The sequence below is a fragment of the Delphinus delphis genome, chromosome 19 (assembly GCF_949987515.2).
Source record: "Delphinus delphis chromosome 19, mDelDel1.2, whole genome shotgun sequence".
Classification (NCBI taxonomy): Eukaryota; Metazoa; Chordata; class Mammalia; order Artiodactyla; family Delphinidae; genus Delphinus; species Delphinus delphis.
In genome coordinates this window covers 27,308,135-27,436,146 of record NC_082701.1, presented here as the reverse complement: position 1 = coordinate 27,436,146, position 128,012 = coordinate 27,308,135, and the positions used below count along the sequence as shown (strand labels likewise).

At 48.1% G+C, this 128,012-nt stretch overlaps 6 protein-coding genes and 1 non-coding gene across 22 annotated transcripts; 6 read left to right on the top strand and 1 right to left on the bottom strand.

Annotated features, from left to right (window-relative positions):
- The first annotated feature begins 11,377 nt into the window (after nucleotides 1-11,377).
- ZNHIT3 (zinc finger HIT-type containing 3) lies at nucleotides 11,378-19,837 on the top strand. The gene is made up of 5 exons (XM_059997241.1): nucleotides 11,378-11,607; nucleotides 11,707-11,738; nucleotides 16,851-16,937; nucleotides 17,929-18,012; nucleotides 19,320-19,837. The coding sequence occupies exons 1-5, from the start codon at nucleotides 11,522-11,524 to the stop codon at nucleotides 19,499-19,501; spliced, it is 471 nt and encodes a 156-aa protein (XP_059853224.1). The 5' UTR covers nucleotides 11,378-11,521; the 3' UTR covers nucleotides 19,502-19,837.
- Nucleotides 19,838-19,972: 135 nt separating this feature from the next.
- MYO19 (myosin XIX) lies at nucleotides 19,973-54,471 on the bottom strand. Of its 6 annotated transcripts, none has more exons than XM_059997232.1 (27): nucleotides 54,369-54,466; nucleotides 53,554-53,710; nucleotides 52,521-52,749; nucleotides 52,194-52,347; nucleotides 48,655-48,793; nucleotides 48,173-48,321; nucleotides 46,237-46,350; nucleotides 39,585-39,717; nucleotides 38,878-38,947; nucleotides 38,226-38,343; nucleotides 37,481-37,577; nucleotides 37,266-37,342; nucleotides 35,509-35,599; nucleotides 34,874-35,045; nucleotides 32,837-32,910; nucleotides 32,029-32,150; nucleotides 31,703-31,816; nucleotides 31,278-31,454; nucleotides 30,796-30,948; nucleotides 29,749-29,856; nucleotides 28,779-28,849; nucleotides 27,061-27,164; nucleotides 24,527-24,675; nucleotides 24,275-24,404; nucleotides 22,868-22,953; nucleotides 21,346-21,648; nucleotides 19,973-20,458 (listed from the first exon to the last, which is right to left on the bottom strand). In XM_059997232.1, the coding sequence occupies exons 4-27, from the start codon at nucleotides 52,203-52,205 to the stop codon at nucleotides 20,330-20,332; spliced, it is 2,892 nt and encodes a 963-aa protein (XP_059853215.1). In that variant the 5' UTR covers nucleotides 52,206-52,347; nucleotides 52,521-52,749; nucleotides 53,554-53,710; nucleotides 54,369-54,466; the 3' UTR covers nucleotides 19,973-20,329. The 6 variants fall into 6 exon arrangements, with proteins under 6 accessions (XP_059853215.1, XP_059853217.1, XP_059853218.1 ...); XM_059997234.1 differs by having other exon boundaries at nucleotides 38,226-38,328; nucleotides 54,369-54,465; XM_059997235.1 differs by having other exon boundaries at nucleotides 19,973-21,648; nucleotides 24,548-24,675; nucleotides 54,369-54,471.
- LOC132415651 (small nucleolar RNA SNORA11) lies at nucleotides 21,831-21,960 on the top strand. Its single transcript, XR_009517372.1, has one exon. It is a non-coding gene; the product is annotated as a small nucleolar RNA SNORA11 (small nucleolar RNA).
- Nucleotides 54,036-59,052, top strand: PIGW (phosphatidylinositol glycan anchor biosynthesis class W). Of its 4 annotated transcripts, none has more exons than XM_059997239.1 (2): nucleotides 54,036-54,140; nucleotides 56,163-59,052. In XM_059997239.1, the coding sequence occupies exon 2, from the start codon at nucleotides 56,175-56,177 to the stop codon at nucleotides 57,681-57,683; it is 1,509 nt and encodes a 502-aa protein (XP_059853222.1). In that variant the 5' UTR covers nucleotides 54,036-54,140; nucleotides 56,163-56,174; the 3' UTR covers nucleotides 57,684-59,052. The 4 variants fall into 4 exon arrangements, with proteins under 4 accessions (XP_059853222.1, XP_059853221.1, XP_059853219.1 ...); XM_059997238.1 differs by lacking the exon at nucleotides 54,036-54,140 and adding an exon at nucleotides 54,616-54,690; XM_059997236.1 differs by lacking the exon at nucleotides 54,036-54,140 and adding an exon at nucleotides 55,064-55,166.
- Nucleotides 59,053-63,104: 4,052 nt separating this feature from the next.
- GGNBP2 (gametogenetin binding protein 2) lies at nucleotides 63,105-94,447 on the top strand. 6 transcript variants are annotated; one of them, XM_059996992.2, is made up of 14 exons: nucleotides 63,105-63,214; nucleotides 63,775-63,961; nucleotides 71,204-71,284; nucleotides 72,835-73,088; nucleotides 75,150-75,248; nucleotides 79,980-80,093; nucleotides 86,044-86,247; nucleotides 87,288-87,462; nucleotides 88,611-88,805; nucleotides 90,786-90,933; nucleotides 91,287-91,412; nucleotides 91,495-91,643; nucleotides 92,519-92,767; nucleotides 93,804-94,447. In XM_059996992.2, the coding sequence occupies exons 2-14, from the start codon at nucleotides 63,869-63,871 to the stop codon at nucleotides 94,005-94,007; spliced, it is 2,091 nt and encodes a 696-aa protein (XP_059852975.1). In that variant the 5' UTR covers nucleotides 63,105-63,214; nucleotides 63,775-63,868; the 3' UTR covers nucleotides 94,008-94,447. The 6 variants fall into 6 exon arrangements, with proteins under 6 accessions (XP_059852975.1, XP_059852977.1, XP_059852978.1 ...); XM_059996994.2 differs by having other exon boundaries at nucleotides 86,044-86,253; nucleotides 88,611-88,790; XM_059996995.2 differs by having other exon boundaries at nucleotides 86,044-86,253; nucleotides 91,525-91,643.
- A 2,254-nt stretch (nucleotides 94,448-96,701) lies between these two features.
- Nucleotides 96,702-104,813, top strand: DHRS11 (dehydrogenase/reductase 11). Its single transcript, XM_059996356.1, has 7 exons — nucleotides 96,702-96,881; nucleotides 99,678-99,887; nucleotides 102,215-102,309; nucleotides 102,942-103,071; nucleotides 103,698-103,790; nucleotides 103,989-104,054; nucleotides 104,179-104,813. Exons 1-7 carry the CDS (start codon nucleotides 96,750-96,752, stop codon nucleotides 104,218-104,220), a joined length of 768 nt encoding a protein of 255 aa, XP_059852339.1. The 5' UTR covers nucleotides 96,702-96,749; the 3' UTR covers nucleotides 104,221-104,813.
- An 842-nt stretch (nucleotides 104,814-105,655) lies between these two features.
- On the top strand, nucleotides 105,656-111,406 carry MRM1 (mitochondrial rRNA methyltransferase 1). 3 transcript variants are annotated; one of them, XM_059998370.1, is made up of 6 exons: nucleotides 105,656-106,413; nucleotides 106,615-106,708; nucleotides 108,527-108,659; nucleotides 108,762-108,881; nucleotides 109,086-109,272; nucleotides 111,261-111,406. In XM_059998370.1, exons 1-5 carry the CDS (start codon nucleotides 105,851-105,853, stop codon nucleotides 109,229-109,231), a joined length of 1,056 nt encoding a protein of 351 aa, XP_059854353.1. In that variant the 5' UTR covers nucleotides 105,656-105,850; the 3' UTR covers nucleotides 109,232-109,272; nucleotides 111,261-111,406. The 3 variants fall into 3 exon arrangements, with proteins under 3 accessions (XP_059854353.1, XP_059854351.1, XP_059854354.1); XM_059998371.1 differs by lacking the exon at nucleotides 111,261-111,406 and having other exon boundaries at nucleotides 105,845-106,100; nucleotides 106,214-106,413; nucleotides 109,086-109,792; XM_059998368.1 differs by lacking the exon at nucleotides 111,261-111,406 and having other exon boundaries at nucleotides 109,086-109,792.
- Nucleotides 111,407-128,012: the final 16,606 nt, after the last annotated feature.

Below are 128,012 nucleotides of genomic sequence, written 5' to 3'. Positions count from 1 at the left end.
GTCATCCAGAATGGAGGGAGAGGCATCTTCACTACAGGGAATGTGTATGGGAGGAATTCCTGGGATGGTCTCACCCCACCCCCTTCAGGTAGCAGGGCCTGCTGGGTTTGGATGCAAGTGGGAAGAATTGAGCTCCTGGAAGGTAAATGGACCCTCCTCTGGGCCCAGTCTCCCCATATGACTCATAGGATAAGTCAGGAGGGGTCAGTGGAGATGCCCATAGTTCTACTGGTTTCAGGATGGAGCACAGGAATTGACTACTGTCCACTCTCCCTGGGCCTCCTCATGAAAGCTCGGGCCCCTGAGGCGATTCCAGTTTAAGCCCGCTAGGCAGACAAGGCTCCTTGTGGATTATTAGGCCAGTATGGACGAGGCCTGGAGCCTGCCAGGTTGGGAATGATCTCTGTTCTCAGTTGTCAGGGCCCGGGACGCTTCAGCACCGTGGGCTGGACAGCGCCTTCGGAGCAAGCGAGCGGCGCCCTATGCGAATGACTGTCCACTCTGTCAGAACTTCTCACCGAGGGGACACGGCGGAGTTTCTGGGGCGGGCCCCGAGGGGGGAGGGGGAGGGAGGGGACAAGGCATCCTCGACCGCGCGCGGGCCCAGGATTTGACCAAAGAAGGGAAGGCAAAGAGGGTGGCGAATTAAGGCTCTGGAAGGGCGAGCGCACGTGGCACGAGAAACCCTAACAGGTTGGGATCCCCTCTGGGGCTGAGATGAGGTGCAGGGCTCCTGTTAAAGCGCGATTCAGTCTATACGTAACGCCCAGTCTCCTAAGCCTGTCTGCTCTAGGCCGGTCACAACCCGCCTGCAGGGACTAATTTCTGACCAGTCCACTCCCGAAGGCTCCTGGACCCAGAACTTCCTGGGCATGTTCTGCCCGGCTGGGGCCCCTCATCCTGAACTTCACTCCCTTGGTGCAGAGGTCACGGGGCAGGTCACTGGTTTGCTCCCTGCTCAGTCTCCCCACCCCATCCCCACCCCCAGGAAAGGCACCCGGTCGGCTTCTGTCCACGGCCCCAGCGCCCCCTTCGTGCCGGGCAGAAAGTAAAGGCAGCTCCATAATTATTTGTCAGGCGACGAGCCTCGCCTTTCTTTCTTCGGCGAGGATGGCGGGCGCTGGAAAACAAGCCCGAAGTGCAGATTCCTGCGAAACCGTGTAGGCGGCGCTGTGAGGCATGTCACCTGACCTAGCCTGAGTCGCAGAGTCGCGTTAAGCCCGCGCCGGGACTTGTTATGCAAATGACGTAGGCGGGGAGAACCCGGCTCCGCAGGCACGTGTGCTGCCTGTCGCCCCAGCCGGCAGGTCTTACGTACCGCAGGGTGTGCAGTCGGGCTACTGGCCCAGAGAGGGTCTGCGAATCGTTCCAAGCCACACAGCGAGGCAGGGGAAGGGTTCTCCTGGGTAGGACCTGCAGCACTGGGGAAACGTCATTCCAGCTCAGATCTATGCGGGAAAACCGCTGAACAGCAGCTCCGAACTTAGCCTCTCGCTATGGACTTGTGGACCCTCAGTCTGCGTGACCACTTCTCGCCTTTGTCAGGGCGACACATACAGCTGTGCTAGATACTCCAGACAAGCTCTCAAGGTCCTGGCAGCATTAAGTGTTGTGTTTTGGGTTTTTTTTGTAATTTAAATTTATTTATTTATTTATATTTTTGGCTGCATTGGGTCTTCCTTGCTGCGCGGGGCTTTCTCTAGTTGCCACAAGCGGGGGCTACTCTTCGTTGCCGTGCGCGGGCTTCTCATTGCGGTGGCTTCTCTTGGTGCAGAGCAGGGACTCTAGGCTCGTCGGCTTCAGTAGGTGCGGCGCATGGGCTCTTAGAGCACAGGCTCAGTAGTTGTGGGTTATGGGGCTCGAACCCCTGTCCCCTGCATTGGCAGGCGGATTCTTAACCACTGCGCCACCGGGGAAGTCCCAGCCTTGCGTTTTGGACACTGTTCTGGGGTTTGTTGTGGCTGTGAGGCAGTGGGACTGGTTCTCAGGTCACAGCTGTCCCCTCCAGTCCCCGTAAGCGGAGAATGTGACTGAAGGAGAGCTCACTTGCCAGCTGCCAGGAGAACCAGAGCTGTTTGGACGTAATTGGGAAGACGAAGTGCAGATGTCAGCTGTCTCCAGGTGTTCTCTTGAAGAAGAGCAACCGGGTAGAGGTGGAGGGTGCTGTGCTATCAGAAAAGGCCTATGAGCAGCACGGCTCCAGCGTGTCTGTATGATAAGAAAGCTCCAGGGGAGACCCCAATGCAGGAGCGGCCACTTTTTTAAAGCTATGTTCATTTTTAAACTTCTTACTTTGAAATACTGCTTTGAAATGTACAGAAGAAGGTGGTACAAAGAACTTCAGTAAACCCATCGTTCATTTAATTATCCTTAATATTTTGCCAACTTTTCACGATTCCCTGCTTCCTCTCTCTGTGTCTCTCTCGCTCTCTCGCTGTCTTTGTCTCTCTGGCAGACACACACATTTGTTATTATCACTATTGTTTTCGAAGCATTTGTAAATAAGTTGTATATTTCTTACCCATAAGGGGTCTTTGTGAAGGAGCCAGGTCTTTGGGCATTGCTGGGAGCAACAGCCCGGTGGGGAATCAGCCTATGCGAGCTGGAGAGACTTAGGAGGGGGTAGGTAGGGATCTAGGTAGAGTGGTAAGTTCAGTGGAGACACTGAGGGAGCCTGAATCTCATGGTTCTCATCTCTTTAATGAGCCTGTGGGGCAGGTTGTTGCATTCCTCAAAAGGAGGCAGGCAAGGTCCCAGCCTCTGTCAGGGGAAGTGCCCAACCAGGGGAGGAAGCCAATTCTAGTCCCTAAATCGGTGTGCAAGCTCCCATTGCGGGGCTGAAGTTGGGGAGGGGACTGAATTATCCCCCTACCACTTCCTGACCACCATCTACCATATTCAGCTACGTGCCGTCCCTTTAGTGGGAGCAGGATCTTGGTGGGAGAGGACAGGTGGGGCATTGGGAACAGGAAATGGGTCCTGTCGAAACAGAGTGGGACACCCATACAGCCTTACCTGGGGCCCAGTGGGCCCTGTTGAGACAGCTCTGCTCTGTTTTCCTCCTGTCTTGGGCACAGTTTTGTCACTTTCCTTTCACTCTCTCTTCTCCCCTCTCTCCCCCTCTCTCCATAGTGTGCTCTCCTGTTCTGTGTCTCTTGCCCAAAGTCCCCGGGCCCCTGGTTGATCTTGCTGCTGTTTCTCATCTGCTGTGTATCCAGGGAGGCACTGGACAGCTGAAGGTGATCAGAGCTGTCAGGTAAATTCCAAGTCCACGGGAGTGGGCCCCATGAATGCAGGAGGACAGGCAGTGGGACCCACTCGGGCTTCACAGTGCTGGGAGGTCTCATCTACCTTTTACTCCTGCACACGGGGCGGTGAGAGGGCTGGGAGAGGCTGCCCTCCTGGGCACTCACTGGGAGGCTTGGGACTCCAAGTTGGAAGGAGCCACCCTGCTGGCCACCAAGCAGTCTTTGCCCCCTGCCCAGGGAGACCCACAGGAATAGAGGTCACAGGCCAGTCCAGGGTAGCCTCAAGTGAGATTACAAGACTCCTCGGGATGGCCGGATCCCTGAACTCCTCAGAAGACTGGGAGCCACCTCTGGCTTTCCCCTTCCCAAAGGGACAGACGGAAATTAGAGGCAGAAACGGCAGGAGAGGCCGGTGGAGTGTTGAGGGGGCAGAGGCATCCTTGAGGCTGGGGACGGGGATGCAGACAGCAGTGCACTGAGGGGCTCTAGTCTCTTGCCCTTGGGATGGCCCCCAAGTCCCAAGGGTGTCAAGCTGCAGCCTCTCTTCCAGAACATTCTCTAACTAGAGCAGTAGCCACATCTGCCACCCAGATGAAACCACTCCTGCCCCAGTGCACTGTGACACCACCCGGGAGTTCACCAGTGTCTGTGTGGGAAATGTCTGAGTCACCCGGGAAGCAGAGGAGCATGAGGACAGCTGCGGGCTCAGGCACAGCACTCCTGGGGCACGGGGATGGGGACAGGGGCTCAGGGGTGTGGGGCTGTGGCCCCCGGGGGTGCTGCCTTGCTGCCCACTGGGGCCGCGAGAGGTTAAGGACAAACTCAACCAGGGGCTTTGAAAGTAAATAGAAACAAAGAAGAGATGGGGGAAGAGAGACAGAGAGAAGGAAAGAGAGACAGAGACTGAAGAAGGAATTTCAAAAGGCTCAGGGGAAGGGTAAGCTGTGACAAAGTGAGAGAGTGGCATGGACATATATACACTACCAAACGTAAAATAGCTAGCTAGTGGGAAGCAGCCGCACAGCACAGGGAGATCAGCTCAGTGCTTTGTGACCACCTAGAGGGGTGGGATAGGGAGGGTGGTAGGGAGGGAGATGCAAGAGGGAAGAGATATGGGAACATGTGTATATGTATAACTGATTCACTTTGTTATAAAGCAGAAACTAACACACCACTGTAAAGCAATTACACTCCAATAAAGATGTAAAAAAAAAAAAAAAAAGGCGCAGGTAAATCGGACTCCCTGACTCCCTTGTGCTCCCTGGGTGAGTGTCCTTAACGGAGACTGAGAGGGGGCTGGGGCCTCAGACAGTCTCAGCTCCCCCTGCCTCTTAAAAGCTTAGGGATTTCTCCCGGCTGTGGGTTGTTCCAGGGTTGTTCTTACAAGTAATTTCTGACTTTTGTGCTTACTTGAGGACCTAACCTTTATGAAGGAGTCTAATATATTCAAACGTTTACAGCAATGCTGGCATCCCTGCAGGAACAGGTTGCTAATAGCTCTAATGACACTTTTGTTTTTCTCCTTTTTCTGTTTGAGGCTGAAATTATTAGCAACTAGCTCTTGGTCAGCTCAGAAACATGCCCGGAGGCTGCAGGTAACTGCTTCCCTCACCAAGTGCGCATGGCGGAGTGGGGAGTGTCTGACTGTCCGGCCTGAGGGGACGAGGAGGGCAGAGGAGGGTGACCAGGCACCAGACAGAGCTGGGTTGGAAGGCCGGCTCTGCCGCTGCTGCATGGGTGGCTCGGGCAAGTCATGAAACGCTTTTGGGCCTCGGGTTCCTCGTGTGTGAGGTGTGGGTGACACCACCCACACTGCAGCTTTCCCTCTGGGAGGTATCTCAGGCCCTGGTGCTCCCAGACCAGGGCTAAGGCTGCATCTCTTTCTTCCTAGCCTCTGTCCATTATAGGACATGTCCACATGGTCACCCACACTGTCCCTGAGCTCAAGGCTTAAGGTGTGGCTGGATTTACTCAAATGAAATCCTGCTTGTAAAACACAGGCCCATTCAACCATGATCCCTCCTAGCCAAAGACTTCTTATGGGGGCATTTAAATTAGAATTTCTGGGACTTCCCCGGTGGCACAGTGGTTAAGAATCCACCTGCCAATGTACGGGACATGGGTTCGAGCCGTGGTCCAGGAGGATCCCACATGCCACGGAGCAACTAAGCCCGTGCTCCACAACTACTAAGACTGCGCTCTAGAGCCAGCATGCCACAACTACTGAGCCCGCGTGCTGCAACTACTGAAGCCCGGGTGCCTAGAGCCCATGCTCTGCAACAAGAGAAGCCACCACAATGAGAAGCCCGTGCACCGCAACCAAGAGTAGCCCCTGCTCGCTGCAACTAGAGAAAGCCCGTGCGCAGCAACGAAGACCCAGTGCAGCCAAAAATAAAAAAATAAAATAAAGCAAAAATTAAAAAATAAATTAGAATTTCCTTGAATGTTTAGATGAATTAGGGGATAATTAGCGTTTTTAGTGCAGAAGATTAGCATTCCATTACCTAGGTTCTCTTTAAAGTTTTTCTCATTGTTGTATAACGTCCTCCACAACGTTTTATGATAGCGTTTTTATGGATTCCCCATGAGCACTTTGGAAGAGAAGGGTATGGCTGCCCAGGCAAAGTCAGAACGAAATGTGGCTGGAACTTTTGGCCGAAGGAGGAGCAAGTAAGGATTTGTAATAGATGCATCTCTGTGTTCATTGCAGTTTAAGTCAACCAACCCGTGTGTGTTTTCCACAGGCTGTTTTGAAGAATAGTGCCTAGTTTCTACAATTATCCCGATCAGACAGTTGCTTGGCCACACCGTTAGTGTTTTCATTTTTTTTTCAATATGCATAGGCTGAGAATCTTTAAGTTCTGCTCTTTTTTTGCTTAGCAATTCCTCCTTTAAGTCATTTCTGTCTTCTCACATTTTATCAGATGCAGTCAAGAGGAGCCAAGCCAGACCTTCAAACGCTTTGCTTAGAAATTTCAGCTAAACATCCAGTGTCGTCACTTGCAAGATGGGCCTTCCACAGAACTCTGAAACAGGAACATCGTTCAGCCAAGTTCTTTGCCACTTTACACTAAGGATCACCTTTCCTCCAATTTCCAATGTTCTTTAGTTCCTTCTGAGACCTCATCAGAACGGCCTTTACCATCTGTATTTCTACCAACATTCTGTTCACCACCACTTACGTATTCTCTAAGATATAGCTCTCCTCCTCTTCTGAGCCTTCACTCAAATCACCTCTGAAGGTCCCTTCAAGGCCATGTAGGCTTTTTCTAGCATGCATCTCAAAACTCTTCTGGCCTCTACCCATTATGTGGTTCCAAAGCCACTTTCACATTTTTCGGTTTATTACAGCAGTACCTACTTCTTGGTACCAATTTCTGTCTTAGTCCACTTGGGCTTCTGTAACAAAAAATACTATAAGATGTGTGACTTAAACAACAAACATTTTTTTCTCACAGTTCTGGAGGCTGGGAAGTCCAAGATCACAGTGCCAGCAGATTTGGTGTCTGGTGAGAACCTGCTTCCTGCTTCACAGACTGTCATCTTCACACTGTGTCTTCACATGGTGGAGGAGGGCACGAGAACTCTCTGGGGTATCTTTTATAAGGGCACTAGTACCATTCACGAGGGTTCCATCCTCATGACCTTATCACCTCCCAAAGGCCCCACCTCCTAATACTATCACATTGGGGTTTAGGATTTCAATGTATGAATTTTGAGGGGACACAAACGTCCAGTTCATAGCAGCCTCCTCACAGGCACTTGGTATTGCCAGTGTTTGTAATTTTAGTTATTCTAGTAGGTGTGTGGTATTATATTGTGATTTTAATTTCCATCTGGTATCATTTTCCTATTGCCAGAATAACTTTCTTGTGTGGATCTGCTGATGAAGAATTCTCATGGCTTTTATTTGTCTGAAAGTTGTTATTTTGTATTTAGTTTTAAAAGATGGGGAAGGAAACAGGGTCTTACGTCCTTTTCCCTGCTCGCCACTGAGCAGAGTTCCTATGCATTTCTGTGTTGGGACCCAGAGTAGTCCACCACAAAATGTTCCTCAGTGGTGTATTGATTATTTTGAATTAAAGTTGCTTAAGAAATGGCCAATGCAAGAGGGATGCTCTGACCCTCCTTGCTGTCTCCTTGAAAGCAGGGAAAAACACCTTTCATGTGAAAGATGCACTCCCTACATCTGGAGGTAGAAGGACCCCCTTATTGCCAAAGATAGGGAATTCGGGCCGAGAATCCTACATAAACAATCCTTGTTACTTCAATTTACTATCCCAAGCCCAAACTCTGTTCTAATTCTGCACTAGTTGGGCACCCAAAATCTGTTTCTTTGTCTTGTCAATTCCTCACAAATGTATTGTTTCTTTGTCTAGAAAGTATAAAAGCTGCCTGCTTTGGCCTATTCTTAGGTTTCATTTCTATGGGACCTCCATGCGTATGAGTTAAATTTTGTTTCTTTTTCTCTTGTGTCAATTTTATTATTAGTGCATTAATTACTATTAGTGCACTATTTATTATTAGCGGCAACCACAAGAACTCAGGAAGCATAGAGGGGGAAATTCTCCCTCCCTGACATGCCATGTGGGAGATAGAGGTGAGTTAGGAGGTTTGTGCAAGCCCCACTCCCACTCCATATGGGACCTTTAGAGGTTTCGTGGAGAATCTGTCTGGGAAGTCCTGATTCCTTTGATCTCTGTCCTAGGAAATGTACGGTGGGAGATATATATTGATTTGCTAGTGGGAGAGGGTGGGAGAAAAGTGTGGGGTTGTGGGCAGTAGCGTGTATTCATGAAACAATGGTGACCTTTAAGATCTGTGCTCTCCCATCCGTTCTGCTGTAGATAATGCTATTATTTTTCTTTTGTTGTTTGGAAGTTCTTCTTGGAGTCTAACTGAAGGTCAGACTGTCATTGTCTAGAGTTGGGGAATGAATGTCATTTTCAAGATAAAATAACACGCAGAGAGTTGGAAATGGATGACTTGGAAACCACTCCAGCATAACCTCAGGCCTCCTTTATTTGATTCGCACCAGCAACCTCACCCCCTTTAACATCTGAACTACTCTCTTAGATACCAGAGAGTAAGTGGAGGGGAGGAGGTGAGAACCGGGCAGTATAGGTCCTCTAAAGATACCATCCTAGACACTTCTCTTGCTGCCGCCAAGAGGGCAGAGGGATAGAGATGTTAGGGCTGCAGAAAGAAGCTGAGATTTGGCTACACCGAGAGCCCAGCCGTATCAACATCTGGCCTCAGATAAGGGCAACATGCAGCCCGCGTGCCCGCCCCATCATGGCATCAGGGAAGGTGCAGGGCAGTGGTGCACCCTAGTTAGTAACCTGAAAACTCCCGAAGTACTATTAAGCTTTCACCAGGCCAATGTGGGGTGGCCACCTTCCAGCTGGATATCCACCCCAGGGGTTGCCGAGAAGCGCGGGGCGGTGGGCACCGCGGGAACTGCCCCTGGACAGCCAGGCGCATTTGGAGCCCTCGGCTGGCCTTGCGTGGGCCTTACTTTCATGGAAGAGACACCGCTGCCCATCCGGTCGTCTGCTTCAGCCCCGCACTCTCGACCCTCTCTCCCGCCACTTGGCGATGATCGAGGCGCCGGGCAGGCCTGTATTTACTCTTCCCTGAATGGCGAGACAGTATGGCCTCCCACGCAAGGTCGGTGCGAGCGGTGCTCCAGTCCAGCTCAGGCTACGCCAGGGCCAATCTCGATCTGGAGCGCCCTCTGGCGGTGCTGAGTGCCGGGCCTGGGACTCCACGCGCGTCTCCAGTCTTTGGCGTTGGCGCCGGGCTCGGCCCGCCTGGAATTTGCTGGACGGCGTCTGCCAAGCAGCGGAGCTCTGGAAACCGTTCTGCCTCGATTATTACCTCGCCTCTCTCCAGGTCTGGCCCTGCTCCTCGGCTGACGCTGAGAAGGCGTGAGGCAGCCTTAGACAGCCTCTAGGAGGGCGTGATGGGGGACCAGGGAGAGCCAGACCACATCAGTGTGGACCTCTAGTTGCTGGGGCCCAGAGTCATACCCGTCTTTCTTCTCTGAACTAGCCATTGCCCAGAGGAGCTGTACCCGGCGTCCTTCACTTCTTGGTGTTCCCCAACGTCATCACCATCAGAGATGAGCCACCTTCTTTCCTGGATATTGGAGCAGGAGGGGTACGTCTTTCCAGGGAAGCTGGAGGTCACCCAGAGTAGAGGAAGAGGTATTTTTACCGAATGCAATGTGCATGGGATGAATTCCAGGAATTTTCTTTTTGCTGGTGTCACCATCTCTGGACCCACAGGTAGGAGAGTCAGCATGGAATGGGTGTGGGTGGGCTCAGGTTGAGCCCCTGAAGATTGTGGAGACTCTCCATGGCCTCAGCCTCCAAACACAACTCACAGGAAAAGTCTGGGTGGGCAGTGGTGATGTACCTAGTAGGAGAATTTGTGCTGGTGCCAGACAGGGCATGAGGTTCAAATGTGACCTGGACAAGTCACTGACCTCTGGCCTTCCCTGTTAAGCATGGGCTCTCTGGAATACTTCTGGGTCAAACCAGCAGTGGTCACAACTGTTGAGGAATACAAGGAACGCTGCAGATTATTAGGTCAGTGTGGAAACGTTGGATTTTGGCCTGAGTTCTGTTTGGAGGCTGGAGGCAGGGGCAGCTGCATGCTGGGGCAGGTAGGCAACCGGAGGGGCCGGTGCCACTTCAGCACTGAGGACTGGACAGCGCCCTCAGGACAGTCTGGCAAAGCCAAAGGAGTGATGGAGAGTCACTCAAGCCCAACCCCAGCATGGCTCACCGAGGCTGACAGTGAAACCCTTTTAGAGGGGCCTGAGGTCCAGCACCCTGGGCTCCAGGGACTTGGGGCCTGGAGCCCACGCTCATGGGGTAGGGACCAGGGCTCCAGGAGAGTTGCAGACTCTTCCTAGATATCCCATAAATAACCTTTTGTAGCACTTCAGATCACAAACCTTTTTACAGTCTCCTCTCTGATGTAAATAGCTCAGGAAAGTAGGCCTGAACATCCACTCTAATAGTTGTAGGGTAGACAATTGTCCAAGTCACACAGCCAGAGAGGGGTTGGAGCTAAGACTTGAATGACTGCTTTGGTTGTAGCAGATTCATCCCCACAGACTGTGACAGTGGTTCAGGGCTTTTATAATAGTGAGATCCTGAGGGCTGATGGACCAACACAAAGGGGAGGTTCTTGGGGTGAGGGTGACTTATGGCCCTAAGAGGGCACCCCACATGTGTGGGCTGGGAACCCTGGTTAGGCTGGACAATGCTCAGGGCTTTGAGGAGGAGCAGGGCTCCCAATAAAATGTGACTTTGTCTATTCCTAAAGCCTGAGGTGGCATTCAAGGCCCATCACAGTTCACCTTTCTGGACCAGGATCCCCACCTTTGGGCCAGAGGTGACTCATCTGTTCCCTGGCTAATCAATCCCACCCAGGGATTCTCCTTCCTGCCTTCACTCTAAGCCTTAAGGTCCCAGAGACCGTGCCTGCTAATCCCTGGGTGTCCCTAGCCCAGCATCTGGGCAGTGCGGGGCTCACAGTTGGAGCGCAATAAACATCTATCAGCGGCCAAGCCTCATCTTCCTTGCCTGTGCGAAAGATGGCTGGGAAGGGCACGCGTGTGTCATGTGATTTAACGGCCAGTGTGTGGACTTCTCATTTGCTAAAAAAATGAGGGGTTTCCCTGGTGGCGCAGTGGTTGAGAGTACGCCTGCCGATGCAGGGGACACAGGTTCGTGCCCCGGTCCGGGAAGATCCCACATGCCGCGGAGTGGCTGGGCCCGTGAGCCATGGCCGCTGAGCCTGCGCGTCCGGAGCCTGTGCTCCGCAAAGGGGGAAGCAAATGAGATGTGCGGGGAGAACCCAATGCCGGTGCAAGACTGAGAAAGTCCAAGCCAGAAGGTAAAGGACATTTAATCCCACGTATTCTTTTTACATACAGGGCAACAGAGCTGGAGAGTGACAATGACTTGCTGCAAGTCACAGGGCCGCGTAGGGACAGGGACAGGGCTACATAACAAGTTCTTCGAGGCCGTGACCTAATCAGAGAGACCCTCTGGTGGGGGTACTGGTTGCGCATCGAGTGCATCGACTTTCTACTTCTCAGGCCTGAAACAATGAGCTGGATCAATCCATTGCTTTTGACTGCCAATAAGTGCTGCGCGCTGATTGGTCCTGGTTAAGGAAACGGAAGAAAAGGTGTGCACGTGGGACCTGCGGCGAGAGGCCTGGGTGCCGGGACGGAGCGCGTCTTGGGAGAGACCATGGCGTCACTGAATTGCAGCACCGCTGTCTGCGTTATCTGTTTGGAGAAACCCAAATACCGCTGCCCCGCCTGCCGCGTGCCCTAGTGAGTGCCGGGGGTTGTGGGCTGCGGACGGGTGGCGGGGTGGCGAGAGGGTCCGCGCGGCCTTCGGGGCTGACGCGGCCTGTGGCTTTGTTTTTACAGCTGCTCGTTGACCTGCTTCCGGGAGCACAAAGGTAAGGTTCCCTCCTCGTGCACGGCAGCCCCCACGTCCCGTCGTTGTCCCCTGCTCCCTCCCGCCCTTGCAACGCCTGATACTGTAGGAGCTCCTCCTCCTGGGCGGGGTGGGAGGGCGGATACTTCTACCTGCGAATGTGTCTCCACATTTTGCACAATCAAAACCTTTTTTTCTGGGGCTTCCCTGGTGGCGCAGTGGTTGAGAGTCCGCCTGCCGATGCAGGGGACACGGGTTAGTGCCCTGGTCTGGGAGGATCCAACATGCCGCGGAGCGGCTGGGCCCGTGAGCCATGGCCGCTGAGCCTGCGCGTCCGGAGCCTGTGCTCCGCAGCGGGAGAGGCCACAACAGTGAGAGGCCCGCGTACCGCAAAAAAAACAAAAACAAAAAAAAACAACCTTTCTTCTGCTCTGCGTTTTCTTCTACGTACCATTCTCTCTCTCTCTCTCTCTCTCGTTTTTTTTTTTTTTTGCATGTGCTGCGTGGCATGTGGGATCCTAGTTCCCTGACCAGGGATGGAACCCCTACCCACTGCATTGGAAGCGCAAAGTCTTAACCACTGAACCGCCAGGGAAGTCCCCTATCCTCTTTTTCTTCTTTAAAAATAGTCGACCAGTTTTGCCGTAGAAGTCTCCCTTAGCTGTTCCTTCCTCTTAGTGTTCTGACGCAGCTCCGCATCATTTGCTGCGCTGGCTGAGGTTAACGACGTTTTCTTTCTTTCTTTTTTTTTTTTCGTTTTCTTTCTTTTACATAATATCTTGATAGAAACGTGGAGGTAGTTCAGTTTACAATAAGGAGCAAGGTCTTTGTCAAGCCTGCATTTTTTAAGTATCTTCAATCCGCGTCTCTTAGTCCTTAGGGACTCTTTCCCACGACCTCTCTCTCAGTGATTGTTCGGTTAAAGTTCCTCATTGGTGGTTTGCCTGTAGTTTCATCCCCTCCAGTCTCTGATTTACAGCTGTGTGTTTCAAGCATCACCCTCTCCACTCCCCGCCCCGCTTTTTTTCCTTAACCCTGATGTCTCTGGAGCATTTTCAAAAGAAACCTGTCAGCTCAAGATAGAAAAGAAGTAGAAATGCTTTGCTGAAACAGGGTTGGGGAGCTGGGTGTGGAACGCTTCCCTCTAGTCCTGCAGCCCTGTAAGGCCTCACCAAGACCCCCTAGGGCAATCTGGAGCTCTTAACTGTGAGACCTGGCAGCTGCTTGGGTAGTTTTTCTGAAATGCAGATTTGAGCAATTCACTCCCTTGGTGAACACTCCAGTCTCTCTGGCAGTAGTGTTTTGTTTTTTTTTTTAAGTGAAATATAGTTGATTTACAGTATTTCAGGTGTACAGCAAAGTGATTCAGTGATATATATATATATTTCTTTTTCAGTTTTTTTCCATTATGAGTTATTACAAGATAATGAATATAGTTCCCTATGCTATACAGTAGGTCTATTTTTTTTTATATATGTGTTTCTGTTAATCCCAAATTCCTAATTTATTCCTCCCCCACCCCTTACCCTTTGGTAACCATAAACTTGTTTTCTATGTCAGTCTGTTTCTGTTTTGTAAATAAATTCACTTGGATCATTTTTTTTAGATTCCACATATAAGAGGTATGATATTTGTCTTTCTCAGACCTACTTCACTCAGTACGATAATCTCTCGGTCCATCCATGTTGCTGCAGATGGCATTATTTCATTCTTTTTTTACTGGCTGAGTAGTATTCCATTGTGTATATATACCTCATATTCGTTATCCATTCATCTGTCTGTGGACATTTAGTTTGCTTCCATGTCTTGGCTATTGTAAATAGTGCTGCTATGAACATTGGGGTGTATGTATCTTTTTGAATTAAGAGTTTTCTCTGGATATATGTCCAGGAATGGGATTATTGGATCATATGGCAACTCTATTTTTAGTTTTTTAAGGAACTTCCATACTGTTCACCGTAGTGGCTGTGCCAGTTTACATTCCCACCAACAGTGGTAGGAGGGTTCCCTTTTCTCCACACCATCTCCAGCATTTATTATTTGTAGACTTTTTTTTTTTTGGCTTACTGAATTATTTATTACAAGGCAAACACCACCCAGATGAAGAAAATAGAACTTTGCCATCCACTCTGGAACCCCTCCACATGACCTGTCCCGATCCAGTGCCCTCGCTTCCTATAAATAACCACTCTTCTGGGACTTCCCTGGCGGTCCAGTAGTTAAGACTTCGCCTTCCAATGCAGGGGGTGCACGTTCAATCCCTGGTCAGGGAGCTAAGATTCCACATGCCTCGGGGCCAAAAAACCAAAACATAAAACAGAAGCAATATTGTAACATATTCAATAAAGACTTTAAAAAATGGTTCACATCAAAAAAATAAAATCTTTAAAAAAAAAAAAGTAACCACTGTCCTGACTTTTATAGTAATCACTTCTTTGCTTTTTTAGTTTTATTATGTAAATACGTGTCCTGAAAGCGTATCATTTAGTCTTGCCCATTAAAAAAAGGTGATATTTCTTTCTTTCTTTCTTTTTTTTGTTGTTTTTGGGCCATGCTGCTCAGCTTGCAGGATCTCGGTTCCCTGACCAGGGATTGGGATTGAACCCTGGCCTAGCAGTGAAAGCGCCAAGTCTGAACCACTGGACCACCAGGGAATTCCCCAAAAATGTGATATTTCTTTTTTTAAAAAAATTTATTTTATTTATTTATTTTTGGCTGCATTGGGTCTTCGTTGCTGTGCGTGGGCTCCCTCTAGCTGCAGAGAGTGTGGGCTACTCTTAGTTGCGGTGCGTGGGCTTCTCATTGCAGTGGCTTTTCTTGTTGGGGAGAACGGGCTCTAGGCGCCCAGGCTTCGGTAGTTGCAGCACACAGGCTCAGTAGTTGTGGCACGCTGGCTCTAGAGCGCAGCCTTAGTAGTTGTGGAACACAGGCTTAGTTGCTCCGTGGCATGTGGGATCCTCCTGGACCAGGGCTCAAACCCATGTCCTGTACATTGGCAGGCAGATTCTTAACCACTGTGCCACCAGGGAAGTCCCTGATATTTCTTTTAAGTCTTTTAATCTGTAAATTCCTCCTCCATCCTTTTTTTTGTTTTTTTTTTCTTTACAATTTCTCTGTTGAAGAATTCAAGCCACTTGTACAGTTACCCACAGTCTGGGTTTTGCTGATTGCAAGCTCATGGTGCACTTAGGCATACTCCTCAATCCTCTGTTTCTTACAAATTGACAGATCAGAGACTGGATCAGAGCTCAGGGTCAGTCTCTCTGGCAAAACTACAGGTGGTCTTAGGCATGACTATAGAAGGTGCATAATGTCTGGTGGTCTTTATGTTTTTTTTATTGAAGTATAGTTGATTTACAACGTGTTAACTTCTGTACAGCAAAGTGATTCAGTTATACACATATATATATATGTATATATAAAATTCTTTTTTCTTTACATTCTTTTCCATTATGGTTTATCACAGGATATTGAATATAGTTCCCTGTGCTATACAGTCGGGCCTTGTTGTTTATCCGTTCTATATATAATGGCTTACATGTGCTAACCCCAATCTCCCACTCCATCCCTCCCCCAACCCCATCCTCCTTGGTAACCACAAGTCTGATCTCTATGTCTGTGAGTCCGCTTGTGTTTTGCAGATAGGTTCATTTGTGCCATATTTTAGATTCCACATATAAGTGGTATCATATGGTATTTGTCTTTCTGACTTACTTAGTATGGTAATCTCTGGTTGCATTCATGTTGCTGCAAATGGAATAATTTCATTCTTTTTAGTGGCTGAGTAGTATTCCATTGTATATATATACCATACCTTCTTTATCCGTCTCGATGGACATTTAGGTTGTTTCCATGTCTTGGCTATTGTGAATAGTGCTGCTGTGAACATAGGGGTGTGTGTATCTTTCTGAATTATAGTTTTGTCTGGATATATGCCCAGGAGTGGGATTGCTGGATCATATGGTAATTCTATTTTTAGTTTTCTGAGGAACCTCCGTAGTGTTTTCCATAGTGACCGCACCAACTTACACTCCTACCAACAGTGTAGAAGGATTCCCTTTTCTCCACACCCTCTGCAGCATGTTATTTGTAGACGTTTTGATGATAGCCATTCTGACCAGTGAGAGGTGATACTTTGTTGTGGTTTTGGTTTGCATTTCTCTAATAATTATCAATGTTGAGCATCTTCTCATGTGCCTGTTGGCCATCTGTATGTCTTCTTTGGAGGACTGTCTATTTAGGTCTTCTGGCGGTGGTTCTTAACCTGGGTATTGCTCTCCCTAGAGACGTGGTCACAGTGTTTTTGTTCTCACAGTAGCGGAGGCGATGGTGGTACTTCTGGTTATTCGTGTTGACTCACAAAAACCGCCTGGGGTGTGTGAAGTTATCCCACACCATTAAAGATCTTTCCAACCTGAGTACAGTAGCGCCCTCTCTGAGAGACACTGGTCTGGGGAAGACAGACAGACCTGTGTGTGGCATTCTTTTGCTCGGCTTCCTCCTCTTGTGCCCCGGCCACATGCCAGGCCTGCCCCGCCCATCAGCTACCAGTTGCTCACCCCCATCTCCCTGCATCTGCCTACTCTTTCAAGGGTCCGGTCCAGCCATGGACCTTTCCCTCTGCCCCACATGCTCTTTCCACCTGGCAGCACCTTCCCCTCTCATCTCCCCGCCCTCTCAGGTGACTCGGATCAGACTCTCCTTCTCTTATCCATATCTCTGTCATCTGTGCGACTAAACCCCTCCGAGGGCCTGATGGCTTTCATCTGTGTGTCCCCGGTGGCATGTGGTACATGCAAATTTGGTATCAGAAACTGCTGAGAACACAGTTTGATGCTGATTGAAGTCAGTGTGCTACTGAATCGTGGTGAAAGCCCTGTGCGATTCGGCCAGGCAGGGAGGTTGGAGACAGGCCCTAGGGGTGCACGAGGCCTGCTTCCTCAGCCCTTTTGCGGGGCTCAGGCTTTTACTGGCCCTTCACTGGATCTCTCACTTCCTCTCCTTCATCCCCACCCCCACCTATGTCCCTTACCCCATACATATGCTTCCCCCTAGAGGCTGGCTTGGTGGTGGCGTGTGCAGCCTTGTCACTCAAGTGGAGGCGATGTGCACCTGAGATTTGTGTCTTTTTCAGAGCAGTGCAACCCTGAAACTCGTCCTGTCAAGAAAGAAATAAGATCGCATCTTACTGCAAAAACTAAAAAGCCTGTGGAAAACACAGGTGGGTTGGTTGACTCCAAACAAACAAACCTAGAGAAGGGTTTCAAATAGAATATGTTGAAAGGAGAGAGGAGAGGAGACTGGGCTGGGGCCAGGAGTCAAGTTCATTAGGGAGCAGCAGCTTCCTCAGCCCTGAGCACTGGGGCTGGGGGCACACATCACCACGGGTGATGTTACAGAGCAGCCTGACGGTTCAAGAGAAGAAAGATGGGGGCAGGAGGCAGAGGGGGAGAAAGGCCATCACCATGGTTTGGGGGTGAGTGGTGGACACTGCTGGCGGGAGCCTCCTCCAGTCACGGCTTCGGGTCCCCCTCCCTGGGCCTGGCTGGGGCTGTAGGTTCACCTGAGCTGGGCCTAGGTGGGGTGCTGCCTTTGGTCTCGCTGCTGCTGGGGCCCTCACAGCTCACAGCGGGAGTGGGCTGTCATCCTCTTCATCCATCTAGCCTTTCTTTAATGCCTCCTGCGGGCGATGCACCATGCCAGGCTCTGGAAGCAGCCCCTCCCAGCACCACCAAAGAGGCATTGAACATTCACAGCCAGGGGATGGCCCATTTCTGCCCTTTGATAAACTGTTGTTGGGTTCAGAAATTTCTGCCCATGCTGAAAACACAGGGAAATCATGTCAGTGGGTTTTTACAGAGCATATAATTTTTTGGCCATGACAGGGCTGGAGCCGCCATGGTGAGGGGAGATGGGGTGGCAAGAACTGGAAAATAAGGCCCTAAAGCCCACAGACCACAGGGAAACACACAGAGTAAGCGTGTGAACACTAGGATGCATTTGTTACTCACCAGTTCTTTGCTTTCCTAAAAGGAGTGTTGGTTTAGTCACAAATTCCAGAGAAGAGGTTACTTTTCTCTGTACCCACTTGCATATCTCTGTTCCTGTTGCGTGTGTGCACATATATTTTTTATCTGTTGGAGGAGTTATTAAAACCTGGCACCTAGGTTTCCTTTTCAGTCATAAGCAGTTGATTGTGTTATATTCCTCAGATGATGATGACGACTCTGTAGCTGATTTTCTCAATAGTGACGAGGAAGAGGACAGAGTTTCCTTGCAGAATTTAAAGAATTTAGGTAAGTCTGTGCTGTGCTTGTTTACTTCTTTGTTAACCATTGAGATACATTGGATTGTACAGAATGTGATTTTTTAAAATAAATTTATTTATTTTTCGTTGCATTGGGTCTTCGTTGCTGCACGCAGGCTTCCTCTGGTTGTGGCGAGCGCGGGCTTCTCTTCGTTGTGGTGCGCGGGCTTCTCATTGTGGTGGCTTCTCTTGTTGCTGAGCATGGGCTCTAGGCGCACGGGCTTCAGCAGTTGTGGCATGCAGGCTCAGTAGTTGTGGCTCACGGGCTCTAGAGCGCAGGCTCAGTAGTTGTGGCACACGGGCTTAGTTGCTCTGTGGCATGTGGGATCTTCCCAGACCAGGGCTCGAACCCGTGTCCCCTGCATTGGCAGGCGATTCTCAACCACTGCGCCACCAGGGAAGCCCAATTCTGCTCCTCTTTCAAGGCTTGGTTCAAATTTCCTCAGCTAAACTTTTCTTGACCTTTGGTCTCTCTCAGAATTAGGTACTTCTTCAGCTTCCCGTGGTGTGCTGTAATATACCACCCCCCACGTTTTGTCTCTCACACCAGTCAGGGGCCTCCGTTTATTCCTGATCCCAGTGCTCGCTTTACAGTCCAGTCATTCATGCAGACTGGGTCATCCCAGGATTTGATTTTTCAGAGGGACGCGGTGTTAATAATGCCCAGCATTTTTGTAGGACTGCATTTCTATTATGTGTATAATTAACTGGCCAGTGTAATTCCTAAAAGTGGTGTTATTTTCATTTTTCCCATTTCACAGAGGTGGTGCTTTGTAGCCAGTCCCATGGGAGTGATTAGTTAGACTGAGGTAGGAGCTGAGCTGGGTATATGTGTGGATGATTTTGTAAACTGTAAAGCACCGTACACGTTAGTGTCAGTTCACTGCTACTCATCCTGCTTTATGCTGGATCAAGCACACACTTAAACATCATTCAGAGATTTGGTGTAACTGTCCTTGTCGCTGAGAACCTTCATGCTTATGGAGAGAAAACATGCCCACATGCTGCTATTCTTTGTATCTGTGCTGGTAAAATGATGCCATTTCAGCTAAGAAAAAATTAAGTTAAAATATTTACAGAGATATAAAGAATAAAAATCTGATAGCGTTTAACTTGGAAATTTATCTGATACGCTGATCTCACCTTATGTGAAGTGCTGGGTTAATTTGTGGGTTTAAAGGGTAAGGGGATGCCACATCCTTGGTATTTATTACATTTGAAACATTTGGCTTTCAGCTATCTCTGCCTATTCCCACTTGAGCTCAGCTTGGTTCTCTTTCCCTGTTCATTTTTAAGGGGAGTCTGCAGCGCTGAGAAGCTTACTGCTCAGTCCACACCTTAGACAGTTGATGGTCAACCTCGATCAGGCAGACGACAAGGCAAAGCTCATGCGAGCCTGCATGCAGGAGCCTTTGTTTTTGGAGTTTGCTGACTGCTGTTTAAGGATCGTGGAACCGTCCCCGAACGAGGATTCTTAAGGTGGATTATTGTGCTGCCTGCTCCTCCCAGGAGGCCAGCTCGTGTGGGGCCCTAGCAGGGGCGGCGCTTTCCGGACATTGACTGGCTGACCTCAGGTAGGTCCTGCACATCCTTATGTCCATTGCTGCAGGCTGGGGTGCACGCGGATGGAGGTACTCCAGGTGGCAAACCCAGGTGGCAAACCCTTTATGGAGAGAGAACTTGACATTCAGATGGTTGTTTTTAAATGTTTTATTTTCGGTACAATTAAGACATAAATGATATGGTTTTCACACCCATTTGAGTTAAAACTTGATCAGTGTTTCAAAATTAAAGTGTGGTGGTTCTGTGGTGCATTGCATTGCTTGTCATTCTTGATTCATAATCTAGTTGCTTGAAATTACATTAAACAACAAATATTTAAATAGTAAGCTTTGTTCCTTTTAAAGGAACTAAAAGGCAAAATTTCAGCCAAAATTTTAGAGCTCATTTCAAGCTGACTTTGCCTGTGGGGTTGGAGGAGGGGGTGCCTGCTGTCCAGCACCACCGAGTGGGTTCTGTGAAGGCCCTAAAGTTTCTTAATCCAGGTTTGGTAGCTACCAGCCCTGACGCCTGTCAGGGCTGGAGGCGTAGATCGGCGCCCCGGGCCACTGGTGCAGCTGCCGCCCTGGCCTGGCCAGCAGGCTGGAGCCGCGGCTCCCGACGTGTGCTCCGAGTCGCTGTGGGAGTTGTTTGGCAGCTGTGTGTTGATTAGATGTCTTTGGCAAGGCAGCTGGCAGGAAAAGGCCGTGGAGAAACAAAGGCACCAGGGAGGGCCCAGCCAGGTGAGGATGGAATGTGAGGAGAGATCACACGTGGCCCAGCCTGTGTCTTTCCAGCAGGATCTGATTAAAGCCAGTAACACTGTTGGGCGAAGGTTCAGGGCAGATGTCAGCATAGCGCAGTGGAGACTTCCTGCAGTGAAACTTTATCGAACCCTGGGGAAAGAGATGCAGCTTAACCCCAGCTCCCAGGAGTGCCAGGGCTAAAGGTACCTGACAGAGTGAACGCTAGAAATGCAGGGAGGCAGGGACATGTAAGTAAGTACCCAAGTGAGAGTCACAGCAGTAGCACGATTGAGTTAGTCAATGTTGTTGTCTTCTCCTTATTCTAAAACAATGGCAAAGTCCAAAACAGTATTAAAATATAAAATTCCACATCCATTCAATGTGAGACAGATGAGGAAACACTAGGGAGGGAGCTCCCCCATACTAGGAGTATGGCCTGTTACATTCTTATGCCTGCTTAAAGATGGCAGATCAAAGAACTGCACTTCTGTTTACACTCTGGCTGGCCTGTGTGTTGTCATGGAGATTTTATCTAGATTAGGAAATGCAGTGTTTCCTTCCTTCTGCCTTGTCAGTGTCACCTAATCCTTGTAAAAGGTTGCTATTAGCCCTTTTCTGTGCTGGCTGGCTCTTTCCCTGGCTGCTCTTAATATAAATTCTTGGCCCACTGACTCACGTGCTTGTCATTTCCTCGGCTGGAATAGGATAAACCAAAGACTACAACTTGGGGAGAACAAGGTGCCGTCATCACAACCACAATTTTTTGGAAGTTGGGCTAATTTAAAGGCGATTCAGAGGAGACGCTAGATCATTTAGAGGCAGCTTTTAAAAAGTGAAAGGGCTCTGGAAAACCCCTCCTCGTAACAATGCGAGGGACGTGCAGGCTTCTGGTTTCCCCAGCAGGGTCAGGAGGCTCTTCTCGCAGCCTCGGTCCTGCTCCTGCTGTGACTCCCGGGCTCTGCCCCCTGCCCTCCACAGTGGGGCGTGAGGGATCTGGAGCTGTCCTGGCAGGACGGCCAGCCCGTCACACGGCTCACCTGAGGCAGCGCTCGGATGGACGTGACTCCAGCTTGTTCTTGTGCTGTCTGGACAGTGTAGCTGCTGGGGCTGCCCACGGGGAGCGGGAGGCAGGCGAAGACCACCAGCTTCCTCCGGAAGCCATGAGCACCCACGGCGGCGTTGGCCAGGACCAGTCCCAGGGGCCAGAAGCGGGTTACTGCCCCCAGGAGCCTGGTCTGTGCCTGGGGCAGTGGCGAGGAGCTCGGGGAACAGGTGACTTGAGACGAGCGTTGTTCTTCCACACCATCCAGTTCTTTAGAAGCCAGGAAGGCCATTCTAATCTTAAACAGAGAACACCACTTTATAGCTTTCTCTTAATGCAAAACAGAATCCAAAAGTCTCTTTAATAATTCAGCTTAACAAGGTGAACTGAAGGGCACCTGGTTTGATGTGGCACAACTTTATGGCCAAGGCAGCTGTGCTGAGGCCTTACATATGCTGCTTTAAAAAACTAACAGCCTTTGGGGTGTGCTCAGAGCAGGGAGTCTGAAGAAATGGCTCGTCTGTTTACAACACACCCGACAGGAATCAGGGTTCATTGTGACAAGGGGCACAAAACTTGTGGCCTTCCTATGAACAGATACCCAACACATATCCCCCCTTCACCTTCACGTGGCTGCTGGGCAGGACCAGTGGGACAGGCCTCAGTACTGGAAGGAAAGCTACAGTATTCAGTGGGGGAGTTTGCCACCTGGAGCCTGTCCGGTCCACGTGTGGCTGGGCCATGAGTGGTGTTATAGGCATAAAGACTTTGAACCCCTCTCTTCAAGGAAAAAAGAAAAATAGATTCCGTGTATATGCCATTCTGGAAAAGGCAAAACAATGGAGACAATAAAAAGATCAGTGGTTGCCAGGAGTTTGTGGGGGAGGGAAGATGAATACATAGAATACAGAAGTTTTTATGAGCAGTGAAAATACTGTGTATGACACTATAATGATTTTATGTCATCATACTATCGTCCAAACCCACCATAGAACGTGCAACACTATTCACTTCATAAAGCGAACCCTAAGATGAACTAGGGACTTTGGTGATTATGATGTCAGTGCAGTTCAGCCTTAGTTTAAAAAAAAAGTCTTAAAAAGAATTAACACTCAGGGTAGACTTTTTGGCAAAACCTTTGTTTCACTTTTATATATGTATACACATTATATATGTGTCTGTTGGACTGTAATGTAAAATGTGCTTTTTAGAATAAAAAAGTTTGCTGGTTACTGTAGTTATACTGGCAAATAAAAGCACAAATTAAAAATAATAGCCTTATTGAGATCTAATTGAAATACCATAAGATTCATGCTTTTAAAGCGTACAGTTCCATGTTTTTTAGCATATTCCCAAAGTTGTTTGTGCCACTCTACCATGTCATAACCGTCCTGCAGTGTAGGCGGTGTGCCCACTTCACTCATGAGGACACAAGGCCGCCCGCTTTGCAGTGGCGGGGCCAGCACTCCAGCCTGGGTCCATCATTGCCCACCCTGACTTCTCGGGTCAGTACTCACTCTCCACTCCTGCCACGCGCGTTTGATGACCGTAGCAGCTGCGTGCAGCCTCTGGATGTGCTTCCGAGTCAACCAGGAACGAACAGCTGAGGGGTTTGTCCAGAAACAGGAAATAAGAGTAAATGTTCGTCAGAGCTCTCGGTAACCAGGCTGCAGCAACACCAGAGCAGCTGTAAACGTTTGAATGAATGGCCACCTGTGCCACCGCATGAGGTGAGGGACTGAGTCAACACGTGAAGCAGACCTGGCTCTGCAAACCACAGCTCAGACTGCCCAGACTTGGAGATAGATACCTACACATCAAACGGGCAGCTGCCACGGGGTCACCTCCCACCTCGGGCTCAGTCTGAGGTAATGCCCAGGGAACAAGAGGGGTCTGAATTGTCTGCATCTTTCACCTGTATTTTTGGAAACCCTTAATTGAATTTGCTTGCGTGCGTTATGAATCCACAAACGATGCCAGCATACGCCCATGCACTGGTGAAGGTAATAACTACTGGATGGGGAGCTGATCATGGGGCAATTTTCATTTTCTTCTTTTGAAATTTCAGCATTTTCTGATTCTTTTTGGTACAATCATATTCAGAAAATGGGCTATTCGACTAAATACTAACACATTTGGATTCTGAAAAACTATAAAGTTTAAAGATGCATAAAAGTCACCTATTATCTCACCAACCCAGATAGTTCTACAGTATTTCCTTATTTTTTTTTCAGGCCTGTACACACAAACGCACCTTATGAAGGTGGCATCACCTTGATGTGTAGTTCAGCATTCAGATTTGAACATCATGTTGGAAATGTTTTCCCGGTAAATTAAAAATATTCTTCAAAAACACTTCTTAGCTAGATAAGGATCGTCCATAATGTAGCCATGACTCCACCACTGTCAGGTATTTGGATTGTTTCTAGTATTTTTGTTTTTCAGAATGAGGCTGCTGTGTCATGGTTCATACATTGCTTCCTTAATCAGATCTTCTCAGTTTTTACCTTCTCCTTAATTAAACTCAACATGCCCGGGAGCCCAGGTAATGATAAGAGTTGTCATAAAGGGGAAAAAAGGCGGCATAAACAGCTATCTAGGACTAGGAAAGGGGAATTAAAGGCAACTTTTGAGCCTCTACTACCTACAAAGCACCCTTAGTTGTGGTGTGGCCTGGTATGCACTGACTGGAGATGCTCTGGGTGAACTGGACAGGGAATTCGAATCCCAGCGCACCACAGAGACATGCAGTTAACCTCTTGGGGCTGGGACACAGTCAGCTTTGGTCTGTGGGACTCTAGCAGCAGCATTTCGAAAGAAACAGGTATCACGTGGGCTGTGTGCAGCTGCAGACAGTGGCCGTACCTGGGCCCACCTGCTGGCCAGGAGTGATGACTGCCAGCCCAGGGCCCCACCTCTCCTACCTGCCTGGATGAGCACGGCGGCCCGCCTCTGCCTCTCCTGCTTGCGGCCCCAGTGTCGCCTCCAGCCACCCTGGATGCTGCGGGCACACTGCTCCAGCACCTGGGCACGCCCACGTTCCAGAAGCTCCAGCTGGGAGAAAGGGCATCCACTGAGGTCCTCAGCCTCTCCTCCCCCTGCCCTCAGGAGGGCCCAGACCCTGTCCTGCTAAGGACAGCATGTGGCTGGCCACTCCTCATCCCAAGCCAGCTTACCGTGGAGTCAGTCATGAACACCTTGGTCCTGCCACAGTGCACTGGGGCCGGCATGGCCTCAGCTGGTGCCTGAGCCAGGGCTGGCAGAGTGTGGAGGATGTCCTGGAGGAGGGCTTGCAGCGTGGCCTGCTCGGAGTGTGGAGACCATCCTGGGGGGTGGAGACAGAGGTCCCATAAGTGCTTCATTGTCTACACACTTCTGTGGCCTTAAGAAACTGGCCTGGTCTCCCTAACATTCCACAGGATTCTTTCCTGCTGTGAAGCCTCTAACCATTTCTACCTCCTGCCTTTCGGGAGGAGGCCAGAGGTGGCCTCCCACTGTCCCTCAGGTCCCTGGCTGTTCTGAGGAATCTCCAAATCCCACTTGAGGCTGTGCCCTGGACTGGCCTGCAGCCTCCATTCCTGTGGGTCCCTTTGGGCAGGGTGGCAGAGGGCACCGGCTGCCTTGACTCCCACGTGGACTCCCAGGCTGCTTAGCCAGCATCTGTTTCTACGGCCCCAAACATGCTGAGGGCCAAACAGGGCAGCCGGGCCACTCCCTCTGCCCCTGAGCCCTCCCGCCACTGATGGGAAAAGGGGGAACAAATCCCAGTCCCATGGAGGCCCACCGGGTCCCCCTGCCTGCCCTCCCACACCTGGCAGGGCCGGCTCCTGTAGAGGGAGGATTTACCTGAGGGTCTGACCACCTTTAGCTGCCCAGTGCCTCTCTGGAGGCGGCCAAAGGAAACGCCGCAGACGAGAAACAGCAGCAAAATCAACCAGGGGCTTTGGGCAAGAGACAGAACAGAAGAGCACACCATGGAGAAAGGGGGCGGGAGAGGCAGGGAGAAAGGATGAAAGGAAAGTGACAAGATCGTGCCCAAGAGAGGGAAATACAAAGCAGTACTGTGCCTGGGCTCTGCTGGCCCCGGGTGTGTGTGTGTGTCCTTGGCCTCTTTTCCCTCCGCGTGGTGTGTGTGCATGTCCTGTCCTTGGCCTCTTCTCCCTCCTTGTGTGTGCGCGTGTGTCCTGTCCTTGGCCTCTTATCCCTTCGTGTCTGTGTGTGTGCATGTGTGTGTCTCCTGTTCTTGGCCTCTTCTCCCTCCGTGTGTGTGTGCAAGTGTGTGTCTCCTGTCCTTGGCCTCTACTCCCTCTGTGTGTGTGTGAGTGTGTGTCCTGTCCTTGGCCTCTTCTTTCTCCGTGTGTGCGTGTGTCCTGTCCTTGGCCTCTTATCCCTTCGTGTCTGTGTGTGTGTGTGTGTGTCCTGTCCTTGGCCTCTTCTCTCTCCGTGTCTGTGTGTGTGTGTGTCCTGTCCTTGGCCTCTTATCCCTTCGTGTCTGTGTGTGTGTGTGTCCTGTCCTTGGCCTCTTCTCCCTCCATGTGTGTGTATGCCCATGTGTGTGTCCTGTCCTTGGCCTCTTCTCCCTCCGTGTGTGTGCGCGCGCGCGTGTGTCCTGTCCTTGGCCTCTTATCCCTTCGTGTCTGTGTGTGTGTCCTGTCCTTGGCGTCTTCTCCCTCCGTGTGTGTGTGTGCGTGTGTCTCCTGTCCTTGGCCTCTTCTCCCTCCTTGGCCTCTTCTCCCTCCGTGTGTGTGTGTGCGTGTGTCTCCTGTCCTTGGCCTCTTCTCCGTGTGTGTGTGTGTGTGTGTGCGCGTGCGTGCGTGTGCGCGCGCGCGCGTCCTGTCCTTGGCCTCTTCTCCCTCCGTGTGTGTATGCGCGTGTGTGTGTCCTGTCCTTGGCCTCTTCTCCCTCCACCTGTGCCCAGGCCTTCTCACCAACTCACACAGCCTCAGTGACGCCACATGCAACAACCCCAGCAGACCAGGCCTTTCCCCTGAGGTGGGAGCTGGCCGGTACCTTGCAGATGTCTCCACTGGCTGGGAAGGGCTTGGCAGCCTCCCCAGACCTCTCTTCCCCACTGGCCGGGCGTGGCTAATTCTCTCCTCTCCTCTCCCTCTACATCGAATCACACGCTTGCCAAGTCTGGCCAATTTCTTCCCAACATTTCCCGGCTGTGCCCAAATCTCTAGCCTATCTCCCCTCTGGCCAACCACGGGGCGCCCCGCGGTGGCCTCCAGAAAGCATGAGGCTGACGCCACTCCCTTCATCCCCCGAAGTGCCTCCCATCTGCCTGGAGGAGAAAGTCCAGCTTCTGCGAGTGGGCCTGCCTGTCCCCCAGCCTCACCAACTACTGTTCTTGCCCTTATGAGCCAGCAACACTGAACAGCCTGGAGCTCCTCATACACACAGTGCTGTCCCTGCTTGTGGAATGCCCCTCACCTGGCTAATCCCATCTAGCCTCAGACACCACCTCCTTCAGGAAGCCTTCCCGATTCATACCTCTCTAGCACCACCCACAGCATTCTGTTCCTAACTCTGTGTCTTCACTTTCCCCATTGTTTGTCTTCTTTTAGTTTGTTTCCCCCACTGAGCCAAGAGCCACGAGGGCAGGGCTGTGTTTTATTCATCTCTGAAGCCCCAGCCCCTCACCCTGAGATGGCCCAGGTAAGTGCTCAGGAAACTGGGTGAACAAGTGACTGGCAAATGGGCGCCTCACCTGAGCGCCCTTCATCTGGAGGTGGGCCATGGGGGCTGGGGGCTGCGCCAGGACGGAGCCTTCTCAGTAACTCATACCGCTTCAGGAAGTTCCGGTGAGAGACCCTGGAAGCCAAAGCAGGCGGAAGGAGAGAGGAAGTGACTTTGGCCGTGAGCCAGGAGTCACTGTTTCACCTGTTCAGCCACCAGCGAGGTGCTGCCCTGACTGTGCCCACTGAGCGGATGGCATTACTAGGCCCCTTGGCGGGAAGCCGGTGGAGACCAGTGCATGCTGGGCCTCCTGCTCCTGCAGCCTTGGTCCTACCCACATGGAGCCTTGCTCTTTTAGGAGGGGATCTGCAGCCTGCCCCCTCCCAAAGGGGCTCGCCAGCCTCTCCCCAGACACCTGGGTCACTCCTGCCGTGCACAGGGGCTCAGCACATCTCCCCTCTGACGCCCCGGCCCACTCCACTGCCGCCCGGGGTCTCGGCTCCCCGTCACGGCAGCGCTTCCCTACACATCAGTACTTCCTCCTCCTGAGTCTGGCTTCTGTCCCCAAAACTGCACCAGCGTGGCCACCAACTCCAGGGGTCAGTGCTCTGACCAGCCTCTCAGCAGCAGGTGCCCAGCTGACCCCTCTCCCTTGTAGAGCTTGCTTTCAGCCTCCAGGACACCCACGGTCCTGGCTTCCTCCTTCACCCCAACCCCCTCCAAGTTGTTGCTGGTTTCTCGTCATCCACCCTCTCTAAACGTGAGCGTTCCTCAGGGAATGGCCTCAGACCTCCCTCTTCCCCTGTGATCTCCTTGCTCACGGTGTTAAAAGTCACTGAGGACAGACCCTCACATGCCCCTCCATTTCAAACCGGACTCTCGCCTGCCCTCTCCCCCAGACCATCCTGTGTCCCGATTCATCCACTTGCCTCAGACGGAAGCCTGGAAGTCGCTTCTGCAGCCTGGAAGTCGACTGCTCCCCTGCCCCGTACCCCACGGTCTATCCATTCACAGTCCCATTTCTATGGCAAGCCACACTCCACTTTTACCCACTTCTCTCCATTTTTCACTGGGCCACCATCACACCTGTTCTACCTGTAACAGCCGCCCGCTCATCTACCTCCTCTCCTGACCCTAGGGCAGCCTCCACACAGCAGCCACGGAACACGAACGAGCGCGCAGCAGGCCCTGCTTACAACGCCCAGCGGCTCCCACAGCCCTCAGGAAGACAGCAGTCTTCACGTGGCCTAGAGCCTCACTGCTTCCCCCCGTCTGTTGTGTGTGCTCCGGTCACTTTAGCATCTCTCAGGTCCTAACCTGGGAGCTTTGGGGTTGCTGTTCCCAGGGTCTCGAATACTCTCCCCTCCTCCAAGTCTTCCCAGGCTGGCCCCTTGGCTTTGCTTCCCTAGGCCTGAGCTGCTCAGAGGGCCCCTCCCTGAGCAGTCCTGACCCCTTCCCCATTTGTCCACCTAATGGCACATTTTGTTCCTTTCCACAGCGATGTACATCCCAAGAGGGCAAGACTCACCTTTCTTATTCACTGATACACACCAGACAACGTGCCTCCACAAAACAGGCCACAGAAGGTGAGCGCAGCCCTAGAGCTCCAGGCCGACTTCTGTGGACCTGCCTCTTTCTCTTCATCTCCACATCCTGCTCTGGGCTGGTCAGGCTCTCGTCTGACCTGCGCCCTGAGCTCCACCCTGGCATTGGCCCTGCCCCCTGCACTGGATGGACCGGCCCACTCACCGGATAGGGAAGCCGGCGGCACTGATGTGGATGGTCTCCACGAGGCCACAGGCCTCCAGCTGGCTCAGGACCTGCAGGGTTAGGGAGACAGGGCTGCAGCATGGGGCCAGCAGGCCCCAAATGCCACCCTTCCTGTGGCCCTGCTGGTGTGGATCTGCGGGCTCTCCTGATGGGCAGTCTTTGGGGCAGTGAGAAATCAAGGGACCTTGAGAAAATCTCCCTGTTAGAAAGGGTCCTGGTGACCCCAGGTCCCCTTATCTGAAGCCTGGCTTCTGGTACAACTGAGGCCAATGCTAGTCCTGGCTGTCTCACCGCTGCCGTCTTTGCCTCTCAATGCAGCCCAATCCAGTTTCTCTTTTTTATTTATTTTACATTCTGCAGTCAATAGAGTGAGTCCCAGCTAAGAGGCAGGGGAGGTTATACTGTGAAGATGCTTCCGGGACCCAACCAAGGTCTTTACCACAGAGCAGTGGTCCTGACTATGAACCCTAAGGTCGTATCTGCCAGTCGACTGTGGGACACTCTCCAGCATCGTCCAGCTCTCATATCTCTACCACATCCCTCCAAAGGGCAAAGGGCAGCTGCTGGCCACAGAGTGCTTTTGTGCAAATTTTAGAAACTATCCTTCCCTCAGAAAGAGTGCACTGTGTCTGGTCTGTAAGGTGACACAGACTTTCAGCTGATCACAAAAGACACCCATTCCTCTGGGCAGCCTCAGTCTCTTGTCAGGGCACATGGCTTGGTGAGCAGAGAGCAAGATGCACTGTAGCCCCTACTTGCTGCCTGTGGTTGGTTGGGCCACCGTGCAGTACACAGACCACACAACTGTACATGACTGTCCTGCCAGAGCTGGAGAGATAAGCCCTCCCTAATGTCACTCCATTTGGAGCAGACGTCCTGCCCCTTACCCCTCCAGGGTCTTGGCCGAATGGGACCCTCCACAAAGCAGCTCTGGCCCACTGTGAATTACCTCTTCCTGGTGGAACACCTGCGCCTGGCCCTGGCTGTTGGGCTTGATGCAGCGAATGTAGTGGGGCGTGGTGCTATGCAAGACCTGCAGAAGCTGCTCCAGGGAGGCCTGCAGAGGGGAGAGACCGTGGGTCAGGCTGCTGGGGGAGCACCGGCTGGGCCCTGGTTAGTCACACCTCCAAGCAGCCCTCCCAGCCCCGAGAGCTGGATCCTCACACGCCCTGAATGAGTCCTGGCGGCTCTCACTGGGTGTGCCCAGAGCACACTCCTCACCTCCGCCTCCAGGGACCCTTCTTGACCTGTGGCCCTCCCCACCGGGTTGGTCTCCCTGCATCTGGTCTCAGCCGCCCCCGACCAGAGCAACCTTTCCAGGAGAGAAGCATCTCAGAACCCCCTGCCATTTGTTCGGGCGACTACGCGCGTCCTGTGTGCTGGAAGCCTTGCCAGGGCTACGACGTGGCCGTCTGCCGTCATCTCACAGCTCGGGGCCTAACGGGCCTTGCAGACGTGGGCTGGGCTCTCTCAGTGGTGTGTCTGAGGCTGGGCAGGAAAGGGCTAACCAAACCTGGGCTCCCCTGGTTGCCTCCCATGGGAGGTGATGAGAAGGCTGCGGTTGGAAGGAGGACGAGGAATAAACTAAGAGAAGGGGCATGGAGGGCGGGAGCGAGGGTGGAGCCAAACGTGCAAGGGCGGAGTGACGGCAGGAGGGGACCCGTCTGCTCTGGCCGACGACAGAGTTTGAGCAGGAAGCTAGGGAACTGGGAGTGGGCCAGTCACAGAGGTTCAGGTAACTACTGCTCTTCCACGATCACCCTATCAGCAGTGGGCGAAAGGCCGCACTGCCACCCACGCGCCCCTAGGCTTCCTGTCACGTCAACTACACACACAGTCCCTCTGTCAGTTTCCGGTCTCTGTCTTCCGTGGACCAGGACCACGGCTACCTGACTCCTCAGTGTTCCCAGCACACAGCACTGATCCTGGGAGGTGCTTGGTAAGCACTGGAGATTGATGAGTGAACCAAGCACGTCGCATCAGCACTCGGACCCACCTTGAACTTGGACACCACGGTCAACACAGGGGCCCTGCTCTGGCCAGAGGGCTCCTCCTGGGACTTCTCTTCAGGGTCAGCAGGAAACAGCACTTTGAGCAGGGGGTCCTGGGATTGCTGCAGGAGCCTGGTCAGCTCCGGGGGGATGGGGTCCTATGGGGAAAGGACAAGGGTGAGAGCAGGCGTGGTGCTGCCCACGGGCTGCCAGCCCTGCTCACCCAGGCCCCAGAAGAAGGGCAGGGCCTGAGCCCAAGAGATTCAGAGCTGGTCTACTGGGTGCCTAGAAGCCAGGAAATGCAGCCATTTCTGGGCAGGTTGTGCCTGATGAGCAGAGACCTCGGAGAGGAGGGCCCGAGAGGCGACCCTGGAAGCGGGAGGACGTTCAGGAGGGGAGGACGCACGATAGAAGCTTCCACACACATGCAACAATGACTCAGCATCTCGTTTCACGCAGGGGCCACAAGCAACGGCCCAGCCCTCACCTTGTTCTTCTCCACCAGGCCCGCGGTGTGGTACCGCACAGACCCCGCATAATGCACCACGATGAAGCTGGGCTCCCGGCTGAGCTTGTCGTGGCCCAGGCAGGGGCTGCCTGCCAGCGCACTCTCAATGCGTGTCTGGAGCTGGGCTGCACTGCTTGGCCGATTAAGGCGGCATTCCTGTGTGGGCCGGGACGGAACAGGTGGGCAGCCACAAGGTGAGAGGGGCTCACAGCCCTCACAGTCCCCACCCCGTGGGCCCATGGGAGCATCGCAGTGACCCTGAAAAGGAGGGGTTATAGGGCTAGCAAACCCATTATGCAGATGGAGAGAAAGAGGCACACAGAGAGCACACAGATGGTCTTCAAGGTCCCAGAGAAGCCCAAAGCCCCACTCGGGTGTCCTGCACACTAGCTGACCCCCCCGACCTCGTTTATGAGGGAGCAGATGCTGACGGGGCTCCCCTCGATGAGATCCAAACAGGTCTGGTTGTCCTGGTAGCTGACAGTCGACCACTCCAGGCCCTCAGCTGTGTACTCCTCCTGGGGGCAGAGGTGGGAGTGGGGTGGCAGAAGGCAACTGTGGTCTGAGGTCCAGCTGGCCATCCCACGGCTGGCCTCCCCACGGCTGGCCTCAGCACCACAGCCCGTTCCAGAGCGGTGTGAAAGGAGGAACCGAAGACGCCTGGTCAGATCCAGGGATGGCGCTAGGGGCCAGGGAGAAAGAGAGAACGCAGGACCACCCCACCCCTCACCTGCTGGGCCCTGAGGTAGTGAGCCACGAAGTGCTGCTGCAGCTTCTCGTTGGCGTAGTTGATGCACAGCTGTTCCAGACTGTTGGTGGGGAACGACTCAAACCCGTACACGTCCAGCAGGCCTGGCAGGAAGGGGAGACCCCGTGGGGCCAGTGCAGGAGGCGGCGGGGCCCGCAGGACGACAGGAGCCCAGGGTAAAGCCTCATGCTCGGCAGCCCAGAGCTGAGGTGGGGCGAGCACGGTACCCAGCGGTGAGCAGAGCACCTCCCACCCCAGCGTGGTTCCCAGGGCAGCCTCCTGTCCCCTCAGAGCTCAGAGCAGGAAGAGGCCCAATGAGGTGTCAGGGAACCAGGTCCTGGGGAACGCTGTGTGTCCAACCCGGTTTGGACGGCCTGAGTCTCACGCGCTCAGTTGGTGCCTAGAATTCCATTCTGTGAGCAAACTTCGCCGACGCTTCTGAGCTTTACTTCCTCCCCTAGCAGGTTCCAATGACGTTACCATGTCCCCCATGTCCCTTCTAATCTAGCTCCTTCACCGTCCCCCACTACTCTCCTGAGACCGGAGCTGGGTCTCCGGGGAGAGGAGGGGCCCTCGTGGCCCGGCCGCCAGCTGAGCCTGCCTGGAGGGCTAGGGACGGTCAGATGCGGGCACCAGAGAGCAGAGACCTCGCCCACACACTGGTGGAGGGTGAGGAGATGGGTGCAGAGGAGGGAAAGGAGCTGCCCGGAGTCCCGCAGTAGACCCAGGGCTCTGCTCTCTGTGCCGGGCCCTCCTGTCCTTTTTCTGAAGGAGGGTGATCCCCTGCTACCTATGAAAGTGGTCCAGGAGCTGGGGTCCGCACAGATGCTGCTGTTGATCACCGATACCAGCCAGTCAAACAGCCTGTTGGGGTGGGGCAGGGGGAGTGGGCTCTGGTGAGAGGCGTCAGGCTGAGCCTGAGGGGTGGCAAGACTGTCCCTCCAGCCTGGGTGCCACACCTTGGAGGGCCTGTCTTCTGAGCCTGACAGGTCAAGGGCTAAACACTCTCGTGTCCTGCCCATCCTGTCTTGACCTACTACACATGCAGGCTGTGGTCACGCACGTTCCTGGGCACACGAAGACCTGGCCTGTCCACGAGCAAGACTGAGCACGGGACCAACTGCAGGCACGTCCCTTTTTATTGTGCTTTGCTTTATTGCGTGTTTTACAAATTGAAGGTCTGTGGCAACCCTGCGTCGAGCAAGTCTAACAGCGCCATTTTCCCAACAGCGTTATTTTAAAATTAAGTTATGCACATTGTTCTTTTGGACATAAAGCTATTGCGCACTTAATAGTCTACAGTATGGTGTAAACATAACATTGCTATGCACCACGAAGCCAAGAAATTCGTGTGACTCACTTTATTGTGGTGGTCTGGAACTGAACCTGTGATACCACTGAGGTCCGGTATAGCCTCTGGGGCTAGACAGGGAGTGGGTCTGCCTCAGTCCCCTGGCCCGACACCCAGCTGCATCTCGATGAGAAGGGGCTAACAGGCAGTTCTGGGTGGGATTGTGAAGAACTGAGTTCACTGGACTCCCCTGCAAACCTCGGCCTGCGGAGGCCAGCGCCCGAGTCACCCGAGGTGGACAATGGCAACCTGCACTCTGGAACCGTCGCCCCTGAGATGACGGGATGGTTGCTGTACAACATGGTGACACATATGATACTATATAAGGGTTTCTTCCTTACCATTCATTTAAGTAATTGCTCTGCAACTTTTTTTCAATTCAGTAAATGATTCCTATTTTTGCAACAAGGGCTTCAAATACCCGTTTGAGGTACTAAAAATGAGTGAGCTAGTGATACGATGACCTGTTTGCTGCGTGTGAAATGATCCATGATTAGAGACCCACTGTGTCTGTGATCATCACACTTTACCTGCTCATCTTGCAGTGATTTGACACAAAAGCTTTAAAAATCTTTGGCCTCAAATTCTGACCTGAAATTCGCTTCTAGGGAGTGAGAACAGAGTACCTTGCTGAACCGGGTTCAGTCTGGGCCCAGCTGCCCTGGGCCATTTTCACTCAGAGGATCTTATCCCCTTAGCAGAGCTTCTCAGGCTCTTAGCTCTAGAGAAGTTCGTGAAACCAGGGGGACCCTCTCCACAGGTACCCAAGTTCCTATAAGCACATGCACGTGTGCACGCCCACACACACACGTGTTCTGTCCCATAATTTCAGAGGAGCCTGGGCCCCCAGACACCCTCAATGGCACCCCAAAGGGTCTCAGAACCCAGAGTAACAAATCACTCCTTAACCACATGGCCAAAGGGTAGAGATGCCCACAGAACCAACAGGAAAAGGACAGGACCCCCGCCTTCCCCCTGTTCTGGGCTCCACTTGCCGCACAGTGTTGCTCAAGACTGTGGGCAAAGCTTCTGGCTCTACCACCATCTATCAAATTCCCCAGGTGACTACCAAGAGTACAAGGGCACACAGAGACAGAGGAGCCTATTCACCCATGGGTCTGCACCTGGACCTGGGAGGGACCCACATCACCTCTGGGGCTGGCCTTGCCAGCAGAGCAGGCAGGCCTTCCTCACCTATCACCAAGGTCAAGCCAGGCTCCTGTACTTTAATAACATGCTGAATCTAGGCCAGGTGGCAACTTCTCCACGTAGAGTAGTCCGGAAACAAGCCAAGGGCCTTGCTCGGGGAAAGCCCCGGAGCCACTCCCTCCTGCCCCGAGGGTCTGGGGAGACGGGCAGGGAACCCGGCTGCTTTATCTGGCAGCCCTCACCCTGGGCCCAGCCGTACTGCCTAAGGGGTCTGTTCCAACTCCAGATGGGGGGGCCTGGGAGGAGGGCAGGGCCCAGAGCACTCACCGTGCGTAGACCAGTTTGGCCAGACAGTCTCTGCGGGTGTCACACTCGGCCCGGGAGCAGGGCTTCTGGAACACCTGCTGCTGCCTGCCTGCCCTGATGGTTCGAATCCGCAGTGTCTCCAGCAGAGGGTCTTCTGGGAGCCGCAGCAGTGAGGCCGATGTCCTGACAGAGCCTGGGAGGCACAAACACCCTCCATCCAAACATCCCTCTGCACAAGGCCCCGTGAAGTCATCACAGTGGAACCACGACCCACCCAATGGGGCAGAGTGAACCCAGGTGCAGGTGGGTGAGGAGGCTTGGCCAAGGCAGAGGCAGGACTTGAACCCAGGGCTTCTGTGTGCGAGTCCACACGGCCATGAGTGGGATAAACCACCTTATAAACCCTGCAACTCCCGTTTTCTCATCTGTAAGATGTGGGTGATGCTATCTGCTGCAGCAGAGATGGGGTGAGGAGTAACTTCTCCAGGGCAAAGCCCTATAGCTTATGGCTTCAAGGGCACTGATTCCAAATTTCACCTTCTGGCCTCCCTCCCACCCGATCCCACCAAATATTGCCTCTTTTCCGGCAGGGCCTGCCTTGCTCCCTGGGTGTCTGACCAAAGCCTGAGGTGCAGGGCCCCCATGCTTGCACTCACACTTAGCGTCATCCATCAGTGGGCAGGGCTGGGCTTCGTTCCCGGAGTCAGCAAACCGGGTGTTGCCGAGGTGCAGCAGTCCAGCTAGGGCCTGAGGGGGCAGGAGAGGACACGAAGTGGGCCCCTTCTCAAGGGCTGGAGCCCAGCCTGGGAAGGGTCTCTCTCCTGCTGAATATGAGAATTATGATAACAGAATAACAACAGCTCTCAATTACTGCCCCCTTACTCCATGACTCAGCCAGACCCAGTTCTACGCAAGTTACATGCATCATTTCCTGTAATCGTTTCAACAACCAATGAGGCATGTGCTATGGTGGTGCCCATGATAACAGATGAAATGGGGAGAGGTTAAATCACAAGCCCGAGGCCACACACTTGGTAAAGGAGAAAGGCAGGATGAGAACCCAGGCAATTCAACTTCAGACCCCTCCCAGGGCAGCCACCGGGGCCGCCACGTCACCCACAGTCTGCGCCCCTGCCCCCCGACTCCAGGGGCAGACCGTGTGGGAAGGCCACTCCTGTTCCTCGTGGACCGGCCCCACCTCTGTGTGGCTGCTGGGGGCTTGGCTCTGGCTCCTTCTGGCTCTTTCTCAGCACTGTTGGGCTTCTGACAGCCCAGCCTAGGGCAGGATCTGTGATCTTGGTCTCTGTCCAGTGGGTGCTCCCTTGCCTTCGCACTCAATGACCCACATGGATGAGGCCCCAGGGGCTGTAGAAAGGGGACCCCTGGGTCCAGCAACTTGGAAACCTTTGGACCTGGTATCGGTAAAGCAGGGCCTCTCCTACCATCCCTGTCTGGTCCCAGAAAGGGTGTGCCCACATGCTACTGGCTTTCAGGCCACACCCCACCTCAGGAGAAAACTACTGTGCTGATGGGCAGTGTGGCTGGGACACAAGGTCATGCCACCCTCAAGACAGCACTCCTGTCCAGACTCCTATTGTTGTCAACTTGTCCTATGCGCTGTCCCTCTGGCCAAGCTCTTGGCTGGCAGTACCCATACTGGCTGCGATCTCCCCCTACAGCCTGAGCAGCCCCCTTGTGGAGGTGGAGGTCTCCTTCCACTGCACTGCCGTCTCCCTGGAGTGGCATCCCTGTCTCTGCTGCCAGCCAATCCTACAGATCCCCTCCCGCCGCTCCGCAGGAGTGAGGAGAAAGATGGGAGAAGGGAGACCACCAGTGGGGATGCGCGGGGCCCAGTTCCTCTGGGTGAGCACTGTGTCCCAGGAGGAAGAGGAAGAGGGTGGGAAGTCGGAATTACTACGTCCAGTACAAACTCTATCTGCAGCACTCAGTGCTGTCTGGCCGTGGGCAGGTCTCTAGTTTTCTCAAGCATTAAATGGGAATAATCTCCATACCCATGGGGCTGTTGAAAAAAACCAAGCGAGCTAAGAGGTGTGAACATGATTTCAAAACTTTTAACACGCTAGACAACCACATGGCAGCATCGTTTCTCTATTCTGATTAATGGAGCAATAACTGACCCAGGCACTTTGCCCTTTGACCTCCGTGGGTCACTGTGCTGGCCTGTTCTATAGCACTATGTGCCCTGCCACTGTCCTCTCTGCCCCCGTCCACCCTGACCCTCGGTCTCCAGGCTCAGCCTCACAGAGAGGCGGGCGACTCCTTGGAGATTGTGCAGTGGGGCCTAACATCTTAGATCCTCAGGAAAAGAGTCTCACACATTGAGAGAAGGGCCCTATGAAAGGGGCTGCCCATCACCGCTGCCACATGTCAGTGGTGTGGCTTTTCCTCTGACCTGAAAGATGTTGTTCTGGGTGGGGGCATCGATGCCCAAATGAAGCATGGCCTCCCTGGTCACCTCGAAACAATCCTCTGAAAAGGAATCCAAGTCACAGCCCAGAGTCAGGACCAGAGGTCAGCAGGGGCAGCGAGGGGTGAGGGAGGCAGGCCCTGTCGGGATGGGTGGGTGCTGCCGGGCCAGCCCAGGGTGCTGGGTAAGGCTCCCCCTACCTTCCAAGGTCCTCTCTGGGTTGGGCAGCCAGGAGAAGGTGGCTCCCTCAGGGAGGTGCCACTGGAGCCTCTCGTCCGCACTGGCTCCTTTGCAGATCTGTGGGGATGGGGACGGGGGCTGAGCTGGGGGTGCTGGGGAAGCCTAGGCCTGCATAAGCCTGGGGTTGGGATGAGAGCAGTGAGAAACGGCAGCAATGTCACAAGGCTGAGAGGTTCCCGTAGAGAGCCCAGGGCAGGCAGGGGGGCAAAAGCAGCAGCGAACAGTTCTGGGCGTCTCCACCCGATGCAAAAAAACTCACTGAGGGGGTCTGCAGTCTGATGAAGAAAGCAAAACTCCACCTGGGGAGCCCCCAGTCCCAATCTGAGAGCAGGGAGACGTACCACCCATGCCTTGGGGGTCCCCCAGTCTGATGGAGGAGGCACAGTCTAGGGAGGTCCTTGTTCCCAGTTGCCGTTCGAGGACAACCCTCCGAGAGTGAGAGTTTCCATTGCGGAGACAGTCCCAGCCTCAAGGACCTTCTGATCTGACAGAGAAGGCAAGCACGTTCCCATGCCAAAACCATCCTGGGACCCAAGACCCAGTGTGTGGCAGAAGTGTTACATAAAGTTTGTAGGAATAAGTGGTGGCATTGCTGAAACCAGGTGGACAGGCAGGCATGAAGCAAGGCAGGGAGGGGAAGGTTTAGGGGCACAGACCCACCTCCGCCCTGCATCTGGGCAGCTGTGGGCCCCACCTGGTACAGACCTGATAGAAGATGTGGAAGTTCCTCTCATTGGAGGCCTGACAGGCCACTCGAGTCTTCTCTAGCAAGTAGGTCTGAACTGCAGCTCCAGTCATCTGCTGGGCCCTGGGTACAAGCAGGCTGGAGCCCATTAGTTGCCTGTTCATCCCATGGACATTTATTGGGCACTTACTGTGTGCCAGACTGCAACCTCCCCCAACTCTTCCACTTAGGCAATGGGGGTTGTGAGGACTAGGGACCACTCAGCAAGCCCTTGGTTGGGGGTCTGGGACATTGCCCTCCAACCAGCTCAGGGGCAGGACCAAGGCCTCTGTACATTGTTTTGCCCCATCCCGAGGCAGGAACAGAGCCCCAGCTTCAAGCTCAGAGGTGTGGCCAAGAGGTGGCAGTTTAGCTAGAAGTCTCTGAGCAAGGGTAGAAGTCAGAACACATGGGCTACACAGGCACATTGCCCCAGGGTCCCTCAGGCTGGAGGAGTTAGAGTTCTCCAGCTTCAAAGATCACCCTCAGGTTCACTTATCACACATAAAAACATGCCAGGAGGAGCTGAGTTCTGCCCACAGGGGTGGCCCAGGCGGGGCACTGTCCCAGCCACTGTCACCCTCCCCCGCCCCCAGCAGCCAGACTGGCACAGAGACTGGCAGCAGAGATTACCTGTTCAGCTGGAGCTGGATGAACTTCCCAAAGCGGCTACTGTTGTTATTCCTCAGTGTGCACGCGTTCCCTACAGATCACACCTTGTGTTTACAGAGTCCCCAGGGGCTAAGGTGGCCTCAGGTCTGCTGGGGCCAGGTCTCTATCCTCAAGTCACTTAAAGGCCCCTTTGTTGGTTTCCATGTCACAAGGGACAGGACTATGGACTGGGCACTCGGGCTTTAGCAAATGCGATTCAGCTGAGTTAGAACTTCCTGGCAATGAAGTGGAAAGAGCCAATCTAGGCAGTCAGGGACTATTTTCTCTGAAGGAGAAGGATCAAAAACAAGCTGTTACTATTGAGGCAGACGGTAAGGCACGTCTGGAGTGCCAACATGGACACTAATTGCTGTGCATCCTTAGACAAGTCCCCTTCCCTGAACCATCAGGAAGCTGTTCGGAAGGATGGGGCTTGGACTGGGTGAGCCAGAAGGTCCTCTCCAGCACCACTGCTACACCTGCTTAGGCTAGAGGGAGGGGACGACAGAGTGACATCACCTCTACTGGAAGGAGGCTAAGGGTACCTGGGAGGAAGTTGGGGATCCATGGCAGTGAATGATAACTATCCTCCACCCCTCTCCTAAAGAGAACACTACTCCTTTCCCTGGAAGGTGGCAAATCCCAGAGGAAATGGGACTGAGGTACTGTGCCGAGGACACCAAGCTCACCGAAAGCTTCCATGACAGGGTTGGAGTTCAAGATTCGCTGTTCGATCCTCTCTGCAATCTTGTGATTTTCCCAGGATGTGGGTGACGCGGCCACCACAGCGTAGAACTTCATAAGGCAGCGGGACGTCCATGTCTGTGGCAGAAACAGCCCTGTGGGAGCTGTGTCCACGTTCCCTCCCACTTCTGAGCCTGCCTGATACAGCCCTCTTTTCCACCATGTATGTTGCTGACCAAAGGGTGAATGCTGAGTTCAACTGTATCCTTGGTCAAGGCACTTCCCCGTCTGTGAAATGGGGACACTTGCTTCTGCTTCTCCTAGCTCCTGAGGATGCATTTAAGAAATGAGGGGGGCTGGGGCAGAGGAGGACAACCCACCCTGACCTGAGCAGGCTACTGACCTAAGGAGACTTTCCATGCATTTTCTTGCCAACCCTACAGACACAGATGCAATTACATACTACCTGTTTTCAAAATGATGAAACTCAGGCATAGAAAAAATTTAAATTTTATTGAAGAGTACATATCTAGTAAATGATAGGGCTCTGATTTATACCAAGGCAATCTAGTTACAAAATTCTCACTTTTTGTTTTTAATCACCTGAGATGAGGTCTATTTTCATTTTAATTTCCATTTGTTCATTGCTAGGACAGAGAAACAATAGATTTTAATATACTGACTGTACCCTGTCACCTTGATAAACTCCCTACACCTCACTACAAGTTTTTACCTTTGTTTTTGTTTGGTTTTGGGTCTTTTTGGTAGCTTTTTTGGTAAATTCTTTTAGGTCTCCCTCTGAGGTGGGAGGTGCTCCCTCTCTGCTATTTTCTGAAAGAATTTGTATAGAACTGGTAAACATTAATTCCTTAAATACTTGGTAGAATCCATAAAGTGAAGGCACCTGGGCCTGGAGCTTTCTATGAGGAAAGATTTTTTTTTTTTGAAGACTCAGGGGCCCCTGCATATCCATGCTGTGTTACTTCTCACTCCTCATGTCTCTCCTGTTCCCTTTGTGTTTTTGTGTCTTATTCCTTTAGTTCTTTTTCTTTTAATTAATTGATTGATTGATTGATTTTTGGCTGCGTTGGCTCTTTGTTGCTGCACGCGGGCTTTCTCTAGTTGCGAGCGGGGGCTACTCTTCATTGTGGTGCGCGGGCTCCCATTGTGGTGGCTTCTCTTGTGGCGGAGTACAGGCTCTAGGCGCGTGGGCTTCAGTAGTTGTGGCTCGCAGGCTCTAGAGCGCAGGTTCAGTAGTTATGGTGCACGGACTTAGTTGCTCCGCAGCATGTGGGATCTTCCCAGACCAGGGCTTGAACCCATGTCCCCTGCATTGGCAGGTGGGTTTTTAACCACTGTGCCACCAGGGAAGCCCTGAGGAAAGATATTTAACGATGACTTAAATTTTGTCTCATAGATTTAGATATTCAGGTTATATGTTTCTTCTTATGTGAGCTTCAGCAGTTTGTGTCTTTCAAAATATTTCTCCATTTTATTAAATTGTAGAATTTATTGTAATAGTTAATAAAAATCTCTTATCTGTAGGATCTTTAGTTATGTCTATTCTTTCATTTCTGACATTTGTAATTTGTCTTTCTAAGTTTGACTAGATTTTATTAATCTTTTCAAAGAAATAACCATAGATTTCACTTGCTTTATTATTTTTGTTTCTATTTTACTGGGTTTTTTTTTAACTTTATTTCCTTCTTCTGCTTACTTTGGGTTTACTTTATTCTTTTTCCCTTAGTTTAAGGTAGAGGCTCAGGTCAATTATTTGAGTTTATTGTTTTCGAATATAAGTGTTCAATGTTACAACAAATTTCCTACTAGGCACTGCTTTTTTCTTTTAAGCACAAATTTTGATGTGTTTTGCTTTAATATTCACTCAGTTCAAAGTGTTTTCTAATATCCCTTGTGGTTGCTTCTTTGACCCAAAGGATATTTAGAAAGGTATTAATTTCCAAACGCTTTGGGATTTTCTAGGTATCTTCGTTATTTACTTCTAGTTCAATTCTACTCAGGGCAGAGAACAGTTTGCATTTTAATCTTTTCAAATTGAGATTTGTTTTGTGGTTCAGAAGATAGCCCATGTCAGTTCCATGTGTACTTGAAAAGAATGCACAAATATCAAACTATTAATTTTGATTTTACTTCTTTCAATTGTTTTTGCTTTGCGTATTAATATAATTACTTCAGCTTTCCTTTGATTAGTGTTGGAATGATACATCTTTTCTTATTCTTTTACTTTGAACCTATCTGTATCTTTATAGTGGTTTAAGACATTATATAATTTGAGTCTTGCCTTTTTAAAGAAAACCACTCTGACATTCTCTGTCTTTAATTGAAGAGTTTAGTCCACTTACATTTAATAATCGCTATGGTTGGGTTTAAATCTACCATCTTATTATTTCTTTTTGAGTTGTTCCATGTGATCTTTGTTACTTTTTTCTCCTTTTATTGCCTCTGGTTGAATTGTGAACTTCTATGATTCCATTGTACCTCTACAATAAATTGTTACTATCTTCACCTTAGAATGAATGATTTTTAAAAGTTAATTTATTCATTCATTCATTCATTTTTTTTGGCTGCGTTGGGTCTTTATTGCTGCGCGCGGGCTTTCTCTAGTTGTGGTGAGCGGGGGCTACTCTTTGTTGCCATGAGCGGGCTTCTCATTGCGGTGGCTTCTCGTTGCAGAGCACGGGCTCTAGGTGCACGGGCTTCAGTAGTTGTGGCTCACGGGCTAGCACAGGCTCAGTAGTTGTGGTGCGTGGGCTTAGTTGCTCCACAGCATGTGGGATCTTCCAGGACCAGGGCTCGAACCTGTGTCCCCTGCATTGGCAGATGGATTCTTAACCACTGAGCCACCAGGGAAGTCCCTATCATTCTTATCTTTGTTCCTCTTTATTATATTTTCCTGCTTCCTTAAAGATTTCTTTTTTTAAGATTTTTTCCTTATGTTTGCCTTCAGCAATTTGACTATAACGTGCCTAGGTGTGTTTTCTTTGTATGCATCCTACTTAGTGTTTCCTGAGCTTCCAGGATCTGTGCTTGTTATCTTTTGCTAATTTTCTAAGATATTACTTCTGACCCACATCCTCTCTTCTCCTGGGACATCAATTACAAGTATGGTAAACCATTTGATATTGTACCAAGGCTCCTGAATGTGCTTTTCTTTTTGTTTTTCAATTTTCTCTTTTTTGTTTTGTTTTGTTTTGGCCACAACATGTGGCACGTGGGATCCTAGTTCCCCAGCCAGGGATCAAACCCGTGACCTCTGCAGTGGAAGCACGGGCCCTAACCACCGGACCACCAGGGAATTCCCCAAATTTCTCTTTATTTTTTGATTTCTATTGACTCACTCTCAAGTTCACTGATGTATTCTTCTGCATGTCTAGTCTGCTAATAAGAGTTGTTCATGCTTTTATCATTTCCACTTAACTATAGTTTCCACCTCTCTCATGAAGAGACTGGAAGAATCTTTTCTGGACATACTGACAAGCTCACAAAACAAGTTATGAACATTCAGGGTCCCACCAGTTTAGAAAGCTATCCATAGTGAGGCCTCCTGTCCATAAACATAAGAGATTCTAATCAGTTGCTTAATGCCTTATTCTGAAGTATGAACAGAAATTCAAGGATCATTAACTATTTGGTAAACTTCTTTTACCTGAATGACAAATATCACAACAAAGGAAGAAAAGGAACTAGAAGGAAACAGAAATGAATTTTGGAAATAGAAATGAAAGGAACAGAAAACAAGTAAAAATCATGAAATATCCTCAAAGATAAGAGAAGAAATAAGACCAGGATGCTGGGGGGAGAATATATTCAGAGAACAAGAAAGAACTCTTAGAATTAAAATTTTTAATAAAAATTCAAAACTCAAAAGGATTGAAGGGTAGAGAATATCTCCCAGAAGACAGGACAAAATATTAAGAGATAGAAGAAAAGATGAGAAAAACAGGATATTAGACAATTTATCAAACTTCCTACTAATACGAATTCCAGAAACGGAAAACAAGGGGAGTAAATTATTATCAACAGATATAGTATTTTCCCAAACTAAAGGACATGAGTTTCAAGGTTAAAAAGACCCACATAAAGTATCCAGAACAGCAAGTGAGAAAAGACACGCCACTGTGAATTTCAATACCTATGGATAAAAAAGACGACCCTAAAAACTTTCGGAAAGAAAACACAAATCACCATTTATGGATTGGGACTTTCAACAGCAACACTCAAAAGAATATATAAGAAAATAACTTATAAATTCAGAAAGAAAATGATTTCCAATTTGAAATTATAATGTCCAGCCAACATGTCAAATTAAGGCAGAATAAACATTTGCAGATGTGCAACAACTCAAAAATATGCCCTCCAAGGAACCTTTGTCGGGAAGCTACTGAAGAATATGCTCCATAAAAACAAGGCAGTAAAGGATGAAGAGGAATCCACTGGGCTCCAACAGCAAGAGATTTATCATAGAACAGAGGACAATCTGGATCCCCAGAGTGAGGCAGACAGCTCCCAGGTAATAGCTGTGTGGCAGCAGCCCTTGGCAGCCACCAGTCTGGATGCGAGTAGGAGACGTGAGAACTCTGGGAAGGGCATCGCCAAGAAAAAAAAACACCTGAGGGAATTCCCTGGCGGTCCAGTGGTTGAGACTCCGTGCTTCCACTGCAGGGGGCACGGGTTCGATCCCTGCTTGGGGAACTAAGATCCTGGAAGTGGTGCGATTAAAAAAAAAAAAAAAAAAAGCACCCGTTGGGTAGGTGTTTTCCAGTTTTGGTGACAAGTTTGATAATGAATTAATAATAGGTATATAGAAACTAAACAAGTGAAAAAGTGGGGGCAATTATTAAGTAGAGGCAAAAAAAAATTACACAAGAAAAGAAATATAATCATAGTATGTTACAGGGCTCTGCTGGGAACAATACATACATACTTGTAATTACAAGTACTATATGTTAACTTACCCAGAAATCGTGATATATATGTATGTATTTGGGGGCAGGGAAAAAGGGCTAAATCCTCATCAAAGTAGGAAATGAACAGATAAGGTCAAAATTGAAAAATCAATAAATAATATAAACATGTTGTTTAGAAATATGGATGGAGACACCCAAACAAACTGCTAAAAGATGTGAAAGCATAGGGCTGAGAGATATGGGGCAGGGTTGCTGTTTTTTTATGTAAGCCTTGTAGTATTGCTTGATTTTTGAGCTATGTCACTATGTTACTATTTTTCAAAAATAAATTAGGGCTTCCCTGGTGGGGCAGTGGTTGAGAGTCCGCCTGCCGATGCAGGGGACATGGGTTCGTGCCCCGGTCCGGGAAGATCCCACATGCCGTGGAGCGGCTAGGCCCGTGAGCCATGGCCACCGAGCCTGTGCGTCCGGAGCCTGTGCTCCGCAACGGGAGAGGCCACAACAGTAAGAGGCCCACGTACAGCAAAAAAAAAAATAATAATAATAAATTAATTAATTAATTAAAATTGAAAAGGATACCAGGCCCAGCCCACGACCACAGTGGCTGTTCAATAAAGGGTTACTGAGCTCTGGTTGCACGGGTCTAGGGCCAGGTCCAGCCTCAGCTGCCCAGAGCAATTCTGGAGGACAATGGGCTCATCCAGGAGCTGGGCATCAGCCCACTACACCGGCGACCTTGATATAGCTCTCAAAGATCCCCTCTTCACCCAAGTCCTAGCCCTCATCCCTAAAGTTTGCTGTCTCCATCTGTTTCCTTGTCTGTCTTTCCCAGTGAGCTAAGAGACCCCTGAAAGCCAGACGTTGCATTTTTCCTCTGTTCCTCCCCTTGCCACTCCTTACTGGCTAGCCCAGAGCCTAGAACCTGGCAGGTGCTCAGTGCTCAGCAATGCTTTCACATGTGAGTGTAGGCAGAGGGGGTTTATGGTCTAAAGAATCCCTTGTGAAGGTAATGCTGAGGAAGGGGTGGGGTGGCTGGTGAGGCTCGATGAGAAGGTGGCGAGGCCTGGGCCAGCGGCCTCCTCTGACAAGCCGTGCAACTCCTCACTCATCCTCGTACAACATTCTGTCTCACCTATTAAGATTTTGCCACCTAGGGACCACATGACCACATCAGGAGATTCTGTCGTTCCCCACAGCTGGCCCAATGCACTGCCCTTGCCATCAAGGGCAACCCAGAGATGCAGGTGGGCTACTTCCTTATTGGAACCCTAACTACTTTTGGAGGAGTGCTTCCACGTGCCCAGCATGCCACCAAGTGCCTTATGCACACTAGTTCATTTAACTCTCACAGAAGTCCCATGAGTTACGTGTTGGTCTTTCCCTCCCTGCCATTTTACACGCGAAAGAAATGAGGTTTGCAAAAGCTAAATATCTTTCTGATGTGCTCTTAAGCACTATGATGGAACCCCCCAACAGCTGACTTTTGTTTCCAATGGTGTCAGAGCTGAGAGAGTCCTTCAATGAGAAAATGAAGGCTCAGAGAAAAAAGAATCTCACCCAGGGTTACAGCAGAGCCGGTGGAAGAGCCTGGACTAGAACCCTGCCTCTTGACTTCCTGCCCAGCTCCCGCCCACTGCTGCACACTGAATCCAAGAGGAGTGACCTCCTCTGCCTCCCTGCCCGTCCAGCCAGTCACGAAGTTGACAGGGTGGGAAAGAGGCCCTCTTACCTTCCCGGCACCACTCTCTCCACTGACGACAATAGACTGGTTGACTGGCTCCATCAGACTCTTGACATTCCTGTAGGTCTGTTCACCCACAGTGAAGATGTGGGGCTTCAGTTTCTGAAACATCAAGGGGTGAAAGGTCATGTGAGCAAACGCCTATCTTCAAGGAGTAGTTGATCCAATGACGGCTGAGATGGGGAGCCTGCCCACAGCAGTGGCAGAGGCTTTGTCTAGAAAAATTTCCTGGAAGTAACAATGTTAGCCCAACTGTGGGCTTTACCCATTCATCTTCTCTCGGTTTGGAAGCAGTGCTGGCCTTGACCAGTCTATGACATTAACACTTTATCCTCCCATCTTATCTTACCTCAACAGTCTTATTCTGCTATTTATTATTTTATGTTATTGTACTTTGCAATTTACAAGAACTTTCTTACAAGGTATTGCCTAAGAAGTCTGTACATTAGTTGGATAGCTAACTATATTTTATAGATGAGAAATCTGAGGTTCAGACAGGTTAAATAACCTTCTCAAGTCCCCACAGCAAATAAGTGCAGCCATGTGATTTGAATTCCAAAGTCACTGTTCTCCTTTCCATCAACGAGTATTAATTGCCCTCAATGTGCTGGGCACTGAGGAAACAGAGGGGACCAGGACATGGCTTTGCCTTTGAGGAAGCAGAGAGTCGGTCAGATATGGGCTCTCTGGCCAGGCCTCTCCTGGCTTCCACTTGTACGCTAACCACGCGTGAGCCAGGCAACCTGCACAACGCACAGCCCACGCAGCACCACCTGGCCAGGAATGACTGATAGGACATCACTCTGGATGGTGTCAGAACCGTCCCTCTCTCCCCCCTGCCCTCACCCCATCCACCTCCCACCTGGACTGTTACAAAGCCTCCAACTGTTCTCTGTCTCCTGTCTCACTTTCCTGAACCCAACTCCCCCAGCTTCCAAGGTAATTATCCCCACAGTCGGCTCTGTTCACAGCCCCACCCCCACGCCTGATGAAGAACCTCTGTGGACACTCTGCCTGCTATGGTGCATCAGACCCTTCAACAGTCCTGGCTTATCTCATCTCCTGCCTCTCTGCAATACCTCCCTCTGGCCAGCAAGTCTGCTCTTGCTTCTCCCTGCACCTTAACATCAACTGGTCTATTCCCTGCCGCACCAGCTCCATCCTCACCGCCACAAGAAGTTACTTGGCAGACTTCCCTGGTGGTGCAGTGGTTAAGAATCTGCCCGCCAATGCAGGGGACACGGGTTCAAGCCCTGGCCCGGGAAGATCCCACATGCCGCGGAGCAACTAAGCCCGTGCGCCACAACTACTGAGCCTGTGCTCTAGAGCCCGCGAGCCACAGCTACTGAGCCCACAAGCCTAGAGCCCATGCTCCGCAACAAGAGAAGCCACCGCAATGAGAAGCCCGCGCATCGCAACAAAGAGAAGCCCCCGCTCGCCACAACCAGAGAAAGCCCGCGCACAGCAACGAAGACCCAACACAGCCAAAAATAAATAAATAAATAAATAAATAAAATTTATATAAAAAAGAAGTTACTTGGTATTCCAATCAGTGGAGATGAACATGTGCTGAATTTTTTAGGGCAATCCTTATCACATGTCATTTTATCCTTTTCCCAAAAGAGTGGTTTGTTAAATACACAAATGTACCCTTATAAATTCTTTCCTACTAATAAACTTACAAAGAAAATAAAAATCACCTGTCCTATGTCCCTATTTTAAGTTCCAAAATCAGTTGAACAAATATTTATCTCCAACTTTGCACCTACTGGTATATGTCCAAACTTCTGTGAGCTCCTGGTGGGCAGGGCCATGGCACCAGTAGACTCTGAATGACTACCTGGCTGGTGAATACATGGATAAGGACAGGGTAGCCTAGGGGAGGAGGGGGAGCCCTGAGGCCACAGGCAGCGGTGAGTCTTACCTGGGGCTGAGGAGCAGCGTGGTACTCTTGCATCAGCTCTGGTGAATAGAGCTGAGGGATGGGCTTGAAGGGGTTCAGAGCCACCAGGGTGCAGCCAGCGCTGGTGTAGAACGTGTCTGCCATGTACCGGGCCTGCAGACACCTCAGGACTGAGGCAGAGGTGCCTTTAGCAAACTCTGGCTCAAATGGAGACATAACTGCACATGCAAACACCCGCCTAACAGCGCTCCCTCTGCAATTAGCCAAGAGCCATTAGATCCCAGCAGCTCCCTGAAGAGTAGGTACAAGATCTAATTAAGCCGAGCCCCACATCTGGAGCAAAGGCTGCACTGGGGAGCCCGGGGGCAGCTGCCAGGCAGAGGTCTGGCTCCAGGTCAGGAGTCCTGCCTGCCTTAGTCTGGCCAGGGGCAGCAGTGCTGAATACCCTCATCACACCTCCACCCACTGGAGACGGCACACTCGAGGAGAGGGGGGGCCCATACCTGTCTCCAGCGTCACAGGATTCACCTTGGTGAGGTCATCCAGCTGGTGCAGCGGGGCCTCCCCGCCCAGGAACTCCTGCAAATCTTCTCTGAGGGATTCCCCGCCGTGGGCATCAGAGCCTGAACTGTGGCCATTAACCTGGGAGGGAGTAACAGGGCCAGGAGAGCTGGGACTCAGACCAGCTGGCAGCTACATAAGGGTGGGGGCCTGTACAGCAGAAAGAGAACAGGCCTCTAGTATCATAGCCTGGTTGTTCAAACTTCAGCTCTGCCACTTACTAGGCCTGTGAGACTCGGTAAGTTACTTAACCTCTCTGAGCCACAGCTTCTTTATTTGTAAATTAGGAAAAATAAAATCAATTCACAGGGCTATTTGGAAGAAAAATAAGAAGACATATACAAAGCACTTAGTCAAGTGCCTGCCACATAACATGTACTCAGTAAATCAATAAATGCTGTCCCCTCTCCTCTGCCATGAGTTCCAGCCTCTAGCCGGGCCAGCTACCAGCATTACTGGGCTGGCAGGGGTGGGGCCCAAGGTGGGGGGCTGCTACAGGAGAACTGCAAAGGAAAAGAACCATGGTTTGGCCCTTTTTTGAAAGAGACCACTCAGCTTGAGATGAAAACTCAGCTATGAGGTAGCCCCATGCCTTCAGCAGCTGCCTCTTCGGGCTTAAATTTAGCCTGGTTAATTAATTAGCTCCTGCTGCCCTGGTCTACTTGAGAAGAAGCCTGGCTCAGAAGTCAGATGAGGCCAAGAACGAGCACCAAGGGGAAGTGGCCCTTTCTCCCTCTCCCTTGCCCATCCTCGATGCCAACACTTTCCAAATGTTTCCTCTCCCTGTTTTCCTCCTGTGATCCCATTGCTCCTCTTTTCTCTCTGGGGGCTGCAGGAAAGATGGTGTGAGTAATAAAAGAAGACAGTAACTTGGCTGAAATCTGCTTCTGGAGGAAGGGGTCCGTGATATAACATGTGTGGGTTTCTAATGATACTACTTAACCTTAGAGTTCAAACCCTCAAGCCAAGGAGGCAAGTGTCATTTGAGAGGCCCAGTAATAGTTTCTTTCCAAAGATGTTGCTTGTTCTCTGAACTTGGGCCCACGATGATGAATGTACAAAGCAGGCTCTTGGCCTCCAGGATAACTGCCAAGGTCAGAGCATGACTGGGTCTATGCGAATCCCTCTGCTCTACAGGAAAAAAGAAAATCACTCATAAAGCCATCCATAATTTTTTTTTTTTTTTTGCTTTTTTTTTTGGCTGCGCTGGGCCTTTGTTGCTGCGCGCGGCCTTTCTCTAGTTGCAGTGAGTGGGGGCTACTCTTCGTTGCGGTGCACGGGCTTCTCACTGCGGTGGCTTCTCTTGTTGTGGAGCACGGGCTCTAGGCGCGTGGGCTTCGGTAGTTGCAGCATGCGGGCTCAGTAGTTGTGGCGCACGGGCTTAGTTGCTCCACGGCATGTGGGATCTTCCTGGACCAGGGATTGAACCCATGCCCCTGCACTGGCAGGTGGATTCTTTTTTTTTTTTTGGCAGGCGGATTCTTAACCACTGCACCACCAGGGAAGTCCCTCATCCATAATTTATGAACAGCTCTTATCCTTCCAGAGAGGCAGCTGAGTATCATGGTCCTTGACTTGGACTTGAAAGCTAGATTGCCTGGGTTTGAATCCTGATTCTACCACTTCCTAGCTGTATAATCTTGTGTAAGTTTCTTAATCTCTTTGTGCCTCAATTTTCCTCATCTGTAAAATGGGAATGGTGGTAGCATCTACCTCATAGATGCTAACAAGCACATAAAGTATTTAGGAAAGGCATCTGGTCTCTTCCACCAAAAGTTAGCTATTATAATATAATTTTGTTAAAAGCAGTCCTTCTAATTAGGCAATAACATATTAAAGGCCTTAAAACTACGTATGTCCCTTAAGCCTGCAATTCTTCTTCTAGAACATGATCCTATGCAAAGGTCATAAAAATGTTCAGTATATATAGACACATTTACAACTGCAAAACAATTGAAAATAACCCAAATGTCCAAATGGTAGCTTAAATTATTGTACATCCTTACAATGGAATAAAGCAGATTACAAAGAGAATGATACCTTTAAATATTTTAAAAATACATATTTAGGGAAAAAAATCTAGGATATTCTCTGAAATGTCGGTTATCTCTGGGCAGTACAATTATGGGTAACTTCAATGTTCTTTTTGCTTACCTATATTTCCCACATTGCTTATAATGAACTTGACCTTGAATAAGTCACTTAACTGCTCTGAGCCTTATCTCCAAAATGGGGATATAATAGCACTATATATATAATATGGTATCTTTCTCAAGGACTAAGCAAAATTATATGTGTAAAATGCTTAGTACAGTGCCTACTATACAGCAAGGGCTCAACACAGAGCAGCTGCTAGTACAGTTACGATAAATGTTACTGCTCTTTAAATAAGAAATGAGTCAAAAATGGACAATAAAAAAAGCCCAGAGCAGATGACTGTCCTGCATGCTTCTCTCCAGCCTTCAAGCCTGTTTCATCAGCCAAAAGGCTGGGAGAAGGTCAAGTAGCAGAGTCTACCATGACTCCCTTGAGGCTGGCTGACCTCACTCTCAGTTATCCTGCCTTACCTGCCTAGGACTCCACTAGACCGTGATCTCCTAAAGGGCAGGAATCATCTGCCTCAGGCCAGTGGCAACACTCAGTAAATACAAATTCAGCAAGTATCTACTGGCATTGTCTTTGGACCAAGAGGTGCATGTGAAGGATGATATGGGTATGAGATAGGGCTCCACAGTGAAGGGCAGGATGGGGGCCATAGAAGCCTTTCAGAGGCTGAGGCCTGGAGTAAGGGCAGGTTTCAAGTCCCTACAGCAACCCACCGTGGACTCCATGATCCATTCATCAAATTCTTGTATATTTCCACATAGGTCCTCTTCTCTCACATTTTTGCACAGGCTGACCTCTTGGCCTGGACTGCTTATTTCCTTCTCCACCTGGCTAATTCCTACTTTTTTTTTTTTTTGCCACACTGCATGTCACGCAGGACCTTAGTTCCCCAACCAGGGATTGAACCCGTGCCCCCTGCAGTGGGAGGGCGGAGTCTTAACCACTGGACTGCCAGGGAAGTCTCAATTCCTACTTATTCTTTAAGGCTCAGCTTCAAGGAACACCTCCTCTTGGAGGCCACAGCCTTCCTTGCCTGAATAACTCAGGCTGTGAGGGACATCTCTCAGGACTCCCTCACCAGCTCAGGCTTGTAAGGTCACCAAAACGCCCTAAGGATTCCCTCACCCAGCCTATCTTACCCATCCCAGGGAAAAGAGCTAAAAACCACAACAGGGGAGATTCAAATTAGGTATCAGGAAGAGCTTCTTGGAAACAGGTGAAAGGCACTGGAATGACTATCTGAAGACAGAAAAGAAGAAAGACCTTTAAGGGGTCTTTCCCTTCTTTCCAGGTCAGAGCAGTGGAAGCTTCATTCAGGTAAATGAAAGATGCGGAGGTGCCTGAGGGCCAGGGTTATCGAAGGGTGAGGGTTTACCTGCTGGAGCATCCTGCTTCAATGTGGTCAGCCAGGGTTCTGGGTCGCAGGCACAAGGAGTGCTATCCACCTGGTCATGGGGGCACAGGCTGGGGCATGAGTCCTGCAAAGGGCTCAGTTCTTGAGGAATCTCTGAGACGAATCACCCTAGAGCCTGTGGCATGAGAGGGAAGACAAGGGGCACACACAGGTGATGGCTTCTCCAGGGTGACTCACTCCTGCTCCTCACACCAAACGGGAAGAACCAAAATGAGAACCCGGGTGAGCCTGGGCAGAGAGGGAGAGTCTGTGCCGCCCCCTGCCGATGAGGGAACAGGGGAAACTTACAGGAGCCTCCAGAGGCGCCCTGGGCTCCTTCAGGGCCAGTTTTACTACGGGGTGTGAGGTGGGGCTGCAAATCTTCTGAGTCAGCGTGCCATGCAGGATGAGGACACCGGAAGACAGAGATGCCTCGTGCCCTATCCTCTCCAGCACACAGAAATGTCCTGTCTTAGTACCGTCAGTAGTCAGTGGGGCAGGGAGGCTGGAGTCAACTTTTGATGTTCCAGGAAAGTTGCTGTGTGGGACGGAAGCCACAGCTCAGTACTTCACTGGTAAGCCATCACACCTTCCCCACGCACCTTCATTCCTCATCTTGTCTACCTCACAAGGAGTGGCTGTGAAGGGCAACCAGGTGAAAGCACCCTACAAAGTACAACTCCGAATATTCATTCAGAGGGGAAATATTGTTAGTACTAAGGATGGAGGATCCATTTGGGAGCACTAATCAAGTGGAACAGTTCAGTGTCAACTTTAAGAAGGCGAAGATTTCAGAGGAGGGGAACCCGTCCGAGAGAGCCGGTGTTGTGAAGCTGGGCTTAGGCCAATCTCTGAAAAACTGTAAGTGACTCACAGACTTGGAATTTCCCAGGCTTCACACCTCCCCAGCAAGGAAGGATGAGGATGAGAATGAGGGGTGTCAGTAATGAATTGACCTTGGTGGAGACTTTCTTGAGCCCCTGAATACATCCAGCCTTTGAAAGACCTCAGGGATAGGGGCTGCCATGGAAACTGGAAAAACGACAATTCAGGCAGAAGAGGGCATCAGGACTGTGGTGGACACATTCACCCTGGACACTGGCTGGACCCCATCCAGGGGACAGCCATGCAGAGGGCTCCAGAGACTCAAGGCCAACAAAGTTCCCTCAACTAGAAGCTCATCTTAAGAGAGAGGATCAGGGGGGAACACAACAGATTGTAGGGTTAGAATCCAAAGCCCACAACCCCTCAAAAGCAGCCTTATTCCGTTCCCTCATTTGCAAAAAGGACTACTAATACCCAGACCTCACAATGCTGAGTTAAGGATCAAATGGGATAGTACCTCTGAGACCGCTTTGCAAATGCTGGTTATTATGACGCAGGGTCCACTTCTTGCCAGAATCAAGTCAGATTAGAGCGGTTTTCTCCAGTTCTCCCAGCTCTTGCTCCCTGTCGGCTTCGCGATTACCAGCCAAGAATTTCTGGTAAGGGAGTGACCACTGTGGGCAGGAGGGAGACGGTAATGAATAGATGAAAACCCCTAGTCAGGGCAGGTGGCAACCTGAACAACAGCTCTCCCCGTCCCTCCTCCCCTCCAGCCTCCGGTTCTCCTCGGCTCAGACGACAGTGGGAGGGCAGACAAAAAGAGCAGGGTAAGGGTCCTGGGAGCCCCGCCCCCAGGTTCCCGGCGGGAACGGACACTCCTTGTCCCCGCGAGGTGCCCGCCGGGCCCAGGGCTGGGATGCCGCTCCGGAAGCACCTGGCACGGGGACAGTATGTCCTTCCTGGGAAGGTGGACGTGACCCCAGCCAAGGGCACGGCTGCCCCGACGCCTCCCGGGGCCAGCCGCCCCCTCCCAGGTCCCTAGCCAAGGAGAGGAGAGGAGCGGGACCTTTCCCCTACTCCGGGCCGCCTCCTGCCGGCTCGGTGGTGAGTGACTATGAAAGGTTCTTGTTCTGGAAAAAGGCAAAGAGCTGGGCTACCTCTTCCTGGGATACGACAGGGTCAAAAAGAAAAGGCAAAGGGAAGGGAAACGGCGCTTTGGAAAGGGGAGGGAGAGACGCCCCCCTTCTTCCCCAGCGCCGCGGGGGCCCACCGGCCTCCCCTGTCCCTTCGGGCACGCAAAGGGCTTCGGACCCGGCTGGGGGTGGCACTCACCGGTCCCACGGCCTGAGCCGCCCAGCGTGCGGCCCCCGCCGGCCAGACTGGAAAGGCAGACGGGCGGGCCCGGTGAGGCGGCGGGAAGAGCCCGGGTAGGGGAGGGCGGAGGCGGGGTCAGGAGACAGCCGGAGAGGAGGAAAAGCAGGGAACGCCGGGTCGCAGCCGCGGGCTGCAGCTGGGGCCAAGCGCCTGGGAGCCGGCACGCTCCTCCCTTGGGGCGGGGCGCGCACTCGCTGCGCGGGGCGCACGTGGCTCGTCCGGGGCGCCGGCATCCGGAGTTGGGGGCTTGCTCCAGGACAAAATATTCTGAGAACCTGGGGTAAGATGCAGAAGAGAAGGGAGGGAGGGCTTCAGGGCCTCCGGGCCCTCACGGGGCTGTGGGTCTCGCCGTAGGGAGACCAGGCGCCCTGGCCACCCCCACCCCCCACTGACGAGGCCTCGCCGTGGGGTCTGAGGGCCAATAGTGAGGTGCGGGAAGCGCCTTTCCCGCCCGAGTTCGTCTTACCGACCTGCCGGAGGCCAAGGCCCGAGAGCACCTGGGCTAGGCAAGCCCTTGACAGGGAAGGACGCGCACGGGGAGCCTGCAGGGCGTGGGAAACGCGCACCCTCGTGGGCGGGGACGCGCGCGGGGGGCCGGCCCAGAAACGCAGGCCGCCCGGCGTCGGCCGGAAGCGCTGTTCGGGAGGCGGAAGCGGCTGGCTCGCGCGTGTCCCGCCCTTGCGGGGGTATCCCGTGCCCCGGCACTCTTACGGGTCCCTCTACCTCTGGGCGCAGAGACCACCAGGAACACGTGAGGTATAACGGCCGGCGCGGCCGGGGCGCGTGTCTGTCGGGAAAAGCGCTCTTTTATTTTTAAAGGCCAGCAGGTTTGGATCGATTTTTTCTCGGGAGGTAATGCTGCTGGGCCCAGATAGGCCATTACGCATGCATGCATTCTTTTATTCAATATGGTTCTTGTTTGGCCAACAAATGTGTTCTTCCCAGGTGCCACGTTTCAGACATGGATATGTGGCAGAGAGGTGTTTTATATCCCTTTAAAACAATTAACACTAGTGTGTACTTTACGGCCCCTACTCCTCCTCCACGATTAGCATCCATTCTACCTACCTACACCTTAACCTGTAAATGAGGTAAGGAGTAGCCTGGGGCTCAGGAGATAACTGGAGGATTCGCATTTTGTACTAGAGGCAGGAGGTTCAGAGAGGCTCAGGACAGAAACCCGGGCCCCCAACTCCAAAGTATACTTAAATACCTTCTCTTTCCCTGTCCCTCTTCTCCTCCCGTCTCAGATTTGACTCTAAATCATTAGTGAGGTATATTCTATTTTCATTATATTATCTTCATGACCTTTACATGCTTTGTAGTAGGAATTTCTATCCTACCGTGAGTCCACTCTCAGGTTATGTATCTCAAATTCACTTTCTTTGTGAGTCTGTCTTATACTGAGAATAGCTAAAACATTTTAACCAGTAATTTCATACTATTAGTATGACATTCTTATCCTCAGATATTAGTGTTAGGCTTCTTCCAGCAGTCCTTGTAAGGGGAATCGCAAGTCCTAGGTTCTGCTCCGAAACTCAGGAATAAGAGTAAAATCAAGTCAGGTGCATATTTATGCAAATTACCAAGTCATGTACATATATATGCCAGTTCCACAGGAACGTTGCTTTCCACAAATGCATCTTAGTTCTCCTACCAGGGATCAAACCCGTGCCCCCTGCAGTGGAAGCAAAGAGTCTTTAACTACTGGACTGCCAGATTAGCCCCATCCCTTTGCTCTTGTTTTCACAGGAAGAAGAAAAAATGTCTCAAAAGCAGATGAAGGAAGCTTTTGTCAGTAACCACAATGGAACGAGCGTGCTGGAAATCACCGAGGGCTTGTGCTTACCTGCACTCTGTATCCTGTGTAGAGGGCTCCTGATCATTGTCTCACAGCACTTATGTTGTTCTTCACATACCTGGAGAACTCGATTCTTCATTGACTTTGCTTTCCTAATAGTTCCCCTGGTGACCACTTTGACCATTTTCGCTTCATTTGTCCTCCTTGAGTATCTCATTGTAATTATCTTTGGGGCAGGGCTGCTCTATGAAACATACTGCAGGAGAACTTGCTATGCCAGAATGCCTGTCGGGAAAATCCTTGAAAAATTCTTGAAAATCAGTATAGAATCAGAATACATTCCAGCCATCTCCTGTTTCCGTGTAATTAACAGTGCATTTACTGCTGTTGCCATTTTGGCTGTGGACTTCCCTCTTTTTCCCAGAAGATTTGCCAAAACCGAGCTCTATGGGACAGGAGCAATGGATTTTGGAGTAGGAGGCTTTATTTTTGGGACTGCAATGGTTTGTCCAGAGGTTAGGAGAAAATATACAAAAGGGTCCAGACTTTATCTTACAAAGTCATTGTACTCTGTTTGGCCATTAGTCTTCCTAGGAGTGGGACGATTAGTCATTATAAAATCCATAGGCTATCAGGAACATTTAACTGAGTATGGAGTTCACTGGAATTTTTTCTTTACCTTAATAGTTGTGAAATTGATAACATCACTGCTTTTGATTATTTTTCCCCTAAATAAATCCTGGATTGTGGCTATCAGCATTACTGTATTCTACCAGTTAGCCCTTGATTTTACCCCACTGAAAAGGTTAATCTTGTATGGCAGTGATGGCAGTGGCACAAGGGTTGGTTTATTAAATGCCAACCGAGAAGGAATAAGCTCTACCTTGGGGTATGTGGCAATACACATGGCTGGTGTTCAAACAGGATCATACGTACTTAAAAAAAGATCACATATCAAAGACTGGATAAAAGTAGCATGTTGTATTCTATTGACAGCTATTGGCTTCTTCATATCTCTTTACATAGTTCAGGTAAATGTAGAAGTAGCATCTCGAAGAATGGCCAATTTAGCCTTTTGTATTTGGATAGTTGCTTCTTGCCTGATCCTTCTTAGTAGTTTATTACTGGGTGATATAATTTTGAATTTTGCCAAATTTCTAATTAAAGGGGCAACAGTACCATGTTCTTGGAAAATTATCCAGTCACCTGCTGCAAATAGAAAGTATTCAGAATCTCTAGTCTCTGAAGCTGAAAGAAAGGAACCCACTCTTTGTTTAATCACAGCAGTGAACAGAAACCAGTTAATTTTTTTCTTGCTGTCAAATGTAACAACTGGCCTAGTCAACCTGTTGGTAGATACATTACACAGCAGTACCTTGTGGGCCTTATTTGTACTCAATCTCTACATGTTTACCAACTGCTTAGTTATATATGTGCTGCACTTGCAAGATAAGACGGTAAAATTTTGGTGATCAGTACAGGTAGTATATGTTTTGAGCAATATTATTTTAATGAGGAAGAATAAATACAAAATGGGCTTTTGGCAACTCAGTGTTAAGTGTATTTTATTATAAAATTTTCATTCCTACTCTAACAGTAGTGATGCTTAATATTTTAAATGTATCTCAACACCATGTAAAACAAACCAATACAGAAGAAACAAAGCCTCTTGACTTGTTAGAATATTTATAAATTTCAGTATTTTAAAGAAACTGTTGTGTTTACAGTTGTGATACTGGAAGATTGGAGGGTGAGGAGGAGGATTTTTACTTTCCATCTTTTTTTTTTTTAAATAAATTTATTTTATTTTGGGCTGTGTTGGGTCTTCATTGTTGCACACGGGCTTTCTCTAGTTGTGGTGAGCGGGGGCTACTCTTCGTTGCGGTGCACGGGCTTCTCACTGCGGTGGCTTCCCTTGTTGCGGAGCACGGGCTCTAGGCGCACAGGCTTCGGTAGTTGTGTGGCTCACGGGCTCAGTAGTTGTGGCACGCGGGCTCTAGAGCGCAGGCTCAGTAGTTGTGGTGCACGGGCTTAGTTGTTCCGTGGCCTGTGGGATCTTTCTGGACCAGGGCTTGAACCCGTGTCCCCTGTATTGGCAGGCAGATTCCTAACCACTGCGCCCCCAGGGAAGCCCCTACTTTCCATCTTATATCACCTATTATTCTGTATTTTTTATTGTATGTATTTTATCACATTTACATTAAAATCTCAGTTGTGGAACTGTCAACACTACTGCTCAATTTTAGTCTTTAAGAAACCTCAGTATAAGAAAGCAAATGTTTAAAATCAAATACTTATAAAGTCAGAAAACAGTTAAATCCTCCATAGAATAGATGGAATTATTTGTTGTGGTTTATATACTTCATAATTAATGAGACAATAGTTTTGCCTTGAGACAAAGCTGTTGCCTCAAGGCAAAACTAGTCATTTTTTTAGCCTACTTTCTGCTAGGGATGATAAGCAAAAATTTCCTGATATCTTGGATCCTGCAATCTAATGGGGGAAACACATTAAACAACTGTTATAAACTATGTTAAGTCATGAAGTATAGGTTGCCAAGAGTGTCAAATCAAGAATTGACTTTACAGTAGAGTCAAGAAAGTTTTCCCCACAGATGGTAGTTTTTGAGCTAGAGCTGATGGATGGGACGAGGAGTTAGTGTTTGTGTGTCTACGGACTAGAGGGGCATATGCTGGTAAGGGTGGGGGTAAACAGCAAATAATGACTATTATACTAATTAGTTTACTTCAATTTGTTATATTGATGATGGCTAATTTGGCATTTATGTGGCATTTTATCCTTGCTAACTACAATCAGTTATATTTGGAGGTAATCTATTATTAAAAGAAGTTTCCCCCTAAAAAAAATCAGTCTTTTGAACAGTTATATAGCTATAAAAACAAAAGTCAGATTTTATTTTCAATTAAAAAGGAAGACTTGGGGCTTCCCTGGTGGCACAGTGGTTGAGAGTGCCTGCCGATGCAGAGGACACGGGTTCGTGCCCCGGTCCGGGAAGATCCCACATGCAGCGGAGCAGCTGGGCCCGTGAGCCATGGCCGCTGGGCCTGCGCGTGCGGAGCCTGTGCTCTGCAATGGGAGAGGCCACAACAGTGAGAGGCCCGCGTACGGCAAAAAAAAAAAAAGGAAAACTTGAGGGACTTCCCTGGCAGTCCGATGGTTAAGCCTTCGAATTTCAATGCAGTGGGTGTGGGTTCAGTCCCTGGTCAGGGAGTTAGGATCCCACATGCCTCAGGGCCAAAAAAACAAAAATGTAAAACAGAAGCAATATTGTAACGAATTCAATAAAGACTGAAAAAAAAAACCTTGAAATTTAATCAATAAGATTATAGTGTGTAAATTAAGCATGACTAGGAAAGGTGATTGGTTTTCCTGCTATGTCACAGTGCTAATATCCTACAACTTACCTGTTCAAAGCATTCATAGGAGGCTGAGAGGCTCTAACCATATTGTCCTCTCATTAAAAAAATAGTAATTTAAAGTATTTGATGACAATGAGCATGTGTCTAATTGGTCTGCTGCTTCTTGTCCTAGGTCTTAAATATCTCTCAGTAAGTTTGTCTCCCAGTTACAGACATTGAATCACAACTAAGAATGAAATGTACTGTGTGTTTATTCCACCTCCAGTTAGGGAAGTCATGTAAGAGAAAGCTAATGAAATTGCATTAATAGAAACAGAAATTAATAAGGAAAAAAAAGACCATTCTGACTTGATTTTATAGAAGAGAAAGAGATCATTCAATAAAGATTTACTGAGTTCCAGTAGGCCAGATATAGGTCCCGGGGGAGACAAAAGAAAATAAGATCCAGCCCTCAAGGAGCTTACATTTTAACTTGTGGATCTTATTTTTCCTTTAAAATTTGTTTAGTGGGGAAAATGTACCTCTGTTTTTGACAGATAGAACACAACTTCCCACTGTCAGGTCATGAAAAAGAAAATCCAATTCAGATACTCAGATCTGGACAACTGTGGCAATTTAAATAACATCCTGCTGTTGATTTTGCTACCACATAAAACAATGTGGTTATTACAGTGAAAACAACAGTATGTATTCTAATGAATTTTCAGCTGTCAATTTTGAGGACAGAGAAGCAAAGGGGAAAGAGAAGAAAGGAAGAATATAATCCAGTCTAGGACCTTATCCTATGACCTTCAGTAAGTGACTCATTCCCATGCCTTTAATTTTACACAATTAGAAACTGGGGATGTCTACCACATATATATTAATAGCTTTGTGTTCAGAAAATGACAATTTTTATTGAGCACCTTGTCCAATAGGTTGTATAAATTATACAAAAACATACTTTGCTCCCTAGGAATTTGTGTATAGTCTATGAAGATAGGAGTATAAGGAACAAATCAATATTCTTTTTTTTTTTTTTTTTCAAATCAATATTCTTCTTTTCTTTTAAACTCAGGTAGCTTGGAGACTAGTCATATCTCATTTATGTCGGAGTTTTGTGCTGGGCTTCTCACACATTGTTGACCTCCCAGAGAAGAAAAAGAATGGTATTTTGCTGATAATTTACCACATCTCCATCACACCAACTGTTCTTTACGAGGTACCAGCAAAATATCTTCTGCTGTTGATTGCCCACTCTTTCTTGGCCTTTAAAATTCTTTACCCTTGCCCTTCACATTGCCAATATCGAAATTTAAAAAAGGCAACAACTGGCTTTTTTTTTTTTTTTTTGCGGTACGCAGGCCTCTCACTGTTGTGCCCTCTCCCGTTGCGGAGCACAGGCTCCGGACGCGCAGGCTCAGCGGCATGTGGGATCTTCCCGGAGCGGGGCACGAACCCGTGTCCCTGCATCGGCAGGCAGACTCTCAACCACTGCGCCACCAGGGAAGCCCCTGGCTTTTTTATGCAATCATTTATTTTGTTAATTAAAGGTAAGCTCTCTGAGGCAGATACTTAGTCATGAAATATTTGCTGCAGCACTAAATATTATATTTGCTTAGTTGAAAATAGACCAATAGCGAAAAAGAGTGCCTGCTCTAAAATGAAGATACATAGTTAAAACGTCTAAAAACTGTTTTACAGGGAAGTAATTTTCTAAGCATTTTCCCCTCAAATGTTGGTTTTATCACAGTTGTAGCGCCCAGGCTACCTCCTTGAGAAAGAGCAATTTATCAAGCAAAATTAGCTTTTTAACCTTACAATAAGTACTTATTAAATACCTATAGTATGTGAAACATTGTCCAAAGATACTAAGCAGTGTGCTCAAATCCAAATCAGGGAAAGTAATCTCAGATGGAAAGAGACTGTTCTGGTCTCCTCGTTTTGTTACGTTTTATATCTGGGTTTTAATGCCTTTTCTAACTTAGATTTAAACCCCCAGGGTGAATACTCTTTCTTTGCTAGTACCCAGTGTGTACTCAGTAATGAAAGTTATTAAAGTTAGCACCTATATATTGAACTTGTCATTTTCAATGTCCTTTACCAACTGTCATCCAAAGTAAGTTTAAAAGGTATAAAGTGGGCACATTAACCGACATAGTCTTTAGAGGAGCACCTACAGATCTTAAAAGCCACAGTATTCTTTTTCCTTGGGAGCGTTTTACATAAAACACAAGATTCTCTAAAAATGTGCAGGTTTTGGCTATGTAGTCTAACTTGTCAGAACCTACATGCACATCCTATATGCCTATTAAATTTAAGCTAAGGACCATACACTGTTCTGCTCTCCTAACATGGCCAAAGACATAAATACTTACTGGATAATCACACCTTTGGGACTGAACAATGGTTCTTCCAGTTTACTATGTTACCTAACCTAACAGTGACCACACAATGTCGTTAAGTCAACGTGGCTAAGGGGTTGCATGCACTATGAGGTTTTTTGTTGCGAATCTCTACGGTTTCATGTGGTGACCAAAATACTTTTTAAAGATCAGTATCACAGCTCTAGCCTATTCTACCAGGATTAGTTAGTTGTAAGAGCAGCAAATGTATTGATCCTTAAAATCGTGAAGACTTTCATAGGCACAATACTTTCCAACAACTATATTGGCCTCCAAAGCCTTCAGGGTAGGAACCGAGTACATGATGGCACGCTGTGGCTTGTCAGCAGCTCTGCTTCTCAGGAGAGGGTCAGAGGGAAGGGCCTTTGGCCAGCGCCAGCAGTTTGCCCACGGGAATAAGTGTCCTTTCTGAGCCTCTAAGTTAATATTAACCCAGTCCAAGAAGTTTCTCTGCCCAGGACGCATACACAAGCCACTCTCCACATAGTCTTCTATTTGTCTCTAGTGTAACAACGACAACGAAGAGCTGTCAGCACTTAAATATCTTCTGCCCCCTCGGCGAGATCGCGAATCGAGTCTGGGAAACAGTAATCCGGGGGGCTCCTGGTAGATCAGGGGGTCAGGGAAAGCGGCGTCAAGGACCCAGAGTTTGTCCCTTAGCCCCCAGATGCACGTCTCCACTCCCTCACTCCCACCTTTTGCTCTCACTGATTTGGAAAGCCTCAGCTCCTGCCCACTTACCCAAGTCCTCACTGGGCCCCGACCCTCGGATCGGCCCTGAGTCACTTCGGCTCCGCTCCCTTCGCCCCTCGGCCCTCGGGAGAGCGGTTTCCAGGCCCGCGCAGCGGAGGACTGAGTTTAGGCCTACTCATCCCTCATAGCAGCCCTATTTCGTATTTATTTGAGTAGCTAGACTCAGTGGAAGGTGCCGGTAACGCGTTGGAGACACCCGGGTGAGCAACCCACCGCCTCCGCTAGGGCTTCGAAAAACGCGACTCAGGAGCGTGGGTCTGGAGTCTCGCGAGAGGAGGCGGGGCCCCCGCCCGGCGCTCTCGGCCCCTCCCTGTCCCACCCTCCCCACGTCCCCCGCCTTCCCTCCCCACGTCCCCCGCCTTCCCTCCCCCACTCCCCGTGGCGCCAGCGGCTGACTGAGCCTGGAGAGGAAACGGTATTCGGAGCCGCGCTCCCGCCCAGGCCGGCCCTGACGCGGGCCTTGTCAGCCGGTAACGGGGAGCCGAGGTGGGGGTCAGGGAGGCGACCACGAAAACGGTGAAAGTCAGAACCGGGAAGCTCCTCCGAGAATGGCTAGGAAATGGTCTGAGCCTCCCACCTCGGACTCCGCAGAGCTGAGGCGGGGTCGACCCCTCCCAGGGGCGGGGTCGCGCTGGGCAACTGCAGCCCAGGGGGACTCACTGGGCGGGGCTCGCCCTTAAAGGGGGAGAAGGGGTCAGCTGGAGGCTGAGGGCCCCCGGGCAGCGGAGCGGAGGCCGGGGGTGGGGTCCTAGAGCCGGGACTCCGCTGACGGGCTAGGGAAGCCCCAGGGCCGGCGGGTCCCCTCCGCCTCTCCTTTGGACCCTGACTGGAGGCCGGCGGGGTGGGTGTGGGGGGTGGGGAGGGAGAGCGGCGCGAGGGGGCGGGTCCCGGCGTTGCTCGGCGCTGATTGGCTGAGCGCGTGTGGAATCGGGTGATGGGAAACGCAGCTCAGATCTCCCGTCTCTCCTGCTCCTCTCCCTCCCCCCCCGTGGCGAATGTGCTGCGCGGCGGCGGGTGCTTACGCTCGCGGGGTTTGGCTGTTGCAGGCAGGAGCTGGGAGGAGGCGGCAGCGGCAGGAGCGGCGGCGGCGGCAGCAGCTGGGAGGAGGTGGTGACGGTGGCAACGGCAGCGTCGGGGACGATGGCGCGACTGGTGGCAGTGTGCAGGGACGGGGAGGAGGAGTTCCCCTTCGAGAGGAGGCAGATTCCCCTCTACATAGACGACACCCTCACGGTGAGCGGGCCGGGCCGGGCCAGGCTCGCCGCTCCCCTGGCAGCTGTTTCCCCTCCTCCCCCTCCCCCAGGCCGAGCGCTGCGCACTGGAGAAAGAGTGTTGCAACTCCTAGGCGAGGCCTTCTCTCCGGCAGGCCCCGCAAACTCGCCTTTGCAGCGGGTGGCTCGCTAACCTTTGCGGGGCCCCAGGCTAGCGCTCCGTACGCACTTTGAGCCCCTCACCCCAGCTCTCCCTGCTTTATTCAACCCTCTAGCTTCACCCTTTCCCTTTAGCAGACGGTGCTTTTGCCAAAGCACGCGCCTCGGATACGGGTTGAAGGATATTGGGCGTCAAGGGCCTATCCCTTACAGAAACGACCTACCCTCGGGGAGGCTTAATTATCTGGAAATGTCGCAGCTGCACTGCTACCTGTCTATTTTCTATCTTAATACTACAGCTCTTCATAAGCATAATTACTGAGGGCAGAGTGACATGCTCTTGCACAGTAAAGATTCCACTAAAATGATCTGATTTCGTTATAGTCTCAATATGCCCGTACATTAAAACTGTTCGAAATGATTGTATTGCTAGGCCATGACTCTTCAAAATGGACTTTCTTGTCATTAGTTATTCTTTACAGGTAGCCTTTTCAAAGGAAGCAAAGTGATTGAATGTGTAAGAGCATTGTAAAAAGCTGATTGCTCATCTTGAATGTCAAAACCCAGTTCTGAGTAGTTTTCCTTTTTAGCGTGGTACAGCATTACAGACCCTCTGCCCTGTGTTGCTGTAGTATTTCCTTTAAAAGGAAATGGTAGAAATTTGAATTGAATCTGAACAGGAAATGAGTGCAGTTGCTTGCCACAATTTCTTACGAAATGAAATGAACCTTTTCTCAATATCTTGAAATCTGCGTTTTGATGATGCTGAAGCTTTGGATTATACATTTGCCTGCTTTGATAAGGTGTTGTGTCTTCATCGTAACACCTTTAGCTTTTTTCCTTTTCAAAGGCAGTTGATCTGTTTTGTTCCTGAATTTCTTTTTTGCAAATATCTACTGAACTTTTTTCAAATTTTGTATAAAATGCAAGTCATTGTAGAGATGCCAGTCTATGCCTTTCTGTTTGCCAGTCTCAGTTAAGACTTGATTGAGCTGCAGTACCTTTAAAAGGATTAGAAGAGCTATTGAATGACTTAATTTGTTAGAACTTTTTAAGTGAAAGCATCTATAATTATCCACGTGCATTTTTTTTCATGGAAAAAGGTAGAATGATTTGGGCTGATATAAGGTAAATAGAATTTGTGTTGTTGAATTAGAAAGTGTACTTGTATGCCGTGGTCATGATTTCTGCACTTTTTGCATTAAAAGTATAATGGACTTGTATTTTAAGTAGTTTTTTAAAAAACTAACACTGATCAAATTAAATGATGCATTTTTCAGTTTGAAAACTAATATGAGTTCATGTGTTGATATTTTCTTTCTTCTCTCTCCCTCCAACACAGACACTTTTCTAGAGCACATAGTTTGGTATCAACCTTTTATGTTTATTGTCCCAGAAAGCCTTTGAAGTTAAAAAAAAAAAAGTTCTGTGTGTTTGGACATAAGATTACTATTGAGTGTATACTATCAAAACAGGGGAAATCAAACATAAGTTTGAGTATTTACAAAAATTTAAAAGACACTGATTCTCCTTATGCTCACGTAATCACCTTTAATGTGAATGTAGCATTGATACATCCATCATGTAGTGCTTTAAAATAGTCAGCTTGGGGGGTTTTATACTCTATTCTCTATACAATGATGAATTTCCAAAATTTTCCAAAGAAAAAGAGGTAACCTGCCCTGTGATTTGTTTTTGTACTTATTTCTCTAGAGAAGTTGGGATTGGACTGACCTGGTGGTTGAGTTTCATTTTTATTGTATTGTGGACTTGTGACCCAGGCAAATAAAATTTAGGCTTACTCAACTTAAATATCTTAAAATAGCATTTTATTTAGGAAAAGGTGCAGTTTTTCTTTACTGTGGAAGGGTTTTTATCACTAGGAAATGAGTGAGACTATATATTGCTTTGTTATGGAACTTATGCACGGTCATTGAATGCTGGTTAGTGAAAAATCTTGTCAAGAATGCATCATATTTAGGGAAACAAGTTTCAGAACCATTCTACCAAACGCTACTTAAAGGAATAATGTAGAGCAAACACCTGTTGGGGAAGAGGGAGGGGAGAAGCCTGCAGCAGAGGGTTATGCACGGGTCCATTGTTAGTTTGATGGCATTGTCACCCTGAAGTTAACTTTTGGTTTGGTCTTTGTTCCTAGGGTCCATAGGTAATGCACTGAGGAAACATTGTGTGATCATTATTTCCAGTAGTCTTAGAATCTTGTTAGCTTCTAGATGTTAAGTCTAGTTGTAATGTTTACAATCAGTTACAAATATTTGTCGTTTTAGTAACAGAAGCTGAAACCTCTACTTAGGTAAACTGGTCAATTTTAAGTTGGATTTGTAAAATGAAATTAACAAGCTTGTATGTGAGGAAGTAGCCTCCTCTTTCATGTGGTATGTTGTAGCCGCATTTAAAAGACTCATATGGCAGTTTAGTGGGTTTGAATACTTGAGTACAGTGCTGACGTAGGTGTATTTCAGAAAATCTCCAATAAGTAAACTGGTGGAATATTCAGGAAAGTGGTACGCTATGTAGCCAAAATGCTTTTCAGTGTTAATTAGAATTATAGAATAGCAGATGGACAGAATACAGATTTTATTTTAAAGACATCTTTGAAGAATTAAGATTTTTAAAGTATTTTTAAAGGAATTAATAGTCAAAATATATATTCCTTATAAAATAATCTTGAAAAATAATTGCAAAACAAATTATCCTTAACCCTACTTCCAAGAGATAGCTAAGAATATAGCAGCATTTGGTGTAGTTCCCATCATAGACACAGATGCAGAGTTGAGATCTATCGTTTTCTGTAACACTTTATATCTTGCTTTTTTCTCACTAAATGTAATATTGAGAACATTTTCTCTTGTCATTCTTAAACAGCTTTAGTGGCCATGTTGTGTGACATTCCATAATGTAATCATTCTCCCTTTGTTGGACATAGAGGTGGTTCTAGTTTTTACTATGAATAATACTCTAAGAATATAAATAATGCATAAATCTTTGCATTAACAATTTTTTTTCAGGGTTTTGGAGGAAAATTACGTGTCAAAGGATAAAAACCTTTTATAAAATTATTGATGCATACTGTCAGATTGCTACAATATTTCTGGAACACAGTTTACCCTTCTAATTCAAACCAATCTAAAAGGGACTAGAAACTCTGATAAAGGTTTTTTGATTGAGACTTAAAAAAGATTTTAAAATGTAGCATATCCTTTTGGGGATTAGGTATTTAGCATCAGTTAGAAGTTTAGTATTTATTGTTTGCTTTCAACTCTTGATTAAATATTTAACTAATTTACCAAAGGTGATAGATGTTGCAGGTGGCTGTGAGGATAAGGAAGTAAAAAACTAAAACTAAAGGGACAATGATTTTTAATAAATACAAGCTTAGTATTGTTGGGTTAGAGCTTGTGAGAATGTGCTAAGAACAGATTATTTGTGGTCAGGAGAAACCAGGACAGATACTTAAGAGTGAAAGTGGGTAATGGATTCAATACACTTTATAAAGCAGTAATTGCAGGACAATGACTTGTTCTATCTTTGGCTTGCTAGGGATAGGCAACCTCATCATGAAGCCAAACACTAATGATTCCTCTGTGAGACCACACCTGAAATACTTTACATGACCATCTTCCTTTAGGTAACCTAGAATCTGAAGATTAAGTCAAGGAAGTGGTTTTAAAGAATGGGGAAAAATAGTGCTGCTATCCTCTATCTTCCTCTTTTTCTTTTTTCCCTTTTTTCCCTTTTATTGTGGTGTCATCATTGAAGAGCATATAGTGATTGGCCAGTAAACAGCAAGGTAAAAAGCCATTGTCCTAAGTGAATGGCAAGGACAGTAGTTACTTAGTGTGAGTGCAAAGTTTCTAACCCAGTGGTATTGAGTATGTACAAGAGAAAATTTAGTATTATCCAAGCCAGTGAAACCCAGGAAAGATGCAGTAATAGACCTGATCTTGACATTTATCTGTACTAGTTAGGTGAAAATGAAATGATTGGAAATGAGGGGTTTTTGGTTTTTTTAAAATTTTAACCCTGTTTATAGACTTTTTAAAAAGGATTCCTAAAGTAGGTATTTTCCATTAAATTTTATATACGTATATATATATATATGTATATATATATATATATATTTTTTTTTTTTTTTGCGGTACACGGGCTTCTCACTGTTGTGGCCTCTCCCGTTGCGGAGCACAGGCTCCAGACGCCCAGGCCCAGCAGCCATGGCTCACAGGCCCAGCTGCTCCGCGGCATGTGGGATCTTCCCGGACCGGGGCACGAACCCGTGTCCCCTGCATCGGCAGGCGGACTCACAACCACTGCACCACCAGGGAAGCCCCATACATATATATTTTAAAGGTCAGCTGGTAGGTCTCAGTATGTTAGGTGTATTTTTTGACCTCTGCTTTAATTTTTTTTTTCCTATAAATTTATTTATTTATTCATTTTTGGCTGTGTTGGGTCTTCGTTGCTGTGCGCAGGCTTTCTCTAGTTGCGGTGAGTGGGGGCTACTCTTCGTTGCGGTGCGCGGGCTTCTCATTGCGGTGGCTTCCCTTTGTTGAGGAGCACGGGCTCTAGACGTGCAGGCTTCAGTAGTTGTGGCACGTGGGCTCAGTAGTTGTGGCTCGTGGGCTCTAGAGCTCAGGCTCAGTAGTTGTGGCACACTGGCTTAGATGCTCCGCGGCGTGTGGCATCTTCCTGAACCAGGGCTCGAACCCGTGTCCCTTGCATTGGCAGGCAGATTCTTAACCACTGCGCCAACAGGGAAGCCCCTGCTTTAATTATTAAAACAATAAAATATGGTTGATCAGAATAAAAATAATTCACTTACACGGAGTCAATTTAGGATTTCACCTATGAACTGGACTGGAGAGACCTTGATTTGGTAAATTGAGTAGCTTTGATCTTAAAGTAGTATAGGTAATTGTCTCAGTTTTTTTTTATGGTGGCAATTAATATGTGGTGAAATGGTGTATATTTGTATAAAGCAAGTGGAAATGCAAATCAAGGTATTAGTTGCTTAAATGGTAGATGTGGAGTGACCTGCAGTGTTCTGTTGAGCTATGTGGCTTTAAAAGTTTATCCTATACCTTTTTTATGACTTGACAGTTAATTTCTTTGTGTTTTAAACCATGTGGTGATTCCAGAAAACATAATGTGAGTTAATTGCAGTATTCTTTTTTCAGTCTTCATGGGTCAGGATTTCTAATACCAGGATTATTAAGATGACTAGATGACCAGTTTTACTTTGTACTGTTGGCAAAGTTAATATATGACAGTGTTTAGAGCAATGGCTAGTATGCATAAAGCTACATTAAATGTCTTTATTATTATCACCACCACTCTTTGGAGATAAGACAACTCTGAGAGGGAAAACTGGAGAGAAGTTGATTAACCTGAAAACTGGATAATTGATCCTAAAATTGTGAGATAAGGACATGTAGTCTGTATGTATGGAAGAAGAAACTTCCAGAATAGTAAAAGCTATTGAAATGGAAGCATGTCTCTGAATATGGTATAATGAATATAGAATTGGAAACAAGGAACAGTAGCTCTTTCCCCGGTAATAAGTGGTATATGTGTATTATAATACATTTGGGAAAGATAGGAACATGTAAAGAAAAAAGTCATGTATCTTTTCACTGCCTAGAGATAGCCACATCTAATATATTATGTATTTTCTTTTTCTGTAAGAAAATATACACATAAAAATTTGAATCATATTGTACATGCAGTTTTTGAGCCTGTGAAATACACTGAAGTCCTCTGGATTGTTGAATCGGTGTTGGCGTCATTGTCCATCCTTAGTATCCACTTGTCTTTCTAGTTCACATATCCAGTAGTCCCTTCTTAATAAAGAAAATGTCTTATATCTGTTGCTTATATTTGCCTTACTTGTTTAGTCCTCAGTTTACTGCTAGAACAAGCATGTTTTTAGGCTCTCATTTCTAATGTGGAGGGGAAAGAATGGTCACTTGATTAAAGAAGCAGGTCTTTGTGGTGCTGGTTGGTGAAGGGAGGAATCTTTTTAAGATCACATTCAGGTGGGTGGGGTTTTTTAGTTTTTTGGTTTTGCCTCAAATGGTCTCTTTATCCTGACTTCACTCTTTGGGTGTGTAGGAGTTTGTGCCCCTTGTCATCTGGAAATAGAAGTTTGTTCTAGCACAGTATGTTTGATATGTTTAACAGTGTTTTAGTTAAGATACAAATGTGTTACTTTATTTCATTGTTTTGAAGGCATACTTTTTTTTCACATTTAACATCTCTGAAATTGGTATGCTTCTTTCGTTTGGTGACATTTTCCAGTTATAATGGCTCTTTTCTAGTGGTACATAACTAAGGTACTTTGGTGATGTCACAAATCAGTGAAATGTGCTGATTACTAATTCCCATTATCTGACATCCTGCGACATCCTTAAGCTTTATGTATCCCTCTTCCTCTGGTAGTGAATTTTGATAATCGAATAAATATCACAGTATATTTTTTTCGGTTCATGATTAGAGCAAACATTTACTATGTGCTGGGTATTATTCTGAGTGTGTGTGTGTGTGTGTGTGTGTGTGTGTGTGTGTGTGTGTGTAGTGAAGTCATTATATAGTCATTTACATGGTAAGATTTATTATATTCTGTAGTTGAGGAATAACTGAAAATATCAGGATATTTAATGTAAGATATCAGGTTATTTCACTTATTAAATGCTATTATTAGCCACTGCAACAAACATTTTAAAATATAATTTAATCCTCACAACCCGTTTGATGAGAGATACGAAAAATTATTATTTAATCTCATTTTACAAATGAGGAAGCTGAAAATCAGGTTAAATAACTTGCCCAGAATTATGACATAAATTGTAAGTGATAGAGCTGGGATTTGAATTCAAGTCTGCCTGACTTCAGTGCCCTTGATTTTAATGACTATACCATTTCTAGCTTTAGAAACTGTAACTTGGATTTTTTTTAACTTTTTGATGGAAGTGGGAGGGAGCAAATTGGGCTTTAGGGGTCTATTTCTATCCTAGGAGACTATAAAATAGTCTGTATCATGTGCTCAAAGAGGATAAAATAATTGATTTTTATTTTTTTGCATATTAAGATGGTGATGGAATTTCCTGACAATGTGTTAAATCTCGATGGGCATCAAAATAATGGTGCACAACTAAAGCAGTTCATTCAGGTAATAGTTTTAAAAATTAATGTTTTAAATGGTGTGTGTGTGCGCGTGTGCGCATGTGTGTGTATGTATGTATGTGTGTTTTAAAGAGTCATTTAAAATTTTACCTGTAAGTATTAATTTTGTTTTACCTAGGACTCTTTAGGTCTTAAGATTGCAGTGAGGTTGCTTTCTTTTACTATTGTTCCAGGTATATTTACATACCTGTGATGTGAAAGATTTGGTGGTGGTGTGTTATCATGTTACATGTCTGTAAGGCTTTAATTTCACCAGTTTAAATTTAGTTTAAATTTAATTTCCCTGTTTTTAGAAGGTAGAGCAGACAGCTTTTCATTGAGAACTTCGTTTTTTTCTGTAGTAATTGTTTTGTTCAGTAAAAAAAATTAATCTTGTATAGTGAATTTTCTGATTTTTATTTGTTTTTTAATTTAATTTTTTATTGAAGTATAGTTGATTTACAATGTTGTGCTAATTTCTGCTGTACAGCACAGTGACTCAGTTATACACATATATATGTTCTTTATATTCTTTTGCATTATGGTTTATCCCAGGAGATTGGATATAGTTCCCTGTGCTATACAGTAGGACCTTGTTTATCCATTCTAAATGTAATAGTTTGCATCTACTAACCCAAAACTCCCAGTCTTATTTCATTATTAAACAGTGTGATACTTTGTAAATACACTATATATGATCAAGGTAAAGGAAGATAAATGGTTACTTTATTTCAAAATTCTATTTCAACTTTTGGAGAAAACTTTGAATTAAAGGTTAATAGTAAATGTGAGAATATCCTTTTTGGGAGTTATCTTACTTTCTCATCTGTTTTTTTTTTTTGTAAACTGGAGGTATTACTTGTAGTATAACTATAACTCCATCTAAGTAGAAGTTATTTATGAGTTTTGCCCATTTCTCTACAGCTATGGTTCTCAGTCATTTCTCTTCCTTGTCATAACCAACAGATAACATTCATATGCACCAGCATTTTAGTTACTCACTGCAGGCTCCTACATAGGTAAGATAGGCCTTGTTCTCTCCCACTAATCCATGACATACCTGCCCATACCTCCAGGTTGAGAATTGCTGCTCTACATGATCACTATCCTGACTTGACTTGTGTAGCTAAATGTAGTGTGTTGCTAAAGGTTGAGAAAAAGACATGGTAAAGCTGCTTTGTGTCTTTATTCTTTTCTTTCTTTCCTTTCTGAAATTTTTTATTTTAAGTGAGAGTACTAAGCTTAATGCACATTTGACAGGCACTAAATTTCCACATGCAGGGCTTCTTTTTCCTATGCTGGGTCACATACTGCATAGCCCTGTCATCCTAAGTGGAGTTTTTTATACCCTAGATTCTAGAACGGGGATTTGTGGAGCAAACTCAGTACAGCATGGACAAGGCCGACTGCCTTGCCTTACTGACTCAGTTGCAGATAGAGATGGCAAGCCCTGCCCAGGCTGTACTCACTGCACAAGGATAGGAACCAGAAAGAGTGGTGAAAGAGTCATTTCATGTCTTTCTTACAAACTCTATTTTTCTTTCCCTCTTCTCTCAGCGACATAGTATGCTTAAGCAGCAAGATCTAAGTATTGCCATGGTGGTGACATCGCGTGAAGTCTTGAGCGCACTTTCTCAGCTTGTCCCATGTGTTGGTTGTCGTCGAAGTGTGGAGCGCCTCTTTTCCCAGCTTGTAGAGTCTGGAAATCCTGCCCTTGAACCCCTGACTGTGGGGCCCAAGGGAGTCCTATCTGTAACTCGAAGCTGCATGACTGATGCAAAGAAACTTTATACATTATTTTATGTACATGGGTGAGTATAATCAATTAAGAAACAATGAGTTTGTTAAATTTTTAAACTTGGTGACAGTGGCAGCTTTTTTTCTAAATTTGGTTGGGGCAAAGCTTGAGTCCAGATTCAACACTTTTATTGAGTAACTCCTATGTGCCAGTGACTGTAAAGTTTCTTTTCTCATGTGGGGAGAGGCAGGCAGTAAACAAATACATAATTTGTCAAGGATGTTAAGTTACAAAGACAAACCAGTAAGGGAGATAGACAATGAGTGGGTAGAATTCATATGGAGAGTGGTCAGGGAAGGCCTCTCTGATAAAATGACATTGAATATAGATTTGAATGAAGTGAGTGAAGCATGTAGATATCTGGGGGAAGGCAAAGAAGGAGCAGCAAATGTAAAGGTTCAGAGGTGGGAGTTTTCCTGGAATGTTTGAAGAACAGCAAGGGAGCCATTGTGGCTGGAGCCAGATGAATGAAGGGAATGGTAATAAAAGATGAGGTCACAGGAGTACTAAAAGGCCTAATTATGGAGTGCCATCTTGAGGTCTTTTGTATTTTTAACTCTGAGATGGGAAGATTTGGGAAGGTTTTGAGCAGAGGAATACATGGTCTCCCTTGAAGTTTTGCTTACTGTCACCTCTGTGTTGAGAATAAGTAGAAGGGTCATGGAAGGGTGGAGAAACAGGCTTGTTTAATATAGTCCATGCAAGAAATAATAGTGACCAGTATAGTGGCCACGGAGATAATGAGGAATGGTTGGATCCTGGATATATTTTGAGGAATGAGCCAACAGGATTTCTGGGTAGATTGGATATGGAGGAGGGCATCAAGGATGATTCCCAGATTTGGGGTCTAAAGAGCAGGACAGATGGTTTCCATTTCCTGAAGTGGGTAGGCCTGGAGGAGAGAGGAGCACTTTTGCAGAACTCACTTTTGGATGTGTTAATTTGAGATAGCAGTTGGACGTCCAGGTAGAGTTCAGAGAGTTCTGGCCTAGAGATATAAATTTGTGTCATCAACATATATATAGTATTTATATGTATATTTAAACCCATGAGATGAGATGTGATCACCAAAGGGTAAGTGTAAATAGGAAAAGAGAAGAGGTCTGAAGACCAAACCTACTTTGAGGTGGTGGTAGAGACTTCGGATTTTTACTCTCCCTCAGAAAAGAAGCCTTGGAGGGTTTTTGAATCGAGAAATAACATAATGTGATTTTTGTTTTGAAAAGATGACTCCAGCTGCTAAGTGAAACATAGTGTGTAAAGGCAAACTGTAGAAGCAAAGAGACCATTTGGGAGGCCAGTTGTTGCAGTTGATTAAGCTAGAGAGGCGAGTTGGACAAGGGTGGTAACGGTGGAGGTGATGAGACATGATTTGATTCTGAATATATTTAAAAGTTAGAGTTGACAAGCTTTGCTGATTGGATGCAGGGTTTGGATAGTTAGCCTTATGTATTTCTATATTTGCATAAAATTTCTGTTGAAGGCTCCTCATCAGGGATAGTGTATATACTGTATCTTTTATTGTTTATAGTGTATCTTTTAGTGTATATAGTGTATCTTTTATTGTTTCCTTTTTTTTTTTTTTTGGCCGTACTACGTGGCTTGTGGGATTTTATAATAGTTCCCCGACCAGGGATTGAACCCGGGCTGTTAGCAGTGAGAGCACGGAGTCCTCACCACTGGACCGCCAGGGAATTCCCAAGGATAGTGTATGTTTAGATATCTAATGTTTGGACAAGGGAGTATGGCTGAGAGTCAGGTAGCAATCAGTCATAAAATATTTGAGTGCCAGGCACACTGCTAGATACAATGCAGATGCAGGGATGAATGAGACACGTGTAGTCTAGGGGCAAGAGTATGTTGAATAGGGCAGGTCTTCAATGTTTCGATAGGCTGTGAATGGAAAGGGAATATAAATGTACTGACTCTTGGGTTAGAGTTTGATGAGAAATTTTCAAAGTAAGTGATATGTCTAATACTTTACATATACTTCTCACTAAAAGGCATAGAGATTTTGAAAATTCTAAAGAAAAGTTAATATTAATCAAACGTTTAATGTTTTATTTTTAATTAGGTCCAAACTAAATGACATGATAGATGCTATTCCAAAAAGTAAAAAGAACAAGAGATGTCAGTTGCACTCCTTAGATACGCACAAACCAAAACCTTTGGGGTAAGTAGAAATGATTATCAGGATGCTTTGTCGGTGTTAAGATTATAAATGTTGATCACATTTGGTGAAAAGAAAAGAAGCCCTGCTAGTTTTATTTCATTAATTGTTTACACTGTAACATAAAAACCACTTAATTGGTCAAAATAAATGTCTCCTGGTTCTGTAGGCCTTTTTGCATTGGGACTACATAGGTTTGATTTTTTTTTTTTAAGTTTTTTTTTTCCTTGTATTAAATATGTTTCAGAGAAAGGAGGTTGAGATCTTTGTGGAAATTTATGTAGCCAATATTAAATTTTTCAAAGTCGTGGTATCGTTTTTTTAATCTATGTAATAGTCATAATGTATAAATTATTTTTCTTGTCTTCCTTATCTCTAGGTCTCCCTAATAATTTGTCAAGGATTTAAAAAAAAATCTTGAATCAGTTATAGCAATGTGAATTTATGTAACTAACTTGCAGTTTTCTTCTTGGTTAGGAGCTACAGTGTCCAAGGCTGCTTCTGCCCCCAGAAGCAGCACAGTGTCACAGTTGCCCCTTCAAAATTGCTTGGGGTTGGGGGTGGTAAGGAGAAGCAGTGGAATTTGAAGGGAGTTTCTAAGAAGTAACTTTTGTTTGGGGAGAGAATGAGATGATGTAAAACTATACTTCTGAATTAATTTTAAAAATTAGTTTATTTTGGATATCTCATTAGTAGTGTTGACACCATTGTTAAATTGACATTTTCCGCTCTGGTAAAAAGACCTAGGTGACCAGGTGGTGGTGTGTTAATAGTTAATAATCCTTTTTTTTTTCTATACTCAGGAACAAAAAAGTTTTTAAACTTTTATTATGAAAACTGTCAAACACATAGAAAAGTAGAGAGACTATACAAGGACCCTCTTACCCCCAAATACCTTCACCTAGACTCAGTAGTTATCAAGATTTGCCACATTTATTTCATTTGTTCACCTTTTCCTTTGCTGAAGTTTTTTTTTTTTTTTTTCCTCGGTACGCGGGCCTCTCACTGCCGTGGCCTCTCCCGTTGCGGAGCACAGGCTCCGGACACACAGGCTCAGTGGCCGTGGCTCACGGGCCCAGCCGCTCCGCGGCATGTGGGATCTTCCCAGACCAGGGCACGAACCCATGTCCCCTGCATGAGCAGGCGGACTCTCAACCACTGTGCCACCAGGCAAGCCCTGCTGAAGTATTTTAAAGCAAGTTCCAGGCATCATGTTATTTTACTACTACATATTTCCACATTCATCTCTGAATGCAGTGATATTTTCTTTCATGACAGTGCCATTGTAACACCTAACAAAACTTTTAACTATAATAATCTAATACCCAGTTCATATTCAGATTTCCCCAACTCTCTCTAAAAGTGTCTTCTTACACTGATTTGTTAGAATCAAGATCTAAACAAGAACCACACTTTATATGATTTCTAAGTGTGAGAGCTCTGAACCCAGTAAAGCTCTACACAACCTAAAGTGCTTATCTAAGGATAATTATTTCATATACCTGATTTACCAATGTCTTTAAAGAATTCCTGACTTTCTGAATGCAGAATCCATTCTAATTTTCTCATTAGACAGTAACCTTTTCTGAATAACCTGTTGACTAAAGCCACAGAGTAGTATGATATAATACAAAGGCTGCCTTCTGTGTTTTTGTTATGAATATTCTTCATTGAGGAGCTGAAAAGCAACAGCTACCCCAACATCTTAAACATCTGTGCTCATTGCCACCTTCCTTCAAAGACCAGTCCTTCCACTTTTGCTCCAGATTCCACCTCTTCTCTTTTTCTCTCTGACTTTGCTTCATCAGTTATCTACTTTTATTAAATTAACATACAGCTATGTTTTCCTATATTTCAGCTTAAAAACAAAAAACAGTCCTCCACAGACTTCACATCCTGCTTCAGCTCTAGCCCCACCACATGGGAAGACAAATGTTTTGCAAGGTTGTTTGCTGAGTTATGCAGTCAGTGTGAGTGGAGTTAGTTAAGCAACACCTCCTAAGGTAGCTTCAGTTATTCCCACAAGCCATGTAGATAGCAGGCCAGAGAGTTTAGTCTGCTTAGCCAAGACTTCTCCTCCACTTTGGATGGTCACTGCCATTCTATGCTACTATGACTTTTCTTTTTATATTTTCCCTGTGTTGTTCCCCCCTTTCTCTCTCTAGATTTTCTTCAGGGGAAAGTGTAATACAGTTAATTACTTTTTAGCCTAATCAGTAGTAACAATCTAGTTCAGTTTTCTTGAGAGTATTCTCACATTCATGCAAGTAAACCCAAGTTATTGTCTGTCTGGGAGTAAGTGCGAGGTCTGAAAGAAAGGTCTAGGCCAGAGTTGTAGGCCTGTAGCTGATGAATGATATACAGTTGACTCTTTTTTTAAAAAAATTAATTTATTTATTTGGCTGCGTCGGGTCTTGGTTGCGGCGCGTGGGATCTTCGTTGGGGCATGTGGGATCTTCGTTGCAGCACGCAGGCTTCAGAGCGCCTGGGCTCAGTACAGTAGTTGTGGTGCGCGGGCTTAGTTGCCTTGCAGCATGTGGGAATCTTAGTTCTCCGACCAGGGATCGAACCTGCATCCCCTGCATTGGAAAGCAGATTCTTAACCACTGGACCACCAGGGAAGTCCCTACAGTTGACTGGAACAGTGCAGGGGTTAGGAGCACCGACCCTCCACGCAATAGAAAATTTGTGTAACTTCTAGTTGGCCCTTTGTATACATGGTTCCTTCGTATCCTCAGATTCCACGAACTGCAAATTGTGTAGTACTGTGGTATTTACTACTGAAAACAATCCGTGCATAAGTGGACCTGCGCAATTCAGCCTCATGTTGTTCAACTGTATAAGATCACCTAGAGGAAGAGTAGAGTAGTAGAAAAGAATGCTGAGGAATTCAGTTTAATGGTAGAAAGAATAAGCCTAAAGAAACTCGAGAAAGAATCGCCAGAGAGGTAGGAGGAAGCCAAGGGAAAAGAGTGTGGGGCGGCGGGGGGCGGGCGGTGGTTGGTAAGCTGTGTTGAAGGTTGCTGAGTTATCAGGGACCCAAAAGTGTCTGTTGGATATAGCAACACTGAGATAATTGGTGATCTTGATGAGCAGATCTGTGGTTGAATGGAAACAATCTAGATCAGCATGGGTAGAAAAGTGCATGCAGTGCAAGGTTGTAATGGGTTAAACTGTGAGTGGAAGGTGTGGGAGTAGAACAAGGAAGTGAAAAGACTTCCTTTTTTAGAGAGCTTGATCTTGAAAGGAAGGAGTGATATAAAGACATTTGGTCTGGAGAGATTATGGATAAAATCTTGATTTGAGCTGTAGAAATTTTTTTCAAGCTTTTTTTAGAATAATGCTTTCACATTCTGATGGTATAATAATCATTCCCCAGCTCTGATTTCATGAACCTTTTCCTCAATAATGAGAACTTGAGTTTGAGAGTTACTCAGTTTTAGATTATGGATCACTCAGGCATAGAAAATTGCAAATTTGGGAGATGAGAATAGAAGGATATAAGATGCAGGGCAGAGCAGGAATTGAGGTTTTTGTTTCAAAAATAAGGAACATTGATCCTTGGCCTGAGCCCTTGTGAGATGGGAGTAGGGAGCTGAATTGTACGTATGACCTTATAGGGTGGGCAGGGGGTTGAGAAATACTTATTTAGGTATATAGAGTAGGTTAAGTAAAGATTCAGAAGTTCTTCCATCTCAAGCATCCCAGGTAATGAATTTCTAGGACTGTAGTGAGACCCTGCAGAAGAACAGGCAGGAGCCAGTTGTTCAGAATCATGAAAAATCAAGAAGACTATCATTGAATGGAATATAGAAACATATTTCTCTTGGAATGCACATCTGCAGCCAAGCAAAATGCATGACCAGTGCCACATTGCAACCTGTGGGGGAGGGAGAGTCTGGGAAGTTTTTAGGAAGTTTTCAAAAAATTATTTGTATAGTACTTACTACTAATTTAGGCTGTGTAAAGTGTTCATCTTAGTATGCTATCTTTATTTTAGTAAAAATAAAAATTTATTTACTATAATTAGATTAATCTGTGACTTTCCCAGTTACTTGTAAATGTGAAGGTAGATAAGAATTTTGTTGCCATGGGCTAGCTATAAAATCACATTAAGTAGATCAACACTTTTTAGTATTTTCAATTTGTGGAAGATTGATCCATGTTTATAGGTGAAAATATTTTATTTTTTTTCAGCCCTTTTGAGTTTAAAACATTCCAAGTAGATTTGCTCATAAAATGCTTAGTATTTTAATCAGTTACTATCTTGATAAGTGTAAATGTTGTTAACTTATATCAGGTAAACTTAATAGTTGAGCAGAAGTTTTTGTATAAAGATATGAGCACCTGTCTAAGTAACATTTTAATATGGTTAAATATGTAATTATATACAAATTTGCAAACTTATCGTACTAATATCTTAATGTATTAAAGAGTTCATGATTTTAATTTAGACTATAGAAATTATTCCTTCAGATTATCTCAGTGTCACTAAGCTTTGTACTGTACTGTACTACAGTGAAGGGAGCAGTAGCAGTTTCAGTTCAGAGAAGTTAAGTACATATAAGAGAAGTAGTGAAGACCACAGGAAGGACAGCAAGTGTAGGATCATTTTCCATTATGGACCTTTCCAGGGAACAGCCAGGTAAAATCAAGCAATCCTTTACTCACCTTTTTTAAATGTTTTACCCTTGTATATTCCTTCTTCTCACTAAGATTTGATTCTTTCTGCAGAGGTTGTTGGATGGACGTATGGGAACTAATGTCCCAAGAATGCAGGGATGAAGTAGTTTTAATTGACTCTAGTTGTCTTTTGGAAACACTAGAAACGTATCTGCGAAAACACAGGTAAGTCCAAAGATCATCATGGTGTAGTTGGAAGGCGCCTTAGCTGTCAGTCTTCCAGACTGACCTGTCACTGACCTTCTTCACATAATAGTACTCCAGCCTTCCCGTTAATACCTGACATGAGGCGGAGTTTAATGTTAGGGTAGGCAGTTCCTTTATAGGATGACTCTCAGTGTTGGCTGACTTGTGTTAGGCCAGCATTTCCATTTTTTGTAATTTCTACCTGTTGGTTCCAGGCCAGCCTTTCAAGAAACGCACAATAACTGTAAATCAAGTAAAGTGTACTTAATCACTGTGGAAATTCTAGTACTCCTTGTTTTTATGATAGAAGCATTTCATGATGTCATTTTTCAAAATTAAAGTTAAAATAGCAGCTTTTACTTAGTAGTATTTTGAATTAATTTTCTTTAATTGTGAAGACCTAAAAATAGAGTTGGAATTCATGTGCTTCCTGTACTATAAAAGTAACTTCAGATTTTTCTTTTTAGAATACTACTTTACAAAGGAATTTTCTAAGTGTCATTAACATTTGGAAATTCATAGGGAGGGAGAGTGCAGTAGGAAAGGAAACTGGTAAGGGAGCCATCTAGAGATGGCGTTCTTGGGGGGAGTTGTACTGTTTTCATATAAATTTGTCACATGTTGGGTTTGTAGTTGTGTGTTCTTTGACTTTGGGAGAGATATACACAATTACTTTGGGGATACTTCTAGAAAACATGTAAATAATAAAAACTGGCATTATCAACACTGATGTTTGTATGGCAATGAGCTAATGACTTTACCTGCATACTAAGTTTATTAAGGGTTTTTTTTTTTTAGAATTACAAACTTTCTTGTTTTTTGCCTTAGTTGATTATACCCAAGAGAGTAGAGAATATGTCAATTATTTGGAGTTTGGGAGGGGGATTTTTAACGGTAAAACATAAATGTATAGGTCTGTTATAGATTCCTTTCTCTTTCAATATGAATTGATCCTTGTATTCAATATGAATTGGTCCCCAAAAGATAGCTTTTTCGGGTGATAAATTACTAGTTACTATAGCTAATGTTTTGGAATTTCCTATATTGGTTTTAGATATTTCCTGTGTTTAAGGGGCAGTAATTTATAAGAAAGGTGGAGTCCATTTTATAAATATGTTAAGGATGAGGGGAGAAGTACAATTAAGAGAGCAATTAAGGGAGATTGCATTGAATCTGGGTTCTACTGATTATAACTTTGTACAAGTTCCTTTTCTGTGCCTCAGTGTTTTTTTTAAGACAAAAATAATGATAGAAATGGTCTTTATAGGATTTATTATAAGATTAAATTTGTCGTGAGGATTGATGATACATAATAAGACTTACTTAGAACAGTATCTGGCACGCAGTAAGTGCATCAGTGAACCTTTGCATGCCAGATTTGCAAGTCCTTGTTAATCTTGTGTATCTAGTTGTTTTAGGTACAGGTTGAGTTTTTGAGGTACAGTCAGTTGAAAATGATTTCTAAACGTCTGAATAATGGACCTTCTTGGCGCTTCTACTTTATTTAGGGGACTTTTCTGAGCACTTTATAATAAAGATTTTATAACACTATTTAGCCAGTTAAATTTTATGATAGTACATTATTGGAAATGAGGTGTTAGGAAACTGAAACCTCTGAATTAAGAAAATTTTTTTTTTTTTTTTTGTGGTACGCGGGCCTCTCACTGTTGTGGCCTCTCCCGTTGCGGAGCACAGGCTCCGGACGCGCAGGCTCAGCGGCCATGGCTCTCGGGCCTAGATGCTCCGCGGCATGTGGGATCTTCCCAGACCGGGGCACGAACCCGTGTCCCCTGCATTGGCAGGCAGACTCTCAACCACTGCGCCACTAAGGAAGCCCAAGAAAATGTTTTTTAAATTTGTGTGCAAGGTTACTTTTGAAAACAGGAAAAATCACTTTCATTCTTGTGGCTTACATATAAATTTTTGAATTGCTGTTTACTTATGTTACTTATGATTACGTACAAACATATTAGACTGAGGATTTAAAGCAGTAAGATATGGGGAAAATATTTCAAGTTTCATTATTGGTACTGTATGACATTTAACCATTTATTTACTCAAAAATCTAAACTTACATTATAGCTTGAAAACGCGGAAGTATTTTTATTTCTGTGTCCGTGACCATTTCTCCCACCAAGGGGAAGATTTTTTTTAATTGTGATAAAAAAACATAACTTATACTTGCCCTCTTAACAGTTTTTAAGTGTTCAGTACAGTATTGTTAACTATTTGCTCATTGTTGTACAGTGGATCTCTAGAATTTTTTCATGTAGCATGACTGAAGCTATACCACATCCATTGAACAATAACTCCTCATTTACCCCTCCCCTCACCCACTGCAAGCCACCATTCTGTTTTTTTGTTACTTTCAGTTTAGTTACTTTATATAACTCATGTGAGTGGAATCATGCAGTATTTGTCTTTTTGTGTCTGACTTATTTCACTTAGCATAATGTCCATAAGGTTCATCCTCATTGTAACAGATGACAGAATTTTCTTCTTTTTGAGGATGAATAATGTTCCATTGTATGTATACACCACATTCACCTGTCAGTGGACATTTAGGTTGTTCCCACATCTTGCCTATTGTGAACAATGCTGCAGTGAACATGAGTGTGTGCAAAAAGCTCTTCGAGATCCTGTTTTTAATTCTTTTGTATATATTCCCAGAACTAGGATTGCTCGATTATATGATAGCTCTGTGTTTAATTTTTTGAAGAAATGCTATACTATTGGATTGGCCAAAAGGTTCATTCTGGTTTTTCTGTACAATGTCACGGAAAAACCCAAACGAACTTTTTGGCCAACCCAATATAATATTTGCCATGCTGGCAGCACCATTTTACAATCCCATCAACAGTGTGCAAGGGTTCCAGTTTCTCCAGATCCTTGCCAACACTTGCTATTTTCTAATTTTTTGATAGTGGCCATACAGTGGGTTTGAGGTGATATTGTGTGATTTTGATTTGCATTTCCCTGATGATTAGTGATATTGAGCATTTTGTCATATGCTTATTAGTTATTTGTATATCTTCTTTGGAGAAATGTCTATTCATGTCCTTTGTCCATTTTTTAATCAGGTTCTTTTTTTGTTTTGTTATTGAGTTGTAAGAGTTCTTTATTTATTCTGGATGTTAACCCCTTATCCAGTATATGGTTTGTAAATATTTTCTCCATTCCATAGGTTGTCCTTCACTCTATTCATTGTTTCCTTTGCTACACAGAAGTTTTTAAGTTTGATATAGTCTCATTTGTCTATTTTTTCTTTTGTTCCCTGTGCTTTTGATGCCATATCCAAGAAATCATCATCTATTCCATTATTATGTTTTCTTCTAGGGCTTTTATAGTTTCAGGTCTTAATGTTTAGGTCTTTAACCCATTTTGGGTTAATTTTTGTATATTTCTGTGTCTATTTTTTAAGCATTAGTGAAACATAATGATTTAACTTTACTTGTCAACATTATTGCCTCTGTTCACAAAATGGGCTTAGAGCTTCTGTTTTAACATATATTCATTTCATTTCACGTCCATCCTTAAAGAAGCCTTCTGTAATTCCCATAACTAGAATTCAACTTTCCTGTGTGCGTGCATGCACACACACCCACACACGCATGCACGCACACAGTGGACTAGTACTCAGTCATAGAAAAGAATGAAATAATGCCATTTGCAGCAACATGGATGGACCTAGAGATTATCATACTAAGTGAAGTAAATCAGAAAGACAAATACCATATGATATCACTTGTATGTGGAATCTAAAATATGATACAGTGAAACATTTACAGAACAGAAACAGGCTCACAGACGTAGACAAATTTATGGTTACCGAAGGGTGAAGGGAATAGAGGAGGGATAAATTAGGAGTTTGGGATTAGCAGATACAAACTACTATATATAAAATAGATAAACAAGGTCCTACTGTCTAGCACAGGGAACAATATTCAATATTCTGTAATAAACCATAATGGAAAAGAATATATATATTTATATATCTGAATCACTTTGCTGTACACCAGAAGCTAACACAACATTGTAAGTCAACTGTACTTCAATTAAAAAAAAAAAAAGTCCATTATATATCTGGTGTGTATAGGGGGGCGGGGTAGAGTAGAGGGACCATGAAGGGAGAGGTGAATCTTGGGAAATAAGGCTGGAAATAGTAGATTGGGTAAGAGAAGTCATTGAAGGCCTTAATGGGTTTGAACTTTATTCATAAACAGTGGGGAGTTTTTTAAGCTGAGATTGAGGCAATGGGATTTGTTTAAAAAAATTATTTTGGTATGAGAGATGCATTAGAGCTAGTAAGAGTGGAAGCAGGGAAACCTGTTAAGCATTTTTAAAAACTGTCTAGGCAATTGAAAAGAATTGACCTTCAAGGGAATTTTAGAAAGAATTGATACCAATTGACTCCACCCCTAAAAGCAGGACCTAAGGAGGAGTTGGAATTAACTGAGGTTTCATCCTGGGTGACTGTGTGAATGGTGATTTCTTTTTTTTGTATTGCATTTTATTTTATTTATTTATTTTTTAACATCTTTATTGGAGTATAATTGCTTTACAATGGTGTGTTAGTTTCTGCTTTATAACAAAGTTAATCAGCTATATGTATACATATATCCCCATATTGAATGGTGATTCCTTAACACAGATGGAAGGGAACATAAGAAGGGAACCGTGTTGCCCTTGGGTTTGGACAACAAATTTAATGTGTTGCCTTTTGGACATCTGTGTTGCTGCCCATTTTTTCTATATGGGTCTGGTCCTCAGGCAAGGACAGAGACTTGAGCAGAGCTGTAGAGTCGAGAGTCAGACATGTTGACTGAAGCTATGGGAATAGATAAGCTCATGTGGGTAGATGAATCTAAATCAAAGAGAGCAAAATTTCCTCATTCCACCACAGCTGATCTTCTCAGAGTTATGAATATTGTGAGCCTGCCTTTTTCGCCAGACCGAATTCTTCCTTATTTCAGGAATTCAAAAATAAAGAAACCAGGCTTTATTCTTTTTTCTTTCTGATTGAATAGTGAATTATATGTATATGATACGTTACTGTTGATTTTATTTGCATTTCTTTGATTACTATTGATGCTCTTTATAGTGGAATATATTGCCCACCACCTTAAGTTACTTCTCTGTAAATTGCTCGGTCGTAGTCCTAATTCTATTATTTGTGAGTTATTTTCAATTGTTTATAAAGTTGTATTTAAAAAAAAATGGTTTCTAAAAGAAAACTTTTCTACATCCTTCTACATTCACATGCTCTTCTGTACTTTTACCACATTTTGTACAGTCAAGTTTAAACCACATTTCTACATATATGTTGTCTATATTATGACTGAGTGTTGAGAAACATGCATTTTCTTTTGGAGGAAAGAATTTGACATTTTGGAAATTACCAGTAAAGTAAAAATTACATGTACCACTTTCCCATTCTTCTTGCCCTTCCCACTCCACATACTTAGCTGGTGATGTATTAAAATGTAAAAATTTGAATCAAGGTGTACTGGCTGAAGATACCAACTATCTTCAGGGGCTGAAAGGAGAGGGTTCCTAGAGTCATTGGTTGGTAGCCTCTGTTTTATTTTCTGACCTGCACAAATAGCTCTTGAAGTGAAGATAAGCTAGTCCTTGGCAACTAATATTTTCTGGCCATGTATTTTATGCACTAACAGGTATTTATCTGCCTCATTCTTTTAGGCCCATGTGTTTCTCTAGTTTAAAAAGCATTTGCAAATGGAGATCTAGCTATACCCATGTAATTCCTAAATGTGTATTTACCTTATATGTGTATGTTTTCAATGTGTGTATGGAGGCTTTTTTTAATGCTCTATATGGGAGGGGAGTGTCATTGTCTAGTACACTGTTATATACCTCATGAAATAATTACACAGCCAGTTCTTAATTTTGAGGTTTTTCTTTTCAACAGGTTTTGCACTGATTGCAAAAATAAAGTCCTCCGAGCATACAATATCCTTATTGGTGAACTTGATTGCAGCAAAGAGAAGGGCTACTGTGCTGCACTTTATGAAGGCTTGCGGTGCTGTCCACATGAGCGACACATACATGTTTGCTGTGAGACAGACTTCATTGCACATCTTTTGGGTCGTGCTGAGCCAGAGTTCGCAGGAGGGTATGAGTATGTAATTTGCTAGAATGGGCTATCTAGCGCTTTGCTTCATTTTATCCTTCTGCCTCAGTACATATGATACATGTATAAATTAAAGTGTGCCTGTAAAGATTTTGCTTTCTTTAAAATATGCATTTAGTTGACTGAGTAAAAACAGGGAGAAAATGTCGATCAATTGTCTTCTCCTTGTTGCTTGAAGTAGGCAGGCTTTTTTTGGCTTTCATTATTATAGCTTATCATTTTCACTTGAAAATGATTAGAAGGGATTTTTTTCCCCCTCCATCCATGCGTTTCCGTGTTTAAATTTTGTTTATAATGATGGTTTTTGCATAGGAAGTGAGATCTTTGCAGCAGGGGGTTAAGAAATACTTCATTGAATGTAATTCATGAACTGTGTATATTATTACTAAATTATATAGGAAGCTAAAATTTTATCTCTGGCTTTGTTGTAAAAAGAAAATCAAAAAAGTTATTCACAATAAATTGAACCCACCTCCCCTTGTGTTTTGTGTATCAACTCTCATTTGAGTGCCTACTTTCTGCTAGGCATTCAGAATACAAACACTCCTTTTATCATTGAAGTTCATGAACACTTCTACTGAAGACTGGCCTAGAGGGCTTTTGCCCATGATTGAATCACTTTGGTGGTATTGTCTTTCTCCTCAAAAAAAAGAACAGAAACCAAACAGGCATTTGCGGAAATTGGAAGGTGAACTGTCATGCCTACTTGAGCTGGACACTTAACATATGATGACTTCTCTGTGCTCCGGAAAACATCTCTTTAGGGCCAGTTCCTGAATTACCTTATGTTTAGCAATATTAAGGCTGAGTTCTACCTGCATGTGTATTTCTCATTGGTTTTATACATGTGTGCTCATGTATTTATATATACATTGAGTTTGAATGTATAACTGTCTTGTTATTAGTTTGTTACTAGGCATGCAGACTGTGTTTAAAACCTGAACTTGCACAGGTGTTATCCATCTTTTACTGTTTCAGCTTAAGGGTATTAGGAAATATGTGTGATTTATTCTCCTTTATAGGAGAAGAGAAAGGCATGCTAAGACAATAGATATAGCTCAAGAAGAAGTTCTGACCTGCTTGGGAATTCATCTTTATGAAAGACTGCATCGAATCTGGCAAAAACTACGGGCAGAAGAGCAGACGTGGCAGATGCTTTTCTATCTTGGTGTTGATGCTTTACGCAAGAGTTTTGAGGTAAGAACAGTGGACTGCTTCAGTGTCCAGATTGCTTAGTTAAGTTATTGGACTGAATCTTAATCACCACTCTTACCTTGCCTTAGCTGTGATCTACTGGTCATGGCTTTTGGGGGGTTAGGAGAGGAGTTTGCTGGGGAACTGAAATTTAGAAGTTGTTTATGGATTTTTTTTCTTTGTTTTTTAATCCTGTTCCTCTGCCAGCCTTGATTTTTAGACATTCTGAAAGTAGAAAACTGAAATTGATGATTATTTAATGAGAAGCTGCTATGAAACATAACTGTTGACAAGTTAAAAGCAACCCAAAAATAAGCATCAAAATTAGAAACATTTAATGAGTCCCAGTTTGCCTGCTTCTTTCCGATCATATGGAGTAAATGGTGTCTGAATGCCATGATATGAGAGCTACTTTTTAGAAGCACACTGAAGGCTCTTTATAATGCTGGTATTGGGTTTCATGTTTGTCATTTGGTAACATTATTTTCAGTTATACTCTGTAGAACATAAAGTTTTGGCTAGTGAATATTTTGTTATATTCTAGGGCATGGTTGTAACTCTTTAACTGGTCACCAGTCCTTTTTGAAAATGGTACGAAAGCTATAAACCCTTTTTCAAAAGCCCATCCATGAACTTTAAACACTGTTCTGGGGAGTCTGAGGAGGTTTGTGCTAGTTTTTGCTGAACAGATTTCTTATTCCTTTTCTCTTTGAATGTTTGTGTCTTCAGAAACTAGATCATTTAATCAGGTTAGTCTTCTCATTGTATGAAGAAATAGATGAATATTTACTTTGCTGTGTTAAAATTCTGAAATTTGAAACTAGAATATTTCTGGTTTGAAATTGGAGTATGTGTAAGTCTACCTTTCCGGTAGGAATTAGTTGTATATTCATTTACTGAGTAGATTTTAAGACTGTCATCATTTAAGGTATTAAAATTTAAAATTCTTTGTGGGGACTGCCTGACAAGACACAGCAAAGTAAATATTCATCCATTTCTTCATACAATGAGAAAACTAACCTGACAAAATTGCAGCATGAAATACCAGTTTCTATGTGTGTGATATCATTTAAAATTAACAAGTGAGAATTTCCATGGAAAATAAAGGGAAGTTTGGGCCAGTATTCAGTCTCAGCTTTGTTTTATAATAGATGACTGTGGAAAAAGTACAGGGTATCAGTCGATTGGAACAACTTTGTGAAGAATTTTCAGAGGAGGAACGAGTAAGAGAACTCAAGCAAGAAAAGAAACGCCAAAAACGGAAGAATAGACGAAAAAATAAATGTGTATGTGATATTCCTACTCCCTTACAAACAGCAGATGAAAAGGAAGTAAGCCAAGAGAAGGTAGTATTTCTTGATATTGACTCATAAATATATAGCTTATTTCTAGATTTCAGCACTTTTACTGTGCTTTCCCAGAATGTGGCTCCTTTGGCTTCTTTATTGGCTTTTTTTCTTACTCTAATCTGTATAAACCAAAATCTTTAATGTCGTTTGTTTGTTTTCTAGAGACAATGTTGGCTAGTTAACTTATTACATGACCTTAGTATTCTGCTAGATCATAGTCCAAATGTGAAAAGTTAACTCCATGCATGACCTAGAGCAGTTCTCAACTTTCAGTCTCAGGACGCCTTTGCATTTTTCTGTTTTGTTTTGTTTTTGTTTTTTTGGGCGTGCCACGCAGCATGCGGGATCCTAATTCCCCTACCAGGGATCGAACCCATGCCCCCTGCATTGGAAGTGTGGAGTCCCAACCACTGGACCGCCAGGGAATTCCCTTCTTTGCATTGTTAAAAATTGGGGAGCCCAGTGAGCTTTTGTTTATGTGGGTTATACTTATCAGCATTTAGTGTATTAGAAATTAAAATGGACAAATTTAAAGTTATTTATTATTCTTTTAAAAATAATAAGCCCACTATATGTTAAAATGAACATTTTTTTAAAAATAACTAGAAAAAATTGAGAAGGGTGGCATTAATTTATATTTTTGTAAATCTCTTTAATATTTGGCTTAAAAGGAATCAGGTAAATTCTCACTCAGTCTGTTAGCATATGTTGCTTGGTTATAGCATGTGAAGAAAGTCTGATTTCACCCAGATATATATAGTAGGAAAAGGGAGGAGTATTTTAATATAAACCTTTTCAGATAGTTGTGGATATTCTTCTTTGGCATTATAACTTGACAGGTGGTAGTTTCTTAAAGATTAGTTGCAATGTGGAACATGACACCTTATCAGTGACCTTTTCATACTTTTAAATTAAAACCCATTGGTCTGTCTTGGCACTTTGAATAGGTTTTATTTATGCATTATTCTGTAACATCATGCATTGGTCATTTGAAAGATAATGGTTCACTGAGTTATGCAGATCTTTCCAGATATTGACATTCATTATATAATATCATATAATCATCTTAAAACCACTACTCATCTGATCAGAAAGGTCTTTTAAGTATTGGGAAGCTTCAAGCTCATTGTGCTTGTGTATGCAAGTTTTCAAAATTCTGATTGTAGTTTGAAAGTTTGAATTTTATCATTGACTGTCCATTTTTTTCCTTGAAGAGATAGGCTGATTTCATTCATTTTTGAGAAAATGTCTTTTAAATATCCAAGTCTGAATAACCATAATTTGTCTCTTATTCTTTCTTTCAAGTGAAATTGATGTTCCAGGAAAAAGCAGCTAGTTTAGCTTGCAACTTAAACAGTTGCACAAGTACTTTTACTTGAGACAACTATTATACATTGGTATGCATCAAAAGTGCTTTAAGCATTCTTCCCATTTATCACAGAGTAATAAAAAGACCTCTACGCCATGAGTTCATATTTAATAAAATTCACATTTTTACTGCTTCATCAAAGACATTCATAAGTGAAATATCGTTTTATCTATTTATTTCCTGATGAGAGTGCTTGACAAGTGAAGAATACGGTGACTGTTAGTACATACTTGGTTGCCTCTGCCTTGGTTTGTGCTAAAGAAACTTTTCCCACCATTGCTTTTATATTATCAGTGTAAGTGTCAAGACAATGAAAAAGGCAAATCACATCTCAGTGTTACGATGAAAATGGTTTTGACCTAGGGAATGGTTTTGACCTGGGGTTAGCAGACTGCACTTTGAGAATAGCTCTCCTAGACTTCCCTGATACCATTAAGTCTTTAACTTACTTTTGTTGGTTCTTGGTCTTGAAATGAATTAGTGATTTTTCATGAGAATAATTTTTTTCAATTTTTAACCTTGTAACTCCTATCTTAGGTTAAGAAAATTAAAATATAGCCATTATGGAGGTAAAGCTTTTTACTGTCTCTTAATATTGATCCTTAAAGGAAACAGACTTCATAGAAAACAGCTGCAAAGCCTGTGGCAGCACTGAAGATGGTAATAGTTGTGTAGAAGTAATTGTTACCAATGAAAATACATCATGTACCTGTCCTAGCAGTGGCAATCTTTTGGGGTCTCCTAAAATAAAGAAAGGTAAGTAAATAGTTTTAAAAAATTAACTCCTTATTCTTTTTTTTTTTTTTTAAATATAAGAGCTTTTAGAGATCCTGTAACCTAGAACTTAGGAACTGCTTTACAGCCCTAAGAATATCATAACATTTAGTCAGACACTTAGTATTTCCTTTTTCTTTATGGTGTTTGATTTGTTAAATAATAACAAAATCAAAAATTGTAAAGCTCCAATCATATTTTCATTATTTAATGCACTTTTTACTTTCAGTAAGCCATCAATTTTGAAATTTTTCTGTGGTCCCCAGTTGGTTCATTCTTTGTCTTAATATATTTATTGGCATGTTAATTGTAACTCTCACTTGATTTATACTCAGGCTTATCGCCACACTGTAATGGTAGTGATTGTGGATATTCATCTAGCATGGAAGGGAGTGAAACTGGTTCTCGGGAGGGTTCGGACGTTGCCTGCACTGAAGGCATTTGTAATCATGATGAACACGGTAGGTTCAGATTAAGCCTCCCAATTATTTCTGCTACATGGCTGATTTAAACACCCAAATAAGAGATTATTGATTTCTGCAGGTGATGACTCCTGTGTTCATCACTGTGAAGATAAAGAGGATGATGGCGATAGTTGTGTTGAATGTTGGGCAAATTCTGAAGAGAACACCACCAAAGGAAAAAATAAAAAGAAGAAAAAGAAAAGCAAGATGTTGAAATGTGATGAACATGTAAGTGTCATAACCTGGAATCCTTAAACCTTTGTTCTTTTCCTTGGAGTGGCAAGTGTGCAGCTTAGCTGCTAGGATTTTTTTTTTTTTTTTTTTTAAGAATGAGTACCTATGCAGTTCCATTGGTTGCTCATCTTGTGAATTTATATGCATGTGTATGTCTGATGTGGTCATTTGTCCAACAGTCGATGTGAGTCATAAATCCAATTCATTCTTTTCATAATAGTTTTTAATCTTTTAGCTCTGTAATCTTTTTTTTAAAATAGATTTATTTATTTATTTATTTTTGGCTGCATTGGCTCTTCGTTGCTATGCGCGGGCTTTCTCTAGTTGCGGTGAGCGGGGGCTACTCCTTGTTGCACTGCGCGGGCTTCTCATTGTGGTGGCTTCTCTTTGTTGCTGACCACGGGGTCTGCGTGCGTGGGCTTCAGTAGCTGTGGTTCACGGGCTCTAGAGTGCAGGCTCAGCAGTTGTGGCACACAGTCTTAGTTGCCCCGTGGCATGTGGGATCTTCCCGGACCAGGGCTCAAACCCGTGTCCCTCCACTGGCAGGCGGATTCTTAACCACTGCGCCATCAGGGAAGCCCCTTAGCTCTGTAATCTTGAGCAGTTTGCTTGATCTGTTTTCCCATCTGTGAAATGTAGATAATAGTCCCTGTCAGATTAGGTTCTGTGAAGATGAAGTGAAATTATATTGGTGGGTTAGCATAGTGTTTGGTGTGCAGTAAATGCCTGGTAACTGCCAGCTGTTGCTGTTATTCAGTATTCCTGCTAAAATCTTAACACACTCTCAGGGTATTTTTTTTCTTTAAAAAATAGTAATTGCTATTATTCCCTGCCTTTTTACCTGAGAAGTTCTTTTGCTGTGGTTTCAGATCCAAAAGCTTGGAAGCTGTATTACAGACCCAGGTAATCGAGAGGCCTCAGGAAATACCGTGCACACAGTGTTTCACCGTGACAAGACCAAAGATACACATCCTGAAAGCTGTTGTACCTCTGAAAAGGGTGGGCAGCCACTGCCTTGGTTTGAGCATAGGAAAAATGTACCACAGTTTGCAGAACATACAGAAACGTCGTTTGGTCCTGATTCCGGAAAAGGTGCCAAGAGCTTAGTTGAACTCCTTGTAAGTAAGCCATGATTATCTTTTTGTGGATAACTGATTGTTCACGGGGTAGATGTGGGAGGGAACGTATTTGAGGGTTTAACGTTGGGAATGGGAGGAGGCTTTTAAGCAGTTAAGGGCAGTATTTCATTATTTTTTGGTGACTTCATTCCTGCTCTACCACTTAACTACTCTGGAGCACATTTCCTCGTCTTCCTTTGTCTCAGAGGTAGAAAGGATTACTTGGGAGACGGGGATAGAGTTAGCATTATGTCCAGGAGTCTGACTCCTTGACGAGGGTTATTATAAGCAAACTGCCTTTCTGAGTGGCAATTTATGGTAGCTACCCTTCCAGACCAGGAAAGAATATAGAATCTGAACTAGAGCCCACTTTCTAGGTTACTTCCTTTAGGTGTCATGTAGGATAAAAGCATATAACTGAACCTGGAAAATCTTTTATTACTGACTCCAATTCTTGATACTTTAGATGAATTATACCTGATTGCAAGTGACCCAGTGCATAGTTTGTGTGGGACTTGGAGGAGGGGCAAAGAAGGAGAAGGGTGGTATCTTTTCTGTAGTCATTATGGGATCCCAAGGGAACCAAATCCTTTAGAATATTAGGTTTTTTCTTTTTTATATGGTTGTAAAGTTTAATGGTGATGCTATGTATTTCATAAGTTTAAAAAAGGTTATATTTTACTTAATGTGTAGAGATAAAAGTTTCAACATAGAACCAGCCAGAGATAAGTCAGGTTATTTAAAGTTTGGTAGCTATTTGTAACCATCCCTAATCACTTTTGAAGGCTGAAGTGTGTTGGGAGTCTGCTTGTAGGCTTCTAGGACAAATTACAGATCCAGTTGTAATTTAAACCAAGTTGAGTTGCCTTTTATTCTTACTTAGTACTTTCTAAGACAGAATGACATTATGCTTATCCTGTAAACATTCCAATTAAACTAAAGGTTAGACTGCTTTAATTTTTCTCTGTCCTCCATCACCATAGCATTTTGCATTCTTAATTTAAGTCATAGTCTTAACTACTGCTTTAATTTGCAGGATGAGTCTGAATGTACTTCAGATGAGGAAATCTTTATCTCACAAGATGAAATACAGTCATTTATGGCTAATAACCAGTCTTTCTACAGCAATAGAGAACAATACCGACAGCATCTGAAGGAGAAATTTAATAAATACTGCCGCTTAAATGATCACAAGAGCCCCATTTGTAGTGGTTGGTTGACAACAGCTGGAGCAAATTAAATAAATAAAATAGCTCTGTCTTTCAATGAAACACTCAAGATGACTACTGCGCCTTCTCTTTCAAAAAAAACTCTTAGTGACTTATGGCAAAATTTTATCTTAAATCAATGTGATTCTTTCTTGTTTTGGGAGACGGTGGAGGTAACCTCCTTAGTTTGTTCTTTCTTCAGGCTTGTGTCTTTAGTTGTGTGGCTGCGCAGGCCTGCCGTATGATTTAAGCCATCCCTTTTCATTAAATGTTTCTCTTCCTGTGAGACTTACTAAAAAGCAACTTAGTGGCAAAAAGTAATGTTGTACTTATACTTCTGTACAGAAATGACAATGAGCTGAATATATGGTTTTACAAAGTAGACATCCACTTGCGAAATGTTTGGATGTAATGTTAAAGCGCAATGTGCAAAATTTAAAATAAAGAATATTTATTAATACGCATAGTAAAACTTGGTGTACATGTTTCTGCTTAATGTGTGGCAGTATTTTAATTTGCCACCTGTGGTCTTGGTACTTGGCCAGTGTTGATGTTAGAGAGGATGAGGAGCAAATGAGGAGAGAGAGACAGATTGCTGAAGACAAATTCTTCCCTTCATCAGAGTTGACAGCCGAGAAAAGCAGTTTCCAGGCTTCTGCTTTGAAAGAATAAGTTTGCTGCGATACCTTTAAATACTGGCTAGCATCTTACTTCCTCATGAGACTTTTAATTGCTGTTATTAATAAAGTTCCCTGATACATAACACAAAGCACCTTAAATTCAGAGGTTCATATTGAACTAGAAGAATGAGAACAAAACTTGGCAGAATTTCAACCAAAGGTTTGCTGATAAGTAATTACTCAGCATGTAGAGAACTGAGAGCACTGAGGGCTAACCACACTGCAGTCTGTATAAGTGCCTGTTCCTTATCTGGTTTCCAACAATAAGGTCACTGTGGCATTACAGTTTACTGCTTTCACAAGCTGTCTGTGAGTACTAAAGGAGGAGAGATTCCCCTAGGAGTAGCATTTGGCTGCCATTTAAAAGGTTGAGTCAATAATTCAGTAAACTCATGTGCTTAGAGTTTTGTGTCTACAGGTTGATACTTGGTGGGCAGCAGACAAATAGTGGGACGGCCAATACCTCTGTGCGGTGGGGATGGAGTGAATTTTATAGGCTTTCTACCACTTAATCAGACTACTAATCAGATTTCAAATGGGCAACAGCAGAAGCTTAGTGAGATTTAACTTTTGTAGTTGGTGGCATTTTTTTGATCCACCCCTGAGTTGTCTTTTCAAATCAAAGTGTTGTATAGGGATTGGGGCAGATAAAGTGAGTCATTTCTTTCTGACTCTTGTTTGCTTTCATCCTGGAATCCATAAAAAATGACTAAGGGTCTCCCACAGCCCTTGGCTCTGAGCCCAAACCCCTCTCCACCACCCTGTCGCAGTCAGGTTCTCTTGAGATCCCTAAATTAAGCAAGGGCTGGTTTTATTTTGTTTTAATCTTTGCCTCTGGGGCCAAACACAGGAGTGCTTGTTGAATGAATAAACCAGCCACGTTCACTGATTATTCCATTGCTTGCAGTAGCAGGATTCCAGTAGTTATGCAGAGATGTTTTCTTTTTGGAAGGATGGCTATATAAAGAATGCAGAAGTGAAGCAGTTTTCATGCTTTGATGGAATATCCTTAGTGGTCAGAAAAGTGAGTTCTACTTTGGACAGAACCAACAACCTAAGAAGAGACAAAGGAGAGTGGAGTGAAGGCAGTTTAGGAGCACATCCCCTGGCCTAATACTGGACTGCTTGCCATCCAAGCCAGGCTTCACATTTGTCTCAGTATAGTCTATAGAAAGAAAGTGTTAATAGGTACTGTCTCATATGGCTCTTGGGCATATTAATATATTTAAAGTGCTTATAAAAGTGCCTGTCACACAGTAAGCGCTCAATAAATGTTAGCTATTGCTTTAATCTCTTACATACACAGTGATACATTTGCTCCAATGGGAGTGGGAAGGCTTAGGAAAGTTGTAGACTGTAGGCCATTAGGGACACAACCCCCCCAGTACCCGTGTACTTGGGGGTCTTTGCATTTTTAACCATCAGTTCTCCTTGGTTAGTAAGGCCAAGGGGTCAGGTAGGGTTGAAAGCCCCTCCCAAGGTCACCCAGCGTTTATGGCTGAGACACTCAGCCCTTTCTGAGCTGAATCCTTCCCATCAGCCACCGGCTGGTTTAGGAAGGCGTTGGAGTCACCTTAAGTGCCCTTAATTTCTCTTCCTGGCCTTAGGGGTCAGGAACAGGGAAGGCAGACCGAGCAGGAGGCAGGAGTACGTGCGTTCTCGGGCCTCGTGCAAGCCCCCGCGAAACTTCGTTTTCCTCCCCGGAGGGTAGGCGCTCACCAGGAAAGCAGGACCGCGAGCTCCCAGCACCCTCCGGCCCTGTCCCGCGAAGAGCGGTTTCCTCCCGGCGCAGACTGGGCGGGGCCGGAGGGGGCGGGGTCGTGCCCTCAATGCACGCGCAGGGGGCGGGGTGGCCAGGCCGCTGTTGGTCCTCTGGCAACTGCGGAGCAGCGGAGGGTGGAGCCGGGGGCGGAGGCAGGCCAGAGTGGAGGCAGGTCCAGGCGCAGCTGTTACTGGGGCAGGTCGGGGGCGGTTGCCGCGGTGGTGACAAGAGAGTGGCCGGGTCCCTACGACCCGGGGCGGAGCTCTGCGATCCAAGTGCTCGGCTCCCCAAGAGAGGTGGGCGGGCGGCTCGGGACCCTGGCCAGGGCCGGCATGGAGCGGTGGCGTGACCGGCTGGCACTGGTGACGGGAGCCTCGGGGGGCGTCGGCGCGGCTGTGGCCCGAGCCCTGGTCCAGCAGGGACTGAAGGTGGTGGGTTGTGCCCGCACCGTGAGCAACATCGAGGTAAGGCCCTGCTGGGGAAAGGGTCGCTCTGGGTGGCGTCGTTTAGGCCGCGCTAGGGTCCAGGTAGGGGATGGGGAGTGGTCGGAGCCAAGCTGTCACGCTGCCCTCACTTGCCCGCCACCCCAGGGTCACTTGCAGCAGGCTCAGGGGCAAGAGAGACGGATGCCTAGGTGGAGGGGACCTAGGTGCTTTTGGACCCCTCAGGGCAGGACTCCACCTTCGCTTTTCAAAGTCCAGTCTTTTAAGGAGCCTTTTTTCCTGACAGCCTCTACTCCAGTATACCAAATCTCTGACTCACTGGCATCTTTCTCCTTCTCTCCGACCTGCATGCCCGGGTTGGCTGAGGAAGGAGAAGCCAGAGATCAGGGGCTAAGCCAGGGAGAAGGAAAGAAAGCTTTCCCGCCTCAGTGGCTAAGTTGGCTACTGGATTGCTTCCTCTGGTCCCCAGACCTAGCCCGCAAAGCCAAGCAAAGTGAGCAGGTTTTGATCATGATCATTTTCACCCAGGACTGCGAGTGGGGTTGGGGTGGGAGTGGAACTTTTCCGAAGAGGCTCAGCTCCATCTTCCCCCGAAATGTGAGGGTTAGCCCCTACCCGATGGACATAAGGGACAAATGGGATATATAGGTAGACCTTTCTGCAATCTCACTGTCCCAGGTGGGACTGACTAGGTGAAATGGGGCATTGAACATGTGAGCCCTGGGGGACAAAGCATTGTGGAACTGAACCTCCTGGTTTTTGTCTTAACATGGGTTGGGAGCCCCAAGAGTTGTGAGCGATAAGAGCTCAGAGAAAACTGAAATGAAGTTGGCTATGTTGGAGCAGGGAGGAAGAATACAAGCAATTTCCATCATAGGATCACTTTGGATTTGCCCCTGGCAAGACCCCTCTCAGGGATTGGGCTAGTGCTTAGCTTTCTCTCCACCCTTGCTCAAAGTCCCTGGGCTGGGAGAGGGTGAGGAGGCCTTGGGTGGGGGCAGAGCGGGAAGGTGTACCGGAAGGAGGACGGTTCCCCCCGGTTCCCCACCCCCACCCCGCCGCCTTGCTGCTGACCAAAGGTGCACTTTATAGCCTCCTAGATAGTCCCAAGGTCACCTGGCTATACTGTTGCCCCACTCTGCCCCTCCCTTTCTCCTTTCCTGAGGCGCTCAGGGCCCAGCCCGCACTTTGGAGCCTAGAGGATCAGACCAGGGATTAGACCACTTGATTCCCTAATTCTAAAGCCACTCTTGCCTTCTCTTCCTACCACCTCCCGACCCCAAACCAGCCAGGAAAGGGGTTCCTGAGCCCAAAGGAGATCCCCAGGCTGATCACTCAGCCCCAGGGTATCTCCTTTAATGAGGGAAGAATGGTTCTGCTGTGACGGGACTGACATGATTTCGGGTCATTTTTGAGGATAGATGAGGACAGGTAGAGCATAGAAGGCAGTGACAGGGAGTCCCTCCATTCTGGCTTTCCTGCAGGGCTTTGAGTCCGGAGGAGGAAGGGAGAAGTTGAATGCCAGCGGAGGGGAGAATTCCAGGCTGCTTTGGCTGGTTGATTCACTCATTCGTCGATACTAAAACAAAATTTGAGCTCTGGCCTCCTACAGTGAGCAGCCCTATTTCGTGAGGTGGTCTTGAGTAGGTGAAATCAGGTGAAAGGGGACTTCTGGGTCCCTGAGGACTGTACCTCTTAAGCTCTTGGCAAGTTAAAGCAGAAAAGAATTTCCTATGTCACCTGACCCGACCCTTTACTCTCACCTTGGTCTGGGGGAAGGAAGGTGTTCCAGGGCGGCTGGCCAAGCCGGCCTTCCTCTAGGGCACCCTGCACCCGCCAACCCTCTCCCTCCCACACATGTACATAGTCACCTTCACGAGGCTCGGGTGCCCGGTCACTGGCCTCCAAGGCTACCACATAGCTTGTTTTCTTCCTGATTCTTCCTGATTCTGAATAGCAGCTTCCCTCATAGCCATCTCTCAATGGCCCGTCTTTCTCAGATCTTTCTCTCTCAGGGATCCTCAGTGTCTTGAGGACCCTGGCAATGCACAGGGGTACCCAATGTCACCTGCCACCTGGCTTGGCTCATGGTATCCAGAGAAACTTTGGGGTGGAAGGTGGTGCACTGTGGGTCAGAGAGAAAGAATCCGTCCCGACTTCCTGACCCTTTCTATAGACGGAATGAGGGGAGACTGGCAGTTGGGCTCAACTGAAAAGTACGTGTGAGGACTCTGAGCCAACTGGCTGCAGTTTGTGGAGGGAGGGCGATAGTTTAGATATAAGCCCTTCTGGGAGGGACTGGATGGAGTGATGGGAGAGAAGAGAATCGAGGCCCTGGTGTAACCAGCTCAGTGACTCTTGGCACTGGCAGAAGCAGCAGGGGGTTGAGTCCGGAGAGGGACATAGGGGAGGCTTGCATCTCCCCTATGAGCGGAGGTGTGTTCCTATTGGGAGAGAGTCAGAAAAGAGATATCACTCCATTCCCAGGATCCCTGGGCCCCTTCCCTGACACACTCACAGCCTCAGCCCTTCTCCCCTTTTAGACCTGAAGACTCGAGTTTATCCCTCAGGTTCCTCCATGGATGGTCTCAGCCTCCCCTCCCTCCCTCAGGGATAGCTCTCACCACCCCCCACCCCCGGGACTTTGACCAAAGAGGACACGCTTTGGGGATGGGCAGTCCCAACATCTCTGTGGCTGCAAGTTGGCCACCAAAGGCGAGAGTTCTGTGAGCAGTGACACCGGTGGGAGGTTATCTCCGGGTGGGGAGGCGTGGAGTGAGCGGCTCACCTCAGTTAGACCCCTGTTGGGTTTCATAGGAGCTGGCTGCCGAATGTAAGAGTGCAGGCTACCCCGGGACTTTGATGCCCTACAGATGTGACCTGTCAAATGAGGAGGACATCCTCTCCATGTTCTCGGCGGTCCGCTCTCAGCACAGTGGTGTGGACATCTGTATCAACAACGCTGGCTTGGCCCGGCCTGACACCCTGCTCTCAGGCAGCACCAGCGGTTGGAAGGACATGTTCAATGTAAGGGCTGCAGGCCTGTGGCTGGGGATGACAGGGATGGGGGAGAGGCTGGGAGAAGAGCGGGGAGCCAGGAGCCAGGGGGCTGCTGGGGATAGACATCTACTGAGAGGGGCCTTCAGTTTCCTACCTGGGGCACTCTCCCCTGCTTCTCCTCCCCTGAAGGAGAGAGAGTGGATGAATGGCCATATCTTTTTCATTCTTCTTTCCTTTGAGCCCCTGGGGGCAGTTCTTAAAGTCTAGGCTGATTTCTTTCTATTGAACGTCCCCAAGTGTCAGCACTGTGCTGAGGGCTTGGGACCATGGTCTTATGGGAAGAAAAGGAACCAAGAGACAGGAGATGAAGAAGATGATGATCTCACTCAGCCCCGCCAGTAACTATGTGGCTTCAGGCAGGTAGTTACGCTGTCTGAGCTTCAGTCTTGTCACATTTAATTGGGATGAAACACACCTAGACCATCAATATCTGGGGTCACAAACTCCAGTGTCCCCTGGGGCTGGGTAGGTACATAAAGGAGGGAGGCGGGTCATATGGGAAAGCACATGGATGTCTGGGGGTGGCTGCGCTGCAGTCTGGGCAGTGCGGGCAGATCCTGTGACTTCCCTGAGAGCAGAGGGGACCTAGATTTTCATGTGGAACCTCACCCCGCCCATTCACCAAAACCTCAGCTCCAGGAGGGCAAGGAGTTTTGTCTATTGTACTCTCTGTCATAGCCTCAGCCTGCAAACGCTCCACAGGTAATTTTTGAATATATGAAACCTTCCAATACATATTGGAAGTGAATTTTAAAATGTTTCGAAACCATGTGTGGACCAAACACAGCCTTCAGGACATGGGTTTTCAACTTCTAGACTGTATTGTGAGGCGATATTGGGGTATGAAAATATTCTGAGACGTCGAAAGCGTTGTGTAAATGGGATGCTTCTTTCCCCTCACAATCCTTTTCACATGTGCTCACAATAGATTTAGCACCTAACAGGGGCTTGGGCCCAGAAATATGCAATGGAAGTTGAAACAATAAACGGGAGATGAAGCACTGCCTTTGCCCTCAGAGAGCCTTCTGGGAGATCCGAGTTGCGGTCGTCACCTGCAGTAAGGGAGTCTTTAAACCTGGGCCTCAGCTTACCCATCTGTAAAGCGAGGCACATATATTAAATCCCTGAGACCCCTTTCAGCTTGAACACTATGTAATTCTCTTAGGATCGTCTTATGAGGCATCTCCCAATAGAACCACATCATTGAACACACAGGGAACCCCTGACCCCTGTACCTAGGAGAATCCACTCCCCTGGCCCAAGGAGATCTGTTTCTCTTACTCCATCCATCCGTCCTCAGGAGCTCAGTTCTCTGCCCCAGAAACCCACATTGTTAAGAGGACCAGAAGCAGGGCTGGAAACCTCTTACGTCCTGCCGTGAATGCTGGGGCAGGTTTACACCGAAGTATTTGTCCTGATGCCTGGCTCTGACACCCGATAAAGAGAAACATCTAATCTCCCGGCTGGTCTCCTCTCTTCCCCAGAGGAGAGAGCGAAGACCTGCTGAAAGCTTTATCGCAGCTTGTCCTCGTGGGTGAGGCTAAAGGGGTGGGGCTGGGCAGGAGCTTTAGAGCAGCGACACTTCTTCAGGCCTCTGCTCCAGGAAGGGCGGGGATCTGGGGTCACCTCTGCCAGAGGAGCAGGAGTGGGAGGGGGCCAAGGAAGGCAGGAAGCCCCCATGCCCTTGGGACGTCCCTTGCCATCCTGTGACAAGTTACCCCACGCTCTGAAGAGTCTCTGTGCCTAGTCTTACAGATGGAACAGAGGTTAAAGGAAGGCGTGGAATGAAGGAGGATCAGGCCTTCTCCTCTCCACTGTAGTCTCAGGGGAGGGACAGGAAAGGCACAGAGACTAGTGGGTAAGGTGGGGAGAGGCTAAGATCTGTCCTGAGGAGAGAGATTTTTAAAGTCTTTTTTGGATGGATTTTAGGCTGTTTAGGAGAGAGGCGAGCCAGTGAAGAGTAGGGCATTTGGAGAAGAAAGGAGATGATTCCCTAAGGTAGAGGTCCCGCTGTTTGCACAGGAGACGGCCAAGACAGGGAGGGTTCCTGGGTCGTGGGTGCGTTTGGGGGGCATCGTCCAGGGAGAGGTGCTTCCTCTGCTGTCAGCTGGGGCTGGTGACTTGAGGGGGAGGAACCTAAAGCCAGGTGCCCTGTCCCCTTCATTGGTCTCTGGTAAGATCTGGACTCTGTTTTGGATGCCACCTGCCCCCCCAACCGCAGGGTGCTCTGTGGCTCCATCACCTGCTCAGATGGGCCCAAGCTGGAGACACCCCATTGCCCCTCTGGCCTGCAGGTGAACGTGCTGGCCCTCAGCATCTGCACACGGGAAGCCTACCAGTCCATGAGGGAGCGGAAGGTGGATGACGGGCACATCATTAACATCAACAGGTGAGGCCGGTGGCCGAGGGCTAGAGTTCAGATCACCACGCACCCTCCAAGCTGGGTGATCTGCTGCGGCTCATTTGACCTCTTGGACCTCAGTTTCCTGGGTGGTAGAACAGGGATTTAACACCCAGTTAATATCCAAATGGCACGACTGTGGTGAGGGGAAGAATAGTATGTGTCAAATGCCAGCCCCTAGTTGGCTGGAAGGGGTAGCTCAGCCCCTTTGCAGCTGAAGCCTGGGGGCTCTCCTGGGACTGAGGTTCTCCATTCCTCAGGCTGCAGCATGAACCTCACCTCGTGGCACAAAGACTGCACAGTCTCTGTCACTGGGGAGTCCCCGGAGACGTGGCCTCTGTCCCACAGATCTCCCAATAGAACCACATCAGAGAACACACAGATGAAATCGTGTTTTGACAACCTGCGTGGACTGGAGGGTGAATGCTGTGGTCGGCGTAGGGAGGACTTCTAGGAAGAGTGGGGCTCACAGATGCTGCTTGAATTACAGGAGCTGGGCCAGTGGCCCTGAGGATGGCCTCTGGAGGTCCCGCTTAGAAGGCGTCCAGGGGGTGGGGTTGGCTGGTACAGCAGGGGGCACTGCTTCACTCTCTCCTTTCCCCTTCCTTCCTCCCACCCAGCATGTCTGGCCACCAAGTGCCACCCCAGTCCGTGGCCCATTTCTACAGTGCTACCAAGTATGCCGTCACTGCGCTGACAGAGGGGCTGAGGCAAGAGCTTCGGGAGGCCCAGACCCACATCCGAGCCACGGTGAGGGGTGGCCTGGCCCTGGTGGGGGTTGAGAGGCACAGGCCCGCTCACCCCACACACTCGCGGCCCGGGGGCCCATGTCCTGGCTGTACTGCTTAGAGCTCCCGGGTCTGTACTGGGCCCACATCTACTGGGCTCTGCGGCTACTTGCATGGCCCTGCTGAGTACCTGAGTTCCCGCATTTCTCAGACTTTGAGGTGGGAGGCGGGTGACCTGAAGGGAACATGGTGGGGTGAGACTGAGGGAAAGCAAGGGATTGTGGGAAACCACGGCTGGAAAGGGGGACTCTGGGCTCTTCCCTTGAAGGCTGTATGACCTTGGGTGACTCGCTCAACCTCCCCAAACCTCAGTCTTCTCATCTGTAAAATGGAGATGATAATACCTCTCAGGTTATGAGGTTTTAAGGGACACCACTTTGTAAAACTGACCTGGCTTATAGTAATGGCTCTGTAGCTGGTAGGAATCATTCTGATAATCCCCAGTGGCAGCTTTGGAGGGAGGAGGTGGCTGCTGGACATCGGGCAGCCATCACTGTGAAGCTGGGGCCCTTTGGCTTCCATCCTTTCTCTGCAACCTCCCCAAGGCCTGGGGCTCAGCTCCTGAGCAGGCTGTCTCTGTTGGCCCAGTGCATCTCTCCAGGAGTGGTGGAGACACAATTCGCCTTCAAACTCCATGACAAGGACCCTGAGAAGGCAGCTGCCATCTATGAACACATGAAGGTGGGGCCCAGTGAAGCCATTCACTTCCTAAATGAAGGCAGAGGGAACCCTGGCCTTTAGACCTCGCTGTTCTAGCCAGCCTGTCGCCCCTCCTGCAGGGTGGGGGTGGGAATGGCGGTGCTGGAGAGGACCTCAGTGGTGGGAGGGGACTTGGATCCATCCTGCCCTCATCTCACCCCTTTCCCCTGGTGCTCTCAGTGTCTCAAACCTGAGGATGTGGCCAAGGCTGTCATCTATGTCCTCAGCACCCCGCCACATGTCCAGGTGAGTCTGGCCTTGGATGTCCATCCCCCAGAGGAGCCCGACCGTCCCCAGAGGAGAAGAGCAGGGAGGCTTTAAGGGGGTGGGGAGAGGGTCCTGGCTGCCTCAAGCCTTGTGCCTTCTGCAGATCGGAGACATCCAGATGAGGCCCACGGAGCAGGTGACCTAGTTTCCTGTGGGGCGCTCCTCCTTCCCTCCCTGCCCCTCAAGGCTTGGCACCTGCCTCTGGATTTGGGGTGTTGATTTCTGGACCCTTGGATTCCACTTCCTTTCCCCACCCCCAGCAGGGGCTAGAAAACTTGTTTGAGATTTCATATAATCTTGTCAAATTGTTTCCACCGAATTTGAAAAATGGGCAGGGGAGAGGAGGTGTTTGTTTTCCCTACTGATTCATTCTTGGTCTCCTTCTTGGGCTCCTTGGCCTTTGTTTGCTGTCCTTGGTCTCTTCCCTTTGACCTGGGAAAGGGGCTGTGGCCAAAAGTGGGGCTTTCCCCTATCTTCTTGCACCCCACCCCCGTCCCTTCAGGATGAGGCGGCAGAGGGAAGCCCTCACCTTCCATCTGAATGGATTTCGGGGCTCTGGGCTTCCTCCTTTCCCTGCATCCCACCCCCCACCCCATCTATTCCCCGTCCCAGTTCTCCAGCCCCACTGTGGCTTCTCAGCCCCCGGTGGGGTCCTCACTCCACTCTATGGCAGCAGAGTACCAGGGCCTGCCTCCCATGTGGGTTTCACTGTGATCATTAAAAAAGAAAAACTATGAAAACCTGCCTTGGCTTCAGAAGTGTCTTTCAGGTCTTCCCCCTTGCTGTGATCAGGAATGGTTGTGTCTCAGAGTTTCTTCCAGGAGAGTGGGAAGGTGGATGGATTGGGGGCATCACTCCTGGAGTGTGCATTACCTTTGAGCTGGGTCTTGAAAATGGGTAGGAGTTTGCCTGCCAGAAAAGAAGACAACAGGGCTTGCAAGGCGGGGAGGCCCGGAAGAGCATGCGGTGTTGTGGGAACAGCACAGAACTTAGTGCAGGAGTGAGGTGGGGTTGAAAAGGTAGCTCCTTGCCTGGATCCCCCGGAGGTCTGAGTGCTGAGCAAGGAGTCTGGCCATTACCTGTGGGCCAAGGGCATCGGTTGGTTTGTCAGCAGGTGCAGGTCAGGCACAGAGCTGTCACTTAGAGAATCAGCACCATGGCACAGCAAGTTATTGGTGGGGTCCTGCTGACTGGTGCCGATGGTTTGACAGGCAATGGAGGTGTAGAGGAGGGGCTGGATGTGGGAGAATCTTCTGAGGAAAGTCACCAGCGCCCGGTGGAGGACCGGATGTGGGGAGGGAGTCACCACGACTAACCAGGTTGAATAGGAAAGCCAGTACATCCCCTTAAAGTGTCCTTTGCTGGTACCAGGGTAAGTGAGGTCCTCCAGCCTCCTGGGACCTTGAAGGGTGCAGAACGCAGCCCACAGTAGGGTCAGCTCCCCGGCGAGCACCCCTCGGGCCAGTGACTGAGCGGTGGAAGTCGTCGCTCAGCCGGCCCTGCAGAGGGCGCTGTGGGCATGCGCCGTGCGGCTCCAGGCCGGGGGCGGGGCCGTCCGAACGCGGAAGCAGAGTGGCTCACGTCGGGGCCGGGAGGGGCCTGTCTAGGTTCCGCGGCCGGGTTCTGGCCAGCACACGACTGGGAATCCTGGCCTTTCCTGTATCTGAGGGGGTGGGCCGGGAGCAGCCTTCGGGTCCCCTTCACCCGCTTTCGGGGCCTGAGAGCGGGCCCCGGCGGGGTTGACCACTCCTGAGGACGCAGCTGGGGCATCGACCATGGCACTGCTCTCGGCCGTCGGGGGCGCGACCTGGCATTGCTGCGGCCGCCTCCTCACGCGTCCTTTCTCCCAAGCGTCGGGGCGTGGGGAGCGGCCTGGCGGGGAGGAGCTAAGCCGCCTGCTCCTGGATGACCTGGCGCCGACTCCGCGGCCGGCCGGGGGGCTGGAGCTTCTGTTTGGCTTGTCCCCGTGTCTCCTGGCTCTGCGGGCCGCCCGCCGACGCGTGGCCCGGCTCCTGCTCCAGGCCGGTAGGTCCAGGCTGCAGGGGGAGCGGGCCGAGCTGCTGCGCGCGGCTGAGGCGCGGGACATCCCGGTTCTGCGGCCCAGTCGGCGGAAGCTGGACGTCCTGTGCCGCTACCAGGTCCACCAGGGCGTCTGCATGGAAGTGAGCCCGCTGCGGTCCCGGCCCTGGGCTGAGGCCGGGGAGGCTCGGCCGGGAGACGACCCCCAGCAGCTGTGGCTCGTCCTCGAGGGGCTACAGGATCCCCGGAATCTTGGGGCCGTGCTGCGCTCCGCTCACTTTCTCGGAGTGGATAAAGTCATCACCAGTCGGAGAAACAGGCATGGCCTCCCCTTATTCCCCGTGTGCCCCAATTTGGAGGCGCAGCCCAGTTCCTAAGCACCTTGACTCTTGGGTGGTCCCTCAGCCAGGCCTCCCCAACGCCAAAATTCTCACCCCTAACTCTTGGGGCCTGGGGGGAGGGCACGGCACCGGGCTTGAGATCACCCAGCCTCATACGGTGGCATGGGGAAACCTTGCAGCTGCCCGCTCAGTCCTGTAGTCAGCAAGGCCAGCGCCGGGGCTATGGAGGTGATGGACGTGTTCTCCACTGATGACCTGGCCGGTTTTTTACAGGTAATGGCGCGGAGAAGGAGGGGAGGCGGGGTGTCAGTAAAGGAGAAGAAATGAGCCAAGTTAAGTCTCTCCAAGGGCCCCCAGCTAGCAGCTGATGGACGAAAGGGAGAGAAGAGGGCGTGTTGGTATCGCTTCCTACATCCTTCTAAATCCCTTTAGGAAGAGAAAGATCCGGAGTTTTAAAAACCACACATGGTAGGACTTCCCTGGCAGTCCAGTGGTTAAGACTCCGCGCTTCAAATTCAGGGGGGGCGGGTTCCATCCGCGGTCGGAATCTAAGATCCCACACGCCCCGCGGCGCGGCCAAAAAAAAGGAAAGCACACACGCACGGAGCAGAATCTGATGTTAGGGACTTTTACTGCACTCCCTTCCGAGGCGTACGTCTTTGCGCCTCCTGCGGGTTTACGCAGTGCCTCACTGCCCAGTAAGCAGGTATTCAGTAAATGCTCAGCTGTGAGGAACAGATGGCTCCTGGTTCCTCCAGGAGGGGCGCGGCTTGAAAGGCAACCTGAACAGGGACTAGTCTATGCCCTTCCCCTCGTCCTTCCCACAAGCGAAGAAACAAAGCAACAAAAGAAACCCTCAAAACCACCACCACCACCAAAAAAACCACTTCAATACCTAAGAAGGAAGGGGCAAACCTAAGTATTAATAAAACCCCACTCCTGGTCCATACACATTTTTCTTCAGCTGTGCTTCCCTTGCTGGCTACAAGGGGGCAGTACTGCCCTGTATTTAGCAGCTTCCCTGACCATCCTCTCCCAGGGCTCCCAAGTCACAGTCCTTGGATCTCTTTTCTGTATATATTCATTTCTTGTTGGCCGCATCCAATCTGATGGCTTTAAATGCCATCTATATTCGAATGCCTCCCAAACTTGTATCCCTCCTGGATCTTGCTCCTGAACCTCAGATTTACATATGTAGTTGCCTGCTCAACAGCTCTTTTTTTCTGTCTTATGGTCATTTCAAACAAGATTTCCAAATGTTCGTGTTCCTTTTGCAGACTTACCCAGCTCAATTGATGGCAACTCCTCCATGCCTTCAGTTGTTTACGCCCCAAAACCTTGGCACCCTCCTTGATTCTTGCTACTCTCACCATGTCCCACCTGTTGGCATATCCTTTTGTTTTTACCTTGATGTTATTTCCACATTCTCACCATTTCTCACCATCTCCACTGTTACCACTCTGGTCCAAGCCACCATCATCTCTAGCCTGTATCATTGCAGAAACCTAACTGGTCTGCTTGTTTCTGCTAGTGGCTCTCAACACAGGCAGAGTGATTCTGTAGAGACATAAGTCAGACCATGTTACTAGTTCTCTGCTCAAAAAACTTTCAAAGCCTTTGCATCTCTCAGAGTAAAAGCCAAAGGCCTTCCAGTGGCTTTTGAGGTTCTACCTCACGTGGCCCTTTGTTTCCTCTCCTGTCTCAGTGGCTCCCTTTCCACTGGCCACCTTGTTCTGCTGTTCCTCATGCATGCCAGGTAAGCACCCGCCTCTGGGCCTTTGCACTTACTGATCTCTGCCTAGAATATTCCTCCCCCAGATGTCTACGTGGTGCTCCCTCACCTCCTTCAGGTCTGCATTCAAATGTCACTTCAGTGAGGCCTTCCCTGACCACCCTTCTACGAGGATGGGATTTGGGCCTGTTTTGTTCATTGCCTTATGCGAGTGCCTAGAACAGAACCTGCCCGTTCTAGGTGCTTAATAACTACTGACTGAATCTAGTGGCTCAGCGAGGGAATGAATATATGGGCAAGGCCGGGGCTCTGATGAAGGTTTGGTGAGCTAGAGCATGCTTTCTTCTTCCCTGTTTCAGGCCAAAGCCCGGCAGGGCTGGCTCGTGGCTGGCACGGTGGGCTGCCCGGGGCCTGAGATCTCCCTGTCTTCTGAGATCCCCATCACTAATTGCTTGGAGTTCCTCTGGGACCGGCCTACTCTTCTAGTGCTGGGTAGGTGGATGCCCCTGCTTTTCTGTGCTCAGACGTGCATTTTCTGAGTGCCTGTGTGAACAGCTGGGGCCTCCCTAACACTCTGGCCCCCGTACCCTGCAGGGAACGAGGGCTCTGGTCTGTCCCGGGAGGTGCAGGCCTCCTGCCAGCTTCTCCTTAGCATCCGGCCCGGCCGGCAGCTGCCTCCTGGACTCGAATCTCTAAATGTCTCCGTGGCTGCAGGTGAGTCTCCACTCCCCTTACTTCTCTGCCTTTAATCACACATGTACAGCTGGTTCATCCTAAACAAGTTTCTCGGTCTTTCTGTGTCTCTGTTGCTTTATGTGCCAAATGAGGAAAATACCTACATCCTCTTGAGGATGAGGCGAGGGAGTGCCTGGCACATGGTCCCTCCTCTTCTCCATCGTCGTCCTTCTGTCTGTGCAGGAATTCTTCTTCACTCCATTTGCAGCCAGAGGACGGGTTTCCCGGTGGAAGGGAAGAGAGAGCAACCTCTTCAAGGCCCCCAAGGTCCCTCGGCCTCGTCTGAAGTGCCCAGAGTGGCTCAGCACCCAGGACTGTCCTCGGGATGAGAAGAGGAGAGGCAAGACGGGGGTGACTTGGACCGTCCGAGGTGTGTGTGTGCTGTGGGGGCACACACATCCACACGCTTGAATGTGCTGGGGTCTCTTGCCTTCTTGCCTGAGTATGTGCACCCAGGCCCATGTTTAGAAACCGCTCTCCCGGGGCTGGGAGCTTTGTGGTGGAGACCAGAGGAAGTTCAGTTTCCCGTTTTGGCTTTGGACTTGCAGCTGGAGATGGCAGCTTGTTAATTTCCAGGCTGTGCTGGGACAGAGGGTCTCTTTCTTTCCAGGCCCTGCCTGGAAGTCAAGGGGAAGTTCAGACATCAGAAGGGAATCAAGCGGCCCAGTCCAGGGGTCCTCTTCCTCTTGGACCAGCGTGAGAATGTAGAGGGAAGCCTGGGGCTCTCTTGCGGGCCAGACAGGTGCAAATCCAGGCTCAAACCCTGCCCGACTGGGGCCTTGCGCACGTGGCTTCATCTTTTTGTGTCTTGGGGCCCTTGTCTCCACCTCTCTCACAGGGCTGTTGTGAGAATCCAATAAAACATCACCTGGTATCCGGCAGGCCCTCAACCAGTGAGCCATTATATCTGATTTCTCCATTAGGTGGCAGCCTCGCTCTTTGGTCCATAGTCTTCAGGCCACTTTCACAGCCACCTGGGGAGATTCCTGGCTGTGGCCCTCCCCGCCCCCCCCACCCCCCCAGAGGCAGGGGAACGATTAACAAATATCTCTCACCCTACTGGCCCACCAATAACCCCCATGGGTGAGTCATCAGTCAGTCTGCCTCTGTGGAGGGACCCGCTGAACCAGAGCCTTGGCCTTTGATTCTGGGAGGTGGTGAGGACCTCGCAGCATTGCTGTTTATTGTACAACCCAGACAACTTTGGTACTCCTCCCTCAGGGTCCCACAAGTGGAGCAGAGGCCACTAGGATAAGTAACTTAGAGCAGTGTTGGCTGCACATTGGAACCACCTGGCAAACTTTAAAAAACAAGTGACACTGGGGACCCACCCCTCCCAGCCTGATGTAATTGGTCAGTGTGCAACATGAACATCTGAATTTTTAAAGCTTCCCAGATGGGTTTCATGTGCAGCCCAGACTGGGAACCACTAGTTTTCTCAGCCTCAGCAATACTGACGTTCTGGGCTGGGTAACTGTTGTGAAGGCCTGTCCTGTGCATTGTAGGACGTTTAGCAGCATCTCTGGCCTCTGCCCAGAGGCCCAGATGCTGGTAGCACCCTTCTTCCCCTAGTTGTGACAACCAAAAATGTCTCCAGACACTGCCACGTGTCCCCTGGGGGACAGAATCGCTCCTGGTTGAGAACCAGTGCTCTGGAGCATGGATCTGGAGGACAGCAGCCCTAGGTGTGGACCCCGATGCTGTGTGACGTTGGCCATTTCATTACCCACCTGTGCCTCAGCCCCCTTCTCCGTCAAAGGGGGATAATCGTACCTTCTTGGGTGGCCGGGAGGATATAGAGGGTGATAGGAACTGAGTGCCTTACATATCATAGGTGCTTGGTAAGTAGTACTGCTCTTTCTCTGTGGGATGGATTTATCTTGGAATTCTAATGGTGATGCCAGTTTAGAAAGACATTTGAATTTGTTTTAAAAATGCCTTAGATGGCTTTAAATTCAAAGTTATTCCTCTCAAGAAGGAGGAAGAAATCCCTTCATAAACTCCATAGATCTCCATTGCCCGGGTGCCCCCTTGAGCTCTGTCCCTGACTGCCACACAGGCTCTGACCTCTGCTGGCACGTGTCCATCTTGGGTGTACTGCACCACCTCCCATATCCCTGCTGCACTCTTGACCAAGAGCCTAGTGTGGTTTTTAACTGTGGCTGTGCCTTAGTGTCCTGGGATCAGGGAGTGGGTGGGTGGAGGCATCACTTTAATAGTCCAGGTGCCCAGAGGCACCAGGCTGATTGGATTGGCATCTCTGGGGAAGGTGTCAGGCACCAGCATTTCTTAAGAGTTCCCCAGCTGATGCCAGCGTGCAACCAGTTCGAGAATCACTGGCTCTCAAACCACCTGCAGGTGTCCAGCTGCTTCCACATCATTCACACCTATGCTTTTGAGTGCACGCCTGAGAGTTTGGGCCAGGCAACCTTTCACCTGTCCCCAAGGTTCTTCAGAAGATGCTGGATCCAGCCCTGACTCTGTGGCTTCCTATCTGGATGGTGTCTTGGTCTCCTCATCTGTAAAATAGGGATAGTGCCATCACTACCTGCTCCAGCTACCCCCTCCCCAATAGGGAGGTTGTAAAAATAAAAAGTATTCTGTAAACTACAGGGCTGTGCACCCCAAGACTGGCACATGATAATACAAACCTGGATGTGAGGGTTCAGTTTATGTGTCAACCTGACTGGGCCATGGGGTGACTGGATATTTGGTCAAACATTATTCTCGGTGGTTCTGTGATGGTGTGTTTGGATGAGATTAGCATTTAAATTGGTAGACTGAGTAAAGCAGATTGCCCTCCCCAGTGTGATGGGCCTTATCCAATCAGTTGAAGATCCGAATAGAACAAAAAGGCTGACCCTTCTGCAAGTGAGAGAATTCTCCCTGCTTTTTGGAGCTGAAACATGGCCTCTTCCTGGGTCTCGAGCTGGCTGGCCTTCAGATGGGGACTACATCATCAGCTCTTCTGGGTGTCTAGCCCCACCGTGCAGAACTTGGGGCTTGTCAGCCTCTATAGTCACATGACCCAATTCCTTATAACATACATAGTGTGTACCTGTATGTGGATGTTTATATTTATATATATCCTACTGGTTCTGTTTCTCTGGAGAACCCAGACTAATAGACCTGATGAAAACAAACTGAGGTGTCCTGGTGCTCCCCTGCATGTGTGGGTACAGAATTTAGTTCTGCTCTCTAGAACTAAACCCAGCATGGAACCTAGAAGTTGGGGTTTGGTGTCCTTGGGGTCCAGAGCCCCCTCCTTCCCACGGACTCCTCCGTGGTGTCTGGAACCCTATCTAACCTGCCTTGGGCCTGCTGTCATCAGCTTTCTGATTCCCAGTGGTCTGGGCCACCTAGAGGGCCACTCCCCTGGGCAAACAGCCAGGCCCAGGCGGCTCCTCCCTGCTTCACCCCCTGGGCAGCAGGCTGGCTGCACTCTGGGAAGACAGGTTCACTTGGACCAAAGGGAACTGAGGCCCTAATTACCTGCCAGGTACACACAGGTGTGTAGTTATGTCATGCAAACCAGGCACTCCCAAGACGAGGAAAGTGCACCTGAGGCCCTAAGGCCGAGGATGAGGCCTGCTTCTCTTAGCACGTGGCCTCTGGTGCTGGCTTCATAGAGGCTGCTCAGCTCAGCAAGCGCGGTTAAAAGCCCAGGAGCTGGGGTGGCTGTGGCCATGGGTATGAAGGGCGGCAGGGACGGGATGCAGCCAGAGGAGAGCACGGTGGTGGCTGAGAACGTGACCTTGGCTATTCAGCAGTGTTTGCTTTGAGTTCCAAGTCTGACCCTTGCTAGTGGTGTAAATGCGGACCTGTCCTTTAACTTTTCCAAGCCTTGGTTTTCCTCATCTGTAAATGGGGACAGTAGTGTCCACCTTGGACGATCGTGGTATGGATCATTATGAGACAGTGCACGTAAAGCCCTCAGCCCCACGCCCTCAGGCTTCAAGGTGTTCTCACAGCACCTGGGGGCCAACCTAGAGGTCAGGGCACTGGGCTCTGCCCTCCTACCAACCTGGCCTCAATTTCCCCATAGGCTCTAGGGCCCCTTTCAGCTGCAATACACAATGGTTTACCGCCAAGAACAGAGGGAGTTGGGGGAGGGGCGGGGGTTGAAATGACATTTGCAGGACCCTCCTTTGTCAGGGTCCCCCAGCCAAGAGGGGACAGGTCTCAGAAGGTTGGTGTTCCCAGAGCAGCTCAATTGTGGCCAGCACCCCTGCCCCCCTCCAGGGCTGGCATCTTTTTCTTTTTTTGGCAGGAGCTTAAATGGCCAGTACCCTCCCCCAGGCTGGGGTCCTAAACTCGACCCCCTCCCCACTCCTGCAGGGCCAGGCACCAGGGGGCCCCACAGTTTGCAAATGTAATCAACCTTGAGGTCTCTGGCTTCCACAGGTGCAGTTAGCATGCCCATCTGCTAATCCCTGATTAATGATGTTTACAAACATGGGACTCCACTCTCAGAGCTGCTCAGCCCCTCCCTCCTGGGCCGGGAGGCAGGGGTCTTCCTAGCACCCCCAGCCCACTACTTCAGGCCTCCCCAGCCAGCACCTCTCTCCATCCCCTTCCCCAGGCAGTGAGCAGAGCTGGAGGTCCTTCCTCAGAGCCCCCTGGCCCAACTCTTACTGCGCACAGATGGAAAAGGGACCCAGCGAGAGTGCCCAGGGAGGCTGGGATCCTGCTCTTCTTTCTTCCCAGTTCTGGAACTTCCAGGACACACGGTGTTGCCTTTACTCACCAGGCCGGCTCTAGCCCCGGGACCACACACACATAACTCCCTTCGTGGAGGTGTGGGCCGGTCCCCAGTGCCCCAAGGATTGGCCTTCCCAGCCTCTCCCCGGACACCCCTCCCACCTTCCTGCTGAGGACTGTGTGGGTCTGGTCAGAGGCCCGGTGGCGAAAGCGTTAGGAACACACTTCTTAGGGAACTATATTCAATGTCCTGGGATAATCCATAATGGAAAAGAATATGGGAAAGAATTTGCTGTACAGCAGGAATTAACACAACATCGTAAATCAACTCTACATCAATTAAAAAAAAGAAAACAAAATCACACACTTCTGAATCAGACAGTCCTGGGTCCAAATATTGGGTCCAAATATTGGCCTCAGGCCAATCACTTAACTTGATTGAAGCGCAGTTTCTTCATCTGTGAAATGGAGATAGGAACAGTACCTATCATAGAGGTCACTGTGCGCATTAACGATTGGATGTATAAAAAGGACTTAGCCCGGTGCCGGCGACACAGTAGGTGCTCAATAAATGTGAGCTTTTTTATGTCAGTGAAAGTAATGACAATGATAAGAATAATGATGATGATGATCAAAGGAGGCATTAGAGGCCACAGAGATGCCCAAGGAGTCCCCCTCTCTGGGGAGAAGGGCAGGTCCCAGCTCATTACTGGTGGGGGCTGGGTGGAGGTGTCAGATTGGAATCACTCCTGGGTCTATTCGCAGCTTCTCTGTTTCATTAACACCTCCCTGGTGGTCTTCAGCTCATCCTGCTGGGGGAGGTGCCTCCTAGAGCTCCCCGCTCCCCACTCCTGGGTCTGTGTTCAGACCCACATACAGAGTTTTATGTGGGAGAGGGGTGTCCACTGGCTTGGAGGCTGTCACTGTCCCCTCCCCCCAAGGTCCTGGGGGCCTGGTCAGGGGGTGTAGCACCTGAGGCTGCCCCTTCCTCTCCCCTCCCTCAGCAACCTCTCATCCCCACTGCAACCCAGCCTGGCCGCTTCTTCCTTCCTTTTGAATCTCGAACCTCCCGTGACTCGGTGTGAACACAGCTTGATCTTGGGTTCGCATCCTGACCAACCTCTTCCTAGCTGGATGACCTAAGGCAAGTGGCCGTCCTCTAGGACATCTATTCAGTTCTGTAAAATGGGGACACGATACTCACAGCCTGGTAAATTGTTAAACTCTCTACAATGGCAGTCGTTGTTGTTATTTTACAGGGAACAGCAACTGCTCTCAGAATTATCATTTTAAACCGCAGGACTTTGTTTAGCCAACTGGGGTAGGGGAGCAGGGCCAGAGCCCCGAGGACCATTAGGTTCAAAGAAGCAGGAAAGGGTGTGAACTTTGCCCCAGTTAATTGTCCCAGTTTCCTCCCCAGACTGGGAAAGGGAGTGGGGCTGGTCATTGAATTGGGTCTGGGAGATTTATACCTCGGGCTCTGGGAAGGCTGCTTCTAAACAAGGTTCCCCTCCACTACACTCCAAGAAGGATTCTTATGGAAATGCCTGTCCTTCGCCCCCTGCGTGCCCTCTCTGTCACAAAATTCCATTTCAGAGGACACCCTTCGCCAACTGCGGCGGGCCTGGAGGAGGGGCTGGGCCCGGGCTTCCCACCCCCCGCCCCCAAACTCAGCAGTCTGGCTGAACTTGGCCCCTTCTGCGTTCTCCTGCTACCTCTGCACCCCTACCCTGGTCCGCCTCAGACACCCTGCTTTTTGCTGACGTTTGTGGGTGTCAGAAGGGAGACCCTAAAAAGTGGTACCTTTTGTGGTTTATCTGTCACCTCAAAAAAACGTCAGTGGGCTGAACAGTTTCCTTCAGAAAGAAGAAAATGAGACACAAGTCAGCGAACGAGGGAGACAGTAAGACAGTGGGCTTGGTCCCTTCTCGCAAGCAGCCTCACAGCCCTCCCCGCAGGCCTCCGCAGACACTAAGCCCCTCCCACTGCCTAGGAACACCCACTCCCCTCCTTTAGACTCTGGGGCAGGAGTTATTTAGCTTTACTCCTTTTGTATTCCTGGGTCCCAGCACAGGGCCAGGCACATACTGGGGGTTTAAAAACCATGCATGAACAAGCAAATAGGTCCTGAGATGGGAGACTAATTGCCTCCCCCTCCTCTTCTCTATGGTGGGGTGGGGGGCAAATCAGCATGTTTCCAGCTGGTCCTGACCTTTCACCTTTCAGAGGAGGCAAGATGCAAATGGTCCTCCAGCCACAGCTGCTCTTGATTCTCTGAAACAAAGAAGCTAATCGAGGGCTGAGGGGATGCTCTGTAGAACCCCTCAGCCCTCAGCCCTGCTGAGACCCATCTGCATCCAGGCCTTGCACAGATGCCCCTCCCGTAGATGGGGGTACTAGCTGCAGGTCAGGCACTGCCAGGGGCTGGATCTTGTTTAAGTCAGAGCCCTGAGACCCATACACATACACAACAGTCTCGCCATGGTGAGTATGGGACCCGCAAGTGGTGTGCTGGCAGCAGGGTGATGATGATGATTATGATGATGATGATGGTGGAGATGGGACGGATGTTTATTACGTATGTGCCACGCGCTAGCAGTTTTACGTGCCTCATCTCCGTTAATCCTTAGGATGCTTTGGGGTGGGCACTGTTACTACCTTTGGTTTATAGACAGGAAATGGACCCTGAGGGGTTGAGTAACTGGCCCAGGGTCCTGGTGTGGCAGTCCGAAGGGTTTGGGAGGGAGGGAAGGAGGGAAGGGAGAGAGGGTGGGGAGCTGGGGTTGGCAGGAGAGGACCTGCAGCCCAAGCGTCCGCTAGGAGGCTGCCGCTCAGGAGGCCAAGCCACATCTGCACACAGCCACCCTCCCTCACCCCAACACCAGGCCCCTCCCCCATGCAGCACCCCACCCTGTCTCCCCACTCCACCTCTTCCCAACCATCTCGACAAGCTCTCAGTGGGTCATCCCAGTGCGGGAGCACCTCCACCAGCTCCCGGCTCAGTTGTGGGTGTTATGCTCAGGCTGGGAGGCCAGAGTGACAGCCCAGGGCTGCTGTGGGTGGCATGTGTCCTAGAGACACCCAGACTTGGGTTTAAATCCTGGCTCTGCTCCCACATCTAAAGGCTCAGGCCTTAGCTGAGTTTCTGAACCTCTCAGCTTAGTTTCCTCCCTGTAAAATGGTGCCCAAACTGGCTTTCTCCCAGGGGTGTGCTGGGGCTTGAGAGAAAATGCCCTGGGCACAAGGTAAGCCTTCAGAACTCCTCCTTGCCCCCCTCTTCTGTCTCTCTTGGGGGCCTCCCTCTGTGTCAGCCTCTTTACCCTTCTTAGCTCAGGGTCTGGTTCTTTCTCTCCTTCTCAGCTCTGCCTCTGTTTTCTGATGATCTCCATCCTGTCTGCCCGTCACTGGGGGTCCCTGTTGCTGCCCCCTCTCTGGGGCTGTGTCTCCACATCCTGTATGTCCCTCTCTTTTCCTCTCCTCTGGCTCTACCCTGTAGGGCAGATCGATGGCAGCCGCTAGTTATCGATTGGGGTGGGCATCCAAGTGTTATCGATTATCGATTGGGGTGGGCATCCAAGTGTGGCTGCTGGAGGCCAACATTGACGGACAGGATCGGTGCCCAGACTGATGGAGTGGCATTGGAGAACCTGGGGCTGCAAGGCAAGAAGGGCTCCCACCTCTCCTGCCAGGACCTGGGAGTGGGAGTCCTTAAAGCTGCAGACCCTGCCGCTAGGATGGGAATAGAGGGCGGGGCAGAGGGCCTCTGAGGACAGACAGCCAAGGCTTAGCTCATGCTGTCATTTAACAAGTATTTATTGAGCATCTACTATATGCCAGCTGGGGATACAGCAGTGAGTGAGTCAGCAAAAATCAATAAGTAAAATTATATAGTGTGTTATGCAAGAAATAGAGCAGGGGAAGGGGGATGGAAGTACAGTTTGGGGGAAGGCTCCATTTTGAATAGTGTAGTTAGGGATAGGCCCCCTTGAAAAGGTGACCTTTATGCAAAGACCTGAAGAAAGAGAAGGGGTGAGCCCTCTGAGAGCATTCTGGGCAGTGGAAACACCAAGTATGAGCAGAGACCCTCTGGTGGGGGCAGGCTTGGTGTGCTCTAGGCTCCCAAGGAGGTTGGTGGTGGAGTGAGGAATAAGGAGAGCAGGAGGAAATGGGTGGGAGGGAGAATGGGGGGGGTGGGTAGGCGCGTGCATGGCTGGGGGTGGACAGTCAGTCCAGGGCTGTCAGCTGCCCCAGCTCCAATCTGAGAGGTCCGAGCAGCTCCCACACAAGGGTAGCTTCTAGAATATGATTCTGATGCTCCAGCCATGCCCGGAGGTTTTGTTTGTTTGTTTTGGGGGGGGGTGTTTGTTCTTTTTTTGTTTATGTTTTGGTTTTTAACTGAAGTATACTTGGTTTACAACAGTGTGTTAGTTTCAGGTATACAGCGCAGTGGTTCAGTGATACATATATATGTGTGTGTAGGTATATATTCTTTTCCCTTATAAGTTATTACAAAATATTGAGTATAGTTCTCTGTGCTATAAAGTAGGTCCTGTTGGTTATCTAGTTTATATATAGTAGTGTGTATATGTTAATCCCATCCTCCTAATTTATCCCTCCGACGGTGACCACGTTCGAGGTCCTTCATGGGCCTTGTCAATCAGATAATGCTCATAGCAACCCTCTCAGTAAGAATCTCTCAGTCCTTGGTGAGTTGGGGAGACTGAGGCTCAGAGACATTTGGCAACTTGCCCCGGGTCATGCAGCTAGGAAACGGCAGCGCTGGGACTCAAACCCAGTTTTGTCTAATTCCCAAATCTTTGCTTTTTCCTTCTTTTTTGCCTACCACCTTAACCGTTTTTAAGCGTACAGTTCAGTAGTTAAGTATATTCACATTGTTGTGCAACAGATCTGTGGAGCTTTCCGTCTCACAGAATTGAAACTCTACACCCATTAAACAACTCCCCACCTCCTCTCCCCACCACCATTCTATTTTCTGTTTCTGTGATTTTGACAACTTTACTCATATATGTGGAATCATATAGTATTTTTTTTTATGACTGGCTTGTTTCATTTAGCATAATGTCTTCAAGGTTCATCCATGTAGCATGTGATAGGATTTCCTTCCTCCTTAAAGGCTGAATAATATTCCATAGTATGTATATACCACCTTTTGTTTATCCATTCATCGGTTGATGGACACTTGGTTTGCTTCCATCTCTTGGCTATTGTTGAATAGTGCTGCCATGAACACGACGAGTGTGCAAATCTCTTTGAGGTTCTGTTTTTAATTCTTACGGATATACCCCTAGAAGCGTGATCGCTCGATTATATGGTAGCTCTGTTTTTAATTTTTTGAGAAACCATCATACTGTTTTCCACAGTGGCCGCACCATTTTACAATCCCCCTGACAGTGCATGAGGGTTCCTGTTTCTCCAGATCCTCACCAACACTTGTTATTTTCTGTTTGTTTGTTTGTTTTTGATAGTAGCCATTCTGATTGGTGTGAGATGATATCCCACTGTGGGTTTGATTTGTGTTTCCCTAATGATTAGTGATGTTGAGCGTCTTTTTTTTTTTTTTTTGGCTGCACCAGGCGGCATGTGAGATCTTAGTTCCCCGACCAGGGATCGAACCCGCGCCCCCTGCATTGGAAGCGCAGAGGTTTAACCACTGGACCCCCAGGGAAGCCCCTGAGCGTCTTTTCATATGCTTGTTGCCATTTGTAAATCATCTTTGGGGAAATGTTTATTCAAGTCCTTTGCCCAATTTTTAACTGTGTTATTTTTTTGTAGATGTTGTTGAGTTGTAGTTCTTCATATATTTTGAATATTAATCCCTCATCAGATAGTGATTTGCAATTATTCTCTCCCATTCTATAGGCTGCTTTTCACTCTATTGATTGTGTCCTGTGATGCACAGAAGTTTTACATTAAAAAAATTTTTTTAATGTCATTTTTATACAAATTTTAATAGATTACTTTCCTTTTAGAGTATTACAAAATAGTGGCTATATTCCCTGTGCTGTACAATACATCCTTGAGCCTATTTTGCACCCAGTAGTTTGTACCTCCCACTCCCCCATTCCTAGACTACCCTCTCCCCTCACTGGTAACCACTAGTTTGTTCTCTATATCTGAGTCTGCTTCTTTTATGCAATATCACTAGTTTGTTATAGAAGTTTTAAATTTTGATGTAGTCTCATTCATCTATTTTTTCTTTTATTGCCTGTGCTTTTGGTGTCATATCCAAGAATCCATTGCCACTCCTCTCTGCAGTCAACAATTCTGCTGACACCTTTGGGTGGGTGGGTGGGTGGGAGGGAATAGGGAAGGACAGTTTGCAACAGTTGAGGGAATGAGGAAGTGTTTAGCCAGGAGAGTGGAAGCACGTGGGTGGTAGTGGTAGGAGCAGTGGCCGTAGTATTCAAATTACAGAAGTGCTTTCTTGGAACAGAGCAATGACCCAGAGGGCAGGATTGGGCCCAGTAGGAGGCTTGGGGAGTCAGATAGCAGCTCAATCTAACAGGATTACAGAGGTTGAATGGGGTACTTTGGAGGTAGTGAGCTCCCCGTCACTGGAGGAGTGCAAGCATTCAGATGACCACTCAGGCGGGATGTGGCACAGGGGCTTCAGGCACATGATGTTAAGGTTGGGTTGTTGGCCTCTGATCCCTTCTATGATTCAGTAAGGAAGGAGGGAACTTCAGCCTGTGGGGTGGGGTAGACAGGATTCCACCTGACAAGTGTCCTCTCTTCTGTGTCCGGGGAAGTCTTGTAATTTGGGGTTGAGCTGTGGAGGAGATTCCCTGAGTTCCCGTCACCCTGGAGCCTGAATCCAAGCTCTGACCTGGATGGCCCAAGGATCTTGGAGCCCTGGGCTGGAAGAGGAGAAGAGAGGTGAAGATGTGGCACCTTCATCACCTGCGAGGTGCTGCTAACGAGCAGAATGAATTGAGGGAACACAGACTTCAGGGCCTGGCAGACCTTGGTCCGGTGCTGCCTTGGGCACTTGCAGCCTGGGTGGCTGTGGGCAATTTCTTTAACTTCTGTGATCCTCCCTTTCCTCAGCTGAGCAAGGGGCCATTGCCTCTCTTGCAGGGTTTTCTGCAGAATGACGATAAGTGCCTGGAGCCTGGCTGGTGCTCCGTAATTGCCTTTCACCACCCTCCAAAGCCAATGACCTTGAGTGGGCTGTACGACCACCACCCTCCGGTGCTGCTTCCCACTGTTCTTGGCCTTGGCCAGCCCCTCTGACCCGGGAGGACCTCGGCCCCTCATTCCTTCTGAGGCTGGGAATCCACACTCCTGGATCCAGATCCAGAACCCAGCCTGGCCATTGGAGACGCCCAAGCCGGCCCAGGGGCCCACTCAGCCTGGTTGGGTGGGGCTGGATGGCAGCCTCATCTCCCCTCTGTTGGTCCTCTGTCAATGCCTGTCCTGATGTCTACTGGCCCTGGAGCCTCCTCAGGGCTGGTTGCCTGGTCCCTCCCAGCCCTGCAAGCTGTGCCTGGGCCCATCTCCTTGTATGCTGTACCCAGAGATCCCCCATGTAACCCCCAGCCCAGCACCCACCATTGGGGCAAAAAATCAAATCTCATTAAAGGCCATTGATTTTCCTGCAAATTTGCTGCTAGTACACTTTGAGGATTCTTAAGCGGGTGAGAGGACTGGAGAGCTGTCCGCCAGAGCCCCCAGCCCACTCTTGCCCTTCAGCACAGCGAGGTTCTGGATATGCCACTGATTTCTGGGGAGGGAGTCATTTCTCTGTCTGGCTGCCCCCATCTTCCTACAAGGCTGGGGCAGAGGGGTGTGTGTTTCTGTTTGTGTATGTCCGTCTTTGTGTGTCAGTGTGTGATTTTGGGTGTCTGTGTGTGTCCCTGGGTGTTGGTGGTGTGTCTCTGTGCATCTTTGTGTCCATTTGTCTCTGTATCTGTGTATATATCTAAATGTGTGTGTGTGTGTGTGTGTGTGTGTGTGTGTGTGTGACTGCAGCAGGGGATATGAGCTTGGCTGGCAGTTGAACTCCTGATGCTCTGCTGCCCATGAACCAGGCAGCCTGGGGAAGGGACTTGACTTGGGGTAAACCCAGGATATGGATCTAGATCCTCCCAGGGGCCAAGGGCTGGGAGGGCTCTGAATGGGGCATAGGCTTCCCTGTCCTCTCCTACCTACCCCTGCTGCCCCTTTGTCATCTTGGAAATGGGACACCTTGCTGGCTTTGTTGGGGCGTTAGATTTGCGGTTTGGGGGGCTGGTAGAAAAGATTCACAGCCTGATGTTAGGGGGCAGTGCATGAATTCTTCCCTCCCCTCCCTTCCCCCTGAACTAAGAGCCCCAGGTAAATGTTTAGAGTTGAATGGACATATATGCACCTGGTGAGTCTGGAGAGAGTGGATTAGGAGAGAAGGTTGGGCAGGGAGGGTGCCAGGGAGAGGGTGGGCACAGAGGGCATTTCTGTCTGCCGGGGCCATGTTCCTAGCGCAACATCCAACATCAAGGATGGCCTCAATGGGGGTAAAGGTCACCCAGGGCCCTTTGGCCTTTGTGGGGTGAAGTGGCTTATGGCCTGACTGTAGGCTGGGCCATTGGCCTCTAGCCCACCTGCCAGAGGCAGAGGTCAGCCGTGGTGCTGGACTGGCCTTCTAAGCCCTGGGACAAAGCTGAGAAGCCCCAGCGAGCAGCCTCGATGGGGCCTCCAATGCATTTGGGGGTGGAACGTGCCCTGGGTGTGTGCCCTCAATGAAGCCTCGCCCGCCACCTCTGCCCCAGCCCTGCACAGGCATGTCACGTGAATTCGCAGATGTGCATGTGTGTTCTCACCACGGCCTCTGCCGGGAGAGCTGGGAGCGGCTCTCCAGGTTCCGGGGACAGGCCAGATTTATGGTGCTGGGAGAAATATTTAGGCCCAAGACAGTTTGGTTGTGTTAATTATGGAAATCTAAAGATAATCTATATTTAATGCTGAATTTTGTCAAATTTGCTAAAGAATTAGGGGAGCATGTGCAAACAGTGACACTTCGATGAAGAACAAGGTGCAATTAAACTCTGAAATTTACAGTGGAATAATTGGAGAGCATGACAAATATAGTTATCAGTAGCAACTAATTAGGGGTGTGCTCGAGGTTTCTGGGCTTGATTAATCTCACCTAGATGCTAATAAGTTATGCTGGGCAGCTGATTCCCTTTGTCGCCTCCTACTTTCCACCCTGTCTCCAGAGCACTTGGGGGGCGGGAATGTGTTCTCCACCCCTGGAACAGCCTGGCCTGAAGGGGACAATGGGGACACTGGAGCTCCTCTGCTGAGACCTCTCTCCTCAGCTAAGGACGACCTGAACGCTCTGAGCCTCCCCTGCTCAGGCATCCTTGGGTCTTACTGGTTGGTAAGTTCTTCTTGGTGTCTCACTTGAGGCTTGTTGAGATTGAGGGAGTGGGAAGGGGTGCTGAGCCCCCCCTCCCCCCAGATAGATTCCCTGTGCACCCTCCTCCTTCCCTCCCAGGTGTCTGCTAATCTTCCTTGCCGCTGACTGTGGCCAAGGCTTAGATCCACTGATTAAAATTTAGGCCCGAGCTGGCGCTCTTACCCGGCTGGAGTGTGGCCAGCGCCCTGGGCATTGCTGCCAGGCTCAGCTATGAACTAGAATTGTCTGCTTCCTCTCTGCCTCTCTCCTTGCCTCTGAGTCTGTTTCCTGCCCAGATGCCTCTCTGAGACCTGCTGTCCTTGTCCCCCTTCGGGGGCCCACCCTTTCCTCAGAAGTTCTCCTGTCTGCCAGGTCCCCCACTCGGGGTCCCCCAGGGCTGGTGGGGCATGGACCCCACCCTGGGCGGCCCCTCTGCTGTTTCCTGCCTTTATCAATGTCATCTGGCACAGGACAGGGACTCCGATCGTAGCCTCAGACGAGGTTGGCGCATCTAAACTGGGAAGTTGGGGGAACTGTGACATTCTTTGTGAATGTCTTCGATACGCCAGAACTCAGCATGAGTGTGTGTGAGCGTGTGTCCATGGGAGGCTGGGATCCTGACGTGGCTGGTGGAGGGACTGGGGGGTGTGCAGGAGGGGGACAGGGGTCTTGAGAATGCCTCCCCGTGGTAGCTGGGCCAGAGTGGTCCTCCTTCCGGGAGGAGGGGGCCTTGCTTCCTTGAGGCCTTGGTTTCTCTTCCTGCTTGTGGTCTGAGGAGTTTTGAGGTCAGACCCACCTGGGCTTGTGTCCCGGCCCTGGGGGTCCTGGGCTGTTCCTAACTAGGACAGGTCTTGGTTTCCTTCTTTGGAGCAGAGATAATTACTTCAGGGCACTTGCCCCACGGTCACGAGGACCTGGGGTAAAAGGTAAGGAGCTGAGCAGACCCTCAGTAAAGGGGGCTCCCTCCCTGCCCCCCTTCGTCTTTCAGGGGACTTACATAGCTCTTCAGTCAATGTTGGGGCCCTGGCTGAAGGAGGCCAGAGTGGGAAGCAGATCCTGGAGCTTCACCCTCCCCAGCACCTGCCTCCAGGCAGGATACCCACGCAGCTTGAGGCCCGTGTGCAGTGGTTAAAAAAGGGCTTGTAAGGTCTCCAGTCAGGCCATGAGGTGTTAACTTTTGTTAATGGAAGGAGGTGGCTCCCAGAGCCTTCTTGCCTCCACTTCCTGTCCAAATGATAAGCCTAAAATGCAAATCAGATCTTTCCTGTCCTGGCTCAGAAACCTTCAATGGCGCCTCCTTGCCTCCAGGAGAAAGTGCAGACTTCCTAGCCTCAAGGTCAAAGCTATCCACAATCTGCCCCAGGCTGGTTCCCACGTCCTCTTGGGCCCCTTGAAGTCCCTTTGCTCTACCCCTTCCCCCTACCCAAACCCTCTTCCCCAAGCCCCTGTGGCACCTGACAGTCTGAAGGCTTTTACTGCGGGCGGTTTCCACTACCTGAAGTGTCTTCCTTCCTGCTCCCATCCCCGGGTCCACCTTCTGGGAGACCCAGCTCAAGTCTCACTGCCCCTGGCCCCCACAGATCCTGCCCAGATGCTCCCTTTGAACCTGTCTGTCCCTTCCCCACCCCCATCTGAATTCCTTCCGGTTGCAGAGTTGTCCCTTGTAGCTGTGCCAGACTCCTCCACCAGGGGGCAATAGACGCCGTGGGCACAAGCCAAATGGACCCCCGCCCCCGTCCCGCCCTGGCTGTACTCCTCCTTGGGCCTACCTCTGCTGTGCTGTCTCCTGGACTTCAGGGCTGGAGGATTTGGGGGCAGGGTGTGTTTTGTGCCCTTCTCTACAGAGCTAACACCCTTTGAGAGTTGGATGAAAATGACAGAACTAGCTTCTTAATTTGTTTGTACACTGGGACAAGTTTACCAGGCACCACTGACGTCCTGGGTCCCCAGGGCAGGCCTTTGTTGGCCCATTTTACAGATGGGGAAACATGTCTTGGTCATTGCTTAATCTTTCAGAGTCTGACAAGTCACAGATGCAGAACGCTTTGGATAAACCGAGGCTCAGAGCAAATTTGCTGAGAGTAACGTGACCTGTGAGGGGGGAACTGGAACTCAAACCCAGACGTCTTCGATTTCTAGTTTAACAACTTTTCCTCCACACCAGTTTTTCTGATCATTCAAGACTCTGGTCCAATCCCTCCCTGTCAATGTCACAGCCCCTGTCTCTGAGGCAACTGCAAATGGTGCCTCAGTCTTCTGACTCCAGTCCCCAAATCCTCAAGTGCTGTGTGTCTTTGGACAAGTCACTAGCCTCTCTGATCCACAGCGATCTGTGAAATGGTCAGGAGATGCTTAGTCACTTCTTTGCAAGGTTATTATGGGATGCAAAGAGATGATGGACGCAGAGGCCCCTCTCCCCTAGGATGGACCCCCCGCGAACCTGCACTGGGGTGTTCTCCCAGGGACTCTTGGTTTGTCACTGGAGCTGGGAGGGGGAAGAGCAAACACCTGCAGGTCTCGTTCAGCCCTTCTCTGGAGGGAGAAGAGAGGTCTGGGGGGATCCTTCCTCAGGAACCTCCAGCCCTTGCAGCTGCTGGAAGGGATAGGGCTCTGTTGCCATGGCAACTCGGTCCAGCCGCCGTTGACCTCACTTAGGATGATTACCTTTCAGCAAATAAAATAATTGTGTTAATAAAGAGGCTGTTCGCCCCCTTGTCCCCCACCCTGCTTTGGCCCATTCCCCATTCCCAGCCTGGGGAAAAGAGAGGCCTCCCGGACCCAGTTACCCCTGGCCTGTGGGACACCTTATTTGTAGATAAGTTGTTGGCCCAGACCCTGACTTGGTTTTAATTTTTCCTGTTTTAAGCATCTCTCACCCTCGCTAGCTTGCCCTCAGCCTCCTTGCCCCGATGTCTCTGTTGCAGAATTGAGATGACACTGCTCTTTCTGTTTTCCTTCGACATAGCTTTGAACACCAACCGGCCCTCCCAACTATCAGCATAATAAATGCTACTTAGGGAGGGCCTGCTGGGTGTTACACACTTTACAAGTACCTCCAAATATGTCCTCTTTATTCCCTATCAAGCCAGGAGCTTCAGTACTGCTTCACAGGGGAGAAGACTGAGGCCCTGGGAGAGGAAATGTTTGTTTGGACAGGGCTGGAAATCTGGGTTGGTCTTGCCCCTGGACTGGAGAATGGGCTGTCCTCACAGGTGTGGCCGTTTGGCCTGGGGACATTCAGTTCAGCTGCTGGTCGATACACACCCTTGGCTTGCCACCGGGCTGCAGAGATGGACACATCCACAGAAAACAGAGATGCAACATGCTTGTGACACGTGCTCTGAGACCAAGAAAACGGCGGGGACCCAGCTCGAGGTGCTGAGTCCCCATGGGAGATGAGGAAGACGAGACTGGCCAGTACTGAGCCTCTGGTAAGTGGCTGACGCTGGCGAATGCCTCAGGTTTGTCATCTCACATGATGCTCATTACAACCCCATTTCACAGGTGAGAAGAGTAAGGCTCAGAAAGTTTAAGTGAATTTTTCAAGGTCACACAGCTGGTATGGAGCAAGGCTTCAAACCCAAATTTGCCTGACCTCCCTGCCCATGCTCAGTGCTCGTTCGACTTTATCAGCGAGAGAGAGAGAGAGAGAGAGACAGAGACAGAGACAGAGACAGAGAGAGAGAGAGAGAGAGAGAGGTGGAACACGGTTTCCATACACTGTTCATTATGTGACGCTCTTGTTCAAAATAAAGAGGGGTTACCAGAATGGTGGCTAGTACTTTTCACCAATGAACACAAAATAATGCAACGTGATTAGGCTATTGGAAAGCTCACTTAAAGCTTTACGGTAATTATCAGATCAGGGCTTTGTGGGCAGTGCTCTCCTGTGATGGGGCAAACTTTGGAATTGTGAGGGGGACCGTCCTCACTAGGTTCTGGGGTCTCTCTGTGACCGGAGGAATAGTGTCACAGGACAGAATGTCAGCAGGCTGGATTTGAGGCCCTTGGGAAATGAGTCCCAGGGTAGAGACCCTTCCTGGTCTTCACCCCTGCCCCCATGAGAGCCCCTGCTCCAGACAAAGTGAATAGACAGGGCAGGGTCAGGCCGAGGCCAGGGCACCCGCCGGGCACACTAGGTGGCGCTCTGACATCGGTCAATCCTCGGAGCTCCTGGCTGTGCTGTGGCCTGAGGGCCTGGCAGGAGTGACTTGGAGGGGGAAACAGGTCACACTGGACCTGACGCCGGTGTTAGGGCTAAGGCGAGGGGCACTGGAGAAGTCAGAAGCCAGGCTCGGGGTCAGGAGCATTGTCCCTCCCACTCGTGACTCCTGGTCATGCACGGGGCCCCAGGCGGTAGAGACTGGAACAGTGGCAGTGGGAGGGACAGAGAGACCAGAGGTGCTGTGTGGGGATGGAGGTCAGGGGGTGAGGCCGGAGGAGCCCAGCTGTGTAGGAGGGACCCTGAGCTGGGTGTCCTGTCATTGACCACTAAAGCCCAGGATTCTAAACCCAGGGCCCACCTGGAGGTGGGGTTTGCCCACCTTACCTGCCGTTGGAGCCCAGGGCAGGTAAGATGCTGGGGAGGAAGCAGTATGTTTAAGGCCTCCAGCCTCTATGAAAGGAAGCCTTGAGAGGACATCCCTGGTGGTGCAGTGGTTGAGAATCCGCCGACCAATGCAGGGGACACGGGTTTGAGCCCTGGTCCGGGAAGATCCCACATGCCGCGGAGCAACTAAGCCCGTACGCCACAACTACTGAGCCCGTGCGCTGCAACTACTGAAGCCTGTGTGCCTAGAGCCCGTGCTCTGCAGCAAGAGAAGCCACTGCGATGAAAAGCCCACGCACTGCAATGAAGAGTAGCCCCTGCTCTCTGCAACTAGAGAAAGCCCATGAGCAGCAGCGAAGACCCAACACAGCCATAAATAAATAAATAATTTTATATATTTAAAAAAAAAAAAAGGAAGCCTTGAGAGATGTTGGCAAGGGAACAGCTTTGCTCCAGGGCAAGA

Coding starts and splice junctions, on each gene's coding strand:
- ZNHIT3 (XM_059997241.1), top strand. CDS start 11,522: ATGGCGTCACTGAATTGCAGCACCGCTGTCTGCGTTATCTGTTTGGAG. Junction 11,608..11,706: donor CCCGCCTGCCGCGTGCCCTA/GTGAGTGCCGGG, acceptor TTGTTTTTACAG/CTGCTCGTTGACCTGCTTCC. Junction 11,739..16,850: donor CTGCTTCCGGGAGCACAAAG/GTAAGGTTCCCT, acceptor TGTCTTTTTCAG/AGCAGTGCAACCCTGAAACT.
- MYO19 (XM_059997230.1), bottom strand. Junction 46,351..48,172: donor ACGCTGCTCCTCAGCCCCAG/GTAAGACTCACC, acceptor TTGATGTTTCAG/AAACTGAAGCCCCACATCTT. Junction 32,151..32,836: donor CTCCTGGACCACTTTCATAG/GTAGCAGGGGAT, acceptor CCTTCCTGCCAG/GCCTGCTGGACGTGTACGGG.
- PIGW (XM_059997239.1), top strand. CDS start 56,175: ATGTCTCAAAAGCAGATGAAGGAAGCTTTTGTCAGTAACCACAATGGA.
- GGNBP2 (XM_059996991.1), top strand. CDS start 63,869: ATGGCGCGACTGGTGGCAGTGTGCAGGGACGGGGAGGAGGAGTTCCCC. Junction 63,962..71,203: donor ACATAGACGACACCCTCACG/GTGAGCGGGCCG, acceptor TTGCATATTAAG/ATGGTGATGGAATTTCCTGA. Junction 73,089..75,149: donor ACATTATTTTATGTACATGG/GTGAGTATAATC, acceptor ATTTTTAATTAG/GTCCAAACTAAATGACATGA.
- DHRS11 (XM_059996356.1), top strand. CDS start 96,750: ATGGAGCGGTGGCGTGACCGGCTGGCACTGGTGACGGGAGCCTCGGGG. Junction 96,882..99,677: donor GCACCGTGAGCAACATCGAG/GTAAGGCCCTGC, acceptor TGGGTTTCATAG/GAGCTGGCTGCCGAATGTAA. Junction 103,791..103,988: donor CCATCTATGAACACATGAAG/GTGGGGCCCAGT, acceptor TGGTGCTCTCAG/TGTCTCAAACCTGAGGATGT.
- MRM1 (XM_059998370.1), top strand. CDS start 105,851: ATGGCACTGCTCTCGGCCGTCGGGGGCGCGACCTGGCATTGCTGCGGC. Junction 108,660..108,761: donor GCCTACTCTTCTAGTGCTGG/GTAGGTGGATGC, acceptor CGTACCCTGCAG/GGAACGAGGGCTCTGGTCTG. Junction 108,882..109,085: donor AAATGTCTCCGTGGCTGCAG/GTGAGTCTCCAC, acceptor CTGTCTGTGCAG/GAATTCTTCTTCACTCCATT.